This window comes from Somniosus microcephalus, chromosome 4 (genome assembly GCF_052327205.1).
Source record: "Somniosus microcephalus isolate GS21.2 chromosome 4, FLI_Smic_1.0, whole genome shotgun sequence".
Classification (NCBI taxonomy): Eukaryota; Metazoa; Chordata; class Chondrichthyes; order Squaliformes; family Somniosidae; genus Somniosus; species Somniosus microcephalus.
In genome coordinates this window covers 101,759,214-101,903,392 of record NC_140990.1, presented here as the reverse complement: position 1 = coordinate 101,903,392, position 144,179 = coordinate 101,759,214, and the positions used below count along the sequence as shown (strand labels likewise).

General features: G+C 47.3%; 2 protein-coding genes across 2 annotated transcripts; both read right to left on the bottom strand.

Annotated features, from left to right (window-relative positions):
• Positions 1-34,308: 34,308 nt before the first annotated feature.
• LOC147119609 (uncharacterized) lies at positions 34,309-135,886 on the bottom strand. The gene is made up of 5 exons (XM_085984125.1): positions 135,632-135,886; positions 120,863-121,824; positions 62,948-63,327; positions 61,665-61,704; positions 34,309-35,615 (listed from the first exon to the last, which is right to left on the bottom strand). Exons 1-5 carry the CDS (start codon positions 135,742-135,744, stop codon positions 34,558-34,560), a joined length of 2,553 nt encoding a protein of 850 aa, XP_085840251.1. The 5' UTR covers positions 135,745-135,886; the 3' UTR covers positions 34,309-34,557.
• Positions 82,330-91,709, bottom strand: LOC147119610 (uncharacterized). The gene is made up of 2 exons (XM_085985172.1): positions 91,296-91,709; positions 82,330-83,031 (listed from the first exon to the last, which is right to left on the bottom strand). The coding sequence occupies exon 2, from the start codon at positions 82,935-82,937 to the stop codon at positions 82,488-82,490; it is 450 nt and encodes a 149-aa protein (XP_085841298.1). The 5' UTR covers positions 82,938-83,031; positions 91,296-91,709; the 3' UTR covers positions 82,330-82,487.
• Positions 135,887-144,179: the final 8,293 nt, after the last annotated feature.

The following is a 144,179-nucleotide window of genomic DNA, read 5'->3' as shown; positions in this document are numbered from 1 at the left end:
TCTAGTGTAATATAAACAGAGACAGGGTGTAGTGTAATTTAAACAGAGGCAGGTTCTGGTGTAATATAAACAGAGACAGGGTGTCGTGTAATATAAACAGAGACAGGGTCTAGTGCGATATAAACAGAGACAGGGTCTAGTGTAATATAAACAGCGACAGGATCTAGTGTAATATAAACAGAGACAGGTTCTAGTGTAATATAAACAGAGACAGGGTCTAGTGTAATATAAACAGCGACAGGGTCTAGCGTAATATAAACAGAGACAGGATCTAGTGTAATATAAACAGAGACAGGTTCTAGTGTAATATAAACAGAGACAGGGTCTGGTGCAATATAAACAGAGACAGGGTCTGGTGCAATATAAACAGAGACAGGGTCTGGTGTAATATAAACAGAGAGAGAGTCTAGTGTAATATAAACAGAGACAGGGTCGAGTGTAATATAAACAGAGACAGGGTCTAGTGTAATATAAACAGAGACAGGGTCTAGTGTAATAGAAACAGAGACAGGGTCTAATGTAATATAAACAGAGACAGGGTTTAGTGTAATATAAACAGAGAAAGGCTCCAGTGCAATGTAAACAGAGACAGGGTCTAGTGTAATATAAACAGAGACAGGGTCTAGTGTAACATAAACAGAGACAGGATCTAGTGTAATATAAACAGAGACAGAGTCTAGTGTAATATAAACAGAGACAGGGTCTAGTGTAATATAAACAGAGACAGGGTCTAGTGTAATAGAAACAGGCAGGGTCCAGTGTAATATAAACAGAGACAGGGTCTACTGTAGTATAAACAGACAGGGTCTAGTGTAATATAAACAGAGACAGGGTGTAGTGTAATATAAACAGAGGCAGGTTCTAGTGTAATATAAACAGAGAAAGGGTCTTGTGCAATGTAAACAGAGACAGGGTTTGGTGTAATATAAACAGAGACAGGGTCTAGCGTAATATAAACCGAGACAGGGTCTAGTGTAATAGAAACAGAGACAGGGTCTAGTGCGATATAAACAGAGACAGGGTCTAGTGTAATATAAACATAGACAGGTTCTCGTGTAACATAAACAGAGACAGGGTCTGGTGTAATATAAACAGAGGCAGGGTCTGGTGTAATATAAACAGAGACAGGGTCTGGTGTAATATAAACAGAGACAGGGTCTAGTGTAATAGAAACAGAGACAGTGTCTAGTGTAATATAAACAGAGACAGGGTCTGGTGTAATATAAACAGAGACAGGGTCTGGTGTAATATAAACAGAGAAAGGGTCTAGTGCAATGTAAACAGAGACAGGGTCTAGTGTAATATAAACCGGGACAGGGCCTGGTGTAATGTAAACAGAGACAGGGTCTAGTGTAACATAAACAGAGACGGGATCTAGTGTAATATAAACAGAGACAGGGTCTAGTGTAATATAAACAGAGACAGGATCTAGTGTAATATAAACAGAGACAGGATCTAGTGTAATATAAACAGAGACAGGATCCAGTGTAATATAAACAGACACAGGGCCTAGTGTAATACAAACAGAGACAGGGTCTAGTGTAATATGAACAGAGACAGGGTCTAGCGTAATATCAACAGAGACAGGGTCTAGTGTAATATAAACAGAGACAGGGTCTAGTGTAATATGAACAGAGACAGGGTCTAGTGTAATATAAAGAGAGACAGGGTCTAGTGTAATATAAACAGAGACAGGGTCTAGTGTAATATAAACAGAGACAGGGTCTAGTGTAATATAAACAGAGACAGGGTCTAGTGTAATATAAACAGAGACAGGGTCTAGTGTAATATAAACAGAGACAGGGTCTAGTGTAATATAAACAGAGACAGGGTCTAGTGTAATATAAACAGAGACAGGGTCTAGTGTAATATAAACAGAGACAGGGTCTAGTGTAATATAAACAGAGACAGGGTCTCGTGTAATATAAAGAGAGACAGGGTCTAGTGTGATATAAAGAGAGACAGGGTCTAGTGTAATATAAACAGAGACAGGGTCTTGTGTAATATAAACAGAGACAGGGTCTAGTGTAATATAAACAGAGGCAGGGTCTAGTGTAATATAAACAGAGAAAGGGTCTAGTGTAATATAAACAGAGACAGGGTCTAGCGTAATAGAAACAGAGACAGGGTCTAATGTAATATAAACAGAGACAGGGTTTCGTGTCATATAAACAGAGAAAGGGTCTAGTGCAATGTAAACAGAGACAGGGTCTAGTGCAATATAAACCGGGACAGGGTCTGGTGTAACATAAACAGAGACAGGGTCTAGTCTCATACAAACAGAGACAGGGTCTAGTGTAATATAAACAGAGACGGGGTCTAGTGTAATAGAAACAGGCAGGGTCTAGTGTAATATAAACAGAGACAGGGTGTAGTGTAATTTAAACAGAGGCAGGTTCTAGTGTAATATAAACAGAGACAGGGTGTCGTGTAAGATAAACAGAGACAGGGTCTAGTGCGATATAAACAGAGACAGGGTCTAGTGTAATATAAACAGCGACAGGATCTAGTGTAATATAAACAGAGACAGGTTCTAGTGTAATATAAACAGAGACAGGTTCTAGTGTAATATAAACAGCGACAGGGTCTAGCGTAATATAAACAGAGACAGGATCTAGTGTAATATAAACAGAGACAGGTTCTAGTGTAATATAAACAGAGACAGGGTCTGGTGTAATATAAACAGAGACAGGGTCTGGTGTAATATAAACAGAGACAGGGTCTGGTGTAATATAAACAGAGAGAGAGTCTAGTGTAATATAAACAGAGACAGGGTCGAGTGTAATACAAACAGAGACAGGGTCTAGTGTAATAGAAACAGGCAGGGTCCAGTGTAATATAAACAGAGAAAGGGTCTGGTGCAATGTAAACAGAGACAGGGTCTAGTGCAATATAAACCGGGACAGGGTCTGGTGTAACATAAACAGAGACAGGGTCTAGTCTAATACAAACAGAGACAGGGTCTAGTGTAATATAAACAGAGACAGGGTCTAGTGTAATAGAAACAGGCAGGGTCTAGTGTAATATAAACAGAGACAGGGTGTAGTGTAATTTAAACAGAGGCAGGTTCTAGTGTAATATAAACAGAGACAGGGTGTCGTGTAATATAAACAGAGACAGGGTCTAGTGCGATATAAACAGAGACAGGGTCTAGTGTAATATAAACAGCGACAGGATCTAGTGTAATATAAACAGAGACAGGTTCTAGTGTAATATAAACAGAGACAGTGTCTAGTGTAATATAAACAGCGACAGGGTCTAGCGTAATATAAACAGAGACAGGATCTAGTGTAATATAAACAGAGACAGGTTCTAGTGTAATATAAACAGAGACAGGGTCTGGTGTAATATAAACAGAGACAGGGTCTGGTGTAATATAAACAGAGACAGGGTCTGGTGTAATATAAACAGAGAGAGAGTCTAGTGTAATATAAACAGAGACAGGGTCTAGTGCAATGTAAACAGAGACAGGGTCTAGTGTAATATAAACAGAGACAGGGTCGAGTGTAACATAAACAGAGACAGGCTCTAGCGCAATGTAAACAGAGACAGGGTCTAGTGTAATATAAACAGAGACAGGGTCGAGTGTAACATAAACAGAGACAGGATCTAGTGTAATATAAACAGAGACAGGGTCTAGTGTAATATAAACAGAGACAGGGACTCGTGTAATATAAAGAGAGACAGGGTCTAGTGTAATATAAAGAGAGACAGGGTCTAGTGTAATATAAACAGAGACAGGGTCTAGTGTAATATAAACAGAGGCAGGGTCTAGTGTAATATAAACAGAGAAAGGGTCTAGTGTAATATAAACAGAGACAGGGTCTAGCGTAATAGAAACAGAGACAGGGTCTAATGTAATATAAACAGAGACAGGGTTTCGTGTAATATAAACAGAGAAAGGGTCTGGTGCAATGTAAACAGAGACAGGGTCTAGTGCAATATAAACCGGGACAGGGTCTGGTGTAACATAAACAGAGACAGGGTCTAGTCTAATACAAACAGAGACAGGGTCTAGTGTAATATAAACAGAGACAGGGTCTAGTGTAATAGAAACAGGCAGGGTCTAGTGTAATATAAACAGAGACAGGGTGTAGTGTAATTTAAACAGAGGCAGGTTCTGGTGTAATATAAACAGAGACAGGGTGTCGTGTAATATAAACAGAGACAGGGTCTAGTGCGATATAAACAGAGACAGGGTCTAGTGTAATATAAACAGCGACAGGATCTAGTGTAATATAAACAGAGACAGGTTCTAGTGTAATATAAACAGAGACAGGGTCTAGTGTAATATAAACAGCGACAGGGTCTAGCGTAATATAAACAGAGACAGGATCTAGTGTAATATAAACAGAGACAGGTTCTAGTGTAATATAAACAGAGACAGGGTCTGGTGCAATATAAACAGAGACAGGGTCTGGTGCAATATAAACAGAGACAGGGTCTGGTGTAATATAAACAGAGAGAGAGTCTAGTGTAATATAAACAGAGACAGGGTCGAGTGTAATATAAACAGAGACAGGGTCTAGTGTAATATAAACAGAGACAGGGTCTAGTGTAATAGAAACAGAGACAGGGTCTAATGTAATATAAACAGAGACAGGGTTTAGTGTAATATAAACAGAGAAAGGCTCCAGTGCAATGTAAACAGAGACAGGGTCTAGTGTAATATAAACAGAGACAGGGTCTAGTGTAACATAAACAGAGACAGGATCTAGTGTAATATAAACAGAGACAGAGTCTAGTGTAATATAAACAGAGACAGGGTCTAGTGTAATATAAACAGAGACAGGGTCTAGTGTAATAGAAACAGGCAGGGTCCAGTGTAATATAAACAGAGACAGGGTCTACTGTAGTATAAACAGACAGGGTCTAGTGTAATATAAACAGAGACAGGGTGTAGTGTAATATAAACAGAGGCAGGTTCTAGTGTAATATAAACAGAGAAAGGGTCTTGTGCAATGTAAACAGAGACAGGGTTTGGTGTAATATAAACAGAGACAGGGTCTAGCGTAATATAAACCGAGACAGGGTCTAGTGTAATAGAAACAGAGACAGGGTCTAGTGCGATATAAACAGAGACAGGGTCTAGTGTAATATAAACATAGACAGGTTCTCGTGTAACATAAACAGAGACAGGGTCTGGTGTAATATAAACAGAGGCAGGGTCTGGTGTAATATAAACAGAGACAGGGTCTGGTGTAATATAAACAGAGACAGGGTCTAGTGTAATAGAAACAGAGACAGTGTCTAGTGTAATATAAACAGAGACAGGGTCTGGTGTAATATAAACAGAGACAGGGTCTGGTGTAATATAAACAGAGAAAGGGTCTAGTGCAATGTAAACAGAGACAGGGTCTAGTGTAATATAAACCGGGACAGGGCCTGGTGTAATGTAAACAGAGACAGGGTCTAGTGTAACATAAACAGAGACGGGATCTAGTGTAATATAAACAGAGACAGGGTCTAGTGTAATATAAACAGAGACAGGATCTAGTGTAATATAAACAGAGACAGGATCTAGTGTAATATAAACAGAGACAGGATCCAGTGTAATATAAACAGACACAGGGCCTAGTGTAATACAAACAGAGACAGGGTCTAGTGTAATATGAACAGAGACAGGGTCTAGCGTAATATCAACAGAGACAGGGTCTAGTGTAATATAAACAGAGACAGGGTCTAGTGTAATATGAACAGAGACAGGGTCTAGTGTAATATAAAGAGAGACAGGGTCTAGTGTAATATAAACAGAGACAGGGTCTAGTGTAATATAAACAGAGACAGGGTCTAGTGTAATATAAACAGAGACAGGGTCTAGTGTAATATAAACAGAGACAGGGTCTAGTGTAATATAAACAGAGACAGGGTCTAGTGTAATATAAACAGAGACAGGGTCTAGTGTAATATAAACAGAGACAGGGTCTAGTGTAATATAAACAGAGACAGGGTCTAGTGTAATATAAACAGAGACAGGGTCTCGTGTAATATAAAGAGAGACAGGGTCTAGTGTGATATAAAGAGAGACAGGGTCTAGTGTAATATAAACAGAGACAGGGTCTTGTGTAATATAAACAGAGACAGGGTCTAGTGTAATATAAACAGAGGCAGGGTCTAGTGTAATATAAACAGAGAAAGGGTCTAGTGTAATATAAACAGAGACAGGGTCTAGCGTAATAGAAACAGAGACAGGGTCTAATGTAATATAAACAGAGACAGGGTTTCGTGTAATATAAACAGAGAAAGGGTCTAGTGCAATGTAAACAGAGACAGGGTCTAGTGCAATATAAACCGGGACAGGGTCTGGTGTAACATAAACAGAGACAGGGTCTAGTCTCATACAAACAGAGACAGGGTCTAGTGTAATATAAACAGAGACGGGGTCTAGTGTAATAGAAACAGGCAGGGTCTAGTGTAATATAAACAGAGACAGGGTGTAGTGTAATTTAAACAGAGGCAGGTTCTAGTGTAATATAAACAGAGACAGGGTGTCGTGTAAGATAAACAGAGACAGGGTCTAGTGCGATATAAACAGAGACAGGGTCTAGTGTAATATAAACAGCGACAGGATCTAGTGTAATATAAACAGAGACAGGTTCTAGTGTAATATAAACAGAGACAGGTTCTAGTGTAATATAAACAGCGACAGGGTCTAGCGTAATATAAACAGAGACAGGATCTAGTGTAATATAAACAGAGACAGGTTCTAGTGTAATATAAACAGAGACAGGGTCTGGTGTAATATAAACAGAGACAGGGTCTGGTGTAATATAAACAGAGACAGGGTCTGGTGTAATATAAACAGAGAGAGAGTCTAGTGTAATATAAACAGAGACAGGGTCGAGTGTAATACAAACAGAGACAGGGTCTAGTGTAATAGAAACAGGCAGGGTCCAGTGTAATATAAACAGAGACAGGGTCTAGTGTAATATAAACAGAGACAGGGTCAAGTGTAATATAAACAGAGACAGGGTCTAGTGTAATATAAACAGAGGCAGGGTCTCGCATAATATAAACAGAGACAGGGTCTAGAGTAATATAAACAGAGGCAGGGTCTAGTGTAATATAAACAGAGACAGGGTCTAGCGTAATATAAACAGAGACAGGGTCTAGTGTAATATAAACAGAGACAGGGTCGAGTGTAATATAAACAGAGACAGGGTCTAGTGTAATATAAACAGAGAAAGGGTCTAGTGCAATGTAAACAGAGACAGGGTCTAGTGTAATATAAACCGGGACAGGGCCTGGTGTAATGTAAACAGAGACAGGGTCTAGTGTAACATAAACAGAGACGGGATCTAGTGTAATATAAACAGAGACAGGGTCTAGTGTAATATAAACAGAGACAGGATCTAGTGTAATATAAACAGAGACAGGATCTAGTGTAATATAAACAGAGACAGGGTCTAGTGTAATATAGACAGAGACAGGGTCTACTGTAGTATAAACAGACAGGGTCTAGTGTAATATAAACAGAGACAGGGTGTAGTGTAATATAAACAGAGACAGGGTCTAGTGTAATATAAACAGAGACAGGGTCTAGTGTAATATAGACAGAGACAGGGTCTAGTGTAATATAAACAGAGACAGGGTCGAGTGTAATATAAACAGAGACAGGGACTAGTGTAATATAAACAGAGACAGGGACTAGTGTAATATAAACAGAGACAGGGACTAGAGTAATATAAACAGAGACAGGGTCTAGTGTAATATAAACAGAGACAGGGTCTAGTGTAATATAAACAGAGACAGGGTCTAGTGTAATATAAACAGAGACAGGGTCCAGTGTAATACCAACAGAGACAGGGTCTAGTGTAATACCAACAGAGACAGGGTCTAGTGCAATATAAACAGAGACTGGGTCTAGTGTAATATAAACAGAGACAGTGTCCAGTGTAATATAAACAGAGACAGGGTCTAGTGTAATATGAACAGAGACAGGGTCTAGTGTAATATAAACAGAGACAGGGTCGAGTATAATATAAACAGAGACAGGGTCGAGTATAATATAAACAGAGACCGTGTCTAGTGTAATATAAACAGAGACAGGGTCTAGTGTAATATAAACCGAGACAGGGTCTAGTGTAATATAAACCGAGACAGGGTCTAGTGTAATATAAACAGAGGCAGGGTCTAGTGTAATATAAACAGAGGCAGGGTCCAGTGTAATATAAAGAGAGACAGGGTCTAGTGTAATATGAACAGAGACAGGGTCTAGTGTAATATAAACAGAGACAGGGTCTAGTGTAATATAAACAGAGACAGGGTCTAGTGTAATATAAACAGAGACAGGGTCTAGTGTAATATAAACAGAGACAGGGTCTAGTGTAATATAAACAGAGACAGGGTCTAGTGTAATATAAACAGAGACAGGGTCTAGTGTAATATAAACAGAGACAGGGACTCGTGTAATATAAAGAGAGACAGGGTCTAGTGTAATATAAAGAGAGACAGGGTCTAGTGTAATATAAACAGAGACATGGTCTAGTGTAATATAAACAGAGGCAGGGTCTAGTGTAATATAAACAGAGAAAGGGTCTCGTGTAATATAAACAGAGACAGGGTCTAGCGTAATAGAAACAGAGACAGGGTCTAATGTAATATAAACAGAGACAGGGTTTCGTGTAATATAAACAGAGAAAGGGTCTGGTGCAATGTAAACAGAGACAGGGTCTAGTGCAATATAAACCGGGACAGGGTCTGGTGTAACATAAACAGAGACAGGGTGTAGTGTAATTTAAACAGAGACAAGGTCTAGTGTAATATAAACAGAGACAGGGTCTAGTGTAATATAAACAGAGACAGGGACTAGTGTAATATAAACAGAGACAGGGACTAGAGTAATATAAACAGAGACAGGGTCTAGTGTAATATAAACAGAGACAGGGTCTAGTGTAATATAAACAGAGACAGGGTCTAGTGTAATATAAACAGAGACAGGGTCCAGTGTAATACCAACAGAGACAGGGTCTAGTGTAATATAAACAGAGACAGGGTCCAGTGTAATACCAACAGAGACAGGGTCTAGTGCAATATAAACAGAGACTGGGTCTAGTGTAATATAAACAGAGACAGTGTCCAGTGTAATATAAACAGAGACAGGGTCTAGTGTAATACCAACAGAGACAGGGTCTAGTGTAATATAAACAGAGGCAGGGTCTAGTGTAATATAAACAGAGGCAGGGTCCAGTGTAATATAAAGAGAGACAGGGTCTAGTGTAATATGAACAGAGACAGGGTCTAGTGTAATATAAACAGAGACAGGGTCTAGTGTAATATAAACAGAGACAGGGTCTAGTGTAATATAAACAGAGACAGGGTCTAGTGTAATATAAACAGAGACAGGGTCTCGTGTAATATAAACAGAGACAGGGTCTAGTGTAATATAAACAGAGACAGGATCTAGTGTAATATAAACAGAGACAGGGTCTAGTGTAATATAAACAGAGACAGGGTCCAGCGTAATAGAAACAGACACAGGGTCTAATGTAATACAAACACAGGCAGGGTCTAGTGTAATATAAACAGAGACAGGGTCTAATGTAATATAAACAGAGAAAGGGTCTAGTGCAATGTAAACAGAGACAGGGTCTATTGTAATAGAAACAGGCAGGGTCCAGTGTAATATAAACAGAGACAGGGTCTACTGTAGTATAAACAGACAGGGTCTAGTGTAATATAAACAGAGACAGGGTGTAGTGTAATATAAACAGAGACAGGGTCTAGTGTAATATAAACAGAGACAGGGTCTAGTGTAATATAGACAGAGACAGGGTCTAGTGTAATATAAACAGAGACAGGGTCGAGTTTAATATAAACAGAGACAGGGACTAGTGTAATATAAACAGAGACAGGGACTAGTGTAATATAAACAGAGACAGGGACTAGAGTAATATAAACAGAGACAGGGTCTAGTGTAATATAAACAGAGACAGGGTCTAGTGTAATATAAACAGAGACAGGGTCTAGTGTAATATAAACAGAGACAGGGTCCAGTGTAATACCAACAGAGACAGGGTCTAGTGTAATACCAACAGAGACAGGGTCTAGTGCAATATAAACAGAGACTGGGTCTAGTGTAATATAAACAGAGACAGTGTCCAGTGTAATATAAACAGAGACAGGGTCTAGTGTAATATGAACAGAGACAGGGTCTAGTGTAATATAAACAGAGACAGGGTCGAGTATAATATAAACAGAGACAGGGTCGAGTATAATATAAACAGAGACCGTGTCTAGTGTAATATAAACAGAGACAGGGTCTAGTGTAATATAAACCGAGACAGGGTCTAGTGTAATATAAACCGAGACAGGGTCTAGTGTAATATAAACAGAGGCAGGGTCTAGTGTAATATAAACAGAGGCAGGGTCCAGTGTAATATAAAGAGAGACAGGGTCTAGTGTAATATGAACAGAGACAGGGTCTAGTGTAATATAAACAGAGACAGGGTCTAGTGTAATATAAACAGAGACAGGGTCTAGTGTAATATAAACAGAGACAGGGTCTAGTGTAATATAAACAGAGACAGGGTCTAGTGTAATATAAACAGAGACAGGGTCTAGTGTAATATAAACAGAGACAGGGTCTAGTGTAATATAAACAGAGACAGGGACTCGTGTAATATAAAGAGAGACAGGGTCTAGTGTAATATAAAGAGAGACAGGGTCTAGTGTAATATAAACAGAGACATGGTCTAGTGTAATATAAACAGAGGCAGGGTCTAGTGTAATATAAACAGAGAAAGGGTCTCGTGTAATATCAACAGAGACAGGGTCTAGCGTAATAGAAACAGAGACAGGGTCTAATGTATTATAAACAGAGACAGGGTTTCGTGTAATATAAACAGAGAAAGGGTCTGGTGCAATGTAAACAGAGACAGGGTCTAGTGTAATATAAACCGGGACAGGGTCTAGTGTAATATAAACAGAGACAAGGTCCAGTGTAATATAAACAGAGACAGGGTCTAGTGTAATAGAAACAGAGACAGGGTCTAGTGTAATATAAACAGAGACAAGGTCTAGTGTAATATAAACAGAGACAGGGTCTAGTGTAATAGAAACAGAGACAGGGTCTAGTGTAATATAAACAGAGACAGGGTCTAGTGTAATATGAACAGAGACAGGGTCTAGTGTAATATAAACAGAGACAGGGTCTAGTGTAATATAAACAGAGACAGGATCTAGTGTAATATAAACAGAGACAGGGTCTAGTGTAATATAAACAGAGACAGGGTCTAGTGTAGTATAAACAGACAGGGTCTAGTGTAATATAAACAGAGACAGGGTGTAGTGTAATAGAAACAGAGACAGGGTCTAATGTAATATAAACAGAGACAGGGTTTAGTGTAATATAAACAGAGAAAGGCTCTAGTGCAATGTAAACAGAGACAGGGTCTAGTGTAATATAAACAGAGACAGGGTCTAGTGTAACATAAACAGAGACAGGATCTAGTGTAATATAAACAGAGACAGAGTCTAGTGTAATATAAACAGAGACAGGGTCTAGTGTAATATAAACAGAGACAGGGTCTAGTGTAATAGAAACAGGCAGGGTCCAGTGTAATATAAACAGAGACAGGGTCTACTGTAGTATAAACAGACAGGGTCTAGTGTAATATAAACAGAGACAGGGTGTAGTGTAATATAAACAGAGGCAGGTTCTAGTGTAATATAAACAGAGAAAGGGTCTTGTGCAATGTAAACAGAGACAGGGTCTAGTGTAATATAAACAGAGACAGGGTCTTGCGTAAGATAAACCGAGACAGGGTCTAGTGTAATAGAAACAGAGACAGGGTCTAGTGCGATATAAACAGAGACAGGGTCTAGTGTAATAGAAACAGAGACAGTGTCTAGTGTAATATAAACAGAGACAGGGTCTGGTGTAATATAAACAGAGACAGGGTCGAGTGTAATATAAACAGAGACAGGGTCTAGTGTAATAGAAACAGAGACAGTGTCTAGTGTAATATAAACAGAGACAGGGTCTGGTGTAATATAAACAGAGACAGGGTCTGGTGTAATATAAACAGAGACAGGGTCTAGCGTAATAGAAACAGACACAGGGTCTAATGTAATATAAACAGAGACAGGGTCTAATGTAATATAAACAGAGAAAGGGACTAGTGCAATGTAAACAGAGACAGGGTCTAGTGCAACATAAACAGAGACAGGATCTAGTGTAATATAAACAGAGACAGGGTCTAGTGTAATAGAAACAGGCAGGGTCCAGTGTAATATAAACAGAGACAGGGTCTACTGTAGTATAAACAGACAGGGTCTAGTGTAATATAAAGAGAGACAGGGTGTAGTGTAATATAAACAGAGACAGGGTGTAGTGTAATATAAACAGAGACAGGGTTTCGTGTAATATAAACCGGGACAGGGTCTGGTGTAACATAAACAGAGACAGGGTCTAGTCTAATACAAACAGAGACAGGGTCTAGTGTAATATAAACAGAGACAGGGTCTAGTGTAATAGAAACAGGCAGGGTCTAGTGTAATATAAACAGAGACAGGGTGTAGTGTAATTTAAACAGAGGCAGGTTCTAGTGTAATATAAACAGAGACAGGGTGTCGTGTAATATAAACAGAGACAGGTTCTAGTGCAATATAAACAGAGACAGTGTCTAGTGTAATATAAACAGCGACAGGGTCTAGCGTAATATAAACAGAGACAGGATCGAGTGTAATATAAACAGAGACAGGTTCTAGTGTAATATAAACAGAGACAGGGTCTGGTGTAATATAAACAGAGACAGGGTCTGGTGTAATATAAACAGAGACAGGGTCTGGTGTAATATAAACAGAGAGAGAGTCTAGTGTAATATAAACAGAGACAGGGTCGAGTGTAATACAAACAGAGACAGGGTCTAGTGTAATAGAAACAGGCAGGGTCCAGTGTAATATAAACAGAGACAGGGTCTAGTGTAATATAAACAGAGACAGGGTCCAGTGTAATATAAACAGAGACAGGGTCTAGTGTAATATAAACAGAGACAGGGTCAAGTGTAATGTAAACAGAGACAGGGTCTAGTGTAATATAAACAGAGGCAGGGTCTAGCATAATATAAACAGAGACAGGGTCTAGAGTAATATAAACAGATGCAGGGTCTAGTGTAATATAAACAGAGACAGGGTCTAGCGTAATATAAACAGAGACAGGGTCTAGTGTAATATAAACAGAGACAGGGTCGAGTGTAATATAAACAGAGACAGGGTCTAGTGTAATATGAACAGAGAAAGGGTCTAGTGCAATGTAAACAGAGACAGGGTCTAGTGTAATATAAACCGGGACAGGGCCTGGTGTAATGTAAACAGAGACAGGGTCTAGTGTAACATAAACAGAGACGGGATCTAGTGTAATATAAACAGAGACAGGGTCTAGTGTAATATAAACAGAGACAGGATCTAGTGTAATATAAACAGAGACAGGATCTAGTGTAATATAAACAGAGACAGGATCTAGTGTAATATAAACAGACACAGGGCCTAGTGTAATACAAACAGAGAGAGGGTCTACTGTAATATAAACGGAGACAGGGTCTAGTGTAACATAAACAGAGACAGGATCTAGTGTAATATAAACAGAGACAGGATCTAGTGTAATATAAACAGAGACAGGATCTAGTGTAATATAAACAGACACAGGGCCTAGTGTAATACAAACAGAGACAGGGACTAGTGTAATATAAACAGAGACAGGGTCTAGTGTAATATAAACAGAGAAACGGTCCAGTGTAATATAAACAGAGACAGGGTCTAGTGTAATATAAACAGAGACAAGGTCTAGTGTAACATAAACAGAGACAGGGTGTAGTGTAATATAAACAGAGACAGGGTCTAGTGTGATATAAACAAAGACAGGGTCTAGTGTAATATAAACAGAGACAGGGTCTAGTGTAATAGAAACAGAGACAGGGTCTAGTGTAATATAAACAGAGACAGGGTCTAGTGTAATATGAACAGAGACAGGGTCTAGTGTAATATAAACAGAGACAGGGTCTGGTGTAATATAAACAGAGACAGGATCTAGTGTAATATAAACAGAGACAGGGTCTAGTGTAATATAAACAGAGACAGGGTCTAGTGTAGTATAAACAGACAGGGTCTAGTGTAATATAAACAGAGACAGGGTGTAGTGTAATATAAACAGAGGCAGGTTCTAGTGCAATGTAAACAGAGACAGGGTCTAGTGTAATAGAAACAGGCAGAGTCTAGTGTAATATAAACAGAGACAGGGTGTAGTGTAATTTAAACAGAGGCAGGTTCTAGTGTAATATAAACAGAGACAGGGTGTCGTGTAATATAAACAGAGACAGGGTCTAGTGCGATATAAACAGAGACAGGGTCTAGTGTAATATAAACAGCGACAGGGTCTAGTGTAATATAAACAGAGACAGGATCTAGTGTAATATAAACAGAGACAGGTTCTAGTGTAATATAAACAGAGACAGGGTCTAGTGTAATATAAACAGCGACAGGGTCTAGTGTAATATAAACAGAGGCAGGATCTAGTGTAATATAAACAGAGACAGGTTCTAGTGTAATATAAACAGAGACAGGGTCTGGTGTAATATAAACAGAGACAGGGTCTGGTGTAATATAAACAGAGACAGGGTCTGGTGTAATATAAACAGAGAGAGAGTCTAGTGTAATATAAACAGAGACAGGGTCGAGTGTAATACAAACAGAGACAGGGTCTAGTGTAATAGAAACAGGCAGGGTCCAGTGTAATATAAACAGAGACAGGGTCTAGTGTAATATAAACATAGACAGGGTCAAGTGTAATATAAAGAGAGACAGGGTGTAGTGTAATATAAACAGAGGCAGGGTCTAGCATAATATAAACAGAGACAGGGTCTAGAGTAATATAAACAGAGGCAGGGTCTAGTGTAATATAAACAGAGACAGGGTCTAGCGTAATATAAACAGAGACAGTGTCTCGTGTAATATAAACAGAGGCAGGGTCTACTGTAATATAAACAGAGACAGGGTCTAGCATAATATAAACCGAGACAGGGTCTAGTGTAATAGAAACAGAGACAGGGTCTAGTGTAATATAAACCGAGACAGGGTCTAGTGTAATAGAAACAGAGACAGGGTCTAGTGTAATATAAACAGAGACAGGGTCTAGTGTAATATAAACAGAGACAGGGTCTAGTGTAATAGAAACAGAGAGAGAGTCTAGTGTAATATAAACAGAGACAGGGTCTGGTGTAATATAAACAGAGACAGGGTCGAGTTTAATATAAACAGAGACAGGATCTAGTGTAATATAAACAGAGACAGGGTCTAGTGTAATATAAACAGAGACCGGGTCTAGTGTAATATAAACAGAGACAGGGTCTAGTGTAATATAAACCGAGACAGGGTCTAGTGTAATATAAACAGAGACAGGATCTAGTGTAATATAAACAGAGACAGGTTCTAGTGTAATATAAACAGAGTCAGGGTCTGGTGTAATATAAACAGAGAGAGAGTCTAGTGTAATATAAACAGAGACAGGGTCGAGTGTAATACAAACAGAGACAGGGTCCAGTGTAATAGAAACAGGCAGGGTCCAGTGTAATATAAACAGAGACAGGGTCTAGTGTAATATAAACAGAGACAGGGTCAAGTGTAATATAAACAGAGACAGGGTCTAGTGTAATATAAACAGAGGCAGGGTCTAGCATAATATAAACAGAGACAGGGTCTAGAGTAATATAAACAGAGGCAGGGTCTAGTGTAATATAAACAGAGACAGGGTCTAGCGTAATATAAACAGAGACAGGGTCTAGTGTAATATAAACAGAGACAGGGTCTAGTGTAATATAAACAGAGACAGGGTCTAGTGTAATATAAACAGAGAAAGGGTCAAGTGCAATGTAAACAGAGACAGGGTCTCGTGTAATATAAACCGGGACAGGGCCTGGTGTAATGTAAACAGAGACAGGGTCTAGTGTAACATAAACAGAGACGGGATCTAGTGTAATATAAACAGAGACAGGGTCTAGTGTAATAGAAACAGAGACAGGGTCTAGTGTAATATAAACAGAGACAGGGTCTAGTGTAATATAAACAGAGACAGGGTCTAGTGTAATATAAACAAAGAGAGAGTCTAGTGTAATATAAACAGCGACAGGGTCTAGTGTAATATGAACAGAGACAGGTTCTAGTGTAACATAAACAGAGACAGGGTCTGGTGTAATATAAACAGAGACAGGGTCTGGTGTAATATAAACAGAGACAGGGTCTGGTGTAATATAAACAGAGACAGGGTCTAGTGTAATAGAAACAGAGACAGGGTCAAGTGTAACATAAACAGAGACAGGGTCTCGTGTAATATAAACAGAGACAGGGTCTAGTGTAATATAAACCGAGTCAGGATCTAGTGAGACAGGGTCTAGTGTAATATAAACAGAGACAGGGTCTAGTATAATATAAACAGAGACAGGGTCTAGTATAATATGAACAGAGACAGGGTGTCGTGTAATATAAACAGAGACAGGGTCTAGTGCGATATAAACAGAGACAGGGTCTAGTGTAATATAAACAGCGACAGGGTCTAGTGTAATATAAACAGAGGCAGGATCTAGTGTAATATAAACAGAGACAGGTTCTAGTGTAATATAAACAGAGACAGGGTCTAGTGTAATATAAACAGCGACAGGGTCTAGTGTAATATAAACAGAGGCAGGATCTAGTGTAATATAAACAGAGACAGGTTCTAGTGTAATATAAACAGAGACAGGGTCTGGTGTAATATAAACAGAGACAGGGTCTGGTGTAATATAAACAGAGACAGGGTCTGGTGTAATATAAACAGAGAGAGAGTCTAGTGTAATATAAACAGAGACAGGGTCGAGTGTAATACAAACAGAGACAGGGTCTAGTGTAATAGAAACAGGTAGGGTCCAGTGTAATATAAACAGAGACAGGGTCTAGTGTAATATAAACAGAGACAGGGTCAAGTGTAATATAAAGAGAGACAGGGTCTAGTGTAATATAAACAGAGGCAGGGTCTAGCATAATATAAACAGAGACAGGGTCTAGAGTAATATAAACAGAGGCAGGGTCTAGTGTAATATAAACAGAGACAGGGTCTAGCGTAATATAAACAGAGACAGTGTCTCGTGTAATATAAACAGAGGCAGGGTCTACTGTAATATAAACAGAGACAGGGTCTAGCATAATATAAACCGAGACAGGGTCTAGTGTAATAGAAACAGAGACAGGGTCTAGTGTAATATAAACCGAGACAGGGTCTAGTGTAATAGAAACAGAGACAGGGTCTAGTGTAATATAAACAGAGACAGGGTCTAGTGTAATATAAACAGAGACAGGGTCTAGTGTAATAGAAACAGAGAGAGAGTCTAGTGTAATATAAACAGAGACAGGGTCTGGTGTAATATAAACAGAGACAGGGTCGAGTTTAATATAAACAGAGACAGGGTTGAGTACAATATAAACAGAGACCGGGTCTAGTGTAATATAAACAGAGACAGGGTCTAGTGTAATATAAACCGAGACAGGGTCTAGTGTAATATAAACAGAGACAGGATCTAGTGTAATATAAACAGAGACAGGTTCTAGTGTAATATAAACAGAGACAGGGTCTGGTGTAATATAAACAGAGAGAGAGTCTAGTGTAATATAAACAGAGACAGGGTCGAGTGTAATACAAACAGAGACAGGGTCCAGTGTAATAGAAACAGGCAGGGTCCAGTGTAATATAAACAGAGACAGGGTCTAGTGTAATATAAACAGAGACAGGGTCAAGTGTAATATAAACAGAGACAGGGTCTAGTGTAATATAAACAGAGGCAGGGTCTAGCATAATATAAACAGAGACAGGGTCTAGAGTAATATAAACAGAGGCAGGGTCTAGTGTAATATAAACAGAGACAGGGTCTAGCGTAATATAAACAGAGACAGGGTCTAGTGTAATATAAACAGAGACAGGGTCTAGTGTAATATAAACAGAGACAGGGTCTAGTGTAATATAAACAGAGAAAGGGTCAAGTGCAATGTAAACAGAGACAGGGTCTCGTGTAATATAAACCGGGACAGGGCCTGGTGTAATGTAAACAGAGACAGGGTCTAGTGTAACATAAACAGAGACGGGATCTAGTGTAATATAAACAGAGACAGGGTCTAGTGTAATAGAAACAGAGACAGGGTCTAGTGTAATATAAACAGAGACAGGGTCTAGTGTAATATAAACAGAGACAGGGTCTAGTGTAATATAAACAAAGAGAGAGTCTAGTGTAATATAAACAGCGACAGGGTCTAGTGTAATATGAACAGAGACAGGTTCTAGTGTAACATAAACAGAGACAGGGTCTGGTGTAATATAAACAGAGACAGGGTCTGGTGTAATATAAACAGAGACAGGGTCTGGTGTAATATAAACAGAGACAGGGTCTAGTGTAATAGAAACAGAGACAGGGTCAAGTGTAACATAAACAGAGACAGGGTCTCGTGTAATATAAACAGAGACAGGGTCTAGTGTAATATAAACCGAGTCAGGATCTAGTGAGACAGGGTCTAGTGTAATATAAACAGAGACAGGGTCTAGTATAATATAAACAGAGACAGGGTCTAGTATAATATGAACAGAGACAGGGTCGAGTGTAATATAAACAGAGACAGGGTCTAGCGTAATAGAAACAGACACAGGGTCTAATGTAATATAAACAGAGACAGGGTCTAATGTAATATAAACAGAGAAAGGGTCCAGTGCAATGTAAACAGAGACAGGGTCTAGTGTAATATAAACCGGGACAGGGCCTGGTGTAATGTAAACAGAGACAGGGTCTAATGTAATATAAACAGAGACAGGGTTTTGTGTAATATAAACAGAGAAAGGCTCTAGTGCAATGTAAACAGAGACAGGGTCTCGTGTAATATAAACAGAGACAGGGTCTAGTGTAACATAAACAGAGACAGGATCTCGTGTAATATAAACAGAGACAGAGTCTAGTGTAATATAAACAGAGACAGGGTCTAGTGTAATATAAACAGAGACAGGGTCTAGTGTAATAGAAACAGGCAGGGTCCAGTGTAATATAAACAGAGACAGGGTCTACTGTAGTATAAACAGACAGGGTCTGGTGTAATATAAACAGAGACAGGGTGTAGTGTAATATAAACAGAGGCAGGTTCCAGTGTAATATAAACAGAGAAAGGGTCTTGTGCAATGTAAACAGAGACAGGGTCTAGTGTAATATAAACAGAGACAGGGTCTAGCGTAATATAAACCGAGACAGGGTCTAGTGTAATAGAAACAGAGACAGGGTCGAGTGCGATATAAACAGAGACAGGGTCTAGTGTAATATAAACATAGACAGGTTCTAGTGTAACATAAACAGAGACAGGGTCTGGTGTAATATAAACAGAGGCAGGGTCTGGTGTAATATAAACAGAGACAGGGTCTGGTGTAATATAAACAGAGACAGGGTCTAGTGTAATAGAAACAGAGACAGTGTCTAGTGTAATATAAACAGAGACAGGGTCTGGTGTAATATAAACAGAGACAGGGTCTGGTGTAATATAAACAAAGACAGGGTCTAGTGTAATATAAACAGAGACAGGGTCTAGCGTAATAGAAACAGACACAGGGTCTAATGTAATATAAACACAGGCAGGGTTTAGTGTAATATAAACAGAGACAGGGTCTAATGTAATATAAACAGAAAAAGGGTCGAGTGCAATGTAAACAGAGACAGGGTCTAGTGCAACATAAACAGAGACAGGATCTAGTGTAATATAAACAGAGACAGGGTCTAGTGTAACAGAAACAGGCAGGGTCCAGTGTAATATAAACAGAGACAGGGTCTACTGTAGTATAAACAGACAGGGTCTAGTGTAATATAAACAGAGACAGGGTGTAGTGTAATATAAACAGAGACAGGGTCTAGTGTAATATAAACAGAGACAGGGTCTAGTGTAATATAGACAGAGACAGGGTCTAGTGTAATATAAACAGAGACAGGGTCGAGTGTAATATAAACAGAGACAGGGACTAGTGTAATATAAACAGAGACAGGGACTCGTGTAATATAAACAGAGACAGGGACTAGTGTAATATAAACAGAGACAGGGTCTAGTGTAATATAAACAGAGACAGGGTCTAGTGTAATATAAACAGAGACAGGGTCTAGTGTAATATAAACAGAGACAGTGTCTAGTGTAATATAAACAGAGACAGGGTCTAGTGTAATATGAACAGAGACAGGGTCTAGTGTAATATAAACAGAGACAGGGTCGAGTATAATATAAACAGAGACAGGGTCGAGTATAATATAAACAGAGACCGGGTCTAGTGTAATATAAACAGAGACAGGGTCTAGTGTAATATAAACCGAGACAGGGTCTAGTGTAATATAAACCGAGACAGGGTCTAGTGTAATATCAACAGAGACGGGGTCCAGTGTAATATAAACAGAGACAGGGTCTAGTGTAATATAAAGAGAGACAGGGTCTAGTGTAATATGAACAGAGACAGGGTCTAGCGTAATATAAACAGAGACAGGGTCTAGTGTAATATAAACAGAGACAGGGTCTAGTGTAATATGAACAGAGACAGGGTCTAGTGTAATATAAATAGAGACAGGGTCTAGTGTAATATAAACAGAGACAGGGTCTAGTGTAATATAAACAGAGACAGGGTCTAGTGTAATATAAACAGAGACAGGGTCTAGTGTAATATAAACAGAGACAGGGGCTAGTGTAATATAAAGAGAGACAGGGTCCAGTGTAATATAAACAGAGACAGGGTCTAGTGTAATATAAACAGAGACAGGGTCAAGTGTAATATAAAGAGAGACAGGGTCTAGTGTAATATAAACAGAGACAGGGTCAAGTGTAATATAAAGAGAGACAGGGTCTAGTGTAATATAAACAGAGATAGGGTCCAGTGTAATATAAACAGAGACAGGGTCTAGTGTAATATAAACAGAGACAGGGTCAAGTGTAATATAAACAGAGACAGGGTCTAGTGTAATATAAACAGAGGCAGGGTCTAGCATAATATAAACAGAGACAGGGTCTAGAGTTATATAAACAGAGGCAGGGTCTAGTGTAAAATAAACAGAGACAGGGTCTAGCGTAATATAAACAGAGACAGGGTCTAGTGTAATATAAACAGAGACAGGGTCGAGTGTAATATAAACAGAGACAGGGTCGAGTGTAATATAAACAGAGAAAGGGTCAAGTGCAATGTAAACAGAGACAGGGTCTCGTGTAATATAAACCGGGACAGGGCCTGGTGTAATGTAAACAGAGACAGGGTCTAGTGTAACATAAACAGAGACGGGATCTAGTGTAATATAAACAGAGACAGGGTCTAGTGTAATATAAACAGAGACAGGATCTAGTGTAATATAAACAGAGACAGGATCTAGTGTAATATAAACAGAGACAGGATCTAGTGTTATATAAACAGACACAGGGCCTAGTGTAATACAAACAGAGACAGGGTCTACTGTAATATAAACAGAGACAGGGTCTAGTGTAACATAAACAGAGACAGGATCTAGTGTAATATAAACAGAGACAGGATCTAGTGTAATATAAACAGAGACAGGATCTAGTGTAATATAAACAGACACAGGGCCTAGTGTAATACAAACAGAGACAGGGACTAGTGTAATATAAACAGAGACAGGGTCGAGTGTAATATAAACAGAGACAGGGTCCAGTGTAATATAAACAGAGACAGGGTCTAGTGTAATATAAACAGAGACAAGGTCTCGTGTAATATAAACAGAGACAGGGTCTAGTGTAATATAAACAGAGACAGGGTCTAGTGTGATATAAATAAAGACAGGGTCTAGTGTAATATAAACAGAGACAGGGTCTAGTGTAATAGAAACAGAGACAGGGTCTAGTGTAATATAAACAGAGACAGGGTCTAGTGTAATATGAACAGAGACAGGGTCTAGTGTAATATAAACAGAGACAGGGTCTAGTGTAATATAAACAGAGACAGGATCTAGTGTAATATAAACAGAGACAGGGTCTAGTGTAATATAAACAGAGACAGGGTCTAGTGTAGTATAAACAGACAGGGTCTAGTGTAATATAAACAGAGACAGGGTGTAGTGTAATATAAACAGAGGCAGGTTCTAGTGTAATATAAACAGAGAAAGGGTCTTGTGCAATGTAAACAGAGACAGGGTCTAGTGTAATAGAAACAGGCAGGGTCTAGTGTAATATAAACAGAGACAGGGTGTAGTGTAATTTAAACAGAGGCAGGTTCTCGTGTAATATAAACAGAGACAGGGTGTCGTGTAATATAAACAGAGACAGGGTCTAGTGCGATATAAACAGAGACAGGGTCTAGTGTAATATAAACATCGACAGGGTCTAGTGTAATATAAACAGAGACAGGATCTAGTGTAATATAAACAGAGACAGGTTCTAGTGTAATATAAACAGAGACAGGGTCTCGTGTAATATAAACAGCGACAGGGTCTAGTGTAATATAAACAGAGACAGGATCTAGTGTAATATAAACAGAGACAGGTTCTAGTGTAATATAAACAGAGACAGGGTCTGGTGTAATATAAACAGAGACAGGGTCTGGTGTAATATAAACAGAGACAGGGTCTGGTGTAATATAAACAGAGAGAGAGTCCAGTGTAATATAAACAGAGAGAGGGTCGAGTGTAATACAAACAGAGACAGGGTCTAGTGTAATAGAAACAGGCAGGGTTCAGTGTAATATAAACAGAGACAGGGTCTAGTGTAATATAAACAGAGACAGGGTCAAGTGTAATATAAAGAGAGACAGGGTCTAGTGTAATATAAACAGAGGCAGGGTCTAGCATAATATAAAGAGAGACAGGGTCTAGAGTAATATAAACAGAGGCAGGGTCTAGTGTAATATAAACAGAGACAGGGTCTAGCGTAATATAAACAGAGACAGTGTCTCGTGTAATATAAACAGAGGCAGGGTCTACTGTAATATAAACAGAGACAGGGTCTCGCATAATATAAACCGAGACAGGGTCTAGTGTAATAGAAACAGAGACAGGGTCTAGTGTAATATGAACAGAGACAGGGTCTAGTGTAATATAAACAGAGACAGGGTCGAGTATAATATAAACAGAGACAGGGTCGAGTATAATATAAACAGAGACCGGGTCTAGTGTAATATAAACAGAGACAGGGTCTAGTGTAATATAAACCGAGACAGGGTCTAGTGTAATATAAACCGAGACAGGGTCTAGTGTAATATCAACAGAGACGGGGTCCAGTGTAATATAAACAGAGACAGGGTCTAGTGTAATATAAAGAGAGACAGGGTCTAGTGTAATATGAACAGAGACAGGGTCTAGCGTAATATAAACAGAGACAGGGTCTAGTGTAATATAAACAGAGACAGGGTCTAGTGTAATATGAACAGAGACAGGGTCTAGTGTAATATAAATAGAGACAGGGTCTAGTGTAATATAAACAGAGACAGGGTCTAGTGTAATATAAACAGAGACAGGGTCTAGTGTAATATAAACAGAGACAGGGTCTAGTGTAATATAAACAGAGACAGGGTCTAGTGTAATATAAACAGAGGCAGGGTCTAGTGTAATATAAACAGAGACAGGGTCTAGTGTAATATAAACAGAGACAGGGTCTAGTGTAATATAAACAGAGACAGGGTCTAGTGTAATATAAACAGAGACAGGGTCTCGTGTAATATAAAGAGAGACAGGGTCGAGTGTAATATAAAGAGAGACAGGGTCCAGTGTAATATAAACAGAGACAGGGTCTAGTGTAATATAAACAGAGACAGGGTCAAGTGTAATATAAACAGAGACAGGGTCTAGTGTAATATAAACAGAGACAGGGTCAAGTGTAATATAAAGAGAGACAGGGTCTAGTGTAATATAAACAGAGATAGGGTCCAGTGTAATATAAACAGAGACAGGGTCCAGTGTAATATAAACAGAGACAGGGTCAAGTGTAATATAAACAGAGACAGGGTCTAGTGTAATATAAACAGAGGCAGGGTCTAGCATAATATAAACAGAGACAGGGTCTAGAGTTATATAAACAGAGGCAGGGTCTAGTGTAAAATAAACAGAGACAGGGTCTAGCGTAATATAAACAGAGACAGGGTCTAGTGTAATATAAACAGAGACAGGGTCGAGTGTAATATAAACAGAGACAGGGTCGAGTGTAATATAAACAGAGAAAGGGTCTAGTGCAATGTAAACAGAGACAGGGTCTCGTGTAATATAAACCGGGACAGGGCCTGGTGTAATGTAAACAGAGACAGGGTCTAGTGTAACATAAACAGAGACGGGATCTAGTGTAATATAAACAGAGACAGGGTCTAGTGTAATATAAACAGAGACAGGATCTAGTGTAATATAAACAGAGACAGGATCTAGTGTAATATAAACAGAGACAGGATCTAGTGTTATATAAACAGACACAGGGCCTAGTGTAATACAAACAGAGACAGGGTCTACTGTAATATAAACAGAGACAGGGTCTAGTGTAACATAAACAGAGACAGGATCTAGTGTAATATAAACAGAGACAGGATCTAGTGTAATATAAACAGAGACAGGATCTAGTGTAATATAAACAGACACAGGGCCTAGTGTAATACAAACAGAGACAGGGACTAGTGTAATATAAACAGAGACAGGGTCGAGTGTAATATAAACAGAGACAGGGTCCAGTGTAATATAAACAGAGACAGGGTCTAGTGTAATATAAACAGAGACAAGGTCTCGTGTAATATAAACAGAGACAGGGTCTAGTGTAATATAAACAGAGACAGGGTCTAGTGTGATATAAACAAAGACAGGGTCTAGTGTAATATAAACAGAGACAGGGTCTAGTGTAATAGAAACAGAGACAGGGTCTAGTGTAATATAAACAGAGACAGGGTCTAGTGTAATATGAACAGAGACAGGGTCGAGTGTAATATAAACAGAGACAGGGTCTAGTGTAATATAAACAGAGACAGGATCTAGTGTAATATAAACAGAGACAGGGTCTAGTGTAATATAAACAGAGACAGGGTCTAGTGTAGTATAAACAGACAGGGTCTAGTGTAATATAAACAGAGACAGGGTGTAGTGTAATATAAACAGAGGCAGGTTCTAGTGTAATATAAACAGAGACAGGGTCTTGTGCAATGTAAACAGAGACAGGGTCTAGTGTAATAGAAACAGGCAGGGTCTAGTGTAATATAAACAGAGACAGGGTGTAGTGTAATTTAAACAGAGGCAGGTTCTCGTGTAATATAAACAGAGACAGGGTGTCGTGTAATATAAACAGAGACAGGGTCTAGTGCGATATAAACAGAGACAGGGTCTAGAGTAATATAAACAGCGACAGGGTCTAGTGTAATATAAACAGAGACAGGATCTAGTGTAATATAAACAGAGACAGGTTCTAGTGTAATATAAACAGAGACAGGGTCTCGTGTAATATAAACAGCGACAGGGTCTAGTGTAATATAAACAGAGACAGGATCTAGTGTAATATAAACAGAGACAGGTTCTAGTGTAATATAAACAGAGACAGGGTCTGGTGTAATATAAACAGAGACAGGGTCTGGTGTAATATAAACAGAGACAGGGTCTGGTGTAATATAAACAGAGAGAGAGTCCAGTGTAATATAAACAGAGACAGGGTCGAGTGTAATACAAACAGAGACAGGGTCTAGTGTAATAGAAACAGGCAGGGTTCAGTGTAATATAAACAGAGACAGGGTCTAGTGTAATATAAACAGAGACAGGGTCAAGTGTAATATAAAGAGAGACAGGGTCTAGTGTAATATAAACAGAGGCAGGGTCTAGCATAATATAAAGAGAGACAGGGTCTAGAGTAATATAAACAGAGGCAGGGTCTAGTGTAATATAAACAGAGACAGGGTCTAGCGTAATATAAACAGAGACAGTGTCTCGTGTAATATAAACAGAGGCAGGGTCTACTGTAATATAAACAGAGACAGGGTCTCGCATAATATAAACCGAGACAGGGTCTAGTGTAATAGAAACAGAGACAGGGTCTAGTGTAATATAAACCGAGACAGGGTCTAGTGTAATAGAAACAGAGACAGGGTCTAGTGTAATATAAACAGAGACAGGGTCTAGTGTAATATAAAGAGAGACAGGGTCTAGTGTAATAGAAACAGAGACAGGGTCTAGTGTAATATAAACAGAGGCAGGGTCTACTGTAATATAAACAGAGACAGGGTCTAGTGTAATATAAACAGAGACAGGGTCTAGCGTAATATAAACCGAGACAGGGTCTAGTGTAATAGAAACAGAGACAGGGTCTAGTGTAATATAAACAGAGACAGGGTCTAGTGTAATATAAACAGAGACAGGGTCCAGTGTAATATAAACAAAGAGAGAGTCTAGTGTAATATAAACAGCGACAGGGTCTAGTGTAATATAAACAGAGACAGGTTCTAGTGTAACATAAACAGAGACAGGGTCTGGTGTAATATAAACAGAGACAGGGTCTGGTGTAATATAAACAGAGACAGGGTCTGGTGTAATATAAACAGAGACAGGGTCTAGTGTAATAGAAACAGAGACAGGGTCAAGTGTAACATAAACAGAGACAGGGTCTGGTGTAATATAAACAGAGACAGGGTCTGGTGTAATATAAACAGAGACAGGGTCTGGTGTAATATAAACAGAGACAGGGTCTAGTGTAATAGAAACAGAGACAGTGTCTAGTGTAATATAAACAGAGACAGGGTCTGGTGTAATATAAACAGAGACAGGGTCGAGTACAATATAAACAGAGACCGGGTCTAGTGTAATATAAACAGAGACAGGGTCTAGTGTAATATAAACCGAGACAGGGTCTAGTGTAATATAAACAGAGACAGGATCTAGTGTAATATAAACAGAGACAGGTTCTAGTGTAATATAAACAGAGACAGGGTCTGGTGTAATATAAACAGAGAGAGAGTCTAGTGTAATATAAACAGAGACAGGGTCGAGTGTAATACAAACAGAGACAGGGTCTAGTGTAATAGAAACAGGCAGGGACCAGTGTAATATAAACAGAGACAGGGTCTAGTGTAATATAAACAGAGACAGGGTCAAGTGTAATATAAACAGAGACAGGGTCTAGTGTAATATAAACAGAGGCAGGGTCTAGCATAATATAAACAGAGACAGGGTCTAGAGTAATATAAACAGAGGCAGGGTCTAGTGTAATATAAACAGAGACAGGGTCCAGCGTAATATAAACAGAGACAGGGTCTAGTGTAATATAAACAGAGACAGGGTCTAGTGTAATATAAACAGAGACAGGGTCTAGTGTAATATAAACAGAGAAAGGGTCAAGTGCAATGTAAACAGAGACAGGGTCTAGTGTAATATAAACCGGGACAGGGCCTGGTGTAATATCAACAGAGACAGGATCTAGTGTAATATAAACAGACACAGGGCCCAGTGTAATACAAACAGAGACAGGGTCTACTGTAATATAAACAGAGACAGGGTCGAGTGTAACATAAACAGAGACAGGATCTAGTGTAATATAAACAGAGACAGGATCTAGTGTAATATAAACAGAGACAGGATCTAGTGTAATATAAACAGACACAGGGCCTAGTGTAATACAAACAGAGACAGGGACTAGTGTAATATAAACAGAGACAGGGTCTAGTGTAATATAAACAGAGACAGGGTCTCGTGTAATATAAACAGAGAGAGGGTCTAGTGTAATATAAACAGAGACAAGGTCTAGTGTAATATAAACAGAGACAGGGTCTAGTGTAATATAAACAGAGACAGGGTCTCGTGTAATATAAACAGAGACAGGGTCTAGTGTAATATAAACAGAGACAGGATCTAGTGTAATATAAACAGAGACAGGGTCTAGTGTAATATAAACAGAGACAGGGTCTAGTGTAGTATAAACAGACAGGGTCTAGTGTAATATAAACAGAGACAGGGTGTAGCGTAATATAAACAGAGGCAGGTTCTAGTGTAATATAAACAGAGAAAGGGTCTTATGCAATGTAAACAGAGACAGGGTCTAGTGTAATATAAACAGAGACAGGGTCTAGCGTAATATAAACCGAGACAGGGTCTAGTGTAATGGAAACAGAGACAGGGTCTAGTGTAATATAAACAGAGATAGGGTCTAGTGCGATATAAACAGAGACAGGGTCTCGTGTAATATAAACAGAGACAGGGTCTGGTGTAATATAAACAGAGACAGGGTCTAGTGTAATAGAAACAGAGACAGTGTCTAGTGTAATATAAACAGAGACAGGGTCTGGTGTAATATAAACAGAGACAGGGTCTGGTGTAATACAACAGAGACAGGGTCCAGTGTAATATAAACAGAGACAGGGTCTAGCGTAATAGAAACAGACACAGGGTCTAATGTAATGTAAACACAGGCAGGGTTTAGTGTAATATAAACAGAGACAGGGTCTAATGTAATATTAACAGAGAAAGGGTCTCGTGCAATGTAAACAGAGACAGGGTCTAGTGTAATATAAACCGGGACAGGGCCTGGTGTAATGTAAACAGAGACAGGGTCTAGTGTAACATAAACAGAGACAGGATCTAGTGTAATATAAACAGAGACAGGGTCCAGTGTAATATAAACAGAGACAGGGTCTACTGTAGTATAAACAGACATGGTCTAGTGTAACATAAACAGAGACAGGGTGTAGTGTAATATAAACAGAGACAGGGTGTAGTGTAATATAAACAGAGGCAGGGTCTAGTGTGATATAAACAGAGACAGTGTCTAGTGTAATATAGACAGAGACAGGGTCTAGTGTAATATAAACAGAGACAGGGACCAGTGTAATATAAACAGAGACAGGGTCTCGTGCAATGTAAACAGAGACAGGGTCTAGTGCAATATAAACCGGGACAGGGTCTGGTGTAACATAAACAGAGACAGGGTCTAGTCTAATACAAACAGAGACAGGGTCTAGTGTAATATAAACAGAGACAGGGTCTAGTGTAATAGAAACAGGCAGGGTCTCGTGTAATATAAACAGAGACAGGGTGTAGTGTAATTTAAACAGAGGCAGGTTCTAGGGTAATATAAACAGGGACAGGGTGTCGTGTAATATAAACAGAGACAGGGTCTAGTGCGATATAAACAGAGACAGGGTCTAGTGTAATATAAACAGCGACAGGGTCTAGTGTAATATAAACAGAGACAGGATCTAGTGTAATATAAACACAGACAGGTTCTAGTGTAATATAAACAGAGACAGGGTCTAGTGTAATATAAACAGCGACAGGGTCTAGTGTAATATAAACAGAGACAGGATCTAGTGTAATATAAACAGAGACAGGTTCTAGTGTAATATAAACAGAGACAGGGTCTGGTGTAATATAAACAGAGACAGGGTCTGGTGTAATATAAACAGAGACAGGGTCTGGTGTAATATAAACAGAGAGAGAGTCTAGTGTAATATAAACAGAGACAGGGTCGAGTGTAATACAAACAGAGACAGGGTCTAGTGTAATATAAGCAGTGACAGGGTCCAGTGTAATATAAACAGAGACAGGGTCTAGTGTAATATAAACAGAGACAGGGTCAAGTGTAATATAAAGAGAGACAGGGTCTAGAGTAATATAAACAGAGGCAGGGTCGAGTGTAATATAAACAGAGACAGGGTCTAGCATAATATAAACAGAGACAGGGTCAAGTGTAATATAAACAGAGACAGGGTCTAGTGTAATATAAACAGAGACAGGGTCTAGTGTAATATAAACAGAGACAGGGTCTAGTGTAATATAAACAGAGACAGGGTCTAGTGTAATATAAACAGAGACAGGGTCTAGTGTAATATAAACAGAGACAGGGTCTAGTATAATACAAACAGAGACAGGGTCTGGTGTAATATAAACAGAGACAGGGTCTAGTGTAATATAAACAGAGACAGGGTCTAGTGTAATATAAACAGAGACAGGGTCTAGTGTAATAGAAACAGAGACAGGGTCCAGTGTAATATAAACAGAGACAGGGTCTACTGTAGTATAAACAGACAGGGTCTAGTGTAATATAAACAGAGACAGGGTGTAGTGTAATATAAACAGAGGCAGGTTCTAGTGTGATATAAACAGAGACAGGGTCTAGTGTAATATAAACAGAGACAGGGTCTCGTGTAATGTAAACAGAGACAGTGTCTAGTGTAATATAAACAGAGATAGGGTCTAGTGCGACATAAACAGAGACAGGGTCTAGTGTAATATAAACAGCGACAGGGTCTAGTGTAATATAAACAGAGACAGGGTCTGGTGTAATATAAACAGAGACAGGGTCTAGTGTAATAGAAACAGAGACAGGGTCAAGTGTAACATAAGCAGAGACAGGGTCTAGTGTAATATAAACAGAGACAGGGTCTAGTGTAATATAAACCGAGACAGGATCTAGTGAGACAGGGTCGAGTGTAATATAAACAGAGACAGGGTCTAGTGTAATATAAACAGAGACAGGGTCTAGTATAATATATACAGAGACAGGGTCTAGTATAATATGAACAGAGACAGGGTCTAGTGTAATATAAACTGAGACAGGGTCGAGTGTAATATAAACAGAGACAGGGTCTCGTGTAATATAAACAGAGATAGGGTCTAGTGTAATATAAACAGAGACAGGGGCTAGCGTAATATTAGCAGAGACAGGGTCTAGTGTAATATAAACCGAGACAGGGTCTAGCGCAATAGAAAAAGAGACAGTGTCTCGTGTAATAGAAACAGAGACAGGGTCTAGTGTAATTTAAACAGAGACAGGGTCTAGTGTAATATAAACAGAGGCAGGGTCTAGTGTAATATAAACAGAGGCAGGGTCTAGTGTAATATAAACAGAGACAGGGTCTAGTGTAATATAAACAGAGACAGGGTCTAGTGTAATATAAACAGAGGCAGGGTCTAGTGTAATATAAACAGAGACAGGGTCTAGTGTAACATAAACAGAGACAGGGTCTAGTGTAATATAAACAGAGACAGGGTCTAGTGTAATATAAACAGAGGCAGGGTCTAGTGTAATATGAACAGAGGCAGGGTCTAGTGTAATATAAACAGAGACAGGGTCTAGAGTAATATAAACAGAGACAGGGTCTAGTGTAATATAAACAGAGACAGGGTCTAGTGTAATATAAACAGAGGCAGAGTCTAGTGCAATATAAACAGAGACAGGGTCTAGTGTAATATAAGCAGAGACAGGGTATATCGCAATAGAAACAGAGGAAGGGTCTAGTGTAATATAAACAGAGACAGGGTCTAGTGTAATATAAACAGAGACAGGGTCTAGTGTAATATAAACAGAGACAGGGTCTAGCGTAATAGAAACCGAGACAGGGTCTAATGTAATATAAACAGAGACAGAGTCTAGTGTAATAGAAACAGAGACAGCGTCTAGTGTAATATAAACAGAGACAGGATCTGGTGCAATATAAACAGAGACAGGGTCTAGTGTAATGTAAACAGAGAAAGGGTCTCGTGCAATGTAAACAGAGACAGGGTCTGGTGCAATATAAACAGAGACAGGGTCTAGTGTCACAAACAGAGACAGGATGTAGTGTAATACAAACAGAGACAGGGTGTAGTGTAATATAAACAGAGGCAGGGTCTAGTGTAATATAAACAGAGACAGGGTCTAGTGTAACACCAACAGAGACAGGGTCGAGTGTAATATAAACAGAGACAGGGACGAGTGTAATATAGACAGAGACAGGGTGTAGTGTAATACAAAGAGAGACAGGGTCTAGTGTAATATAAACTGAGACAGGGTCGAGTGTAATATAAACAGAGACAGCGTCTAGTGTAATATAAACAGAGACAGGGTCTAGTGTAATATAAACAGAGACAGGATCTAGTGTAATATAAACAGAGGCAGGGTCTAGTGTAATATAAACAGAGGCAGGGTCTAGTGTAATATAAACAGAGGCAGGGTCTAGTGTAATATAAACAGAGACAGGGTCTCGTGTAATATAAACAGAGACAGGGTCCAGTGTAATATAAACAGAGACAGGGTCAAGTGTAATTTAAACAGAGACAGGGTCCAGTGTAATATAAACAGAGACAGGGTCTAGTGTAATACAAACAGAGACAGGGTCTAGTGTAATATAAACAGAGATAGGGTCTGGTGTAATATAAACAGAGACAGGGTCTAGTGTAATATAAACAGAGATAGGGTCTAGTGTAATATAAACAGAGACAGAGTCTAGTGTAACAGAAACAGAGGCAGGGTCTAGTGTAATATAAACAGAGACAGGGTCTAGTGCAATGTAAACTGAGACAGGGTCTAGTGTAATATAAACCGGGACAGGGTCTAGTGTAATATCAACAGAGACAGGGTCTAGTGTAATATAAACAGAGACAGGGTCTAGTGTAATATAAACAGAGACAAGACCTAGTGTAATATAAACAGAGACAGGGTCTAGTGTAATATCAACAGAGACAGGGTCTAGTGTAATATAAACAGAGACAGGGTCTAGTGTAATATAAACAGAGGCAGGACCTAGTGTAATATAAACAGAGACAGGGTCTAGTGCAGTGATAACTGAAACAGGAATAAAAACAGAAAATGTTGGAAATACTCAGCAGGTCAGGCAGCATCTGAAGAGAGAGAAACAGAGTTAACGTTTCAGGTCGATGACCTTTCGCCAGAACTGGAAACAGTTTGAGATTTAGCAGATTTTAAGCAAGTGCAGGGGCAGAGAAAGCAGGAGGGGTGGAAGGAACAAAAGAGCAGGTCTGTGATAGGGTGGAAGGCAGGGGAGACTAAATGACAAAAGGTACAATTGTACAAGACAAAAGGAGATGGTAATGGGACAAGTAAAGAGACAAAAGATGGTCTAGAAGAGGTGTAAATGGGAATGGCAGAATCACCAGCAGCTGCTGTCTGAAAAAAATAGGGGTAGAAGTTACAGACTGAAATTGGTGAACTCGATGTTGAGTCCGGCAGGCTGTAAAGTGTCTAATTGAAAGATGAGGAGCTGTTCCACGAGCTTACGTTGAGCTTCGTTGGAACAAAGTAAGAGGCCGAGGACAGAGAGATCAGAGTGGAGCGGAGAATTGAACTGACAGGTGACTCGAAGCTCAGGGCCATGCTTACGGACTGAACAGAGGTGTTCCGCAAAGCGGTCACCCAATCTGTGTTTGGTCTCCCCAATATAGAGGAGTCTGCATCGTGAGCAGCGAATACAGTTTACTAAATTGTAAGATACAAGTAAATTTCTGTTTCACCTGGAAGGAGTGTTTGGGGCCCTGGCCAGTGGGAAGGGAGGAGGTAAAAGGGCATGTGTTGCATCTCCTGCTGTGTCGTGGGATGGGATGGGATGGGGAGGGTGGGATGGGATGGGAGGGGGTGTTGGGGTTGATTGAGGAGTGGACCAGAGTATCGTGGAGGGACCGAACCCTTTGTAGTGCTGAAAGGGGAGGGGAGGGGAGGGGATGGGAAGATGTGCTTGGTGGTGGAATCATACTGCAGGTGGCGGAGGAAGACCCGTTGAATGTGGAGGCTGGTGGGGTGAAAGATGAGGACAAGGACAACACTATCATGGTTCTGGGAGGGAGGGAGAGGGGAAGGGGTGACAGCAGAAGTGTGGGAAATGGAATCGACACGGTCAAGAACTCCAAGCCCTACTCTCCAACCCCCCTCACCCCAACTCCTCTTTCACCCCTACTCTCCAACCCCCAACACCCCAACTCTTGCACCCCTACTCGACAACCCCTCACCCCAACCCCTTTCACCCCAACTCATCTATCACCCCTACTCTCCAACCCTCCTCACCCCAACTCCTCTTGCACCCCTACTCTCCAACCCCTCACCCCAACTCCACTTTCACCCGTACCCCTCTTTAACCCCCTCTCCAACCCCAACTCCTCTTTCACCCCTACTCTCCAACCCCCCACTCCAACTCCATTTTCACCCCAACGCTCCGAACCCTCTCACCCCAACTCCTCTTTCACCCCTACTCTCCAATCCCACACCCCAACTCCTCTTTCACCCCTACTCTCCAATCCCACACCCCAACTCCTTTCACCCCTACTCTCCAACCCCTCACCCCAACTCCATTTTCACCCCAACACACCGAACCCCGTCACCCCAACTCCTTTCACCCTACTCTCCAACCCCCGTCACCCCAACTACACTTTCACCCCGACTCTCCAACCCCTCACTCCAACTCCCCTTTCACCCCTGCTCTCCAACCCCCTCACCCAAACTCCCCTTTCACCCCAACTCTCCAACCCCTCACCCACCTCATCTTTCATCCCTGCTCTCCAACCCCCTCACCCCAACTCCTCTTTCACCCCTACTCTTCAATTCCTCTCGACGGTATGAGAACTGAAATAATCTCGAGTTAAAAAGGAGAAAAGACCCAAAAAAGGAGCAGTCGGTAACAGGATATCAATTAATCTTCTCTTATCTTGGAGGCAGCAACTATCGACACACTGTGTTATTTGAAATATCAAAATATTAAACTCCAGACAGTTATAGGAGTTATTAACATCAGCAGAAACAAACCCCAACTTTCAGAATGAACACAATTCCGTCCAGGATGCGATTAACAGCAGAAAGAACAGCAGAATCCAACCCCTGCCGTCACTTGTGAGCTCGCTGGTGTCTCAGCAGGTGGGATGACGCAGTGAATCCCTTCCCACACACTGAGCAGGTGAACGGCCTCTCCCCAGTGTGAACTCGCTGGTGTATCAGCAGTTTGGATGACTGAATGAATCCCTTCCCACACACTGAGCAGGTGAACGGTCTCTCACCAGTGTGAACTCGCTGGTGAGATAGAAGGTTGGATGAATGAGAGAATCCCTTCCCACACTCAGAGCAGGTAAATGGCCTCTCCCCAGTGTGAACTCGCTGGTGTTTCACCAGGTCGGATGATTGAGTGAATCCCTTCCCACACTCGGAGCAGGTGAACGGTCTCTCCCCAGTGTGAACTCGCTGGTGAGTTAGAAGGTTGGATGAATGAGAGAATCCCTTCCCACACTCAGAGCAGCTGAACCGCCTCTCCCTAGTGTGAACTCGCTGGTGTGTCAACAGTTTGGATGAATGAGTGAATCGCTTCCCACACACGGAGCAGGTGAACGGTCTCTCCCCAGTGTGAACTTGCTGGTGTGTCAGCAGGGTGGATGACTGAGTGAATCCCTTCCCACACACGGAGCAGGTGAACGGCCTCTCCCCAGTGTGAACTCGCTGGTGTAACAGCAGGTCGGATGACCGAATGAATCCCTTCCCACACACGGAGCAGATGAATAGTCTCTCCCCAGTGTGAATTTGCTGGTGAGCTAGAAGGTGGGATGACTGAGTGAATCCCTTCCCACACACGGAGCAGTTGAATGGTCTCTCCCCAGTGTGAACTCGCTGGTGTGTCAGAAGGTGGGATGACTGAGTGAATCCCTTCCCACACTCAGAGCAGGTGAACCGTCTCACCCCAGTGTGAACTCGCTGGTGTTCAGTGAGGTGGGATGAACACTTGAACCTCATCCCACAGTGAGAGCAGGTGAACGGCCTCTCCCCGGTGTGACTGCGCCGATGAGTTTCCAGCTGGGATGGGGAAATGAATCCCTTCCCACAGTCCCCACATTTCCATGGTTTCTCCGTGGTGCGGGTGTCCTTCTGACTCTCCAGGTTGGATGATCTGTTGAAGCCTTGTCACGCACAGAACACGTGTACGGTTTCTCCCCGCTGTGAATGGTGTGATTTTTTTCAGGCTGTGTAACTGGTTAAAGCTCTTTCCACAGTCAGTGCACTGGAACACTCTCACTCGGGTGTGTGTGTCTTGGTGCTTTTCCAGTCACACTGATGTCTGAAATCTTTTCCCACAGACAGAACAGACAAACAATTCTTCTTCTGCATTCAAAGGCTGATGATATTCAGGTCCTGATGAATTGAGTGACTCTGTCAGATCTTGACGTGATGTTTGGTTTGAGTTTCCCTTCTGCAAATCCTCCCCTTCCAATACCCTGTAAAAGTAGTTTACAAAACTCATCGCTGTAAGTACATGACAGAAATTCAGAACAGACAATTCTAGTTTCTATGGAACATTCTTCCCTCTCTTGTGCCTCCAAATCCCCATTCCACACATTGTCCCTCCTCCCTGTGCTAAAATCCAAATACATCGCACGTCTCAAGGCTGTTTGTTCTCCGCTCCCAGTTTTCACCAACTCTGGCTGGGTTCAGTTCTATACTCAATTCACAATTCAAATCGCTTTATTGGCATGATAAGTTACATCTTATGTTGCCAAAGCATCAAAATACATTTATGGTTTAGCACATAAACGCAGTTCTATTCATACAGTGTATAAACAGGTATATCCCTGAGTGTATAAATATACATTCGCATTGTTTATATATATTCTTTTCTTAGTTTACTGGTTGTCCCTCTGTTCATGGCAAGCTGTAACATAGTGTGCCGCCAGTGTTACACAGCTTCTCTCCTCTCCCAGTAGGAATGGGAGTTTTTGGTTGTCATTCAGATTTCTGAAATCAGGGCATATTTGTGAGAATTTTTGGTAGAAATTCTCCCTGATGCCCTGATATTTTCCGCAGGCTGTGAGGAAGTGCATCTCTGTCTCCACTACTCCCTGACTGCAGTGAGAGCATATCCTGTCTTCTCTTGGCAGCCTGGTCTGCCTGTGTCTGCCTTTTTCGATCGCTAGGCTATGTTCGCTAAGTCTGTACCTTGTCAAGGTTCTTCTCAGTTTGTTATCCTTTACCATGGTCAGGTAATCAGCTATGTTGTATTGTCTGTTTAGGGCCAAGTAGCAATTGAGTTTGCTTTGGGTTTTTGTTGTTTCTGCCCAATATGTCAGATATTTTTCCTTTTGCTTAGCGACGATTGTGTTGGGTCGAATTCTTTGTGTTACCCTGTCACTGTCCTGGGGCTGGTTATTGTTAGTATTGTTAGTAGTTACTTCACTGAGTCCCAGGACTAGTTGACTGAGGGTATTCTTCTTTATGGTCAGCTCTTGGCATTTCAGGGCGTCGTAGTGATAGCATTGGGGATTGCTCATTTGTAGGTGATTCCAAAATTTGGTGGCTCTTTTTTGGATAGTGATTATTAATGGATATTGGCCTAGTTCCGCCCTGCATGCATTGTTTACTGTTTTCCTTTGAGTCCGGAGGATACTTTTACAGAATTCTGCATGTAGGATCTCAATTGGGTGTTTGTCCCATTTTGCAAATTCTTGTTGAGTTAGCGGTCCCCATACCTCACTGCCATAGAGTGCAATTGGTTCAATTACTGATTTGAAAATTTTGAGCCAAATGCTAATTGGGATTTCTATTTGGATTTATTTTTTGATGGCATAGAAAGCCCTTCTTGCTTTCTCTTTCAGTTCATTCACAGCCAGTTTGAAGTTTCCCGTAGAACTGATTTTTAAGCCCAAGTATGTGTAGTTAGTGGTTTGTTCAATTTTGGTTGTTCCTACTGTGAAATTTATTTTGGGTCCCTGATGTTTGGATCTTTGCTGGAACACAAGGACTTTGGTTTTTGGGGGATTTATTGTCAGGGCCCAAGTCTGGCAGTACGACTCCAGCAGGTCCAGGTTTTGCTGTAGCCCCTCTTTAGTAGGTGACAGCAGAACCAGGTCGTCTGCATAGAGGAGGAATTTAACCTTGGATTCATATAGGGTGAGGCCGGGTGCTGTAGATTGTTCAAGTAGTTTTGCCAATCCATTTATGTAAATATTAAAGAGTGTCGGTGAGATTGGCGAGCCCTGCGTCACCCCCCGCGGGAAGTATTTTGTTTGTTTGTCTCCAATTTTAACTGCACATTTGTTGTTTGTATACATTGATTTAATTACATCATATGTTTTCCCTCCTACCCCGCTTTCGATAAGTTTCAGGAATAAACCGTCATGCCAGATGGAGTCGAAAGCCTCACTGGTTCCCCTCCCTCTCCTCCCCTGAAGGTGCTGACTCTGGATGGGTTCAGTTCTACACTCACTGGATCACCTCCCTCGCCTCCCCTGAAGGTGCTGACTTTGGCTGGGTTCAGTTCTACACTCACTGGATCGCCTCCCCTGAAGGTGCCGACTCTGGCTGGGTTCATTTCACTCACTGGAACCCTTAAGCCCGACACACTGTTGGTTCTATTACAAAGATAGCGGCGCATGCGCTCTACTTCTCGATGAAGCAAGATGGCGACGAACAAATTCTCCGTTTTCCTTTACAAAGATGGCCACCTTTAGCCAGGGCCTGTTCCCGTGGAAAAGCCTCCGAACTGCAAACGGGGAACCTGTAGGTTCTCATTCGGGGCTTGCGACCTACACGAGGTGTTTCTGAAGCCCACCCGCCGGGTTCATTACCTTCCTGCGCCCTGCTGATTCGTAATCGGCGTAAATATCGCGACTGCAACCTTTCAACGCTTGTCACCCTCGCCTGGCTCTGATCACAGTGACACTGCGCATGTTCTAAACACTGGCGGGAACTGCGCCTGCGCACTGTGCTCCATCGGTGTGAATGGGGCACATTCTACCCCGCGGGGCATGCTGGGGAATTGCCCCGCCATTGAAAGCCCCAATTCGTGAATGGAGAATGAGTTTCTGTAAGCCGAGTGAGAGAAAATTCAACAATAATTCACACAGAAACCCAAGTGCACGGGCACTCTGCCATGCTTCAGTCCTGGATGTGATTAATAACAGATTCCAAACCCCCTGCAGTCACATGTGAACTCAGTGGAGTCTCAGCAGGTGGGGTGAATTTCTTCCCACGCACAGGATATTGAAACAGCCTCTCTCCAGTAACAATGCGCTGATCGTGCATCACCTGCTTAGAACTTTGAAATCTTTTCTCACAGTCAGAGTTTTTACAGCAACAGTTCTCAATGTGGACACTCTGGAGTGTCAACAGTTGGGACAACGGAGTGAATCCCTTCCCACACGTGAAGTATCTAAACAGGCTCTCTCCGGTGTGACTGTGCTGGTGTGTCATTAAATGGGATGGTCGATTGAATCCCTTTCCACATACAGAGCAGTGAATGGATTCTCCTCCTTACAAACATGTTAGTATGGGAATAGATGAGATAAGCGTGCGACTCTCTTTTCACACTCAGCTGGTCAATATCCTCGCTGTTTCAATGAGTTTGCACCTCAGACGGGCAATTGAATCCATTCCCACAATCCCCACATTTACACTGTTGATTCAGCTGGGCGCACGAGTCTCACAGGCTAGACAATTTGTTAAAAGTGGGTCCAGGCACAGAACACTTGTCCTGTTTCTCCCCGCTGTGATTGGTGCTTTTTCCTTCTATATCCAAAGTCCGATGATATTCAGGTCCTGATAATCTGATTAATCTGTCAGATCTTGATGCAATGTTTGGATTCAGTTTCCATCTGCAGATCCTCCCCTTCTAATAGCCTCATATGGTGTTTACAACAGGATAGAACTTCAGAACAGACAAATCTAGTTTCTATACAACATTCTTTTCCCTCCTGTCCCTCCTAACCTGTAAATGCCCCATTCTATCCACTCTCGCTTCATCCTTACTGTCCAAAAACATTAATTACATTGCCTGGGGTTTGTGTCTCCCCTTCTCTCCAGAAGGAACTGAATCTGGCTGGGTGCAATTAGTTAACCTCTACATTTTGGTAGGAAGAACGAGGAGAGGCAATATAAAGTAAAGGTGGTAGAGAGAAAATGGGGAATTATAGACTGGTAAGCCTGACATTGGTAGTGGGGAAAATGCTAGAGCCCATTATAACAGATGTGATAGCAGAGCACTTGGAAACCAGTAACAGGATCGGAAAAAGTTAACATGGATTTACAAAAGGTAAATCATGCTTGACTAATCTACTGGAATTTTTTGAGGGTGTAACTGGCAGAATAGATAAGGGAGAACCAGTGGATGTGGTGTATTTGGACTTTCAGAATGCTTTCGATAAGGTCCCACGTACGAGGTTAGTGTGTAAAGTTAAGGCAGATGGGATTGGGGGCAAGGTGCTGACTCGGATAAAGAACTGGTTGGCAGACAGGAAGCAAAGAGTTGGAATAAACGGGTCTTTTTCTGAGTGGCAGACAGTGACTAGTGGGGTACCGCAGGGATCGGTCCTCGGACCCCAGCTATACACAATATATGTATAAATGATCTAGATGAAGGAACTAGATGTAATGGCCCAGAAATTCGGGTCTCCACGGGTGAGTACGCGTGGCGTACTCACCCGTAGGCCCGATGGAAGTGCCGGTTTCCTGCATGCACTGCGCATGCATGGGAAACCGGCACTTCCATTCCTCTGAACGAAGGGGTTCAGAGGTCGAACACATGCGCATCGAACTTCGGTCTTTTTTTTTTTTTTACAGGTTTTCCCGGGAACGTAAGCCTGCAGAATTTAGAAATATAAAAAGCAGGCATAAGGCCTGCTTTTTACAAGGTAAGTGGTGAATTAATTACAATTAAAACATTTTTTCCACAGGTTTATTATTTTTAAATACTTTAAAGCAAGGTAAGTTTATTTTTAGCCCCATTAGAAAATAAAATTATTTTTTTCAAAAATTTAAATTATTGTTTAAAATAGTTATTTCATGTAATTTATAGTTTATTTAAAAAATGTGATTTAAAAATAAATTATTTGAAGATTTAGTGCTATTTTGGGGCCGTAGTATTTATAAGTCTTGACAGCACTTCCTGTCAGATTTATGAATGGAGCATTCCCTGCTCCGATTGGCTGCCCATGGCCCACGTGATCCCAGGGGACGCATCGAACTAACTGCACCCCTGGGATACGCAAGCACTGCGTGCCGGCAGCTGGACCAGGCCCCGGATCGGAATTCCACGGGAGCCCAGAGCTCAACGGCCGGCGCGCAAGGTAAGTGCAGATTGGGGGCTTGCACCCGCGGGAAGCCCCCGACCCGAATTTCTAGGCCAATATCTCCAAGTTTGCAGATGACACAAAGCTGGGCAGGCATGTGTGCTGTGAGAAGGATGCCGAGAAACTCCAGTATGATTTGGACAGGTTGGGTGATTGGGCAGAAGCATGGCAGATGCAGTATAATGTGGATAAATGCGAGGTTATCCACTTTGGTGGCAAAAACAGGAAGGCAGATTATTATCTGAATGGCAATAGATTGGGAGAAGGGGAAGTACAACGAGACCTGGGAGTCCTTGTGCACCAGTCGCTGAAGGTAAGCATGCAGGTGAAGCAGGCAGTTAAGAAGGCAAATGGTATGTTGGCCTTCGTAGCGAGAGGGATTGAGTACAGGAACAAGGATGTCTTGCTGCAGTTGTACAGGGCTTGGTAAGACCACATCTTGAGTATTGTGTGCAGTTTTGGTCGCCTTATCTGAGGAAGGATGTTCTTGGCATGGAAGGAGTGCAGCGACGATTCACCACACTGATACCTGAGATGGCAGGAATGACGTACGAGGAGAGATTGGGTCGATTGGGCTTATACTCACTGGATTTAGAAGAATGAGAGGGGATCTCATTGAAACTTATAAAATTCTGACAGGACTGGGCAGACTAGATGCAGGAAGGATGTTCCCGATGGTCAGGAGTTCCAGAACCAGGAGTCACAGTCTAAGGATAAGGGGTAGGCCATTTAGGACAGAAATGAGGAGCAATTTTTTCACCCAGAGAGTGGTGAACCTATGGCATTCTCGACCACAGAAGGCAGTAGAGGCCAATTCATTAAATATATTCAAGAAGGAGTTGGATATATTTCGTAAGGCTAAAGGGATCAAGGGATATGGGGAGAAGGCAGGGGCAGGGTACTGAATTTGGATGATCAGCCATGATCGCATTAAATGGCAGAGCAGGCTCGAGGGGCTGAATGGCCTACTCCTGCTCCTATCTTCTATGTTTCTATACCTCAGCTCTGTGCTGACTGCGGCCCCTCTCCCAGATTCCAGCTCTGTGCTGACTGTGGCCCCTCTCCCAGATTCCAGCCCCAGCTCTGTGCTGACTGTGGCCCCTCTCCCAGATTCCAGCCTCAGCTCTGTGCTGACTGAGGCCCCTCTCCCAGCCCCAGCTCTGTGCTGACTGCGGCCCCTCTCCCAGATTCCAGCTCTGTGCTGACTGTGGCCCCTCTCCCAGATTCCAGCCCCAGCTCTGTGCTGACTGCGGCCCCTCTCCCAGATTCCAGCCCCAGCTCTGTGCTGACTGTGGCCCGCCTCCCAGATTCCAGTCCCAGCTCTGTGCTGACTGAGGCCCCTCTCCCAGATTCCAGCCCCAGCTCTGTGCTGACTGCGGCCCCTCTCCCAGATTCCAGCCCCAGCTCTGTGCTGACTGAGGCCCCTCTCCCAGATTCCAGCCCCAGCTCTGTGCTGACTGTGGCCCCTCTCCCAGCCCCAGCACTGTGCTGACTGTAGCCTCTCTCCCAGATTCCAGCCCCAGCTCTGTGCTGACTGTGGCCCGGCTCCCAGATTCCAGCCCCAGCTCTGTGCTGACTGTGGCCCCTCCCCCAGCCCCAGCTCTGTGCTGACTGTGGCCTCTCTCCCAGATTCCAGCCCCAGCTCTGTGCTGACTGAGGCCTCTCTCCCAGATTCCAGCCCCAGCTCTATGCTGACTGAGGCCCCTCTCCCAGATTCCAGCCCCAGCTCTGTGCTGACTGTGGCCCCTCTCCCAGATTCCAGCCCCAGCTCTGTGCTGACTGTGGCCCCTCTCCCAGATTCCAGCCCCAACTCTGTGCTGACTGAGCTGCTCTCACAATTAGCCCCAGCGCACCTGAGCTGCTGATCAGATCCCGCCCCCTTGCTGCGCCGCCATTGGTTGGAGGACCCGCCGCCCGCAAGGGCCGCCAGCCCTGTCCCGCTCTTCCTATTGGTCAGAGCTCCCGTCAGTCAGGGCTAAGGTCCCTATCCAGGAGGCCCCGCGCCGTTTCCACGGTGACCCGAGCACAGCGCGCAGGCGCAGGATTGTGGGACAGGTTTTTGCCTCCCGAGACAAAGAGAAAATGGTGGAAAGATTCAGCAGGTCAGGCAGCCTCTGTGGAGAGAGGAGCAGAGTCAACGGGTCAGGGCAATGAGCCTTCATCAGAACTGGAGAAAGTTAGAGATGTAACAGGTTTTAAACAAGTGTGGGGCAGAGAAAGGGAAGGTCTGTGATAGGGTGGAAGGCAGGAGAGATTAAATGACAAAAGGGAGGATGGTGCGAGGCAAAAGGAGATGGTAATGGGACAAGTAAAGAAACAAAAGATGGTCTGGAAGAGGTTTAAATGGGAATGGCAGAATCACCAGCAGCTGCCGTCTGGAAAAAATAGGGGCAGAAGTTACAGTCTGAAATTGTTGAACTCGATGTTGAGTCCTGAAGGCTGTAACGTGTCTAATTGAAAGATGAGATGCTGTTCCACGAGCTCATGTTGAGCTTCGTTGGAACAATGTAAGAGGCTGAGGTCGGAGTGGAGTGGAGAATTAAAGTGACAGGCAACCGGAAGCTCGGGGTCACGCTTGCACACTGAACGGAGGTGTTCCGCAAAGTGCTCACCCAATCTGCGTTTGGTCTCCCCAATGTAGAGGAGACCACATCGTGAGCAGCGAATACAGTATACTAAATTGTAAGAAGTACAAGTAAATCACTTCTTCACCTGGAAGGAGTGTTTGGGGCCCTGGATGGTGGGGAGGAGGTAAAAGGGCAGGTGTTGCATTTCCTGCGCTTGCACGGGAAGATGCCATGGGAAAGGGAGTGAGTGTTGGGGGTGATTGAGGAGTGGACCCGGGTATTGCGGAGGGAGCAGTCCCTTTGGAATGCTGAAAGGGGAGGTGAGGGGAAGATGTGTTTGGTGGTGGGATCACGCTGGAGGTGGCGGAAATGGCGGAGGATGATCCATTCAATGTGGAGGCTGGTGGGGTGAAAGGTGAGGACAAGGGGAACCCTATCGTGATTCTGGGAGGGAGGGGAAGGGGTGAGAGTAGAAGTGCAGAAAACATCAACCACGGTCGAGGGGAATCCTCGGTTGAGGAAAATGGAAGACATGTCTGAAGCACTTGTATGGAAGATGGCATCGTCAGAACAGATGTGACAGAGACAGAGAAACTGGAAGAATGGAATAGAGTCCTTACAGGAAGCGGGGTGGGAGGAAGTGTAGTCCAGGTAGCTGAGGCAGTCAGTGGGCTTATAGTGGATGTTTGTCGATAGCCTATCCCCAGAAATGGAGACAGAGAAGTCGATGAAGAGAAGAGTCGGAGATGGACCATGTGAAGGTGAGCATGTGCGGCGCCGAGAAAGTTCCATCGATAATGGCGCATGCGCGTTGTCAGCGTCAATTTAGCGTGGCGGCTGGAGCGCTTTCTGGAGCGTGGGGGCTTGTGGGTATTGCAGCCGCCATTACTGTTGATCCTTTCAACCAACCTGTGCAGCAGCTGGGGCCTGAAAATCGGCTTCACTGCCCCTGGGCTGGGAAAGGGGAACATGGGCAACATTCTCCCTCTTGTCCCTTTCTATACTTATTTTACAGGGTTTTAGAATTGGAGCATTTACTGACAGGAAGCTCAGACCAAACATCACGTAAAGGGGCAGTTACACTGCTGGGACCCCCAAATAGACAGAGGGAGATAGAAGAGAAAATAATTAGGCAAATTTCTGAGATGTGCAAAAACAATAGGGCAGTAATAATAGGAGATTCCAACTACCCGAACATTAACTGGGATAGAATCAGTATAAAAGGTATAGAGGGTGCAGAATTCTTAAAATGCATTCAGGTGAACTTTTTTAACCAGTACGTAGCAAGCCCAACAAGAGAGGGGGTGGTTCTGGACTTAGTTTTAGGGAATGAACAGGTGGAAGGGGTATCAGTGCGAGTGCATTTTGGTGGTAGTGATCATAATTCAGTTAGAATTAGTGTATTTATGGAAAAGGACAAAGATAGATCAGGAGTAAAAGGTCTCAATTGGGGAAAGGCCAATTTTAATAAGCTGAGATGCGATTTAGCAAAAGTGGACTGGAAACAGCTACTTGAAGGTAAATTAGTGTCAGAGCAATGGGAGGCATTCAAGGAGGAAATAGTGAGGGTTCAGAGCAAATATGTTCCCACAAAGAAAAAGGGTGGGACTCCCAAATCTATACAGGATTTGATAAGGCAAAAAAGGGAAGCTTATGTCAGATACCGAGAGCTAAATACTGCAGAAAGCCTAGAGGAGTATAGAAAGTGCAGGGTGAAATTAAAAAGGAAATAAGGAAAGTAAAGAGAGGGCATGAAAAAATGTTGGCAAGGAAAACCCAAAGATGTTTTATAAATACATAAAGAGCAAGCGGATAACTAAAGAGTCGGACCTATTAGAGACCAAAATGGAAGCTTGTGTGTGAAGGCGGAAGACGTGGGTATGGTTCTTAATGAATACTCTGTGTCTGTCTTTACAAAAGAGAGACGATGCAGACATTGTAGTTAAGGAGGAGTGAGAAATATTAGATGAGACAAACATAGTGAGAGAGGAAGTATTAAGGGGTTTAGCATCTTTGAAAGTAGGTAAATCACCAGGCCCGGATGAAATGTATCCCAGGCTGTTAAGAGAAGCAAGGGAGGAAATAACGGAGGCTCTGACCACCATTTTTCAATCCTCTCTGGCTACAGGTGTGGTGCTGGAGGACTGCTAACATTGTACTGTTGTTTAAAAAGGGAGAAAGGGATAGGCTGAGTAATTACAGGCCAGTCAGCCTAACCTCGGTGGTGGGCAAATTGTTGGAAAAATTTCTGAGGGACAGTATTAATCGTCATTTGTCATTTAGAAAGGCACGGATTAATCAAGGACAGTCAGCATGGATTTGGTAAGGGAAGGTCGTGTCTGACTAACTTGTTTGAATTTTTTGAGGAGGTAACGAGGAGGGCTGATGAGGGTAGCGCGTTAGATGTAGTCTACATGGCTTTTGACAAGTTCCCACGTGGCAGACTGGTCAGAAAAGTAAAAGTCCATGGGATCCAAGGGAAAGTGGCAAGTTGGATCCAAAATTGGCTCAGTGGCAGGAAGCAGAGGGTAATGGTCGATGGATGTTTTTGTGACTGGAAAGCTGTTTCTCGTGGGGTTCTGCAGGGCTCAGTACTAGGTCCCTTGCTTATTATGGAATATATCAATGATTTCAACTTCAGTGTAGGAAGCATGATTAAGAAGTTTGTAGACAATACAAAAATTGGCCATGTGGTTGATGGTGAGGAAGAAAGCTGTAGGCTGCAGGAAGATATCCAGGTCAGGTGGGCTGAAAAGTGGCAAATGGAATTCAATCCGGAGAAGTGTGAGGTAATGCATTTGGGGAGGGCTAACAATGCAAGGGAATACACAATAAATGGTAGGGTACTGAGAAGAGCAGAGGAACAAAGGGACCTTGGAGTGAATCCACAGATCCCTGAAGGTAGCAGGACGGGTAGTTAAGGTGGTTAAGAAGGCATACGGGATTCTTTCCTTTATTAGCCGAGGCACAGAATATAAGAGGAGGGAGGTTATGCTAGAACTGTATAAAACACTAGTTAGGCCATAGCTAGAGTACTGCTCAAGTTAGTACAGTTCTGGTCACCACATTACAGGAAGGATGGGATTGCACTGGAGAGGGTACAGAGGAGATTTACGGGAATGTTGCCAAGACTGGAGAATTTTAGCTATGAGGAAAGATTGGATAGGCTGGAGTTGTTTTCTTTGGAACAGAGGAGGCTGGGGGGAGATTTAATTGAGGTGTATAAAAATATGAGGGGCCTAGATAGAGTGGATAGGAAGAAACCATTTCCCCTAGCAGAGGGGTCAATAACCAGGAGGCAAAGATTTAAAGTAATTGGGGGAAGGATTAGAGGGGAGTTGAGGAGAGAGTTTTTCACCCAGAGGGTGGTGGGAGTCTGCAACTCACTTCCTGAAAGGGCGGTAGAGGCAGAAACCCTCATCGTATTTAAAAAATACCTGGATATGCATTTGGAGTGCCGTAAACTACAGGGCAGAGCTGGAAAGTGGGATCAGGCTGGATAGCTGTTCTCGGCCTGCACAGACATGATGGGCAGAATGGTCTACTTCTGTGCTGTAAACTTCTGATTCTATGACACCAATCTCCTCCTGTTTGATATAAACCAACCCCACAGACACTGACACCAATCTCCTCCTGTCTGATATAAACCAACCCCACAGTCACTGACACCAATCTCCTCCTGTCTGATATAAACCAACCCCACAGTCACTGACACCAATCTCCTCCTGTCTGATATAAACCAACCCCACAGTCACTGACACCAATCTCCTCCTGTCTGATATAAACCAACCCCACAGTCACTGACACCAATCTCCTCCTGTCTGATACAAACCAACCCCACAGACACTGACTCCAATCTCCTCCTGTCTGATATAAAGCAACCCCACAGTCACTGACACCAATCTCCTCCTGTCTGATATAAACCAACCCGACAGTCACTGACACCAATCTCCTCCTGTCTGATATAAAGCAACCCCACAGTCACTGACACCAATCTCCTCCTGTTTGATATAAACCAGACGCACAGTCACTGACACCAATCTTCCCGTCTGATATAAACCAACCCCAGTCACTGACACCAATCTCCTCCTGTCTGATATAAACCAACCCCACAGTCACTGACACCAATCTCCTCCTGTCTGATATAAACCAGCCCCACAGGCCCAGAAAGATTAAACTCAGCCCGTTACTTGGATTGGACTTGTCTCCATTCCTGTGCCGAGGGGATTGTTGTACCAGACGGGAGGGGCAACATTTGGGGACTCTCGATTCTCCACCAATTCCCATTCCTCTTCTTTCTGGTGGATAATGGAAGTGCCACTGTGTGTATAATGTGCAAGTCAGTAAGAATTGTCAGCGAGGATTAATTAGCACTTTCTAATTGGAAATGTTGATCAGTGGAACCTTTCAGACACTGAATTGTAGATTTTGTACCAAAGATTAATATAGGATTAAAGTAAAATTAATAATTTTATTATAAACTAATTTCTGATGAGAATCCCTGAATTAAGGGGAAAGTTACAGACAGCGGTTCTTAAAGGGACACTGCAGCCCCGATAACATGGCTTCAGAGACCCAGGTAAGGCCTCAGACCGCGGGTGTCGGCGGGAGGCGCGAGCAGGAAGCTTAAAAAGGATTCAGAGACCCAGGTAAGGCCTCAGACCGCGGGTGTCGGCGGGAGGCGCGAGCAGGAAGCTTAAAAAGGATTCAGAGACCCAGGTAAGGCCTCAGACCGCGGGTGTCGGCGGGAGGCGCGAGCAGGAAGCTTAAAAAGGATTCAGAGACCCAGGTAAGGCCTCAGACCGCGGGTGTCGGCGGGAGGCGCGAGCAGGAAGCTTAAAAAGGATTCAGAGACCCAGGTAAGGCCTCAGACCGCGGGTGTCGGCGGGAGGCGTGAGCGGGAAGCTTAAAAAGGCTCCCGAGACCCAGGTAGGTTTACCAATCTCCAGTCTCGGACCTCAGAGGGAAGGAGAGAGGTAAAAATTAATCCAAGTGTGACGTCACTAGAAAGCGGGTAAGTGATTGGTTGGTGAGTATTTCTCTCTTTTGAAGCTTAAACTCTGTGGTTTATAGTTTCTAAGGTGCGATATTTATCATCTAGAACCGGGGCAGAGGGTGTTTAAGAATAATATTAATAAATTTAATTAATTACATAGAAGGGGAGATCAGGTGATGTGTTGCTGCTGCACTATGTGGGAGCTGGTGGACACCATTGATGCTCACGGTGATCACATTTGCAGTAAGTGTTGGCTGCTCGAGGAATTCCGGCTCCGTGTTGAAGAGCTGGAGTCCGAGCTTCAAACACTGAGACACATCAGGGAGGGGGAGAGTTACCTGGACTCTGTGTATCAGGAGGTAGTCACACCAATTAGATTAATTAATTCAGATGTAGTCCGTGGCCAGGGTCAGGATGGTGTGACTAGAAGTGAGGCAGGTACGGGGATCCAGGAGGTAGTGTTGGAGGAGCCGCAGCCCTTGCTCTTGTCCAACAGGTTTGAGGCTCTTACTCCCTGTGAGGATGGGAACGGGGACTGCGGGGAGGATGAGCAACCTGGCCACAGCACCGTGGAGCGGGGGGCCATTCAAGTGGGGGGAGATAAAAGAAATGTTGTAGTGGTAGGGGATAGTATCGTTAGGGGGATAGATAGAGTTCTTTGCAGCCGAGAGCGAGAGTCCCGAAGGCTGTGTTGCCTGCCCGGTGCCAGGGTTAAGGACATCTCCTCTGGGCTGGAGAGAAACTTGGAGGGGGAGGATCCAGTTGTCGTGGTCCATGTTGGTACCAACGACATAGATAGGACAAGGAAGGAGGTTCTGCTGAGGGAGTTTGAGCAGCTAGGGGCCAAATTAAAAAGCAGAACCACAAGGGTAATAAGAACATAAGAAATAGGAGCAGGTGTAGGCCAATCGGCCCCTCGAGCCTGCTCCACCATTCAATAAGATCATGGCTGATCTGATCCTAACCTCAAATCTTCTATCACTCTGCATCCACCCGAACCCATGTGATCTCCCGGGAGAGGCGAAAAACCAGATAAAGACCCAATGGCCAATTTGGGAGAGAAAAATCTGGGAAATTCCTCTCCGACCCATCTAGGTGATCGAAATTCTTCCAGGAGATCACTCTGTCCCTATATTTTCTACAGTACTTACCTTCTGTAAAGGCGATCTCCACCCCAGCCAGGAACAGGAATAAAACCATCTCCTGAAATCTAACACAGAATTAGAACACAAGAAGTAGGAGCAGAACCAGGCTACACGGCCCCTGGGCCCACTCCACTACCCACAGGGCCATGACCATTCCGAACCTAGACTCATGTCCAATTTCCTGCCCGCTCCCCGTAACCCTTAATTCCCTTTACTTCTAGGAAACTGTCTATTTCTGTTTTAAATTTATTTAATGATGTAGCTTCCACAGCTTTCTGGGGCAGCAAATTCCACAAACCTACCACCCTCTGCGTGAAGAAGTTTCTCCTCATCTCAGTTTTGAAAGAGCAGCCCCTTATTTTAAGATTATGCCCCCTAGTTCTAGTTTCACCCATCATCGGGAACATCCTCACCGCATCCACCCGATCAAGCCCCTTCACAATCTTATATGTTTCAATAAGATCGCCTCTCATTCTTCTGAACTCCAATGAGTAGAGTCCCAATCTACTCAACCTCTCCTCATATGACCACCCCCTCATCCCCGGGATTAACCGAGTGAACCTTCTTTGTACTGACTCGAGAGCAAGTATGTCCTTTCTTAAGTATGGACACCAAAACTATATGCAGTATTCCAGGTGCGGTCTCACCAATACCTTGTACAACTGAAGCAATACCTCCCTATTTTTATATTCTATCCCCTTGCAATAAAAGCCAACATTCCATTGGCCTTCTTGATCACTTGCTGCACCTGCATACTAACTTTTTGAGTTTCGTGCACCAGGACCCCCAGATTCCTTTGTACTACAGTACTTTTCAGTTTCTTGCCATTAAGATAATAACTTGCTCTATGATTTTTCCTGCCAAAGTGCATAACCTCACACTTTCCAGTATTGTATTCCATCTGCCAAATCTCTGCCCACTTACTTAGCCTGTCTATGTCCCTTTGCAGGTTTTTTATGTCCTCCTCACTCACTACTTTCCGTCCCATCTTTGTATCATCTGCAAACTTTGATATGTTACACTCGGTCCCCTCCTCCAAATCGTTAATATAGATTGTAAAGAGTTGGGGACCCAGCACTGACCCCTGCGGAACACCACTAGTTACTGGTTGCCAATCTGAGAACGAACCATTTATTCCCAACTCTCTGCTTTCTGTTAGAGAGCCAATCCTCCACCCACGCCAGAATATTACCCCCAATCCCGTGATTTTTTTTACCTTGAGCAATAATCTTTTGTGTGGCACCTTGTCAAATGCCTTTTGGAAGTCTAAATGCACTACGTCCACTGGTTCCCCTTTATCCACCCTGTATGTTACTTCCTCAAAAAACTCCAGCAAATTTGTCAAACATGATTTCCCCTTCATGAAACCATGCTGACTCTGTCCTATTAAATTATGTTTATCCAAATGTCCCGTTACTGTCTCCTTAATAATGGACTCTAACATTTAACCAACCACAGATGTTAGGCTAACAGGTCTATAGTTTCCAGCCTTCTGCCTACTACCCTTTTTAAATAAGGGTGTTACATTAGCAGTTTTCCAATCTGCCGGGACCTTTGCTGAGTCCAGTGAGTTTTGGAAAATTATTACCAATGCATCCACAATCCCTACCGCCACTTCCCTCAAGACCCTAGGATGCAAGCCATCAGGTCCAGAGGATTTATCTGCCTTGAGTCCCATTATTTTACCAAGTACCACTTCCTTAGTGACTTTAATTGTATTTAGTTCCTCCCCCCCCCCCCGCCCCTAGAGCCCCCTGTTTGTCCAATGTTGGGATTTTCGTCGTGTCCTCCACTGTAAAGACTGATACAAAATAATTGTCCAGTGTTTTTGCCATCTCCATGTTTCCCACCATTAATTTCCCAGTCTGATCCTCTAAGGGACCAACATTTACTTTAGCCACCCTTTTTCTTTTTATATAACTATAGAAACTTTTACTGCCTGTTTTTATATTTTTTGCTAATTTACTTTCATAATCTATCTTCCCTTTCTTAATCAATTTTTTAGTTATTTTTTGCTGTCTTTTAAAGACTTCCCAATCTTCCATCCTCCCACTAGATTTGGCTACCTTATATGCCCTTGTTTTTAGTCGGATACTATCCTTAATTACTTTAATTAGGCACGGATGGCTATCTTTTCTTTTACACCCTTTTTTCCTCAGTGGAATATATATTTTTTGGAAGTTGTAAAATAACTCCTTAAATGTACACCACTGATCATGTACCGTCTTACCCTTTAATCTATTTTCCCAGTCCACTCTAATCAATTCCGCTCTCATACCTTCATAGTCTCCTTTATTCAAGCTCAGCACGCTTGTTTGAGATCCAACCTTCTCACCCTCTAATTGAATATGGAACTCAACCATGTTATGGTCACTCATTCCAAGGGGATCCTTTACTAGGACATTTTTAATTAATCCTGTCTCATTACACAGGACCAAATCTAAGGTTGCTTGCCCCCTGGTCGGTTCAGTTACATACTGCTCAAGAAACCCATCCCTAATACACTCAATGAACTCGTCCTCAAGGCTGCTCTGCCCAATTTGATTTGTCCAGTTAATATGATAATTAAAATCCCCCATAATTATAGCTGTTCCCTTATTACAAGCCTCAACTATTTCCTGATTAATACTCCGTCCAACAGAGTTGCAACTGTTCGGCGGCCTATAGACTACACCCACTAGTGTTTTTTTCTCATTATTCCTTATCTCCACCCAAACTGTTTCACTATCCTGCTCCTTTGACCCAATATCATTTCTCTGTATTATAGTGATTCCTTCCTTTATTAACATAGCCACCCCACCTCCTCTTCCTTCCTGCCTGTCCTTCCTGATTGTTAAATAACCTGGTATGTTTAATTCCCAGTCATGGTCACCCTGCAGCCATGTTTCTGTAATGGCCACAAGATCATACCCATATGTCGTTATTTGTGCCGTTAACTCATTCATTTTGTTACGAATGCTACGTGCATTCAGATAAAGAACTTTCAAATATGTTTTGTAACACTTAGTTCCTGTTTTTTCCCTTTTTAGTACTTTACTTTTTACTCCATACCTTCTGTCCCTTCCTGACACATTCTGTTTTTTAATTCCCCCACTGCTACCTAAGTCTATGACCTTCTCTGTTGTCATTTCTATTATTTGCTCTCTAGAAACCTACCCCCCCACTAATTAGTTTAAAGCCCTCTCTACAGCCCTAGTTATATGATTCGCCAGGACTCTAGTCCCAGCACTGGCCAAGTGGAGTCCGTCCCAACGGAACAGCTCCCTCCTGTCCCAGTATTGGTGCCAGTGTCCCAAGAAGCAAAACCCATTTCTCCCACACCAGTCTTTGAGCCACGCATTTAACTCTTTAATTTTATTTATCCTAGCCATATTCGCTCGTGGCTCAGGTAATAACCCAGAGATTATTACCCTTGAGGTTCTGTTTTTTAATTTGACCCCTAGCTGCTCATACTCCTTTAACAGAACCGTCTTCCTTGTCCTATCTACGTCGTTTGTACCAACATGGACCACGACAACTGGATCCTCCCCCTCCCACTCCAAGTTTCTTTCCAGCCCAGAAGAGATGTCCTTAACCCTGGCACCGGGCAGGCAACACAGCCTTCGGGACTCCCGCTCTTGACTGCAGAGAACCCTATCTATCCCCCTAATGATACTATCCCCTACCACTACAACATTTCTTTTTACTCCCTCCACTTGAATGGCCCCCTGTACCACGGTGCTGTGGCCAGGTTGCTCATCCTCCCTGCAGTCCCCGCTCCCGCCCTCACAGGGAGTAAGAACCTCGATCCTGCTGGACAAGAACAAGGGCTGCGTCTCCTTCAACACTACATCCTGGATCCCTGTACCTTCCTCACTCGTAGTCACACCATCCTGTCCCTGACCACGGACTACATCTGCAGTAATTAACTTCATAGGTGTGACCATCTCCTGTAACATAGAGTGCAGGAACTTCTCCCCCTCCCTGATGTGTCGCAGTGTCTGAAGCTCGGTTTCAAGCTCCATAACATGGAACTTGAGTTCCTCTAGCAGCAAACACTTGTCGCAGATGTAATCACCGTGAGCCTCAATGGGGACCACCGGCTCCCACATCTCGCAACAGTAACACATCACCTGCTCCATTCTATATAATTAATTAAATTTCTTATTATTAGTTATGAAGACCCTGCCCGGATATAGATAATGTCACACCACTATTCAAAGGACTTACCAACTTAAAGGTATAAAAGAGAAGAGAAGAAAGAAAACCAACCAACCAGCTGATCTCTGGATTACTACCTGAGCCACGTGCAAATTTGGCTAGGGTAAATAAAATTAGAGAGTTAAATACGTGGCTCAAAGCCTGGTGTGGGAGAAATGGGTTTTGCTTCCTGGGCCACTGGCATCAGTACTGGGACAGGAGAGAGCTGTTCCGTTGGGACGGACTTCACTTGGCCAGTGCTGGGACTAGAGTCCTGGCGAATCGAATAACTAGGGCTGTAGAGAGGGCTTTAAACTAATTAGTGGGGGGGAGGTTTTAAGAGAGCGAAAAATAAAAATGACAGCGGAGAAGGCAATAGAGCAAGGTAGCAGTGGGGGAATTAAAAACCAGAGCGTGTCAGGAAGGGACAGAATGTATAATGATAAAGGTAAAGTAGTAAAAGCAGGAATAAATTGTCAGAAAACATATTTGAAAGTTCTTTATCTGAATGCACGCAGCATTCGTAACAAAATTGACGAGTTGACGGTACAAATAACTACACGTGGGTATGATCTGGTGGCCATTACGGAAACATGGCTGCAAGATAATCATGACTGGGAACTAAACATACAAGGGTATTTGACAATTAGGAAGGACAGACAGGAAGGAAAGGGAGGTGGGGTTGCTATGTTAATCAAGGATGGAATCACTGCAATAGTCAGAAATGATATTGGGTCAAAGGATCAGGATAGTGAAATAGTTTGGGTGGAGATAAGGAATAAGAAGGGGAAAAGGTCACTAGTGGGCGTAGTCTATAGGCCTCCTAACAGTGGCAACTCTGTTGGTCGGAGTATAAATCAGGAAATAGTTGGGGCTTGTAATAAGGGAACAGCTATAATCATGGGGGATTTTAACTTTCACATTGACTGGACTAATCAAATTGGGCATGGCAGCCTTGAGGAAGAGTTCATAGAGTGTATTAGGGACGAGTTCCTTGAGCAGTATGTAACTGAACCAACCAGGGGGCAGGCAATCTTAGATCTGGTCCTGGATTAATAAAAAATGTCCTAGTAAAGGATCCCCTTGGAATGAGTGACCATAATATGTTTGAATTCCAAATTCAGTTTGAGGGTGAGAGTTGGATCTCAAACCAGCATACTGAGCTTAAATAAAGGAGACTATGAAGGTATGAGAGTCGAATTGACTAAAGTGGACTGGGAAAACAGATTAAAGTGTAAGACGGTACAAGAGCAGTGGTCTACGTTCAAGGAGATATTTCACATCTTTCAAGATAAATATATTCCAAGGAGGAAAAAGGGGAGGAAAAGAAAAGACAGCCATTCGTGGCTTAGTAAAGTAATAAAGGATAGTATCCGACTGAAAACAAGGGCATATAAAGTAGCCAAATCTAGTGGGAGGATAGAAGATTGGGAAGCATTTAAAAGCCAGCAAACAATAACTAAAAGATTAATTAAGAAAGGGAAGATAGATTATGAAAGTAAACTAGCAAAAAATATAAAAAGATAGCAAGAGTTTCTGCAGCTATATAAAAAGAAAAAGGGTGGCTAAAGTGAATGTTGGTCCCTTAGAGGATGGGACCGGGAAACTAGTGGTGGGGAACATGGAGATGGCAAAGACGCTGAACAAATATTTTGTATCAGTCTTTACAGTAGAGGACACTAAAATTATCCCAACACTGGACAAACAGGGGGCAATGGGGGGGGGGGGAGGAGCTAAAGACGATTAAAATCGCTAAGGAGATGGTACTCAGTAAAATAATGGGACTTAAGGCGGATAAATCCCCCGGACCTGATGGCCTACATCCTAGGGTCTTGAGAGAAGTGGCGGTAGGGATTGTGGATGCATTGGTGATTATTTTCCAGAACTCCCTGGACTCAGGAAAGGTCCCGGCAGATTGGAAAACTGCTAATGTAACACCCTTATTTAAGAAGGGAAGTAGACAAAAAGCTGGAAACTATAGACCAGTTAGCCTAACATCTGTGGTTGGCAAAACGTTGGAGTCCATTATTAAGGAAACCGTAACAGAGCATTTGGATAAACATAATTTAATAGGACAGAGTCAGCATGGTTTTATGAAGGAGAAGTCATGTTTGACAAATTTGCTCGAATTCTTTGAGGATGTAACATACAGGGTGGATAAAGGGGAACCAGTGGATGTAGTGTATTTGGACTTCCAAAAGGCATTTGACAAGGTTCCACACAAGATTACTGATCAAGATAAGAAATCACGGGATTGGGGGTAATATACTGGCATGGGTGGAAGATTGGCTATCTAACAGAAAACAAAGAGTTGGGATAAATGGTTCATTCTCGGGCTGGCAATCAGTAACTAGTGGTGTTCCGCAGGGGTCAGTGCTGGGACCCCAACTCTTTACAATCTATATTAACGATTTGGAGGAAGGGACCGAGTGCAACATATCCAAGTTTGCTGACGATACAAAGATGGGAGGGAAAGCAATGAGAGAGGAGGACATAAAAAACCTGCAAAAGGACATAGACAGGCTAAGTGAGTGGGCAGAGATTTGGCAGATGCAATATAATGTTGGAAAGTGTGAGATTATGCACTTTGGCAGAAAAAATCAAAGAGCAAGTTATTATCTAAATGGAGAGAAACTGCAAAGTGCTACAGTACAAAGGGATCTGGGGATCCTGGTGCATGAAACACAAAAAGTTAGTATGCAGGTGCAGCAGGTGATCAGGAAGGCCAATGGAATCTTGGCTTTTATTGCAAGGGGGATGGAGTATAAAAACAGGGAAATCTTGCTGCAGTTATACAGGGTATTGGTGAGGCCACACCTGGAATACTGCGTGCAGTTTTGGTTTCCATATTTAAGAAAAGATATACTTGCTTTCGAGGCGGTTCAGAGAAGGTTCACTCAGTTGATTCCGGAGATGAGGGGGTTGACGTATGAGGAAAGGTTGAGTAGGTTGGGACTCTACTCATTGGAGTTCAGAAGAATGAGAGGCGATCTTATCGATACATATAAGATTGTGAGGGGGCTTGATTGGGTGGATGCGGAGAGGATGTTTCCACTGATGGGTGAGACTAGAACTAGGGGGCATAATCTTAGAATAAGGGGCTGCCCTTTCAAAACTTGAGATGAGGAGAAACTTCTTCACTCAGTGTGGTAAACCACTGTTTGTATTCCTGTTTGTATTCCACTGTGTACATGCCTGGACATGCCTTGGCTGACTCCTCCCACAGGTCCTAGTATAAAGGTGACTGCTCCCCAGCCCTTGTATCCTGGACCGGTCGACCACTCGAGGCAGACCTCCATTCTGTTGTTAATAAAAGCCTTTGGTTACTCTTCTAACTCTCAGTCTTTTATGAGTAATTGATAGCGCATCAATTTTATTAACAACATTTTTATAATGGAGAAGATCCTCACACCAGCATGCCTGGACTTAGATCATCGGGAGGCGGACGCATCCGCCAAGTTTACTCACTGGCTTAAGTGTTTCGAAAAATTCCTGACCGCCTCCGAAGCAATCAAATCGGACGAGGACAAACTGGATGTCCTGACCTCCAAAGTGAACCACCGAGTGTACTCGGTCATCCAAGACGCGACCTCGTACGCGGACGCTATCAAGCTCCTCAAGGACCAGTACACGCGCCCAGTGAACGAAGTGTACGCCAGGCACCTCCTGGGGAGTCGTAAACAACAACCTGGGGAATCGACCGTGGAATACCTTCAGGCACTGTCTGTGCTTGGCCGGGCCTGTGGTTGTAAGGATGTAAAGGCCGCCGTGTACACAGAGGAGCTTATCCGGGACGCTTTTGTAGCGGGCCACAGATCCAATTACACCCGACAGCGACTGTTGGAGCAGAGTAACCTCGACCTCAACAAGGCCTCTGAACTCGCACTATCGTTGGATGCAGCCTACCAGGGCATGGATGCCTACTCCTCTGCACCGTGGACGCCGCGGGGAATGACAGCCTGGGACACGGTAGGACCGCCTCATAGCGCCGTGCCATCCCAGCCACACCCCAACAACGGCCCAACTACCGCAGCAGTGTCCCAAGGCCAGACAGCAGTGCCCCAAGGCCAGAAATGCTACTTCTGTGGCCAGGCAAAACACCCCAGAGCGCGCTGCCCGGCGAAAAACGCGATCTGCTCGGGCTGCGGGAAGAAGGGACACTACGCTAGCGTCTGCAGGGCCAAAGCCACCCCGAACCCCAGCAGCGCCGCGTGTGGGCCATGCGGGCCGCCATCTTGGACCTCCCCGGCCATGTGCGAATCACCGGTACAGCAGCCATTTTGGACGCCTCCAGCCACATGGGGATCATGGACGCCGCCATCTTGGACGACAGCCGGGACGCAGCAGGCCCCCGACACCGCCTCATCTGATACCCGCAGCGACACACCGACCCCTACGCTGGCATCCGTTACACTGGACCAAGCGAGACCGCACCAACTGGCCAGTTCCACAATGGACATTAAGGTAAATGGTCACGATACAATCTGCCTTTTTGACTCTGGGAGCACGGAGAGCTTCATCCACCCCAACACGGTGCGGCGTTGCTCTCTCCCAGTCCTGCCTGCGCAACAGCGGATTTCTATGGCCTCCGAGTCCCAGTCGGCGGACATCGGCGGCTACTGCGTGGTGACACTCGTAGTAGACGGGACCGTGTACGATCATTTTAAACTTCTGGTCCTGCCTGACCTCTGCGCTGCCGTCCTGCTGGGGTTAGATTTTCAGTGCCACCTTAAAAGTGTTACGATGGCGTACGGTGGACCCCTACCCCCACTCACAGTCCGCAGCCAGCAGCTTCCAAACTGCCCGCCGCGCACCAGGTGCAACCTCTCCACACTCAGAGTCACCCCCCCCCACTGTTTGCTAACCTCACCCCCGACTGTAAGCCCATCGCCACAAAGAGCAGGCGATACAGTGCCGGGGACAGGGTTTTCATTAAAACCGAAGTGGAGCGGCTCCTGAAAGAAGGGATTATTGAGGGCAGCACCAGCCCCTGGCGAGCCCAGGTTGTGGTCGTTAAGACCGGCGAGAAGCAGCGCCTGGTCATCGACTACAGCCAGACAATAAATCGCTACACCCTGCTGGACGCCTACCCACTCCCCTGTATAGCTGATATGGTCAACCAGATCGCGCAGTACCGCGTCTTCTCGACCATTGACCTGAAATCAGCGTACCACCAGCTCCCCATCCGCCCTGAGGACCGCCAGTACACGGCCTTTGAGGCAAACGGCCGCCTCTATCACTTCCTTAGGGTTCCCTTTGGCGTCACCAACGGGGTCTCCGTCTTCCAAAGGGAGATGGACCGGATGGTAGATCAAAATGCGTTGCAGGCCACTTTCCCATATCTGGACAATGTGACCATCTGCGGCCGTGACTTGCAGGACCATGACGCAAACCTCGAAAAATTCCTCCGCACCGCCCAACTCCTAAACCTGACACATAACAAGGAGAAGTGCATATTCCGCACAAACCGCCTTGCCATCCTTGGCTGTGTTGTGGAACACGGAGTCATCGGCCCCGACCCCGACCGGATGCGTCCCCTTATGGAACTTCCACTGCCTCAAGGCCCTGAAGAGGTGCCTAGGGTTTTTCTCCTATTACGCCCAGTGGGTCCCCTACTATGCGGACAAGGCCCGTCCGCTGATCAAGTCCACCTCTTTTCCCTTGACGGCAGAGGCCCGCTTAGCCTTCCACCGTATCAAGGAGGACATTGCCAAAGCCACCATGCACGCAGTGGACGAATCCATCCCCTTCCAGGTGGAAAGCGACGCGTCTGACTTTGCCCTGGCCGCTACCCTCAATCAGGCGGGGAGACCCGTGGCCTTCTTTTCACGAACCCTCCAAGGCCCGGAGACCAGACACTCCGCTGTTGAGAAGGAGGCCCAGGCGATTGTGGAGGCTGTGCGTCATTGGAGGCACTACCTGGCCGGAAAACGATTTACCCTGCTCACTGACCAGCGTTCAGTTGCTTTTATGTTTAACAACAAGCAGAGGGGCAAAATCAAAAATGACAAGATCTTGAGGTGGAGAATCGAACTTTCCACCTACAACTACGAGATCTTGTACCGGCCCGGGAAGCTAAATGAACCCCCGGATGCGCTATCGCGTGGCACCTGCGCCAGCGCGCAGATTGATAGACTGCGAGCCCTCCACAATGACCTCTGCCACCCGGGGGTCACCAGGTTCTTCCACTTCATCAAGGCCCGCAACCTGCCTTACTCTATTGAGGAGGTCAGGACCATGACCAGGAACTGCCAAGTCTGCGCTGAGTGCAAACCGCACTTTTATCGACCAGACAGGGCCCACCTGATAAAAGCCACTCGCCCCTTCGAGCGCCTGAGCGTCGATTTTAAAGGGCCTCTCCCCTCCTCCGACCGCAATGTGTACTTCCTCAATATTATTGATGAGTACTCCCGTTTCCCGTTCGCCTTCCCCTGCCTGGACATGACCAGTGCCACGGTCATTAAATGTCTGAACAACCTCTTCACCCTGTTCGGCTTCCCCAGCTATATCCATAGCGACCGGGGCTCATCGTTTATGAGCGACGAACTCCGTCAGTACCTGCTAACTAGGGGTATTGCCACAAGCAGGACCACCAGTTACAACCCCCGGGGGAACGGACAGGTGGAAAGAGAAAATGCGACAGTTTGGAAGGCCGTCCTGCTAGCCTTAAAGTCTAGGGGCCTTCCAACCTCCCGCTGGCAGGATGTGCTCCCCGATGCGCTCCACTCTATTCGGTCACTGCTCTGCACTGCCACTAACGCCACCCCTCATGAGAAAATGTTTGTCTTCCCAAGGAAGTCCACATCGGGGACATCGCTACCGCCATGGCTGACGTCCCCAGGGCCGGTCCTACTGAGAAGACACGTGAGGACCCATAAAACGGACCCCCTGGTCGAGAGGGTCGACCTCCTCCACGCCAACCCCCAGTATGCTTACATCGCATACCCGGACGGGCGGGAGGACACAGTCTCCATAAGAGACCTTGCACCCTCGGGGGCCGCAGTAACCCACTACCCACTACCACCCCCCCCCACGATCCGATATCCAGCCCCAGCAGACGGCAGGCCTGGGCCCCGCGACCCGCTCGACATCTACGAGGACGACACGCCTGTGCCACAGCCTACGCTGGACTCGACGCCGGAAACTTCGCTACCCCTGCCGTCGCCACGCAGATCACAGCGGCAGACAAGACCTCCGGAGAGACTCCAATACACTAACTTTTAATACACTTCACCCCGCCGGACTCAATTTTAAACAAGGGGTGAATGTGGTAAACCACTGTTTGTATTCCTGTTTGTATTCCACTGTGTACATGCCTGGACATGCCTCGGCTGACTCCTCCCACAGGTCCTAGTATAAAGGTGACTGCTCCCCAGCCCTTGTATCCTGGACCGGTCGACCACTCGAGGCAGACCTCCATTCTGTTGTTAATAAAAGCCTTTGGTTACTCTTCTAACTCTGTCTTTTATGAGTAATTGATAGCGCATCACTCAGAGGGTAGTAAATCTATGGAATTTCCTACTCCAGAGAGCTGTGGAAGCTGCAACATTAAATAGATTTAAAATGGAGATAGACAGTTTCCTAGCAGATAAGGGAATTAGGGGTTACGGGGAGAGGGCAGGGAAGTGGACGTGAGTCTAGATTCGGATCAGCCATGATCCCATTGAATGGCGGAGCAGGCCCGAGGGGCCGTATGGCCTACTCCTGCTCCTACTTATGTTCTTATGAGCTATATATCCAGAATATTAAACTCCAGCCCAGTTATAGGGTTATTAACATCAGCAGAAACAAACGGCAACTGTCAGAATGAACATGGTTCAGTCCTGGATGCAATTAACAGCAGCATCCAACCCCTGCAATCACTTGTGAACTCGCTGGTGTTTCAGCAGGTTGGATGACAGAGTAAATCCCTTCCCACACTTGGAGCAGGTGAACAGTCTCTCCCCAGTGTGAACTCGCTGGTGTCTCAGCAAGTGGGAGGAATTAGTGAATCCCTTCCCACCTACGGAGCAGATGAACAGTATCTCCCCAGTGTGAACTCGCTAGTGTCAGAAGGTTGGATGAAGTGTGAACTCGCTGGTGTCTCAGCAGGCTGGATCTCGGAGTGAATCCCTTCCCACCTACAGAGCAGGTGAACAGCGTCTCCCCAGTGTGAACTCGCTAGTGTGTCGGAAGGTTGGATGAAGTGTGAACTCGCTGGTGTGTCAGCAGAGTGGATCTCTGGTGAATCCCTTCCCACACATGGAGCAGGGGAGCAGGTGAACAGCCTCTCCCCAGTGTGAATGTGCTGATGGGTTTCCAGTTGGGATGGGTAATTGAATCCCTTCCCACAGTCCCCACATTTCCATGGTTTCTCCATGGTGTGGGTGACCTTATGTGTCTCCACGTTGGATGTTCAGTTGAAGCCTCGTTCACACACACACAACACGTGTCTGGTTTCTCCCTGCTGTGAATGGTGCAAAGTTTTTCAGGCTGTGTAACTGGTTAAAAAATTTCTCCATCCATATTCAAAGGTCGATGATATTCAGGTCCTGATGAATCGAATGACTCGGTCAGATCTTGACGTGATGTTTGGTTTGAGTTTCCAGTCTGCAAATCCTCCCCTTCCAATATCCTGCAAAAGCAGTTTTCAAAAGTCATCACTGTGAGCACAGGATAGAAATTCAGAACAGGCAGTTCTGAAGGCATGGGGAGCTGGGACTTGTCCATGAGAGTAACCGAAGGTATGAGAACTGAAATAATCTCGAGTTAGAAAGGAGAAAAGGCCCAAAAATGGAGCAATCGGTAACAGGACATCAATTAGTCTCCTCTTATCTTGGAGATATCAAATATCGACACACTGTGTTCGTTGAAATATCAAAATACTAAACTCCAGCCTGGTTACAGGGGTTATTAACATCAGCAGAAACAAACCCCAACTGTCAGAATGGACACGATTCAGTCCGGGCTGTGATTAACAGCAGGAACAACAGCAGAATCCAACACCTGCAGTCACTTGAAAACTTGCTGGTGTCTCAGCAGGCTGGATGAAGCGGTGAATCCTTTCCCACAGTCGGAGCAGGTGAACGGCCTCTCCCCAGTGTGAACACGCTGATGAGTTAGAAGGTTGGATGAAGTAGTGAATCCCTTCCCACACTGAAAGCAGGTGAACGGGCTCTCCACAGTGTGATCTCGCTGGTGTATCAGCAGGTGAGATGACCGAGTGAATCCCTTCCCACACTCGGAGCAGGTGAAAGGTCTCTCCCCAGTGTGAACTCACTGATGTGTCAGCAGGTGGGATGACCGAGTGAATCCCTTCCCACACTCGGAGCAGGTGAACGGCCTCTCCCCAGTGTGGACTCGCTGGTGTGTCAGCAGGCTGGATGAACAGGTGAATCCCTTCCCACACACGGAGCAGGTGAATGGCCCCTCCCCCGTGTGAACTCGCCGGTGTCTCAGCAGATGGGATGAATTGTTGAATCCCTTCCCACACACGAAGCAGGTGAACGGTCTCTCCCCAGTGTGCACTTGCTGGTGAGTTAGAAGGTTGGATGAACAAGTGAATTCCTTCCCACACTCGGAGCAGGTGAATGGCCTCTCCCCAGTGTGAGTGCGATGATGAATTTCCAGATTAGATGGGGAACTGAATCCCTTCCCACAGTCCCCACATTTCCACGGTTTCTCCCTGGTGCGTGTGTCCTTGTGTCTCTCCAGGTTGGACGATCAGTTGAAGCCTCGTCCACACACACAACACGTGTACGGTTTCTCCCCGCTGTGAATGGTGCGATGTGTTTTCAGGCTGTTTAACTGGTTAAAGCTCTTTCCAGTCAGTGCACTGGAACACTCTCACTTGTGTGTGTGTGTGTGTGTCTCAGTGCTTTTCCAGTCACACTGATGCTTGAAATCTTTTCTCACAGACAGAACAGGCAAACATTTCTCCTTCCACATTCAAAGGCTGATGATATTCAGGTCCTGGTGAATCAAGTGACTAACAGATCTTGACATGATGTTTGGTTTGAGATTCCCGTCTGCAAATCCTCCCCTTCCAATACCCTGTAAAAGGAGTTTACAAAACTCGTCACTGTATCTACAGGACAGAAATTCAGAACAGACAATTCTAGTTTCTAAAGATCATTCTTTTCTCTCTTGTTCCCCCAAAGCTGTATATCCCCATCCCACACATTGTACCTCCTCCCTGTGCTAAAATCCAAAACTATCACACCTGAAGACAGTTTGTGTTCCCAGTTTTCTCCCCCAACTCTGGCTGGGTTCAGTTCTACAGTCACTGGTTCCCCTCCCTCTGCTCCCATGAAGGTGCTGACTCTGGCTGGATTCAGTTCCACACTCACTGGTTCCCCTCCCTCTCCTCCCCTGAAGGTGCTGACCCTGGCTGGGTTCAGTTCTGCACTCACTGGTTCCCCTCCCTCTCCTCCCCTGAAGGTGCTGACTCTGTGCTGGGTTCAGTTCATTCACTGGTTCCCCTCCCTCTCCCTCTCCTCCCCTGAAGGTGCTGACCCTGGCTGGGTTCAGTTCTACACTCACTGGTTCCCCTCCCTCTCCTCCCCTGAAGTTGCTGACTCTGGCTGGGTTCAGTTCACTCACTGGTTCCCCTCACTCTCCTCCCCCGAAGGTGCTGACTCTGGCTGGTTCCGTTCACTCACTGGGACCCTGAAGCCCTGACCTTTTGTGGCTCCTTTACAAGGATGGCCACGCACGCGCTCTACCGCTCGATGAAGTAAGAGGGTGACTGACAAACCGCCAGCTTTCCTTTACAAAGATGGGCGCCGTTAACCCGGGCCTGTCCAGGGAAAAAGCCTCCGAGCTGGAAACGCGGAACTTGTAGGTTCTCATTCGGAGCTTGCGGCCTACACCAGGTGCCTATGAAGCTCACCCGCTGGTTATGTTACCTCTCTGCGCCCCGCGGATTCGTAATCCGTGTAAATCGCATACCCCGCTGTTGACCGCTTCCAACACTGGCCTGAAATAACAACAGAAAATGCTGGAAAAACTGAGCAGGTCAGGCAACATCCGTGGACAGAAATTTGAGTTGACATTTCGGGTCGAACTCTTCTTCAAAACTGGAAAGAAAAGATAGATCGGAGGCAGGGCTGCGATCGGACAAAAGAATAAAAGAAACAAAAGAAGTAAAAAAGAGACAATAAAAGGTGTTAGAAGCTAGACGAGATGGTAATAGGCTGAGATTGGGTGTAAAGTGTACTGGCAGGGCAAGGGATAGCTGCCAGGTGTGAGAGCGAAACAAAAGGAAAGGGGGGGGGGAAAGGAGTGGAAAAATTACAAGAAAAAATGAAATAGGGGCCGAGGTTATGATCTGAAATTGTTGAACTCGATATTGAGTCCGGAAGGCTGCAGAGTGCCTAATCGGAAGATGAGGTGCTGTTCTTCGAGTTTACGTTGAGCTTCCATGGAACAATACAAGAGGCCAAGGACGGTGAGGTCCGAGTGGGAATGGAGCGTTGAATTAAAATGACAGGCGACCGGAAGCTCGGGGTCACCCTTACGGACTGAACGGAGGTGTTCCGCAAAGCAGTCACCAATCTGCGTTTGGTCTCCCCAATGGAGAGGAGACCGCATCATGAGCAGTGAATACAGTATACTAGATTGCGGGAAGTACAAGTAAATCGCTGTTTCACCTGGAAGGGGTGTTTGGGGCCCTGGACAGTGGGAAGGGGGGAGGTATAGGGGCAGGTGTTACATCTCCTCCGCTTGCACGGGAAGGTGCCAGGCGAAGGGGAAGGGCTGTTTGGGGTGATAGAGGAGTGGACCAGGGTGTCTCGGAGGGAGCGGTCCCTGCGGAATGCTGAAAGGGGAGGGGAAGATATGTTTGGTGGTGGGATCACTTTGGAGGTAGCGGAATTGCCGGAGGATGATCCGTTGAATGTGGAGGCTGGTGGGGTGAAAGGTGAGGACAAGGGGAACCCTATCGTGGTTCCGGGAGGGAGGGGCAGGGGTGAGGGCAGAAGTGCGGGAGATAGAACTGACACGGTCGAGGGCAGTGTCAATCACGGTAGAGGGGAATCCTCGGTTGCGGAAAAAGGAAGACATGTCTGAAGCACTGGTGTGGAAGGTGGCATCGTCGCAGCAGATACGGCGGAGACGGAGAAACTGGGAGAATGGAATAGAGTCCTTACAGGAAGCGGGGTGGGAGGAAGTGTAGTCCAGGTAGCTGTGGGAGTCAGTGGGCTTGTAGTGAATATTGGTCGATAACCTATCTCCAGAGATGGAGACGGAGAAGTCGAGGAAGGGAAGGGAAGAGTCAGAGATGGACCATGTGAAGGTGAGGGAAGGGTGGAAATTGGAGGCAAAGTGAATGTGTGACACTGCGCATGCTCCAAGTACAGGCGGGCACTGCGCGTGCGCACTGGGCTCATTCAGTGCGAATGGGATGTCTCCCTCGCGGGGCATGCTGGGGATCTGCCCCGCCATTGAAAGGCTCAATTAGTGAATGGAGAATGAGTTTCTGTGATTCCCATTGAGAGAATTCATCAGTAATTCACACACAAACCCAAGTGCACGGGCACTCTGCCATGGTTCAGTCCTGGATGTGATTAATAACAGAATCCAAACCCCTGCAGTCACATGTGAACTCACTGGAGTCTCAGCAGGTGGGGTGAATTTCTTCCCACACACAGGATATTGAAACAGCCTCTCTCCAGTATCAGTGTCCTGATCGTGCATCAGTTGCTTTGAAATTGAAAAGCTTTTCTCACAGTCAGAGTATTTACAGCAACAGTTCTCAATGTGGACACTCTGGAGTGTCAACAGTTGGGACAACGGAGTGAATCCCTTCCCACATGTGAAGTATCTAAACGGTCTCTCTCCGGTGTGACTGTGCTGGTGTGTTAGTAAATGGGTTGATCGATTGAATCACTTTCCACATACAGAGCAGTGAATGGATTCTCCCCCTTACGAACATGATAGTGTGGCCTACTCCTGCTCCTATCTTCTATAAGTGAGTGACTCCCTTTCCACACTCAGCTGGTGAACCGCCTCTCCCCGGTGTGACTGTTTAGATGAGTTTGCACCTCAGACGGGCAACTGAATGCACTCCCACATTTACACTAATACAAAAAGAAAATAGTGCAGATGCTGGAAATCTGAAATAAAAACAGAAAATGCTGGAGATGCTCAATGGGTCAGGCAGCATCTGTGAGAGAAAAACAGCATTAATGTTTCAGGTCGAGGACCCTTCGTCAGAATTGGATAGAAGCAGGAAATGGAACAGATTTTTAAGCAAGTGTAGGGGCTGGGAAAGGGGATGAAAGAACAAAAGAGAAGGTCTGTGATAGGATGGAAGGCAGGAGAGACATTCAAGGCAAAAGGAGATGGTAATGGGGCAGGTTAAGAAACAAAGGGTGGCTCCAGACTGCTGAGCATCTCCAGCATTTTCTGTTTTTACCCCACATTTACACCGTTGATTCAGGTGGGTGCACGAGTCTCATGGGCTAGACAATTTGTTAAAAGTGGATCCAGGCACATAACACGTGTGCTGTTTCTCCCCGCTGTGATTGGTGCTTTTTCCTTCTATATCCAAAGGCCGATGATATTCAGGCCCTGATAATCCGGAGAATCTGTCAAATCTTGACACAATGTTTGGATTCAGTTTCCATCTGCAGATCCTCCCCTTCTAATGCCCTCATATGGTGTCTACAACAGAATTGACCTTCAGAACAGACAAATCTAGTTTCTATACAACATTCTTTCCCCTCCTATCCCTGCTAAGCTGTAAATTCCCCATTCTACACACACTCCCTTCATCCTTACTGTCTAAAAACAACATTCGTTACATCGTCTGGGATTTTCTGTCTCCCCTTCTCTCCAGAAAGAACTGAATCTGGCTGGGTGCAATTAGTTAACCTCTACATTTTGGTAGGAAGAACGAGGGGAGGCAATATAAACTAAAGGGTACAATTCTATAGGGGGTGCCTGAACAGAGAGACCTGGGGGTTTATGTGCACAAATCGTTGAAGGTGGCAGGGCAGGTTGAGAAAGCGGTTAAAAAAGTATACAGGATCCTGGGCTTCATAAATAGAGGCATAGAGTACAAAAGCAAGGAAGTTATGATGAACTTTTATAAAACACTGGTCCGACCTCTCTGGAGTTTAGAAGAATGAGAGGTGATCTCATTGAAACATACAAGATTCTGAAGGGGATTGACAGGGTAGATGGTGAGAGGTTGTTTCCCCTGGCTTGAGTGTCGAGAACGAGGGGGCATAGTCTCAGGATAAGGGGTCGGTCATTTAAGACTGAGATGAGGAGGAATTTCTTCACTCAGAAGGTTGTGAATCTTTGTAATTCTCTGCCCCAGAGGGCTGTGAATTCTGAGTCTTTGAGTATATTCAAGGCTGAGACAGATAGATTTTTGGACTCTAGGGGAATCAAGGGATATGGAGATCAGGCGGGAAAGTGGAGTTGAGGTCGATGATCAGCCATGATCTTATTGAATGGTGGAGCAGGCTCGAGGGGCTGTGTGACCTACTCCTGCTCTTATTTCTCATGTTCTTATGATCTCAACTGGAGTATTGTGTCCAATTCTGGGCACCGCACTTTAGGAAGGATGTGAAGGCCTTCGAGATAGTGCGGAAAAAACGGTTCCAGGGACGAGGGACTTTAGTTACATGGATAGACTAGAGAAGCTGGGGTTGTTCTCCTTGGAGCAGAGAAGGTTGAGAGGAGATTTGATAGAGGTGCTCAACATCATGAGGGGTCTAGACAGAGTAGATAGAGAGAAGCTGTTCCCATTGGCTGAAGGGTCGAGAACCAGAGGACACAGATTTAAGATGATTGGCAGACAAACCAAAGGTGACATGAGGAAAAACTTTTTTACGCAGCGAGTGGTTAGGATCTGGAATTCACTGCCTGAAAGGGTGGTGGGGGCAGATTCAACTGTGGCTTTCAAAAGGGAATTGGATAAGTACCTGAAGGAAAAATGTTGGCAGGGCTCCGAGGAAAGGGCGGGGGAAGTGGGACTAGCTGAAGTGCTCTTGCAGAGAGCCGGCACGGGCTCGATGGGCCTCCTGCTGGGCTCTAACGAGTCTATGATTCTATAACCTCACCATCAGCCGACTCAGTGAGTGTCAGCAGTGACAGCAGTCCAATCCTGCCCTCAATTGACATCCACACACTTCCCAGTTGATGTCACTGGATCTCCATCAAGAGCAGGGGCAGTGCCTGATTCTTACTCTTAGTTAGCCCATTGGTACTGAGGATAATTATAGCCCCTGAACTGCTGCCTTGTCAGAGATCAACTCACAGCACAGATCAAGGATTGAACTTGGTACCTTCCTAGTCAGTAGTGCAGAGTGTTTTAAAGTGGAAGGGGGGGGGGGCAGAACAGAATATTTAGAAAGAAATATCACTCTACCTTTAAATGAAACCTTCGTCACTCTGCAAAATTCTGAGGACTTTCAATATTAACCAAACAAGTCAAATGGATCATCAAAAACAGTGAGACATTTTTGAAAGGCTCAAGTCACTGAAACAGACAGGTTTACAATCACTGCACAGTACAGAAGGGAGCAACTGTTAATGGGAGCTCTGTTAGTGAAGTCCACCGACACTCCAAGATAAACGGGTCTGTCCCTTTAACTATAAATCGGCAGAGAAAGTGGAGTCCCTGTCCCTTTAAATATCTGGCCCATTCCCCCAGGCAGTGGGAGGAGGAACAGCGCGCGGTCTCTTTATATCCTGACCCAGAGGACCCCGCCGGATGGGCTGCCGCAGGGTCCTAAAGGCCACAGAAAATACTGCCCATCGGGTTCAACAGAACAACTGGAAAGAGCCTCGCACAAAGTGTTTGTTATATGTGTGAGTGTGAAAACAAAACATATCATCCTTAATGTGTGCGAGCACATTCCACAGAGAGAAATTATCTTCAATTCTTTTTCAGCATTTTATTTCCTTTTATTTAAAATGTAACTTCCGAGTGTTGAATCCCTTTAACATTTATTGATAACCCATTGTCTTGTGGGCTCTTGTTTAGAAAGTGATGTCACAATGACCATTCCGTTACCAAGATTCCAAAATTCCCTGGACTCTGGAGAGGTCCCAGCGGATTGGAAAACCGCAAATGTAACACCACTAATTAAGAAAGGAAGGAGACGGAAAGCAGGAAACTATAGACCAGTTAGCCTAACATCTGTCGTTGGGAAAATGCTGGAGCGCTTCATTAAGGAAGCAGGAGCAGGGCATTTGGAAAATCATAATGCAGTCAAGCAGAGTCAGCATGGTTTTATGAAAGGGAAATCATGTTTAACAAATTTGCTGGAGTTCTTTGAGGAGGTAACGAGCAAGGTGGACAAAGGTGAACCAGTGGATGTGGTATATTTGGATTTCCAGAAAGCATTCGATAAGGTGCCACATAAAAGGTTACTGCATAAGATAAGAGCTCACGGAATTGGGGGTAATATATTAGCTTGGATAGAGAATTGGCTAACTAACAGAAAGCAGAGAGTCGGGATAAATGGGTCATTTTCCGGTTGGCAAACGGTAACTAATGGGGTGCCACAAGGATCGGTGCTGGGGCCCCAACTATTTACAATCTACATTAATGACTTGGATGAAGGGACCGAGTGTAATTTAGCCAAGTTTGTAGATGATACAAAGATGGGTGGGAAAGCAAGTTGTGCAGAGGACTCAAAGAACTTGCAAAGGGATATAGACAGGCTAAGTGAGTGGGCAAACATTTGGCAGATGGAGTATAATGTGAGAAAGTGCGAGGTTATACACTTTGGCAGGAAAAATAAAACAAATTATTATTTCAATAGAGAGAGATTACAAAACACTACAGTTCAGAGGGACCTGGGGGTCTTTGTGCATGAAACACAAAACGTTAGCATGCAGATGATGCGCTATCAATTACTCATAAAAGACTGAGAGTTAGAAGAGTAACTAAAGGCTTTTATTAACAACAGAATGGAGGTCTGCCTCGCGTGGTCGACCGGTCCATGATACTAAGGGCTGGGGAGCAGTCACCTTTATACTAGGACCTGTGGGAGGAGTCAGCCGAGGCATGTCCAGGCATGTACACAGTGGAATACAAACAGGACAAACAGGAATACAAACAGTGGTTTACCACATTCACCCCTTGTTTAAAATTGAGTCCGGCGGGGTGAAGTGTATTAAAAGTTAGTGTATTGGAGTCTCTCTGGAGGTCTTGTCTGCCGCTGTGATCTGCGTGGCGACGGCAGGGGTAGTGAAGTTTCCGGCGTCGAGTCCAGCGTAGGCTGTGGCACAGGCGTGTCGTCCTCGTAGATGTCGAGCGGGTCGCGGGGCCCAGGCCTGCCGTCTGCTGGGGCTGGATATCGGATCGTGGGGGGGGGTGGTAGTGGGTAGTGGGTTACTGCGGCCCCCGAGGGTGCAAGGTCTCTTATGGAGACTGTGTCCTCCCGCCCGTCCGGGTATGCGATGTAAGCATACTGGGGGTTGGCGTGGAGGAGGTCGACCCTCTCGACCAGGGGGTCCGTTTTATGGGTCCTCACGTGTCTTCTCAGTAGGACCGGCCCTGGGGACGTCAGCCATGGTGGTAGCGATGTCCCCGATGTGGACTTCCTTGGGAAGACAAACATTTTCTCATGAGGGGTGGCGTTAGTGGCAGTGCAGAGCAGTGACCGAATAGAGTGGAGCGCATCGGGGAGCACATCCTGCCAGCGGGAGGTTGGAAGGCCCCTAGACTTTAAGGCTAGCAGGACGGCCTTCCAAACTGTCGCATTTTCTCTTTCCACCTGTCCGTTCCCCCGGGGGTTGTAACTGGTGGTCCTGCTTGTGGCAATACCCCTAGTTAGCAGGTACTGACGGAGTTCGTCGCTCATAAACGATGAGCCCCGGTCGCTATGGATATAGCTGGGGAAGCCGAACAGGGTGAAGAGGTTGTTCAGACATTTAATGACCGTGGCACTGGTCATGTCCAGGCAGGGGAAGGCGAACGGGAAATGGGAGTACTCATCAATAATATTGAGGAAGTACACATTGCGGTCGGAGGAGGGGAGAGGCCCTTTAAAATCAACGCTCAGGCGCTCGAAGGGGCGAGTGGCTTTTATCAGGTGGGCCCTGTCTGGTCTATAAAAGTGCGGTTTGCACTCAGCGCAGACTTGGCAGCTCCTGGTCATGGTCCTGACCTCCTCAATAGAGTAAGGCAGGCTGCGGGCCTTGATGAAGTGGAAGAACCTGGTGACCCCCGGGTGGCAGAGGTCATTGTGGATGTCCCGCAGTCTATCGATCTGCGCGCTGGCGCAGGTGCCACGCGATAGCGCATCCGGGGGTTCATTTAGCTTCCCGGGCCGGTACAAGATCTCGTAGTTGTAGGTGGAAAGTTCGATTCTCCACCTCAAGATCTTGTCATTTTTGATTTTGCCCCTCTGCTTGTTGTTAAACATAAAAGCAACTGAACGCTGGTCAGTGAGCAGGGTAAATCGTTTTCCGGCCAGGTAGTGCCTCCAATGACGCACAGCCTCCACAATCGCCTGGGCCTCCTTCTCAACAGCGGAGTGTCTGGTCTCCGGGCCTTGGAGGGTTCGTGAAAAGAAGGCCACGGGTCTCCCCGCCTGATTGAGGGTAGCGGCCAGGGCAAAGTCAGACGCGTCGCTTTCCACCTGGAAGGGGATGGATTCGTCCACTGCGTGCATGGTGGCTTTGGCAATGTCCTCCTTGATACGGTGGAAGGCTAAGCGGGCCTCTGCCGTCAAGGGAAAAGAGGTGGACTTGATCAGCGGACGGGCCTTGTCCGCATAGTAGGGGACCCACTGGGCGTAATAGGAGAAAAACCCTAGGCACCTCTTCAGGGCCTTGAGGCAGTGGGGCAGTGGAAGTTCCATAAGGGGACGCATCCGGTCGGGGTCGGGGCCGATGACTCCGTGTTCCACAACACAGCCAAGGATGGCGAGGCGGTTTGTGCGGAATATGCACTTCTCCTTGTTATGTGTCAGGTTTAGGAGTTGGGCGGTGCGGAGGAATTTTTCGAGGTTTGCGTCATGGTCCTGCAAGTCACGGCCGCAGATGGTCACATTGTCCAGATATGGGAAAGTGGCCTGCAACGCATTTTGATCTACCATCCGGTCCATCTCCCTTTGGAAGACGGAGACCCCGTTGGTGACGCCAAAGGGAACCCTAAGGAAGTGATAGAGGCGGCCGTTTGCCTCAAAGGCCGTGTACTGGCGGTCCTCAGGGCGGATGGGGAGCTGGTGGTACGCTGATTTCAGGTCAATGGTCGAGAAGACGCGGTACTGCGCGATCTGGTTGACCATATCAGCTATACGGGGGAGTGGGTAGGCGTCCAGCAGGGTGTAGCGATTTATTGTCTGGCTGTAGTCGATGACCAGGCGCTGCTTCTCGCCGGTCTTAACGACCACAACCTGGGCTCGCCAGGGGCTGGTGCTGCCCTCAATAATCCCTTCTTTCAGGAGCCGCTCCACTTCGGTTTTAATGAAAACCCTGTCCCCGGCACTGTATCGCCTGCTCTTTGTGGCGATGGGCTTACAGTCGGGGGTGAGGTTAGCAAACAGTGGGGGGGGGTGACTCTGAGTGTGGAGAGGTTGCACCTGGTGCGCGGCGGGCAGTTTGGAAGCTGCTGGCTGCGGACTGTGAGTGGGGGTAGGGGTCCACCGTACGCCATCGTAACACTTTTAAGGTGGCACTGAAAATCTAACCCCAGCAGGACGGCAGCGCAGAGGTCAGGCAGGACCAGAAGTTTAAAATGATCGTACACGGTCCCGTCTACTACGAGTGTCACCACGCAGTAGCCGCCGATGTCCGCCGACTGGGACTCGGAGGCCATAGAAATCCGCTGTTGCGCAGGCAGGACTGGGAGAGAGCAACGCCGCACCGTGTCGGGGTGGATGAAGCTCTCCGTGCTCCCAGAGTCAAAAAGGCAGATTGTATCGTGACCATTTACCTTAATGTCCATTGTGGAACTGGCCAGTTGGTGCGGTCTCGCTTGGTCCAGTGTAACGGATGCCAGCGTAGGGGTCGGTGTGTCGCTGCGGGTATCAGATGAGGCGGTGTCGGGGGCCTGCTGCGTCCCGGCTGTCGTCCAAGATGGCGGCGTCCATGAACCCCATGTGGCTGGAGGCGTCCAAAATGGCTGCTGTACCGGTGATTCGCACATGGCCGGGGAGGTCCAAGGTGGCGGCCCGCATGGCCCACACGCGGCGCTGCTGGGGTTCGGGGTGGCTTTGGCCCTGCAGACGCTAGCGTAGTGTCCCTTCTTCCCGCAGCCCGAGCAGATCGCGTTTTTCGCCGGGCAGCGCGCTCTGGGGTGTTTTGCCTGGCCACAGAAGTAGCATTTCTGGCCTTGGGGCACTGCTGTCTGGCCTTGGGACACTGCTGCGGTAGTTGGGCCGTTGTTGGGGTGTGGCTGGGGTGGCACGGCGCTATGAGGCGGTCCTACCGTGTCCCAGGCTGTCATTCCCCGCGGCGTCCACGGTGCAGAGGAGTAGGCATCCATGCCCTGGTAGGCTGCATCCAACGATAGTGCGAGTTCAGAGGCCTTGTTGAGGTCGAGGTTACTCTGCTCCAACAGTCGCTGTCGGGTGTAATTGGATCTGTGGCCCGCTACAAAAGCGTCCCGGATAAGTTCCTCTGTGTACACGGCGGCCTTTACATCCTTACAACCACAGGCCCGGCCAAGCACAGACAGTGCCTGAAGGTATTCCACGGTCGATTCCCCAGGTTGTTGTTTACGACTCCCCAGGAGGTGCCTGGCGTACACTTCGTTCACTGGGCGCGTGTACTGGTCCTTGAGGAGTTTGATAGCGTCCGCGTACGAGGTCGCGTCTTGGATGACCGAGTACACTCGGTGGTTCACTTTGGAGGTCAGGACATCCAGTTTGTCCTCGTCCGATTTGATTGCTTCGGAGGCGGTCAGGAATTTTTCGAAACACTTAAGCCAGTGAGTAAACTTGGTGGATGAGTCCGCCTCCCGATGATCTAAGTCCAGGCATGCTGGTGTGAGGATCTTCTCCATTATAAAAATGTTGTTAATAAAATTGATGCGCTATCAATTACTCATAAAAGACTGAGAGTTAGAAGAGTAACTAAAGGCTTTTATTAACAACAGAATGGAGGTCTGCCTCGCGTGGTCGACCGGTCCATGATACTAAGGGCTGGGGAGCAGTCACCTTTATACTAGGACCTGTGGGAGGAGTCAGCCGAGGCATGTCCAGGCATGTACACAGTGGAATACAAACAGGACAAACAGGAATACAAACAGTGGTTTACCACATTCACCCCTTGTTTAAAATTGAGTCCGGCGGGGTGAAGTGTATTAAAAGTTAGTGTATTGGAGTCTCTCCGGAGGTCTTGTCTGCCGCTGTGATCGGCGTGGCGACGGCAGGGGTAGTGAAGCTTCCGGCGTCGAGTCCAGCGTAGGCTGTGGCACAGGCGTGTCGTCCTCGTAGATGTCGAGCGGGTCGCGGGGCCCAGGCCTGCCGTCTGCTGGGGCTGGATATCGGATCGTGGGGGGGGGTGGTAGTGGGTAGTGGGTTACTGTGGTCCCCGAGGGTGCAAGGTCTCTTATGGAGACTGTGTCCTCCCGCCCGTCCGGGTATGCGATGTAAGCATACTGGGGGTTGGCGTGGAGGAGGTCGACCCTCTCGACCAGGGGGTCCGTTTTATGGGTCCTCACGTGTCTTCTCAGTAGGACCGGCCCTGGGGACGTCAGCCATGGCGGTAGCGATGTCCCTGATGTGGACTTCCTTGGGAAGACGAACATTTTCTCATGAGGGGTGGCGTTAGTGGCAGTGCAGAGCAGTGACCGAATAGAGTGGAGCGCATCGGGGAGCACATCCTGCCAGCGGGAGGTTGGAAGGCCCCTAGACTTTAAGGCTAGCAGGACGGCCTTCCAAACTGTCGCATTTTCTCTTTCCACCTGTCCGTTCCCCCGGGGGTTGTAACTGGTGGTCCTGCTTGTGGCAATACCCCTAGTTAGCAGGTACTGACGGAGTTCGTCGCTCATAAACGATGAGCCCCGGTCGCTATGGATATAGCTGGGGAAGCCGAACAGGGTGAAGAGGTTGTTCAGACATTTAATGACCGTGGCACTGGTCATGTCCAGGCAGGGGAAGGCGAACGGGAAATGGGAGTACTCATCAATAATATTGAGGAAGTACACATTGCGGTCGGAGGAGGGGAGAGGCCCTTTAAAATCAACGCTCAGGCGCTCGAAGGGGCGAGTGGCTTTTATCAGGTGGGCCCTGTCTGGTCTATAAAAGTGTGGTTTGCACTCAGCGCAGACTTGGCAGTTCCTGGTCATGGTCCTGACCTCCTCAATAGAGTAAGGCAGGTTGCGGGCCTTGATGAGGTGGAAGAACCTGGTGGCCCCCGGGTGGCAGAGGTCATTGTGGAGGACCCGTAGTCTATCGATCTGCGCGCTGGCGCAGGTGCCACGCGATAGCGCATCCGGGGGTTCATTTAGCTTCCCGGGCCGGTACAAGATCTCGTAGTTGTAGGTGGAAAGTTTGATTCTCCACCTCAAGATCTTGTCATTTTTGATTTTGCCCCTCTGCTTGTTGTTAAACATAAAAGCAACTGAACGCTGGTCAGTGAGCAGGGTAAATCGTTTTCCGGCCAGGTAGTGCCTCCAATGACGCACAGCCTCCACAATCGCCTGGGCCTCCTTCTCAACAGCGGAGTGTCTGGTCTCCGTGCCTTGGAGGGTTCGTGAAAAGAAGGCCACGGGTCTCCCCGCCTGATTGAGGGTAGCGGCCAGGGCAAAGTCGGACGCGTCGCTTTCCACCTGGAAGGGGATGGATTCGTCCACTGCGTGCATGGTGGCTTTGGCAATGTCCTCCTTGATACGGTGGAAGGCTAAGCGGGCCTCTGCCGTCAAGGGAAAAGAGGTGGACTTGATCAGCGGACGGGCCTTGTCCGCATAGTAGGGGACCCACTGGGCGTAATAGGAGAAAAACCCTAGGCACCTCTTCAGGGCCTTGAGGCAGTGGGGCAGTGGAAGTTCCATAAGGGGACGCATCCGGTCGGGGTCGGGGCCGATGACTCCGTGTTCCACAACACAGCCAAGGATGGCGAGGCGGTTTGTGCGGAATATGCACTTCTCCTTGTTATATGTCAGGTTTAGGAGTTGGGCGGTGCGGAGGAATTTTTCGAGGTTTGCGTCATGGTCCTGCAAGTCACGGCCGCAGATGGTCACATTGTCCAGATATGGGAAAGTGGCCTGCAACGCATTTTGATCTACCATCCGGTCCATCTCCCTTTGGAAGATGGAGACCCCGTTGGTGACGCCAAAGGGAACCCTAAGGAAGTGATAGAGGCGGCCGTTTGCCTCAAAGGCAGTGTACTGGCGGTCCTCAGGGCGGATGGGGAGCTGGTGGTACGCTGATTTCAGGTCAATGGTCGAGAAGACGCGGTACTGCGCGATCTGGTTGACCATATCAGCTATACGGGGGAGTGGGTAGGCGTCCAGCAGGGTGTAGCGATTTATTGTCTGGCTGTAGTCGATGACCAGGCGCTGCTTCTCGCCGGTCTTAACGACCACAACCTGGGCTCGCCAGGGGCTGGTGCTGCCCTCAATAATCCCTTCTTTCAGGAGCTGCTCCACTTCGGTTTTAATGAAAACCCTGTCCCCGGCACTGTATCGCCTGCTCTTTGTGGCGATGGGCTTACAGTCGGGGGTGAGGTTAGCAAACAGTGGGGGGGGGGGTGACTCTGAGTGTGGAGAGGTTGCACCTGGTGCGCGGCGGGCAATTTGGAAGCTGCTGGCTGCGGACTGTGAGTGGGGGTAGGGGTCCACCGTACGCCATCGTAACACTTTTAAGGTGGCACTGAAAATCTAACCCCAGCAGGACGGCAGCGCAGAGGTCAGGCAGGACCAGAAGTTTAAAATGATCGTACACGGTCCCGTCTACTACGAGTGTCACCACGCAGTAGCCGCTGATGTCCGCCAACTGGGACTCGGAGGCCATAGAAATCCGCTGTTGCGCAGGCAGGACTGGGAGAGAGCAACGCCGCACCGTGTCGGGGTGGATGAAGCTCTCCGTGCTCCCAGAGTCAAAAAGGCAGATTGTATCGTGACCATTTACCTTAATGTCCATTGTGGAACTGGCCAGTTGGTGCGGTCTCGCTTGGTCCAGTGTAACGGATGCCAGCGTAGGGGTCGGTGTGTCGCTGCGGGTATCAGATGAGGCGGTGTCGGGGGCCTGCTGCGTCCCGGCTGTCGTCCAAGATGGCGGCGTCCATGATCCCCATGTGGCTGGAGGCGTCCAAAATGGCTGCTGTACCGGTGATTCGCACACGGCCGGGGAGGTCCAAAATGGCGGCCCGCATGGCCCACACGCGGCGCTGCTGGGGTTCGGGGTGGCTTTGGCCCTGCAGATGCTAGCGTAGTGTCCCTTCTTCCCGCAGCCCGAGCAGATCGCGTTTTTCGCCGGGCAGCGCGCTCTGGGGTGTTTTGCCTGGCCACATAAGTAGCATTTCTGGCCTTGGGGCACTGCTGTCTGGCCTTGGGACACTGCTGCGGTAGTTGGGCCGTTGTTGGGGTGTGGCTGGGGTGGCACGGCGCTATGAGACGGTCCTACCGTGTCCCAGGCTGTCATTCCCCGCGGCGTCCACGGTGCAGAGGAGTAGGCATCCATGCCCTGGTAGGCTGCATCCAACGATAGTGCGAGTTCAGAGGCCTTGTTGAGGTCGAGGTTACTCTGCTCCAACAGTCGCTGTCGGGTGTAATTGGATCTGTGGCCCGCTACAAAAGCATCCCGGATAAGTTCCTCTGTGTACACGGCGGCCTTTACATCCTTACAACCACAGGCCCGGCCAAGCACAGACAGTGCCTGAAGGTATTCCACGGTCGATTCCCCAGGTTGTTGTTTACGACTCCCCAGGAGGTGCCTGGCGTACACTTCGTTCACTGGGCGCGTGTACTGGTCCTTGAGGAGCTTGATAGCATCCGCGTACAAGGTCGCGTCTTGGATGACCGAGTACACTCGGTGGTTCACTTTGGAGGTCAGGACATCCAGTTTGTCCTCGTCCGATTTGATTGCTTCGGAGGCGGTCAGGAATTTTTCGAAACACTTAAGCCAGTGAGTAAACTTGGTGGATGAGTCCGCCTCCCGATGATGTAAGTCCAGGAATGCTGGTGTGAGGATCTTCTCCATTATAAAAATGTTGTTAAGACCTCCGGAGAGACTCCAATACACTAACTTTTAATACACTTCACCCCGCCGGACTCAATTTTAAACAAGGGGATCGGCCCCGACCCCGACCGGATGCGTCCCCTTATGGAACTTCCACTGCCCCACTGCCTCAAGGCCCTGAAGAGGGATAAATGGGTCATTTTCCGGTTGGCAAACGGTAACTAATGGGGTGCCACAAGGATCGGTGCTGGGGCCCCAACTATTTACAATCTACATTAATGACTTGGATGAAGGGACCGAGTGTAATTTAGCCAAGTTTGTAGATGATACAAAGATGGGTGGGAAACCAAGTTGTGCAGAGGACTCAAAGAACCTGCAAAGGGATATAGACAGGCTAAGTGAGTGGGCAAACATTTGGCAGATGGAGTATAATGTGAGAAAGTGCGAGGTTATACACTTTGGCAGGAAAAATAAAAAAGCAAATTATTATTTCAATAGAGAGAGATTACAAAACACTACAGTTCAGAGGGACCTGGGGGTCTTTGTGCATGAAACATAAAAAGTTAGCATGCAGGTGCAGCAAGTAATCAAAAAGGCAAATGGAATGTTGGCTTTTATTTCAAAGGGGTTGGAGTATAAAAGTCGGGACGTCCTGCTACAACTGTACAGGGTATTGGTGAGACCACACCTTGAGTACTGCGTACAGTTTTGGTCTCCTTATTTAAGGAAGGATATACTTGCATTGGAGGCAGTTCAGAGATGATTCACTAGGTTAATTCCAGAGGTGAGGGAGTTGACATAAGGAAAGGTTGAGCAGGTTGGGCCTATACTCATTGGAATTTAGAAGAATGAGAGGTGATCTTACATACAAGATACTGAGGGGGCTCGACAGGGTAGATGCAGAGAGGATGTTTCCCCTCATCGGGAAATCTAGAACTCGGGGGCATAGTTTCAGAATAAAGGGTCGGCCTTTTAGAACTGGGATGAGGAGGAATTTCTTCTCTGAGGGTCGTAAATCTGTGGAATTCTCTGCCCCAGAGAGCCATGGAGGCTGGGTCATTAAATACATTTAAGGTGGAGATAGACAGATTTTTGCAAGATAAGGGAGTGAAGGGTTATGGGGAGCGGGCTGGGAAGTGGCGTTGAGCTCAAGATCAGCCATGACCTTATTGAATGGCGGAGCAGGCTCGAGGGGCCAAGTGGCCGATTCCTGCTCCTATTTCTTATGTTCTTAGATCCACACTTCTACCATCCTTTGTTTCCTAACTTCTCTCCAAATGGCCTGGCTCTGATTTTAAGTTTCTGTCCCCTCGTCCTAGTCTCCCCCACCAGTGGAAAACCGTTTCTCTCTCTCTACCCGATCAATACCTTTCAAAATCCGAAAAACCTCAATCAAATCACTCCTTAACCTTCTATATTCCAGTAAATAAAAGCTTAATTGATGTTAACGCTCCTCAATAGTTTAACCCTTGGAGCCCTGGAAACATGCTGGTGAATCTGTGCTGCACTCCTTCCAAGGTCAATATATTGTTGCTGAGGTCGAACCAGGGTTTGTATAGCTGTAGCAAAACTTCCTCCCCTTTATACTCTAGCCCTCTACTTAGAAAGGCTAACATTTCATCCGACGTTTTGTTTATTTTTATATTAAAGAATCCCAGGGCAGGTACAACTCGGGATAGATTGAGCAAAATTCCCTCTACACTGTCCCATCAAACACTCCCAGGGCAGGTACAGCACGGGTTAGATACAGAGTAAAGCTCCCTCTACCCTGTCTCATCAATCACTCCCAGGGCAGGTACAGCATGGGTTAGATACAGAGTAAAGCTCCCTCTACACTGCCCCATCAAACACTCCCAGGGCAGATACAGCACAGGTTAGATACAGAGTAAAGCTCCCTCTACACTGTACCATTAAACACTCCCAGGGCAGATACAGCACAGGTTAGATACAGAGTAAAGCTCTCTCTACACTGTCCCGTCAAACACTCCCAGGGCAGGTACAGCACGGGTTAGATACAGAGTAAAGTTCCCTCTACAATGTCCCATCAAACACTCCCAGGGCAGGTACAGCACAAGTTAGATACAGAGTAAAGCTCCCTCTACACTGTCCCATCAAACACTGCCCGCCCACAATGAGCAGGACTCAGGGAGGTTGGTTGCTGGGCACTGCAGTGATGTCATAAAGCAGGGCCATTCAGCCCAGCTGGTCTCCTTGTCCCTTTAAAGGGGGAGAGCGGGGACACCCTGTCTCCAAACACACCCCACCTGCTCATACTGAGAATCCCCGGGCAAGGCCCAAGGCCCAGAGTGTGGAACAAAACCAAGGGGGAAAAGAAGAGAGTGGGGACACCCTGTCTCCAAACACACCCCACCTGTTCATACTGAGAATCCCCAGGCAAGGCCTAGGGCCCAGAGTGTGGAACACAACCAAGGGGGAAAAGAGGAGGAGAGCGGGGACACCCTGTCTCCAAACACATCCCACCTGTTCACACTGAGAATCCCCGGGCAAGGCCTAGGGCCCAGAGTGTGGAACACAACCAAGGGGGAAAAGAGGAGGAGAGCGGGGACACCCTGTCTCAAAACACATCCCACCTGTTCACACTGAGAATCCCCAGGCAAGGCCCAAGACCCAGAATGTGGACACACCGCGGGGAGAGATGGTGCAGTGTGGGGGGTGAGGCAGGAGTCTGCTCATTCCCGGGGGAAGATCAGACAAAGTGCTTTGAATGGTGGGTCCAGCAGTGAAACTGAAACCAAACCAAAGTGAACAAATGAAGATCCAATCCAAGGAAACAAGCAATGGGACAATGGGGAGAAACCACAACCGGCCCAAAAGTGGGACTAAACTCCCCAAAAGGTGGGTGCAGACAGTTAGAAACTCCTCCTGGTGACTGTGTGCCTGCAGGACTCGGCTTCGCTCCAGTGTTTAAAGGCAGAGAGCGCTGGCCTCACACCCTGGGAATTCCAGGGGCAGCGAGGACAAGCCTGGAAATACCCCGGAGCGGGGAAAGCCCACTGGGCCCCAGCACAGGCTCAATCGCCAATCCCTGGTCAAGGGCAATCCCAGCGTGCCCACTCTGTACCTGGTTTGCTGCTCCCTCTGTGCCCAGCACTGCCTCCACCCCCGGCTCACGGAAGTGGAATTTCAGCCTCAGTGTTACAAGTTTCCTCGGTTACAGGCTGGAGAGAGGAATCATTCAGCTGTGTGATTGGTTCAGTCTGTACATGACTGACAGGTCCTTCTACATTTGAGTGTTCGGGTATTCAAATTCCCCTTGACTCTAATCCCGGATATGAAAGAGGGGAGAGCTGTGTTTAAATCAAAGAGTCTCCTTGGAGATTCTCTGAGAGAAGGAACTGGTCGCTTGAAACTCTGAAAGAGAAAAAATCAGTTAGAAATTTCCAATTAGCAGTTTGGAAGGTTTGGGGAGCCGAGACTTCTCCATGAGAGTAACCGAAGGTATGAGAACTGAAATAGGCTCAAGTTAGAAAAGAGAAAAGGCCCAAAAATGGAGCAGTCAGTAACAGGACATCAATTAGTCTCCTCTTATCTTGGAGACGTTGAGGACTCAACACACTGTCTGCTTGAAACAAAGTGATTTATTTCGCATCTACGCAGAATATTAAAGTCTAGGCCAGTTACAGGGGTTATTAACATCAGCAGAAACAAACTCCAACTGTCAGTGTGAACATGGTTCAGTCCGAGATGTGATTAACAGCAGCAATAACAGCAAAATCCAACCCCTGCAGTCACTTATGAACTCGCTGGTGTCTCAGCAGGTGGGATGAAGTAGTGAATCCCTTCCGACACTCAGAGCAGGTGAGCGGCCTCTCCCCAGTGTGAACTCGCTGGTGTGTCAGCAGGTTAGATGAATAAGTGAATCCCTTCCCACACTCGGAGCAGTTGAACGATCTCTCCCTAGTGTGAACTCGCTGGTGTGTCAGCATTCTGGATGATTGATTGAATCCCTTCCCACACTCGGAGCAGGTGAACGGCCTCTCCCCAGTGTGAACTCGCTGGTGTGTCAGCCGGCTGCATGACTGAGTGAATCCCTTCCCACACACGGAGCAGGTGAACGGCCTCTCCCCAGTGCAACTGTGCTTGTATCTCTCCAGGTTGAATGATCGGCTGAAGCCTCGTCCACACACAGAACACGTGTACGGTTTCTCCCCGCTCTGAACGGTGCTTTCTGCTTCCATGCTCAAAGGTCCTGATGAATCGAGTGACTGTGTCAGATCTTGAAGTGATGTTTGGTTTCAGTTTCCTGTCTGCTAATCTGCCCCTTCTAACACCCTGTAACATTATTTTAAAACAGGAAAAAGAGAGGGTGAGAGAGAACCTATAGAAACACAAAGGCAGGTTGTGAAATTGAGCCGAATGAAGCTGGGAATTTGTGGGGCCGGCACTAGAAAAAAGTGACCATGAAAGCTGCTGGATTGTCGTAAAACCCAACTGGTTCACTAATGTCCTTCAGGGAAGGGAACCCACTACCCGGTCTGGGCCTACACAAGACTCTGACCTCTATGGGAGGAGAGAGAGTGAGGTGGGAGGGGGAGGGGTGAAGGAGAGCGACTTTATACATCTGCAACTTGATTAGAACTTTGACAGCAGCTCCCATACACGTGACCTCCACCACCTAGAAGGACAAGGGCAGCAGGTGCATGGGAACGGTAGCCTAGTGGTAATGTCACTAGGCTAGTAATCCAGCAGGCCTGGACTAATCATCCAGAAACGTGAGTTCAAATCCCACCATGACAGCTGGGGAATTTAAATTCAGTTAATTAAATAAATGTGGAATAAAAAGCTAATATCAGTAATAGCAACCATGAAACTATCAGATTGTCATTAAAAACCCACCTGGTTCACTAATGTCCTTTAGGGAAGGAAATCTGCCTTCCTTACCTGGTCTGGCCTATATGTGACTCCAGACCCACAGCAATATGGTTAACTAATGTAGGAAAATTATTGGAAAGAATTCTGAAGGACAGGATAAATCTTCATTTAGAAGACATGGATTAATCAAGGATAGTCAGCATGGATTTGTTAAGGGAAGGTCGTGTCTGACAAACTTGATTGAATTTTTCGAGGCAGTAACGAGGGTAGATGAGGGTAGTGCGTTTGATGTAGTGTATATGGAGTTTAGCAAGGCTTATGATAATGAAGTTTAAAGCCCATGGGATCCAGGGCAAAGTGTCAAGTTGGATTCAAAACTGGCTCGGAGGCAGGAAGCAGAGGGTAATGGTTGATGGGTGTTTTTGTGACTGGAAGGCTGTTTCCAGTGGGGTTCCGCAGGGCTCAGTACCGGGTCCCTTGCTTTTTGTGGTATATATCAATGATCTAGACTTGAATTTAGGGGGTATGATTAAGAAGTTTGCAGATTATACTAAAATCGGCTGTGTGGTTGATACTGAAGAAGGAAGCTGTAGACTGCAGGAAGATATCAATAAATTGGTCAGGTGGGTAGAACAGTGGCAAATGGAATTCAATCCGGAGAAGTGTGAGGTAATGCATTTGGGGAGGGCCAACAAGGAAAGAGAATACACATTAAATGGTAGGACACTGAGTAGCGTTGAGGAACAAAGGGACCTTGGAGTGCATGTCCACAGATCCCTGAAGGTAGCAGGCCAGATAGATAAGGTGGTTAAGAAGGCATACGGAATGCTTGCCTTTATTAGCCATGGCATAGAATACAAGAGCAGGGAGGTTATGCTTCAACTGTATAAAACACTAATTAGGCCTCAGCTAGAGTACTGCGTGCAGTTCTGGTCACCACATTACAGGAAAGATGTGATTGCACTAGAGAGGGTACAGAGGAGATTTACAAGGATGTTGCCGGGAGTAGAGAATCTTAGCTATGAGGAAAGACTGGATAGGCTGGGTCTGTTTTCCTTGGAACAGAGGAGGCTGAGGGGAGACCTTATTGAGGTGTATAAAATTATGAGGGGCCTAGATAAAGTGGATAGAAAGGACCTATTTCCTTTAGCAGATGGGTCAAAAACCAGGAGGCACAGATTTAAACGAATTGGTGGAAGATTTAGAGGGGATTTGAGGGAAATTTCTTCACCCAGAGGGTTGTGGGGGTTTTGGAACTCACTGCCTGAAAGAGTGGGAGAGGCAGGAACCCTAACCACATTTAAAAAGTACTTGGATGTGCACTTGGGATGCTCTAACCTGCAGGGCTACGGACCAAGTGCTGGGAAGTGCGAGTAGGCTGGATAGCTCTTTGTTGGCCGGCACGGACACGATTGGCCGAAATGGCCTCCTTCCATGCTGTAACTTTCTATGATTCTATGGGGGAGAAATTCGGTTGGTAGTGCCACCGATTAACGCCTAAAGAGGCCGAGAAGTGGGGCGCTAGCCAATTTCCGGCTGGGCGCAGGGAGCCTAGCGCCTCGCCCCATATTGAGCATGCATTTAGCGCCGGCGCAAAATCTTAGCGCCCGCTCATGGGCTCAGGCAGATTATGACGTCATTTGAGTGTGCAACGCTTTTTGGGCGCCCTGGACTGGAAATTCAGTGGTGCCCCCCTCCGTAGCGCCTGGCGCTAATAGTGACAGCTTACCTGGACCTTACCAACTTGCTCTCAGCCTGGGGGGGGGCGTTATTTAAAGGGCACTGGTGTGGTTTAAAAGCAGCAGCCTTTTTGGCTCACAACTTCTTCGCGAGCTACAGAGAGTTGCTGGGCTGCGCACTGCGAGCCATTTCACCACTGAGCCAGCTCTGGCAGAGGAACTTCAGCCTTCTGACCATCACCTTGCTGTTGGTGAGCATTTCCAACGGCAAAACTTTCTTGGCGCACTTAGTATGGGGGCTGCATTGGAGGGGAACATCCTGCTGCTGAATCATCTGGAAAGGGCATAGAGATGCATGGAGAGAGGGGCAGGCATGGCCAGACGGAGGAGGACCAACAGACGTCGCCACACCAGACCTTACGCTGCCAGGGTTTTCCGACAGCAGTTTTCCTACATGAACATGTCGGAGGAGCAGTGTATCAGAAGGCTGCGCTTTAGAAAGGAGGTGGTGACTGAGCTGTGCCAACTGCTTCAGCCAGATCTGCAGCCTCAGATAAGGTGCAGGACATCTCTGTCGGTGGCTGTGAGGATGACTGTTGGCCTAAACTTCTACGTAAGCGGCTCCTTTCAGGCCACAACTGGGGACATAGCCAACATCTCGCAGCTTGCGGTGCATTGCTGCATCCGTCAAGTGACTGATGCCCTGTTTAAAAGGAGGCGGCGGTACATCTCCTTCCCAATGACCCCAGACAAGCAGCGGGAGCACGCAGAGGGCTTCGCTGCAATAGCGGGTTTCCCCATGGTGCAGGGTGCCATTGACTGCACGCACGTGGCTTTGCAGGCGCCTGTAGAGAATCCGGAGGAGTTCCACAACCACTAGGGATTCCATTCCTTGAATGTCCAGCTGGTCTGTGACCACCAACAGCTGATCCTCGCAGTGAATGCGCAGTTCCCAGGCAGCAGCCACTACGCCTTCATCCTGCACCAGACTTCTGTTGCTGACCTTTTCGAGGCCCTGGCTCACCCAGGAGGCTGGCTTCTCGGGGACAAGGGCTATCCTCTGTGCCCGTGGCTGATGACCCGCCCCTTTAAGAGCTGGCCGGCGCCAGTGTGTCTCGGGGAAAGTGATTATTGACAGCACCTGCGCTGCGCTCCGCCGCGGCGAAATTGAGTTGTGCCACTGGGTTAGCACCTTAAGAGTATCGTGCAGTGCCTGATTTAGCGCCGCAATCACCCTCAGGGGCGCTGCAACCCAATATCGTGCCAGGTGTCGCTAAATTGCGCCTGGCGCTAAGCTTTGCACTATGCCAGGACTAGCGCCCCAAACGTGGCTATACCGAATTTCTAGCCCTATGACTCATAACTGCCCTCTGAAATGACAGAGCAAGTCACTCAGTTGTAACTAACTGCTACAAAACAAAATAATAAGAATGAAACCGGACGGACCACCCGGTATCGACCTCGGCACCGGCTACGGACACGGCAACAGCACACCCAGCTCAGTCAACCCTGCAAAGTCCTCCTCACCACCATCTGGGGACTTGTGCCAAAATTGGGAGAGTTGTCCTACAGACTAGTCAGGCAACAGCCTGACATAGTCATAATCACAGAATCATACCTTTCAGCCAATGTCCCAAACTCCTCCATCACCATCCCAGGGTATGGCCTGTCCCACCGGCAGGACAGGCCCACCAGGGGTGGTGGCACAGTGGTATACAGTCGGGAAGGAGTGGCCCTGGGAGTCCTCAACATTGACTCTGGACCCCATGAAGTCTCATGGCTTGAAGTCAAGGTCAAGCATGGACAAGGAAACCTCCTGCTGATTACCACCTACCGCCCTCCCTCAGCTGATGAATCAGTACTCCTCCATGTTGAACACCACTTGGAAGAAGCACTGAGAGTAGCAAGGGCACAGAATGTACTCTGGGTGGGGGACTTAAATGTCCATCACCAAGAGTGGCTCAGCAGCACCACTACTGGCCGAGTCCTGAAGGACATAACTGCCAGTCTGGGCCTGCGACAGGTGGCGAGTGAACAAGAGGGAAAAACCTACTTGACCTCGTCCTCACCAATCTACAGTGACCACCGCACAGTCATTGTGGAGACAAAGTCCCGTCTTCACACTGAGAACACCCTCCATCGTGTTGTGTGGTACTACCACCGTGCTAAATGGGATAGATTCAGAACAGATCTAGCAGCTCAAAACTGGGCATCCATGAGGCACTGTGGGCCATCAGCAACAATCTGTAACCTCATAGCCTGGCATATCCCTCGCTCTACCATTACCACCAAGCCAGTGGACCAACCCTGGTTCAACAACGAGTGTAGAAGAGCATGCCAGGAGCAGCACCAGGCGTACCTAAAAATGAGGTGCCAACCTGGGGAAGCTGCAACACAAGACTACATGCATGCTAAAAAGCAGAAGCAGCATGCTATAGACAGGGCTAAGCGATCCCACAATCAACAGATCAAATCAAAGCTCTGCAGTCCTGCCACATCCAGTCGTGAATGGTGGTGGACCATTAAACAACTAATGGGAGGAGGAGGCTCCAAGAATATCCCCATCCTCAGTGATGGTGGAGCCCAGCACGTGAGTGCAAAAGACAAGGCTGAAGCGTTTGCAACCATCTTCAGCCAGAAGTGCCAAGTGGATGATCCATATCGGCCTACTCCTGAGGTCCCCAACATGACAGAAGCCATTCTTCAGCCAATTCGATTCACTCCACGTGATATCAAGAAACGGCTGAGCGCACTGGATACAGCAAAGGCTATGGGCCCCGACAACATCCCGGCTATCGTGCTGAAGACTTGTGCTCCAGAACTAGCCGCGCCTCTCACCAAGCTGTTCCAGTACAGCTACAACACTGGCATCTATCCGACAATGTGGAAAACTGCACAGGTATGTCCTGTCCACAAAAAGCAGGACAAATCCAACCCGGCCAATTACCGCCCCATCAGTCTACTCTTAATCATCAGCAAAGTGATGGAAGGTGTCATCGACAGTGCTATCAAGCGGCACTTACTCAACAAAACTGCTCACTGATGCCCAGTTTGGGTTCCGCCAAGGCCACTCATCTCCCGACCTGATTACAGCCTTGGTCCAAACATGGACAAAGGAGCTGAATTCCAGAGGTGAAGTTAAAGTGACTGCCCTTGACATCAAGACAGCATTTGACCGAGTCTGGCATCAAGGAGCCCTAGTAAAACTAAAGTCAATGGGAATCGGGGAAAACGCTCCACTGGCTGGAGACATAACTAGCACAAAGGAAGATGGTTGTAGTGGTTGAAGGTCAATCATCACAGCCCCAGGATGTCGCTGCAGGAGTTCCTCAAGGCAGTGTCCTAGGCCCAACCACCTTCAGCTGCTTCATCAATGACTTTCCCTCCAACATAAGGTCATAAATGGGGATGTTTGCTGATGACTGCACAGTGTTCAGCACCATTCGCAACTCCACAGATAATGAAGCAGTCCATGCCCGCATGCAACAAGACCTGGACGACATTCAGGCCTGGGCTGATAAGTGGCAGGTAGCATTCGCGCCACAGAAGTGCCAGGCAATGACTATCTCCAACAAACGAGAGTCTAACCACCTCCCCTTGACATTCAATGGCATTACCATCGCCAAATCCCCCACCATCAACATCCTGGGGGTCACCATTGACCAGAAACTTAACTGGACCAGCCACATAAATACAGTGACAACAAGAGCAGGTCAGAGGCTAGGTATTCTGCGGCGAGTGTCTCACCTCCTGACTCCCCAAAGCCTTTCCACCATCTACAAGGCACAAGTAAGGAGTGCGATGGAATACTCTCCACTTGCCTGGATGAGTGCAGCTCCAACAATACTCAAGAAGCTTGACACCATCCAGGACAAAGCAGCCCACTTGATTCGCACCCCATCCACCACCTTAAAGATTCACTCCCTCCACCACCGGCATACCACAGCTGCAGTGTGTACAATCTACAAGATGCACTGCAGCAACTCGCCAAGGCTTCTTTGGCAGCACCTCCCAAACCTGCGACCTCTTCCACCTAGAAGGACAAGGGCAGCAGGCGCATGGGAACACCACCACCTTCAAGTTCCCCTCCAAGTCACACACTATCCTGATTTAGAAGTATATCGCCGATCCTTCATCGTCGCTGGGTCAAAATCCTGGAAATCCCTCCCTAACAGCACTGTGGGAGTACCATCACCACACGGACTGCAGCAGTTCAAGGCGGCGGCTCACCATCACCTTCTCAAGGGCAACTAGGGATGGGCAATAAATGCTGGCCTTGCCAGTGATGCCCACATCCCATAAAAAAAGGAATAAAAGACACTGAAGCCCCGCCCACTCCTACCTCACAAGATGGCCGCGCATGCGCTTTGCTACTCACTGAATCAAGATGGCGGCTGTTATCCTGGGCCTGTGACCGGGAGAAGCCCCGAAGCTGCAAACGTGGGATCTTCACGTTATTATTCAAAGCTTGCAGCCTACACCAGTTGTTTATGAAGCCTACCCGCTCACCCTTCGGTCCATTACTCCACTCTGTCCGTCCGCTTCTCACCGATTTATGTGGAGCTGGTCTGTAACCTTACTTCAATGGCAGTGTGGTGCGCGCATGCTCCAAACGGTGGCGGTTCCTGCGCCTGCGCACTGGGCTCCTGTAGTCTGGGTGTGGCAAATTCTCCCCCGCGTGGAATGCTGGGTAAAAGCCCCGCCATTGAAAGGCCACATTAGTGAATTGAACAGGTTTTGCTGGGATTGCACTGAGCACTGAACCATGTTCATTCTGGCAGTTAGAGTGTGTTTCTGCTGATCTGAATAACCTCTATACCTGGGCTGGAGATTAATATTCTGTATAAATATTGGATAAATCTGCTTTGTTTCAAAAACACTGTGTCGAATATTTGATTTCTCCATGATAAGAGGAGACTAATTGATGTCCTGTTATCGACTGTTCCTTTTTTGGGCCCATTCTTACTCTAATATCACTTCTCACCTAGTTCATCCTCTACCACATCTAACCCAAAGCTTGTTCCGTTTGAGTACATGGCTTGTGGGTGTCATAGACTGAACTGCAGTATCTCACTTTACACTCATCTGAATGCCTCTGTTCCGCAGCCATGTTCACGGCTGGGTGGCTCTGGAGATGAAGCACATGGTGTCCGCTGGCACGCTTGAGGCCTTCCGCGACCGGTGGGTGCCACGGGGACTGGAGTGCATCATCAACCCGGCCAACCAAATTTTAATTTAATTTATTAAGGTTCCTTTAAAGTTATTTTAGTTACAGACAATTTGTTTAATCACCCCATCAGAAAGAGTACACTGATCTGAAATTCCTTTCAACCACCCCTTTATAGATCTATCTTGCATAAGATTTGAAATCCGTTATTTTCTGCATCATTTAACCCTTTTTGGTCCGGTCTTGTTGATTTAATCTCTTGTTACTAACATTCCTTGCACTATTCCTTTAATGGAGATATTTGTTTCAAATACTTAGTATTACATCTATATATATAAAGCGGCTCTTCTGTCTGACTGTCCCGATGTCTGTCTGTCTGTCCGTTCTCTATACGTTTGAAAGTTACAGAGCGTACCGACGCGTGCGTCGCCTCAAAAGAAAGCTTGCGATTCCGGACCGGTCATAGGCGTATTTACGTTTCGGCCGGACAAAAATCCCGCCCGCAGTATCCCAAAAACGTTCAGCGTTCCGCTCATTAGCATCTCATTAGCGACCGTGTGACGTCGAGGTCGACCAATCGTACGGCGGGTTCCTGGCGCGTGCCGTCCTACAGTTGAGTGTCGAGTGACTCGACGATTGACCAATCCTACGCTTCGGTGACCTGACCGGTCGACCAATCAGTGCGTGTGTGGGCGGGCCTTATCCTTCTGAACCGAGGTGAGTGGCCGCCATCTTGCTTCCATTCTTTTTCCTGCTTTCTGCGTCTTTCTTTTCAAATATACATTTCCAGCAAAATAAAATTGAATTTATTAAATTGTTTTAAAAAAACTTGATTCATTTGTCAATATTTTTTCGAAACTGAACATTCTTTTTCCTACCTTTTCCCGTTTTTTTATTAGGTCTGAAAGCCTGGGACTTCCTTGCCCAGCCAGGCCCGAGCTAGGGCTTCTGCTGAGCTCCTCACCGCCCCCCCCCCGCGTCACGTAACCCGGGGCAACGGCGTCAGCCACGAGGGTCAGGGTGCGCGCGCAGCAGGAGCAGGTGAGACGCGGCGTCGGATCTCGGCCTTGGTGAGCGGGAAGGGTTACCCCGGCAACCGGCAAACTTCAAGCCGGCTCGGCGGGGGGGCGGGGCTCTCAGCCGCAATCGGCGATCTGGAGGGAGGGGCTCCGGAGAGTGGGACGCCGCTGCTCGCGAGGGCGGGGATCGGGACATCGGGGGGCGGGATCTCGGCCTTGGTGAGCGGGAAGGGTTACCCCGGCAACCGGCAAACTTCAAGCCGGCTCGGCCGGGGGGGGGGCTCTCAGCCGCAATCGGCGATCTGGAGGGCGGGGCTCCGGAGAGTGGGACGCCCCTGCTCGGGGGGGCGGGGCTCGGGACATCGGGGGGCGGGACATCGGGAGATCGCGGGGCGGGACATCCGGAGTTCGCGGGCCCGGACAACAGATCGGGGGGGGGCGGGGCTCGGGAGATGGGGGGGGCCACCCTCAGGGGGGCGGGGCTCCGAAGATCGGGGGGGCGGGACTCGGGAGATCGGGGGGGGGGCCGTGCTCCTGAGATGGGGGGGCGGGGCTCGGGAGATCGGGGCGGGGCTCGGGATATGGGGGGGCGGGGCTCGGGTGATTTGGGGGGGCGGGGCTCAGGGACTCTTCCCCCCTCCCCTTCCCCCTCCTCCTCCACCCCTTCCTCCCCCCCCAATCTCTCTCTCACACTCCCAATCTCTCTCTCTCTCACACTCCCAATCTCTCTCTCTCACACTCCCGATCTCTCTCTCACACTACCAATCCAATCCAATTCCAATTCAAATGCTTTATTGGCATGAAAGTTTACAGAGAACCATATTGCCAAAGCTTACATAGCAAAAAGGTACAGTTTTCCAACATTCTGTAGGTGTCAATCGATTTGACATTTGTTGGGTACATACAATATTACTTTTAACAATATTAATTTTAAACAGTCTTACTTTTAAACAGTCCTCAGGTTGTGACATGTTGTTACATATTTGGCCCCAAGGTATGGTCTGTCTCCTTCTCCCAGGACTAATCTCAATTTTGACAGGTCATCCAATTCCTTGAAATCTGGGGTTGTTTGGCTTAGCTTGTTGAATAATATGTTTCTTGATGTGTTGAATTTTTCGCATTTTAGGAGGAAATGCATTTCTGTTTCAACCTCGCCGGCCAGACATTGATCGCATATTCTATTCTCTCTAGGCTGCCAGGATTTCTTGTATCTGCCTTTTTCAATTTCCAGCTGGTGGTCGCTTAGTCTGTACCTGGTGAGGGTCTGTCTCTGTTTTGTGTCTCTGATGGTCGTGAGGTAGTCTGCCAGTTTATAATCTCTTTTTAGGGCCCGGTAACATTCTAATCTGCTTTGGCTTTCGGTTATTTTGTTCCAATGTTCCAGGTAGGTTTCTTTGCATTGTTTAATGATTTGGTTCACTCGGATTGGTGTTTGGACGGCTGTGTTGGTCTCTCTCTCTCTCACACTCCCAATCTCTCTCTCTCTCTCACACTCCCAATCTCTCTCTCTCTCACACTCCCAGTCGCTCTCTCTTCCCCCCCAGTCGCTCTCTCTTCCCCCCCAGTCGCTCTCTCTTCCCCCCCAGTCGCTCTCTCTTCCCCCGAGTCGCTCTCTTCCCCCCCAGTCGCTCTCTCTTCCCCCCAGTCGCTCTCTCTTCCCCCCGTCTCTCTCTCTTCCCCCGTCTCTCTCTCTCCCCCCTCAGTCGCACTCTCTTCCCCCCCAGTCGCTCTCTCTTCCCCCGTCTCTTTCTCTCCCCCCTCAGTCGCACTCTCTCTCTCTCCCAGTCTCTCTCTCTCCCCCCCAGTCTCTCTCTCTCCCCCAGTCTCTCTCTCTCCCCCTCAGTCTCTCTCTCTCCCCCCCAGTCTCTCTCTCTCCCCCCCAGTCTCTCTCTCCCCCCCCAGTCGCTCTCTCTCCCCCCAGTCGCTCTCTCTCTTCCCCCCAGTCGCTCTCTCTCTTCCCCCAGTCGCTCTCTCTCTTCCCCTCCAGTCGCTCTCTCTCTCCCCCCAGTCGCTCTCTCTCCTCCCCCCCAGTCGCTCTCTCTCCCCCCAGTCGCTCTCTCTCTTCCCCCCCAGTCGCTCTCTCTCTTCCCCCCCAGTCGCTCTCTCTCTTCCCCCCCAGTCGCTCTCTCTTCCCCCCAGTCGCTCTCTCTTCCCCCCCAGTCGCTCTCTCTTCCCCCCCGTCGCTCTCTCTTCCCCCCCGTCGCTCTCTCTCTTCCCCCCGTCTCTCTCTCTCCCCCCTCAGTCGCTCTCTCTTCCCCCCAGTCGCTCTCTCTTCCCCCCCAGTCGCGCTCTCTTCCCCCCCAGTCGCTCTCTCTTCCCCCCCCAGTCGCTCTCTCTTCCGCCCGTCTCTCTCCCCCCTCAGTCACACTCTCTTCCCCCCCAGTCGCTCTCTGTTCCTCCCCAGTCGCTCTCTCTTCCCCCCCAGTCGCTCTCTCTCCCCCCCCCCAGTCGCTCTCTCTTCCCCCCTCTCTCTCTCACACTCCCAATCTCTCTCTCACACTCCCAATCTCTCTCTCTCTCACACTTCCAATCTCTCTCTCACACTCCCAATCTCTCTCTCACACTCCCAAACTCTCTCTCTCTCTCTCACTCCCAATCTCTCTCTCTCTCACGCTCCCAATCTCTCTCTCTCACGCTCCCAATCTCTCTCTCTCTCACACTCCCAGTCTCTCTCTCTCACACTCCCAATCTCTCTCTCTCTCTCTCCCAATCTCTCTCTCTCTCACTCCCAGTCTCTCTCTCTCACACTCCCAATCTCTCTCTCTCTCTTTCACACTCCCAGTCTCTCTCTCTCTCACACTCCCAATCTCTCTCTCTCTCACACTCCCAATCTCTCTCTCTCTCACACTCCCAATCTCTCTCTCTCTCTCACACTCCCAGTCTCTCTCTCACACACTCCCAGTCTCTCTCTCACACTCCCAGTCTCTCTCTCACACTCCCAGTCTCTCTCTCTCACACTCCCAATCTCTCTCTCTCACACTCCCAATCTCTCTCTCTCACACTTCCAATCTGTCTCTCACACTCCCAATCTCTCTCTCTCTCTCACTCCCAATCTCTCTCTCTCTCTCACTCCCAATCTCTCTCTCTCTCTCTCTCTCACACTCCCAATCTCTCTCTCTCTCACACTCCCAATCTCTCTCTCTCACACTCCCAATCTCTCTCTCTCTCACACTCCCAATCTCTCTCTCACTCCCAATCTCTCTCTCTCTCACTCCCAATCTCTCTCTCTCTCACACTCCCAATCTCTCTCTCACACTCCCAATCTCTCTCTCTCTCTCACACTCCCAGTCTCTCTCTCACACTCCCAGTCTCTCTCTCACACTCCCAGTCTCTCTCTCTCACACTCCCAATCTCTCTCTCTCACACTCCCAATCTCTCTCTCTCACACTCCCAATCTCTCTCTCTCACACTTCCAATCTGTCTCTCACACTCCCAATCTCTCTCTCTCTCTCACTCCCAATCTCTCTCTCTCTCTCACTCCCAATCTCTCTCTCTCTCTCTCACACTCCCAATCTCTCTCTCTCTCACACTCCCAATCTCTCTCTCTCTCACACTCCCAATCTCTCTCTCACTCCCAATCTCTCTCTCTCTCTCACTCCCAATCTCTCTCTCTCTCACACTCCCAATCTCTCTCTCTCTCACACTCCCAATCTCTCTCTCTCTCACACTCCCAATCTCACACTCCCAATCTCTCTCTCACACTCCCAATCTCTCTCTCTCACACTCCCAATCTCTCTCTCACACACTCCCAGTCTCTCTCTCTCTCTCTCACATTCCCAATCTCTCTCTCACACTCCCAATCTCTCTCTCTCTCACATTCCCAATCTCTCTCTCTCTCCTTCCCTCTCTCTCTCTCCTTCCCTCTCTCTCTCCTTCCCTCTCTCTCTCTCCTTCCCTCTCTGTCTCTGTCTCTCTCTCCTTCCCTCTCTTTCTCTCTCCTTCCCTCTCTCTCCTTCCCTCTCTCTCCTTCATTCTCTCTCTCTCTTTCCTTCCATCTCTCTCTCTCTCCTTCCCCCTCTCTCTCTCTCTCTCTCCTTCCCTCTCTCTCTATCTCTCCTTCCCTCTCTCTCTCTCTCCTTCCCTCTCTCTCTCTCCTTCCCTCTCTCTCATTCCCTCTCTCTCTCTCTCCTTCCCTCTCTCTCTTCCCCCCAGTCGCTCCCTCTCTCTCTTCCAACAACAACATGCCCTCAAGAAAGCCTCGGCACTGCTGGGCTCCCCCAGCTAGTCTATATATATAAAGCGGCTCTTCTGTCTGTCCTGATGTCTGTCTGTCTGTCTGTGTTCTATACGTTTGAAAGTTACAGAGCGTACCGACGCGCCCGTCGCCTCAAAAGAAAGCTTGCGATTCCGGACCGGTCATAGGCGTATTTACGTTTCGGCCGGACAAAAAGCCCGCCCGCGGTATCCCAAAAACGTTCAGCGTTCCGCTCATTAGCATCTCATTAGCGACCGTGTGACGTCGAGGTCCACCAATCGGACGGCGGGTTCCTTCCTACAGTTGAGTGTCGAGTGACTCGACGATTGACCAATCCTACGCTTCGGTGACCTGACCGGTCGACCAATCGGTGCGTGTGTGGGCGGGCCTTATCCTTCTGAACCGAGGTGAGTGGCCGCCATCTTGATTTTTCACAATTTTTTCCCCACACTTTCTGTGTGTTAGGGAACTAAGGTAAATATTTTAATGATGTGTTAGGGAATTAAATAACATTTTGATAGCGGGGGGAGAGCCTCGGGAAATCGCGGGGGGGGGTGGAGAGCCTCGGGAAATCGCGGGGGGTGGGGGGAGAGCCTCGGGAAATCGCCGGGGGGGGGGGAGAGCCTCGGGAAATCGCGGGGGGGGCGGAGAGCCTCGGGAAATCGCGGGGGGAGAGCCTCGGGAAATCGCGGGGCGGGGAGAGCCTCGGGAAATCGCGGGGGGGGAGAGCCTCGGGAAATCGCGGGGGTGGGGGGGGGGAGAGCCTCGGGAAATCGCGGGGGGGGCAAGCCTCGGGAAATCGCGGGGGGGGCTCGCGCCGCCCGCACTGACCGCGCATGCGCCGCCCGCACTGACCGCCCGCCCGCAGCGGCCGTCCATCAGCCGCGCGATACGCGGGGGACCTCAGCTCCGGTCCGTCCCGGCCCGGCCGCTATCGCAACGGCACCGGACCTCAGGCGCTAGGCAGGGGGAGGGGCCGGAGAGAGGGACAGAGGGGAGCGGGGGAGTGGGGGAGGGGAGGGAGACGGGAGGGGAGAGGAGGGTGTGGAGAGGAGGGGAGGGAGAGAGGGGAGGGGAGGGAGGGATAGGACAGGGAGAAGACATGACAGGGAGAGGGGGGACACACAGGGGCAGGGCGACCAAGCGCCCCAAAATTGTCCTCGCAACGCGGGGCTCCCCAGCTAGTAGAATATATAGCACAGAAACTGGCCATTCGGCCCAACCAGTCCATACCGGCGTTTATGCTCCACTCGAGCCTCCTCCAAGCTTTCCTCATCTAATTCTATCTATAACCCCCCTAATCCGCTTCTACCTCATATGATTGTCTCGCCTCCCCTTAAATGCATTTATACTATTCGCTTCAACCACTCCCTGTGGTAATGAGTTCCATGTTCTCACCACTCTTTGGGTAAAGAAGTTTCTTTTGAATTCCCTATTGGATTTCTTGGTGACTATCTTATATTGATGGCCTCGAGTTATGCTCTTCCCCACAAGTGGGAACCATCTCTCTGTATCTACTCTATCAAAACCTTTCATAATTTTAAAGACCATTATAATATGGCGACCAGAACTATACACAGTACTCTAAGTGTGGTCTAACCAAGGTTCGATACAGGTTTAGCATAACTTCCTTACTTTTCAATTCTATACCTCTAGAAATAAATTCCAGTGCTTGGTTTGCTTTTTTATGGCCTTGCTAACCTGTGTCGCAACCTTTAGTGATTTGTGTATTTGTACTCCGAGATCCCTTTGTGCCTCCACCCCACCTAGACTTACACCCTCCAAGTAATAAGTGACCTCCCTATTCTGCCTACCAAAATGTAATACCTCACTTTTATCTGTGTTGAAATTCATTTGCCAATTATATGCCCATTCTGAAAATGTATTAATGTCCTCTTGTAATTTGTTGCAGTTCTCCTCCATTGACAATTTGGTGTCATCCGCAAATTTAGAAATTGTGTTTTTGATTCCAAAGTCTAAATCGTTAATATAAATTGTGAACAACTGTGGCCCCAGCACTGATCCTTGTGGAACACCGCTACCCACCTTAGAGTCATAGAGTCATAGAGTTATACAGCACGGATAGAGGCCCATCGTGTCCGCGCCGGCCATCACGCCCTGTCTAATCTAATCCCATATTCCAGCATTTGGTCCGTAGCCTTGTATGCTATGGCATTTCAAGTGCTCATCCAAATGCTTCTTGAATGTTGTGAGGGTTCCAGCCTCCACAACCCTTTCAGGCAGTGAGTTCCAGACTCCAACCACCCTCTGGGTGAAAAAGTTCTTTCTCAAATCCCCTCTAAACCTCCCGTCCTTTACCTTGAATCTATGCCCCCTAGTTATTGACCCTTCTACTAAGGGAAAAAGCTCCTTAGTATCCATCCTATCTATGCCCCTCATAATTTTGTACACCTCAAGCATGTCCCCCCTCAGCCTCCTCTGCTCCAAGGAAAACAAACCCAATCTGCCCAGTCTCTCTTCATAGCTGAAGCGTTCCAGCCCTGGTAGCATCCCGGGGAATCTCCTCTGCACCCTCTCCAAAGCTATCACATCCTTCCTGTAGTGTGGCGACCAGAACTGCACACAGTATTCCAGCTGTGGCCTAACCAGTGTTTTATACAGCTCCATCATAACCTCCTTGCTCTTATATTCTATGCCTCGGCTAATGAAGGCAAGTATCCCATATGCCTTTTTTACCACCTTAGCCACCTGTTCCGCCGCCTTCAGGGATCTGTGTACTTGCACACCCAGACCCCTCTGACCCTCCGTCTTGCCTAGGGTCTTACCATTCATTGTGTATTCCCTTGCCTTGTTAGTCCCCCCAAAGTGCATCACCTCGCACTTTTCCGGGTTAAATTCCATTTGCCACTGTTCCGCCCATCTGACCAACCCATCGATGTCGTCCTGCAGACTGAGACTACCCTCCTCGCTATTTACCACCCTACTAATTTTTGTATCATCCGCGAACTTACTGATCATACCTTTTACATTCATATCCAAGTCATTAATGTAGACCACAAACAGCAAGGGACCCAGCACCGATCCCTGTGGTACCCCACTGGCCACAGGCTTCCAGTCACAAAAACAACCTTCGACCATCACCCTCTGCCTTCTGCCACTAAGCCAGTTTTGTATCCAACGTGCCAAGGCACCCTGGATTCCATGGGCTCTTACCTTCTTGACCAGTCTCCTGTGCGGGACTTTATCGAAGGCCTTACTGAAATCCATGTATACCACATCCACTGCGTTACCCTCATCCACACACCTAATCACCCCCTCAAAAAATTCAATCAAATTAGTCAGACATGATCTTCCCTTGACAAAGCCATGTTGACTATCCCTGATTAATCCTTGCCTCTCCAAGTGGAGACTAATTTTGTCCCTCAGAATTTTTTCCAATAATTTTCCCACCACTGATGTTAGGCTCACTGGCCTGTAGTTCCCCGGTTTTTCCCTACTCCCCTTCTTGAATAATGGAACTACATTAGCGGTTCTCCAGTCCTCTGGCACATCCCCTGTGGCCAGAGAGGTTCTGAATATGTGTGTTAGAGCCCCCGCAATCTCTTCCTTTGCCTCACACAGCAGCCTGGGATACATTTCGTCCGGGCCTGGGGATTTATCCATTTTTAGGCCTGCTAAAACCGCCAATACCTCCTCCCTCTCGATGTTAATGTGTTCGAGCATATCACAGTCCCCCCGCCCTATTTCTATGTCTACATCATCCCTCTCCATAGTGAAAACAGATGCAAAAAATTCATTTAGAACCCCTCCTACATCTTCCGGCCCCACACACAGATTGCCACTTTTGTCCCTAATGGGCCCTATTTTTTCCCTAGTTATCCTCTTACCCTTAATCTATATATATAAAGCGGCTCTTCTGTCTGTCCCGATGTCTGTCTGTCCCGATGTCTGTCTGTCTGTCCATTCTCTATACGTTTGAAAGTTACAGAGCGTACCGACGCGCGCGTCGCCTCAAAAGAAAGCTTGCGATTCCGGACCGGTCATAGGCTTATTTACATTTCGGCCGGACAAAAATCCCACCCGCGGTATCCCAAAAACATTCAGCGTTCCGCTCATTAGCATCTCATTAGCGACCGTGTGACGTCGAGGTCCACCAATCGGACGGCGGGTTCCTTCCTCCAGTTGAGTGTCGAGTGACTCGACGATTGACCAATCCTACGCTTCGGTGACCTGACCGGTCGACCAATCGGTGCGTGTGTGGGCGGGCCTTATCTTTCTGAACCGAGGTGAGTGGCCGCCATCTTGATTTTTCACAATTTTTTCCCCCACACTTTGTGTGTGTTAGGGAACTAAGGTAAATATTTTAATGATGTGTTAGGGAATTAAATAACAATTTAATGGGGGGGGGGGGAGAGCCTCGGGAAATCGCGGGGGGGGAGAGCCTCGGGAAATCGCGGGGGGGGGAGAGCCTCGGGAAATCGCGGGGGGGAGAGCCTCGGGAAATCGCGGGGAGGGAGAGCCTCGGGAAATCGTGGGGGGGGAGAGCCTCGGGAAATCGCGGGGGGGTGTAGAGCCTCGGGAAATCGCGGGGGGGGGGTGGGGGGGAGAGCCTCGGGAAATCGCGGGGGGGTGCGAGCCTCGGGAAATCGCGGGGGGCTCGCGCCGCCCACACTGACCGCGCATGTGCCGCCCGCACTGACCGCGTATGCGCCGCCCGCACTGACCGCGCATGCGCCGCCCGCACTGACCGCGCATGCGCCGCCCGCCCGCCCACAGCGGCCGTCCATCAGCCGCGCGATACGCGGGGGACCTCAGCTCCGGACCTCAGGCGCTAGGCAGGGGGAGGGGCTGGAGAGAGGGACAGAGGGGAGTGGGGGAGCGGGGGAGGGGTGGGGGTGGGCGAGGTGAGAGAGACAGGGGAGGGGAGGGAGAGGAGGGGAGGGGAGGGAGGGGAGGGAGAGGAGGGGAGGGAGGGTTAGGACAGGGAGAGGACATGACAGGGAAAGGGGGGACACACAGGGGCAGGGAGACCAAGCGCCCCAAAATTGCCCTCGCAACGCGGGGCTCCCCAGCTAGTATACTTATAAAACATCTTAGGATTTTCCTTTATTTTGCTCGCCAGTGTTATTTCATGGCCCCTCCTTGATCTCCTAATTTCTTTTTTAATTATCCCCCTGCACTTTTTGTACTCCTCTAGGGCTTCCTCTGTCTTTAGCCTTTTGTATCTGCCAAAAGCCCTCCTTTTTTTTCTAATCCATTCTCGTATATCCCCTGACATCCAAGGTTCCCTGTGGTTTTTGGAACCACCCTTGACCTTTACGGGAACATGTTGCCATTGTATGCTCTCAATCTCCCTTCTGAAAGCCTCCCATTGCTCCGATGCGGATTTTCCTACAAGTAGCTGATCCCAGTCCATTTTGGCCAGATCCTGCCTTATCCTATTAAAATCGGCGTTCCCCCAATTTAGAACCTTTATTTCCGGCCCATCCCTGTCCTTTTCCATGACCACCTTAAATCTCACCATATTATGGTCACTGTCACCAAAGTGCTCACCTACTAGCACTTCTTCCACTTGGCCGGCCACATTCCCTAGAATTAGGTCCAGTACCGCCCCCTCTCTTGTAGGACCTTCTACATGCTGGCTCAAAAAGCTCTCCTGGATGCACTTTAAGAATTCTACACCCTCTGTGCCTTTCACACTCTGACTATCCCAGTTAATATTGGGGAAGTTGAAATCCCCCATTATTATTACCCTATTATTTGCACATTTCTCTGAGATTTGCCTACATATCTGTTCCTCTATCTCCCCCTGACTGTTTGGAGGCCTATAGTACACTCCCAGCAAAGTGCTTGCCCCCTTCTTGTTTTTAAGCTCCACCCATATGGCCTCATTAGAGGAACCTGCTAATATGTCATCCCTCCTTACTGCAGTAATTGACTCCTTAATTAATATTGCGACACCCCCTCTTATACCCCCCCCTCTGTCTCGCCTGAAGATTCTGTACCCCGGAATATTGAGCTGCCAGTCTTGCCCCTCCCTCAACCATGTCTCCGTGATAGCAACAATATCATACTCCCATGTGTTTATCAACACCTTCAGTTCATCCACCTTATTTGCAAGACTCCTTGCATTAAAATAGATGCCATCCAGCCTTGCCCTTGTATATTTGCCCTGTCTACCAAGCTGACTTGTTTTTTTCTCTATAATTGGCAGCACATCACCCCCTATTTCAGCTCCCCTCTGTACCCCATCCCCCTGCCAAGTTAGTTTAAACCCCCCCCAACAGTGCTAGCAAACCGCCCTGCAAGGATATTTGTCCCGCTCTGGTTCAGGTGCAACCCGTCCGACTTGTACAAGTCCCACCTTCCCCAGAAGCAGGCCCAGTGATCCAGGAAAGTAAAACCCTCCCCCCTACACCAACTCTTTAGCCACGCATTCATCTGCTCTATCCTCCTATTCCTATACTCACTAGCACGTGGCACTGGGAGTAATCCAGAGATTACAACCTTTGAGGTCCTGCTCTTTAATCTGTTACCTAGCTCCCTAAATTCTTGATGCAGGACCTCATCCCCCTTCCTACCTATGTCGTTGGTCCCAATGTGGACCACGACCTCTGCCTGCTCACCCTCCCCCTTAAGAATGCCCTGTAGCCGCTCAGTGACATCCATGACCCTGGCCCCAGGGAGGCAACAAACCATCCTGGAGTCACGTTTGCGGCCACAGAAACGCCTATCTGTTCCCCTTACGATTGAATCCCCTACCACTATTGCTCTCCCACTCTTTTTCCTCCCTTTCTGAGCAGCAGAAGCGTCCCTGGTGCCAGGAAGCTGGCTGCTGCTGCCTTCCCCTGGTGAGTCATCCCCCTCAACAGTGTCCAACTTGGTATACCTGTTTGAAAGGGGGATGTCCGCAGGGGGCCCCTGCACTTCCTGCCTGCCTCTGTTGCTCCGCCTGATGGTCACCCAGTTTCTTTCTGCCTGTGCAGCCCTACCCTGCGGCGTGAACAACTCGCTAAACGTGCTATCCATGACCCTCTCAGCATCGCGCATGCTCCAAAACTCATCCACCCGCAGCTCGAGCGCCACAATGTGGTCTACAAGTAGCTGCAGCTGGATGCATTTCCCGCACACATGGTCGCCAGGGACACTGGCAGCGTCCCTGACTTCCCACATAGAGCAAGAGGAGCAGAACATGGGTCTGAGCTCTCCTGCCATGACTTACTCCTTTAATTAATCTAAAAATTTATTCAATACCCCAGTTACAGGTATACTCTAGGGCGCTTTATTTACCAACTGTCCTCACTACAACACAGAGCCCCTAGAAATTTAACACCACAGAATTCAAGCTTGTAATGAAAAGAGAGAAATACTCACCAACCAATCACTTACCTGTTCCCTGGTGACGTCACACCCCGATTACTTTTTGCCTCTCTGCAACTTCTGAGCTCGCAGACTGGAGTTTGGTATGCCTCTCCTGGCCCCGCTGCCGCCTTTTGTACCTCGCCGCCGAGTCTCCCACAGGTCCCGCCTCTCTCGCTGCCTGCTGCCGCTGCTCTGAGGCCTCTCCTGGCCCCGCTGCCGCCTTTTGTACCTCGCCGCCGAGTCTCCCACAGGTCCCGCCTCTCTCGCTGCCTGCCGCCGCTGCTCTGAGGCCTCTCCTGGCCCCGCTGCCGCCTTTTGTACCTCGCCGCCGAGTCTCCCACAGGTCCCGCCTCTCTCGCTGCCTGCCGCCGCTGCTCTGAGGCCTCTCCTGGCCCCGCTGCCGCCTTTTGTACCTCGCCGCCGCCGCCGAGTCTCCCACAGGTCCCGCCTCTCTCGCTGCCTGCCGCCGCTGCTCTGAGGCCTCTCCTGGCCCCGCTGCCGCCTTTTGTACCTCGCCGCCGCCGCCGAGTCTCCCACAGGTCCCGCCTCTCTCGCTGCCTGCTGCCGCTGCTCTGAGGCCTCTCCTGGCCCCGCTGCCGCCTTTTGTACCTCGCCGCCGCCGCCGAGTCTCCCACAGGTCCCGCCTCTCTCGCTGCCTGCCGCCGCTGACTTCTGCCACTGTGAATAGCTACCCTTTACCCCTACTCTCTGCTTTCTGTCTTGAAGCTAGCTATCTATCCATTCTGCTACTTGTCCCCTGACTCCGCATTCTCTGACCTTGTTCGTCAATCTATTATGGGGTAGCTTATCGAAGGCCTTTTGTAAATCTAGATAGATTACATCTACTGCATTACCATTGTCTACTCTCTCTGTTACCTCTTCAAAAAATTCAATGAGGTTGGTCAAGCAAGACTCTCCCTTTTGAAATCCATGCTGACTATTCATTACTATGTTTTTGATTTCTAGATGTTCTTCTATTTTCTTCTTTAGTAGGGATTCCATTATTTTCCCTACCACCGATGTTAAGCTGACTGGTCTATAATTCCCTGAACATGTTCTATCCCCCTTCTTAAATATTGGTATTATGTTAGCTATCCACCAGTCCTCTGGCACTATACCTTCTTCTAACAAATGCCTCTGCTCTCTTCCCTAGATTCTTTTACAATGCATGGATGGAATCCCTCCAGACCAGGGATTTTATCCTCTTTGAGTTTGATTAATTTATTTAATATATCCCCTTTTTTATTTTCAATGCACTTATCTCATTACTAATCTCATCATCCAATGTCATGTCCACCTGTTCTATCTCCCTGGTAAATACTGAAGCAAAATAATTATTTAATATTTCTGCCATCTCTCTATCATGACCTGTGGTATTATCCTCACTATCTCTTGATGGCCCTCTTCCCATCCTAACCTTCCTTTTTTTATTGATGTGCCTATAAAATATTTTACTATTGTAGTGTATGTACCTTTAAGAGGAACTATGTTTTTGAAGCCCCTGTATACTGTAGTACCAGTAGTGACCACTCGGGTATATAAGCCTGTGTAGCGTCTTGTGTTGTTAGTTCACCTCCAGACTTTGTTCAGTAAACACTTGTTAAATCAACTCCTGCATTCCGTGTCTCCATTGACACACGGATCTAACAGTGGTGACGAGTTAGAAACGAACTTACCTGCAATTCGGCAGCACCTCAAGGGGATCGATTCCTCAGACGAAGGTCGAAGCCAGAAGCAAGGAAAAAAAAAAAATAACTCGAAAACGAGGGCCAGGCTTGGTCTCCAGTCTGTGGTTTCCCCAGCTAAACGGGCTGGTGGCAGGTAGTGCACTGATTCTTCCTGGGCTGCGGCGGGCTAGAGCTCAATCGGGTGGCTCTGCAACGGGGCCGGGCAGCGAGTTGGGATGCAGAAGCAAAGAGAGAGAGAGGGTGGAGCACTCAGGGCGCGGCCGGTGCTGCAAAGCAGGTCGGTGTTCGGACCGAGCAGAGGGAGGGGGAAGTCCCAGAGGGTCTGCTCCAGGACAGGAACGGTTCTCCAAGTAACGGAGAAACTATTGAAGCGATATATAAAAAAAAATAGAAATACCGCGAAAAGCTGCAGGTCGCAACAGGAACCGCGGAGAACAGCGTTGGCAGCAGCGGCAGCGGCGGGAAAGCGCGGGAGGCGCCATCTTAACTCGGCGGGGAAGAAAGAAAAGCGCGGGAAGCGCCATTTTAGATTTTCAAGATGCCGAAGACTGGCAATATTACTGCTTTCGATAGTGATATAGAAGATTGGACCACATATGTGGAAAGAGTGGCGGTATATTGCAAGGTGAATGAAGTAGCGGATGATAAAAAGGCATCGGTACTCCTAAATCTGCTGGGCGCAAGGACATACGGGCTGTTACGAAACTTGATCACTCCAGCCAAACCGATGGAAAAGAATTTTAAGGAGATTGTTCATACCTTACAGGAGCACTTAAACCCAACACCGCTGCTGATAGCGGAACGATTCAAATTCTTCAGGAGGAATCAGCACAAGAATGAAACGCTGATTACCTCACCGAATTACGAAAGCTGTCAAAGCACTGCCAATTCGGGGCAGGACTGGCAGATTCTCTACGAGACAAATTCGTCTGTGGTCTCCCAAGCGAAGGAACACAGAAAAGACTACTTTCTGAGAAAGATTTGACACTGGACAAGGCTTTCAGTGTGGCTGTATCATTCGAAGCAGCAGCAAGAGGAGCTGCAGAGATACAGCAAAAGCCACAGGACTTCGGCACCCATGAAATGACACGGGGTTTCGAGAGATGTTATCGCTGCGGCAGATCCACCCATGACCAGAAGGACTGCTGGTTCAAGGACAAAGCATGCAGGCAATGCGGAAAGATGGGACACATTGCATGTGTATGCAGATCTGGAAAGAAATCCGCTGACAGTAAAAAGGTCAATAAGGAAAAGTACAGAAAGGTACAAATGATGACGGACAGTAGTTCCGAAGACCAGAAGAGCGATAGCGACTCCGGAAACAAGAGACTAAGCTGTCTCAAATTACATAATGTAATTGCCAAAGAAGATTACCAGACCATTTGGGTTACCCTCACGATAGCGGGGTCCCCAGTCAAAATGGAGCTAGATACAGGATCAGCTCTGACCGTCATGAGTCGACGGGATTACGAGCGGCTATTTCCGCATATACCTTTGAAAGACACATCCATTGTCTTGAAGACATATACGGGGCAGAAAGTATACCCCAGAGGGAAAATAAGGGTGCCTGTTGTATACAAGAGCAAGGAAATACAGAAGTTGTATTTATACGTTCTGCAAGATGGTGGTCCACCGTTGTTGGGACGTGAATGGATCAGCAAGATACGTTTAGACTGGCACTCCATTCAGGCACTGACGGTGACCAGTAAGAAAAAAAACGATGATGACGTCATACCTGGACGATTAAAAGAAATCTTGGCTAACGCCAAAGAAGTGTTTCAACAGGAACTAGGAACCCTGAAAGGCGCCACCGCCTCAATAAAAGTGGAAGATGCGGCAATTCCCAAGTTTTTTAAGGCAAGGCCGGTGCCATACGCAATTCGTCCAGCCGTCGATGCAGAGCTGGAGAATTTGGAAAAAGCAGGCGTGTTATCCAAGGTAGATTGGAGCGAGAGGGCAACACCCATCGTCCCGGTCATGAAGAAAACGTTGAATAATGATAAATCTGAAGAACAGAGAAAAGTTCGCATCTGTGGGGACTTCAAGGTGACTGTAAACCCGGTTCTTCACACGGTACCTCTTCCGAGGATAGAAGATATTTTCGCCTCACTATCCGGAGGGAAATGTTTCACCAAAATTGACTTAGCACAGGCATATCTACAGATGGAGGTTGAGGAGGCCTCTAAAAAGTATCTCACAATAAACACACACAAAGGCCTGTACCAGTACAATCGACTGGTTTTCGGAGTGGCATCAGCTCCAGCTATCTGGCAAAGAGCTATGGAGCAAGTCCTGCAAGGGATTCCGGGGACTCAATGCTACCTAGACGACATCCTTGTAACAGGAGAAAACGACAACGAGCACCTTGCCAACTTGGAGCAGGTGCTCACGAGGCTGAGAGAACGGGGTCTACGAGCAAATCGCCCCAAATGCAAATTTTTCCAGAAACAAATATCATATTGTGGCCATGTCATTAACGAAGAAGGGCTGCATAAGTCACCTGAAAAAATTGAAGCGGTCGTAAAGGCCCCAGCGCCTGAAAATGTCTCACAATTAAGGTCGTTCCTGGGATTAGTAAATTACTATCATAAATTTTTACCAAACTTGTCGACGGTTCTGCACCCGCTTAACGCACTGCTACAAACGGGAGTAGTTTGGAAATGGAGCGAAGACTGTAAACGTGCCTTCCATAAATGCAAAGGCTTGATCACGTCCAGGGAAGTGTTGGCTCATTACAACCCATCACTGCCAATCAGACTGGTGTGCGATGCATCCCCTTACGGCATGGGAGTGGTATTATCGCATAGATTCCCTGATGGCTCAGAGCGGCCGATAGCTTTTGCGTCATGCTCATTGAACTCAGCTGAGCGTAACTATGCCCAGATCGACAGGGAGGCACTCAGCCTGGTGTGGGGGGTGAAGAAATTCAACCATTACCTACACGGACAAAAGTTTACCTTGTTGACTGACCATCAACCCCTCGTCTCCATATTCAACCCTAAAAAGGGCGTTCCCATTATGACAGCGCAAAGGCTACAGAGGTGGTCCCTTTTCCTAGGGGCACACCAATATGACATAGAGTACAAAGGAACAAAACAGCATGGGAATGCCGACGGGTTATCGCGCCTACCGTTGCCAACGGTGGAAGAGGCGCCTACAGTGGACCCAGTGGAGATATTCCACTCGACCATAGTGGAATGTCTACCGGTGACAAATTCTACCATTGAAAAGGAAACGCGAAATGACCCGACTCTCTCACGAGTCTACGATTTAACGGTGAAGGGATGGCCAGCACATGGCGAACCACTGTTGCCAACATTCTCGCAAAGAAGAGAACAGCTGTCAGTGTGCCGAGGAACCTTGATGTGTGGATCCAGAGTGGTGATTCCACCCAAACTCAAGGATAGAGTGCTAAAGGAGCTTCACGAGGGGCATCTGGGTGGAGTGAAAATGAAGAACTTAGCCAGAGCGTTTGTGTGGTGGCCAGGTATCGATGGAGACATCGAAGAAATGACCAAGAGCTGTCTAGGATGCCAGAAGGTCCAAAACGCCCCACCACAAGCCCCTCTACATCCATGGGAGTGGCCCTCATCTCCCTGGCAAAGGGTACATATCGACTTTGCTGGTCCATTTATGGACTCAATGTTCTTAATCGCGGTTGATGCACACTCCAAGTGGCCAGAGGTAACAAAGATGTCCTCCACCACCACGGAAAAAACCATCACAGTATTAAGGACCATATTCGCCAGGAATGGGCTGCCTGAACAGATCTGTTCTGATAATGGACCGCAATTTGTATCCGAAGAATTCAGGAAGTTCTTAAAAAACAATGGGGTTAAGCACTACACGTCCGCCCCATACCATCCCGCCACCAATGGATTGGCTGAAAGGTTTGTCCAGACCTTCAAGAAGGCCATAAAGGCCATGGGTAATGAAGACATAAATCTACAACATAAGGTAGATAACTTCTTGTTTGCGTACAGGAATGCAACATATGTGGTTACAAACCAAACCCCCGCCATGATGTTTTCCAATGGAAGACTAAGATGCCGGCTGGATTTGGTCAAGCCAAACGTCAGAAGGGACGTAGAGAACCGGCAATTTCAAAGCATGAATGAAAGGCCAACTAGAACCTTTCAGATAGTTCAACCAGTTTTGGCCCGGGACTACCGTACTGAGAAATGGCAGCCTGGAACTATTTGCACACGACTAGGACCACTGATCTATACCGTGGACATTGGAGAAAGCATAATAAGGTGCCATGCTGACCAGATCATAGAGTCATCCGAAAAAGGACAACCTACACCACAACTCTATATGCCTAGTGATGAAGCAGAGATACCCATAGTATCTACTTCCGATCCGGTGATACTGGAACCAGATAAACCCGACACTAGCATTGAAGCCGAATCGACCTTGCCAAAAGAACCTACTACACCACCGAGGTGTTATCCGGACCGAGTCAGGAAGCCTCCAGAGAGACTGAATTTGTAATTGATTAACTTCAGCAAATGTGTATATTATTGTTCTTGTAAAAATGTTATTTAATGATTACTTAAAATGTTATGTACTATTTATCTAAAAGGGGAGGAATTGTAGTGTATGTACCTTTAAGAGGAACTATGTTTTTGAAGCCCCTGTATACTGTAGTACCAGTAGTGACCACTCGGGTATATAAGCCTGTGTAGCGTCTTGTGTTGTTAGTTCACCTCCAGACTTTGTTCAGTAAATACTTGTTAAATAAACTCCTGCATTCTGTGTCTCCATTAACACACGGATCTAACAACTATTTTATTTTATGTTCCTTGATAATTTAATTTCTTAGTTCCTCTTTGCCTCCCTAATTGTTTTTTTTTACTTCTCTTCTAATCTTTTCATATTATCTCTTATCATGCACTCCTATGCTGTCTGTGTACTTAATGTATGCCTCTTTCCTTACCCTCAATTGTTCCCTTATGGCTTTATTCATCCATGGAGTCTCAGTATTGTTTAGTTTGTTCTTTCGTTTTAGCGGAATATATTTTTCCTGCTCTCTGTTGAACACCATTTTAAATGTTTCCCGTTGCTGTTCTACATCGTTGTTTGCCAATATTGTTGCCCAATTTTGTTTCCCAAGTTCTATTCTCAGCCCCTCAAAATTTATTTTTCTCCAATCTATTAACCTGGTTTTTGTCATACTTATTTCCTTCTCAATTATCATCTTAAAGCATTTTATATTATGGTCGTTATTGCCTATATGTTCCCCTACCTTTAATTCTCTTATCTGCTCTGGTTCATTCCCCATTACTAGATCCAATATCGAATCCTCCCTTGTTGGGCTTTTTACACATTGGGTTAAAAAGGAGTCCAATACACATTGTAGGAACTCCATTACCTTATCCCCGTTACCCACCTCTTCAGTCCAATTAATACCGGGGTAGTTGAAATCCCCCATGATTATTATTCTATGTTTTTTACTCATTTCCCTAATTTGCCTGCATACTTCTTCCTCCACCTCCCTTCCACTATTAGGTGGTCTGTAGACTATGCCTATTAGTGTGATTGGTCCTTTATTATTTTTTCTCTCTATCCATATGGATTCTATTTTTTTCTCACTGATATCTGCGTCACTTTTTTCTACTGCCATTATGTTATCCCTAATAAGTACAGCTACTCCACATCCACTTTTTCCCTCCCTATCTTTTCTAACTATGTTATACCCAGCAATGTTTAATTCCCAGTCCTGATTTTTCTGTAGCCACGTCTCAGTAAACCCTACTATGTCCGGTTCCTCGCAATGTATGATTGCCTCCAGCTCCCGTTTTATTACAGAAACTGTGTGCATTGCTGTACAGACAGTTTAACTCATTTCCTCTCACTTTCTGTTTAACCATCTTTTTAGACTTCTGTTCTATAACTCTATTTATTCCCTTGCCATGAATGTCCTCCCTTACTTCACTCTTTCCTGTGCTCTCTTTTCCAGTTCTATTTATATTTAGGCTGGTTACGTTTCTTGTAGATTCCTCCCCCAATCTTACTAGTTTAAAGCCTTTGCCACTTCCCTATTTACCCTTTCCGCTAGGACATGGTTCCCATCCCGGTTCAGGTGGAGCCTGTCCAATTGGTACAGCTCCTTCCTGTCCCAGAACTGGTGGCAGTATCCCATGTAAAGGAACTCCTCTTCACCACACTAGCCCTTTAGCCATGTGTTAATTCTCCTGATCTTTCTGCTTCTATGCCAATTTGCATGTGGCTCGGGTAATAATTCAGAGATTATTACCCTCGAGGACCTGCTTTTTAATTTAGATCCTAACACCTGATACACTTTCTGCAGGACCTCCTCCCTGTTCCTACCTATGTTGTTTGTTCCAACATGGACAACTGGATTTCCACACTCCCTTTCCAAGTTCCTCTCCAGCCACCATGAGATATCCCTTACCCTGGCACCAGGTAGGCAACACACCCTTCAGGATTCTCGATCTTGGCTGCAGAGAAAGATATCGCTCCCCCTAATTATACAGTCCCCTATCACTACCACATTTCTATTCTGCTCTTCCCCCCTCCCCCCTTGGACAACATTCTGAGCCACGGTGCCTTGGTCTGCATTGTGGCTGTCCTTCCTGCAGTCTTTCTCCTTGTCCTCACAGGTAGCGACTACATCATACCTGTTGGACGGGACCAGTTTCTGTGGGACCTCCTTCTCAACCTCTCCTAAATCCCTGCAACCCGGCTCCCTAACAGTCACACCCCCCCTTTCCTGAACCTGTACTTTCCTCTGGGGTGTGAATGTATTCTGGATAAAACTGTCCAGAAATTCCTCCCCCTCCCTTATGTGTCGGAGAGTCTCCAACCCGCACTCGAGCTCAATGTCTCTGAGCCAGAGAGATTCGAGATGGAGACATCTATTGCTGATGTGTTCGCTTGGGACAGTCTCGCTGTTCATAAACTCCCATGTACTGCACAACCTGCCCTGCTATATCTTAGTCTAACCTTATTTTATTTATTTAATTAAATCTTTAGTCAATGATTATTTATAGTTATATTAATTAGTTTAACTAGTTATGCTATAAATTTAATACAGTATGTTATAGTTTCCTGCTTCTAGTTTAAACCACTGTCCTAGATGAGAGGGAAAAAAGAGACACTCCAATTCAGTCTATGACACCCACAAGCCATGTACCCAAATGGAACAAGCTTGGGATTTGATGTGGTAGAAGGTGAATGAGGTGAGAAGTGATATAAGCTAGAGTAAGGAAGGGCCCAAAAATGGAACAGTCAGCAATAGAACATCAATTAATCTCGTCTTATCATGAAGAAGTCAAATATTTGACACAATGTGAGTTTGAAACAAAGCTGATTTATTCAATATTTATACTGAATATAGAAACATAGAAGATAGGAGCAGGAGTAGGCCATTTGGCCCCTCGAGCCTGCTCTGCCATTCAATGAGATCATGGCTGATCATCCAAACTCAGTACCCTGTCCCTGCCTTCTCCCCATATCCCTTTAGCCTTAAGAAATATATCTAACTCCTTCTTGAATATATTTAATGCATTGGCCTCAGCTGCCTTCTGTGGTAGAGAATTCCACAGGTTCACCACTCTCTGAGTGAAGAAATTCCTCCTCATCTCTATCCTAAATGGCTTACCCCTTATCTTTAGACTGTGACCCCTGGTTCTGGACTCCCCCACCATCGGGAACATCCTTCGTGCATCTAGTCTGTCTAGCCCTGTTCGAATTTTTTGTTTCAATGAGATCCCCTCTCATTCTTCTAAATTCCAGCGAGTATAAGTCCAATCGACCCAATCTCTCCGCATACGTCATTTCTGCCATCAATCTCCAGCCCAGGTATAGGAGTATTTATGATCAGCAGAAACACATTCTAACTGCCAGGATGAACATGGTTCAGTGCTCAATGCAATCCCAGTAAATCCTGTTCTATTCATTAATGCGGCCTTTCAATGGCGGGGCTTTTACCCAGCATTCCCCGCGGGGGTGCATGTGCTGCACCCAGACTACAGGAGCTCAGTGCACAGGCGCAGGCCCCGCCGGGGTTTGGTCGGAAAAGTGTAGCTGCTCATATAAATCACTGAGAAGCGGCCGGACGGAGTGGAGTTATGGACCGGTGGCTGGGTGGGGAGGATTCATAAACAACTGGTGTAGGCTGCAAGCCACGAATAATATCCCGAAGGTCCCGCGTTTGCAGCTTCGGGGTTTCTCCCGGCCACAGGCCCAAGTTAACGGCTGCCATCTTGATTCAGTGAGTAGTAAAGCGCATGAGCGGCCATCTTGGTACAGGAGCAAAGAGTGGGCGGGGCTTGTCTGTTTCCAACCCGGTCCTACTGCCCTGGAGAATTAATCATTGACTCAGTTATTTGATTCAGATTCTCCACACTTTGGATTTCTCACCATCTCTCCTGAAGGCGCTGGGAAAAGCAGAGCTTTTGGCTAACATCCCAAACAATTGTAACAGAAGATCCCCAGAGCTGGGCCCTCCTTGTACAATCTCAGGATAGGAATCCCCATGGGCAGTCCCAGGGTTGTAATCCCTCAGTAACACCGAATGCGGGTCTCAGGCCCCGAGTCGGAGCTGGCGGACGTGCGGCCAGGACCCCGGCACCATTAGAAACATAGAAAAATAGGAGCAGGAGTAGGCCACTCGGCCCTTCGAGCCTGCTCCGCCATTAAATATGATCATGGCTGATCCTCTATCTCAATACCATATTCCCGTTCTCACCCCATACCCCTTGATGCCCTTTGTGTCTAGAAATCTATCTATCTCCTTCTTAAATATATTCAGTGACTTGGCCTGCACAGCCTTCTGTGGTAGAGAATTCCACAGGTTCACCACCCTCTGAGTGAAGACATTTCTCCTTATCTCAGTCCTAAATGTCCTACCCCGTATCCTGAGACTGTGACCCCTCGTTCTACACCCCCAGCCAGGGGAAAAATCCTCCCTACATCCAGTCTGTCTCGTCCTATCAGAATTTTATACGTTTCAATGAAATCCCCTCTCATTCTTCTAAACTCCAGCGAGTATAAGCCCAATCGACCCAATCTCTCCTCATACGTCATTCCTGCCATCCCAGGTATCAGTCTGGTGAATCTTCTCTGCACTCCCTCCACGGCAAGAACATCCTTCCTCAGATAAGGCGACCAAAACTGCACACAATACTCAAGGTGTGGTCTCACCAAGGCCCTGTACAACTGCAGCAAGACATCCTTGTTCCTGTACTCGAGTCCTCTCGCTACGAAGGCCAACATACCATTTGCCTTCTTAACTGCCTGCTGCACCTGCATGCTTACCTTCAGCGACTGGTGCACAAGGACACCCAGGTCTCATTGCACTTCCCCCTCTCCCAATCTATTGCCGTTCAGATAATAATCTGCCTTCCTGTTTTTGCCACCAAAGTGGATAACTTCGCATTTATCCACATTATACTGCATCTGCCATGCATCTGCCCAGTCACCCAACCTGTCCAAATCATACTGGAGTTTCTCGGCATCCTCCTCACAGCACCCACTCCCAGCCAGCTTTATGTCGTCTGCAAACTTGGAGATATTACATCTAGTTCCCTCGTCTAATCATTAATATATATTGTGAATAGCTGGGGTCCTAGCACCGATCCCTGCCTGCCTCTCGGAAAAAGAACGGTTTATTCCAACATTTTGCTTCCTGTCTGCCAACCAGTTCTCTATCCAAGTCAGTACCTTGCCCCCAATCCCATGTGCTTTAACTTTACACGCTCACCTCTTATGCGGGACCTTATCGAAAGCCTTCTTACAGTCCAAATACACCACATCCACTGGTTCTCCCTTATCTATTCTACCAGTTACATCCTCAAAAAATTCTAGTAGATTAGTCAAGCACGATTTACCTTTTGTAAATCCATGTTGACTTTGTCCGATCCTGTCATTCTTTTCCAAGTGCTCTGCTATTACATCTTTTATAATGGACTCTAGCATTTTCCCCACTACCGATATCAGGCTTACCGGTCTATAATTCCCCGTTTTACCTCGACCACCTTTTTTGAATAGTGGGGTAACATTAGCTACCCTCATGGGAACTGTTCCAGAGTCTATGGAATTTTGGAAGATGACCAGCAATGCATCTACTATTTCTAGGGCCACTTCCTTAAGTACCCTAGGATGTAGATTATCAGGTCCGCATAAGAGATTAGCGTCTATAGATATGTGAAGAGAGCAGGTGAATGGTCTCTCCTCAGTGTGAACTCGGTGATGACACAGTGAATCGTTTCCCACACTCAGAGCAGGTGAACGGCCTCTCCCCGGTGTGAACTCGCTGGTGCATCAGCAAGTCGGATGACCAAGTGAATCCCTTCCCACACACTGAGCAGGTGAACGGTCTCTCCCTAGTATGAACTCGCGGATGTGTCAGCAGGTGGGATGATTGAGTGAATCCCTTCCCACACTCAGAGCAGGTAAATGGCCTGTCACCAGTGTGAACACGTTGGTGTTTCGGCAGGTGTGATGAATTAGTGAATCCCTTTCCACACACAGGGCAGGTGAATGGTGTCTCCCCGGTGTGACTGCGCCGATGAATTTCCAGCTGGGATGGGGAAATGAATCCCTTCCCACAGTCCCCACATTTCCACAGTTTCTCCGTGATGCGGGGTTCTTGTGTCTCTTTGGGTTTGACGATCGGTTGAAGCCTCGTCACACACACAACACGTGTATGGTTTCTCCCCAGTGTGAATGGTGCGATGTTTTTTCAGGCTGTGTAACTGGTTGAAGCTCTTTCCACAGTCAGTGCACTGGAACATTCTCACTCGGGTGTGTGTGTCTCGGTGCTTTTCCAGTCACAGTGATGTTTGAAATCATTTCCCATAGACAGAAGAGACAAACATTTCTCCTTCTACATTCAAAGGCTGATGATATTCAGGTCCTGATGAATCGAGTGACCGTCAGATCTTGACGTAATGTTTGGTTTGCGTTTCCCATTTGCTGCGAATTACCCAACTTTCAGGAGAACAGCAACCACGACACCACACAACCCTGCCACGGCAACCTCTGCAAGACATGCCAGATCATCAACACAGATACCATCATCACACGTGAGGACACCACCCACCAGGTACATGGTACATACTCATGTGACTCAGCCAACGTTGTCTACCTCATACGTTGCAGAAAAGGATGCCCCGGAGCATGGTACATCGGCAAGACCATGCAGACACTGCAACAACGGATGAACGGACACCGCACAACAATCACCAGGCAGGAATGTTCCCTCCCAGTCGGGGAACACTTCAGCAGTCAAGGACATTCAGCCTCCGATCATCGGGTAAGCATTCTCCAAGGCGGCCTTCGAGACACACAACGCAAAATCGCCGAGCAGAAACTGATAGCCAAGTTCCGCACTCATGAAAAAACGGCCTCAACCAGGATCTTGGGTTCAAGTCACGCTACATGTAATCCCACCTGACGTAGTCATCCAGACTCGAGTTGTCGTGGGCTTGTTCTCTCTACACAGATGCGGCTGGATCTGCTGTGATTTCCAGCAAAAAATTTTTTTTTTATATTGTTTTTTGTTTGTTCTTCATACAGACCCCAGCATCTGCAACATTTGACCCCTTGTGACCCCACCTCATTGTTCTTTGATGTAATGTTTTCCTGACTGACCTCTTTGGACACCATTCACACCTTTGATTGCTGTGATTATCTCTCTGCCGAGGTGTGATAAAGGGCAGTTAGAAAGATTACCTGTAATCATCTGGCAGTGCTCTCTAACTATATATGCTGTGCCTATATGCATTTCTTCACTTCACCTGACGAAGGAGCAGCGCTCTGAAAGCTTGTGATTTCAAATAAAGCTGTTGGACTATAACCTGGTGTTGTGTGACTTCTCACATCTTTACCGAGATGGCCACCGTTAGCCTGGGCCTGTTACCGGGAAAAAGCCCTGGAGTTGCAAATGCAGAACCTGTAGGTTCTCATCCAGGGCTTGCGGCCTACACCAGTTGTTTCCGAAGCCCACCCGCCGGGTGCGTTACCTTCCTGCGCCCCGCTGATTCGCAATCGGTGCAAAAAATCGGGACTCCGACCTTTGTCCGCTTGTCGCACTCGCCTGGCTCTGATCACAGTGACACTGCGCATGCTCCAAATACAGGCGGGCACTGCGCCTGCGCACTGGGCTCCTCCAGTGTGAATAAGCACATTCTCCCCCGCGTGGCATGCTGGGAACATTGAAAGCCCCAATTAGTGAATGGAGAATGAGTTTCTGTGATCCCATTGAGAGACAATTCATCAATAATTCACACAGAAACCCCCAAGTGCACGGGCACTCAGCCATGGTTCAGTCCTGGATGTGATTAATAACAGAATCCAGACCCCTGCAGTCACATGTGAACTCACTGGAGTCTCAGCAGGTGGGGTGAATTTCTTCCCACACACAGGATATTGAAACAGCCTCTCTCCAGTATCAATGCGCTGATCGTGCATCAGCTGCTTTGAACTTTGAAAGCTTTTCTCACGGTCAGAGTATTTGCAGCAACTGTTCTCAATGTGGACACCCTGGAGTATCAACAGTTGGGACAACGGAGTGAATCCCTTCCCACACGTGAAGTATCTAAACGGTCTCTCTCCGGTGTGACTGTGCTGGTGTGTCAGTAAATAGGATGATCGATTGAATCACTTTCCACATACAGAGCAGTGAATGGATTCTTCTCCGGGAATAGGTGAGATAAGCGAGTGACTCCCTTTCCACACTCAGTTGGTGAACAGCCTCTCCCCGGACTATCCATGAGTTTGCACCTCAAACGGGCAACTGAATCCATTCCCACATTTACACCGTTGATTCAGGTGGGTGCACGAGTCTCATGGGCTAGACGAATTGTTAAAAGTGGATCCACACACAGAACACTTGTCCTGTTTCTCCCCGCTGTGATTGCTGCTTTTTCCTTCTATATCCAAAGTCTGATGATAATCAGGTCCTGATAAATCCAGTGAATCTGTCAGATCTTGAGGCAATGTTTGGATTCAGTTTCTATCTGCAGATCCTCCCCTTCTAATACCCTCAAATGGTGTTTACAACGGGATAAACCTTTAGACAAACAAATCTAGTTTCTATACAACATCCTTTTCCCTCCTGTCCCTCATAAGCTGTAAATTCCCCATTCTACACACTCTCCCTTCATCCTTACTGCCTAAAAACAACATTCATTACATCGTCTGGGATTTTGTGTCGCCCCTTCGCTCCAGAAGGAACTGAATCTGGCTGGGTGCAATTAGTTAACGTCTACATTTTGGTAGGAAGAACGAGGAGAGGCAATATAAACTAAAGGGTACAATTCTATAGGGGATGCCTGAACAGAGAGACCTGGGGCTTTATATGTGCACATATCACTGAAGGTGGCAGGGCAGGTTGAGAAAGCAGTTAAAAAAGCTTACGGGATCCTGGGCTTCATAAATAGAGGCATAGAGTACAAAAGCAAGGAAGTTATGATGAAACTTTTATAAAACACTGGTCCGACCTCTCTGGAGTTTAGAAGAATGAGAGGTGATCTCATTGAAACATACAAGATTCTGAAGGGGATTGACAGGGTAGATGCTGAGAGGTTGTTTCCCCTGGCTGGAGTGTCTAGAACTAGGGGGCATAGTCTCAGGATAAGGGGTAGGCCATTTAAGACCGGGAGGAGGAGGAATTTCTTCACTCAGAGTGTTGTGAATCTTTGCCCCAGGGGGCTGTGGATGTTGAGTCTTTGAGTATATTTAAGGCTGAGATAATTCAAGGGATATGGAAATCCGGCAGAAAAGTGGAGTTGAGGTCGATGATCAGCCATGATCTTATTGAATGGCAGAGCAGGTTCGAGGGGCCGTATGGCCTACTCCTGCTCTTATTTCTTATGTTCTTATGACCTCAACTGGAATTTTGTGTCCAATTCTGGGCACCACACTTTAGGAAGGATGTGAAGGCCTTTGAGAGGGTGTAGAAAAGATTTGTTCCAGAAAAAATGGTTCCAGGGATGAGGGACTTCAGTTATGTAGATAGACTAGAGAAGCTGGCATTGTTCTCCTTGGAGCAGAGAAGGTTGAGAGGATTTTGATAGAACTCGACATCATGTGGGGTCCAGACAGAATAGATAGAGAGAAGCTGTTCCCTTTGGCGGAAGGGTTGAGAACTAGAGGACACAGATTTAAGGTGATTGGCAGATGAACCAAAGGTGACATGAGGAAAAACCTTTTTACGCAGCGAGTGGTTAGGATCTGGAATTCACTGCCTGAAAGGGTGGTGGGGGCAGATTCAACTGTAGCTTTCAAAAGGGAATTGGATAAGTACCTGAAGGGAAAATGTTGGCAGGGCTACGGAGAAAGGGTGGAGGAGTGGGACTCGCTGAAGTGCTCTTGCAGAGAGCCGGCACGGGCTCGATGGGCCTCCTGCTGGGCTCTAACGAGTCTATGATTCTATGATTCTAGAACCTCACCATCAGCCGACTCAGTGAGTGTCAGCAGTGACAGCAGTCCAATCCTGCCCTCAATGGACATCCATACACTTCCCAGTTGATGTCACTGGATCTCCATCAAGAGCAGGGGCAGTGGCTGATTCTTACTCTTAGTTAGCCCAGTGGTACTGAGGATAATTATAGCCCCTGAACTGCTGCCTTGTCAGAGATCAACTCACAGCACAGCTCAAGGATTTTAAATGGAAGGGGGAGGGTGAGAACGGAATATTTAGAAAGAAATATCACTCCACCTTTAAACAAAACATTCATCACTCTGCAAAATTCTGAATACTTTCAACATTAAACAAGCAAGTCAAATGGATCGTCAAAAATAGTGAGACATTTTAGAAAGGCTCAAGTCACTGAAACAGACAGGTTTACAATCACTGCACAGTACAGAAGGGATGGACTGTTAATGCGAGCTCTGTTAGTGAAGTCCACCGACACTCCAAGATAAACGGGTCTGTCCCTTGAACTATAAATAGGCAGAGAAAGGGGAGACTCTGTCCCTTTAAATATCTGGCCCATTCCCCCAGGCAGTGGGAGGGGGAACAGCGCGCGGTCTCTTTATATCCAGACCCAGCGGGAACCTGCACTGTGTGGGGGCGGGGCCTGGGGAACCCGCTCTGTGTGGGGGCGGGGCCTGGGGAACCCGCTCTGTGTGGGGGCGGGGCCTGGGGAACCCGCTCTGTGTGGGGGCGGGGCCTGGGGAACCTGCACTGTGTGGGGACCGGGCCTGGGGAACCTGCACTGTGTGGGGGCGGGGCCTGGGGAACCCGCTCTGTGTGGGGGCGGGGCCTGGGGAACCCGCTGTGTGGGGGCGGGGCCTGGGGAACCCGCACTGTGTGGGGGCAGGGCCTGGGGAACCCGAACTGTGTGGGGGCAGGGCCTGGGGAACCCGCACTGTGTGGGGGCAGGGCCTGGGGAACCCGCACTGTGTGGGGGCAGGGCCTGGGGAACCCGCTCTGTGTGGGGGTGGGGCCTGGGGAACCCGCCCCGCCGGATGGGCTGTCGCAGGGTCCGAAAGGCCACAGTTCCTAAAGGAGCCCTCTGTTCCATGCCTTCCATTCAGTGTGGCCTTCTGTTCCGTGCCCAGGGGTTCTGATCCACGAGAGAGCGCGGCTGGGACACATTCCTTACAGGCCTCAAGATTAACCTGCACGGGGACATTGCTGTCAGTGAAGAGAGACGAGAAAGAACAAAGTGCCGTTTGCCCCTCTCAGTGTGGCCCTGAAGGACTGTGTCCAGGCTGTAGTTCTGTTCCCACCATATGATCCTTCTCCAGATTGTCCTTTCTGAGCTCCAGCCAGGTGATGCTAAACACTCAGGTGGGAACGTCAAAAATCCACAACAATCTGTTTAAAGCTAAGCTGATTTATTTGACACATATCCAGAGTATTAAACTCCAGCCCAGTTACAGGGGTTATTAACATCAGCAAAAACAAACCCCAACTGTCAGAATAAACATCATTCAGTCCGGGATGTAATTAACAGCAGCAATAACATCAGAGTCCAACTCCTGCAGTCACTTGTGAACTCGTTGGTGTCTCAGCAGGCTGGATGACTGAGTGAATCCCTTCCCACACACGGAGCAGGTGAACGGCCTCTCCCCAGTGTGAACTCGCTGGTGTGTCAGCAGGCTGGATGACCGAGTGAATCCCTTCCCACACACGGAGCAGGTGAACGGCCTCTCCCCGGTGTGAACTCGCTGGTGTTCCAGCAGATCCTTTTTGCTTTTAAATCTCTTCTCACAGTCAGAACATTTAAAAGGTCTCTTAGCAGTGTGAACTCGCTGGTGTATCAGTAGGTGGGATGACTGAGTGAATCCCTTGCCACACTGAGAGCAGGTGAACGGTCTCTCCCCAGTGTGAACTCGCTGGTGTATCAGCAGGTGCAATGACTGAGTGAATCCCTTCCCACACTCAGAGCAGGTGAACGGCCTCTCCCCGGTGTGAACTCGCTGGTGTGTCAGCAGGGTGGATGAACGCCTGAATCTCTTACCACACTCGGAGCAGGGGAACGGCCTCTCCCCAGTGTGAACTCGCTGGTGCATCAGAAGGTGGGATGAACATTTGAATCCCTTCCCACACTCGAAGCAGGTGAACGGCCTCTCCCCAGTGTGAACTCGCTCGTGTGTCAGAAGGTCGGATGTCTGAGTGAATCTCTTCCCACACTCGGAGCAGGTGAACGGCCTTTCCCCGGTGTGAACTCGCTGGTGTTTCAGCAGGTGGGATGAACACCTGAATCCCTTCCCACACTCAGAGCAGGTGAACGGCCTCTCCCCAGTGTGAACTCGCTGGTGTTTCAGCAGGTGGGATGAACACCTGAATCCCTTCCCACACTCGGAGCAGGTGAACGGCCTCTCCCCGGTGTGAACTCGCTGGTGGTCCAGGAGGTGGGATGAACACTTGAATCCCTTCCCACACTCAGAGCAGGTGAACGGCCTCTCCCCAGTGTGAACTCGCCGGTGCTGCAGCAGATGGCATGACTGAGTGAATCCCTTCCCACACTCGGCGCAGGAGAACGGCCTCTCCCCGGTGTGACTGCGCTTGTGTCTTGACAGGCCAGAGGATCGGCTGAAACCTCGTCCACACACAGAACACATGTACAGTTTCTCCCCGCTCTGAATGGTGCTTTCTGCTTCCATGTTCAAAGGTCCTGATGAATTGAGCGACTCTGTCAGATTCTGAAGTGATGTTTGGTTTGAGCTTCCTGTCTGCAAATCCTCCCCTTCTAATACCCTGTAAAATGAATTTAAAACAGCAAAAAGAGAGGGTGAGAGAGAACCCACAAAAACACAAAAGCAGATTGTGAAATTGAGCTGAATGAATCTCAGAATTTGTGGGGCCGGTACTAGAAAAAAGTGACCATGAAAGCTGCCGGATTGTCGTAAAAACCAAACTGGTTCACTAATGTCCTTCAGGGAAGGTAACCCATCACCTGGGCCTAAACAAGACTCTGGCCTCTATGGGTGGAGAGAGAGTGAGGTGAGAGGGGGAGGGGTGAAGGAGAGCGACTTTATACATCTGTAACTCAACTAGAACTTTGACAGCACCTCCCAAACACGTGACCTCCACCACCTAGAAGGACAAGGGCAGCAGGTGCATGGGAACACCATCACCTCTCAGTTCCCCTCCAAGTCACACACTATCCTGACTTGGGCATATATCGCCATTCCTACATCGTCGCTGGGTGAAAATCCTGGAACTCCTCACCTAACAGCATTCTGAGAGTACCTTCACCACACGGACTGCAGAGGTTCAAGAAGGCGGCCCAGCATCACCTCAACGGGCAACTGGGGACTGGCAATATAAGCTGACCTTGCTAGTGACTCCCACATCGAATGAATTTAAAAAATCTGTATATATAAAATGGATTGAAGGCCTCTACAGAAATATTTGTTCCTAAAATGATAATCCTTTACACTGTATGGACAGTGTTTGTTTCGTAACTTAATCTCCCCTAGAATCCACCTCCCTTCACAGTCTCACATTGGAATTTGTTGGGTCCGACTGGGCTCAGAAGTACTGGGGGTTAAACCCAGCAGCTTCTCCCCCCTCTCCACTCCAGCTCAAACTGATGCAACAAGAAAGCCCTACACAGGAGTCCAGGGACCGAGTTCCACATCCACCGCCCACCCTGATGCTAACTGGCCCTGAATTGCTCCCTCTGCTGTGTAAATGCAAGTTGTTGTTTCTTGTCTGGGGGAGGCGCTGCACCCTGGGGTTAATGGGGCTTTAAACTAAATAAGGGGGGTGGAGTGTCCCGGTGGAGAGAAATCTGGAATGCTAAAGAGAAAAGACAAGGAAGCAGTGCAGGAAAGTGATTGGGGTAAGGATAACCAGATAGTGTCAGGAAGGGACAGAGCGTACAAACAAAGGAGTGCACAAACAAATAGGGTCCGGGTAAGAACAAATGGTAATAAGACAAATAGGGCCATAGTACAAAAAATGTTAAGATATCTAAAAATGTTAAAAAGACAAATCTAAAGGCACTGTATCTGAATGCATGAAGCATTTGTAATAAGGTAGACGAATTAACAATGCAATTAGATGTAAACAGATATGATATAATTGTGATTACGGAGACATGGCTGCAGGGTGACCAAGGCTGGGAGCTGAACATCCAAGGATATTCAATATTTAGGAAGGACAGGCAAAAAGCAAAAGGAGATGGGGTGGCTCTGAGTTGCTCCCTCTGCTGTATAAGAACACAAGAACATAGGAAATAGGAGCAGGAGGAGGACATTTGGCCTTCGAGCCTGCTCCACCATTTAATAAGATCACGGCTGATCTTCTACCTCATCTCCACTTTCCTGCACTATCCCCATATCAGTTGTTCCAAAGATTCACCACCTTCTGATTGAAGAAATGTCTCATCTCAGCCCTAAATGGCCGACCCCTTATTCTGAGACTGTGACCCCTTGGTTCTAGGCTTCCCAGCCAGGGGAAACATCCTCCCTGCAACTACCCTGTCAAGCCCTTTAAGAATTTTGTATGTTTCAATGAGATCACCTCTCATTCTTCTAAACTCTAGAGAATATAGGCCTAGTCGACTCAATCTCTCCTCATAGGACAATTCCCCCATCCCAGGAACCAGTCTGGTGCACTCCCTCTATGGCAAGTATATCCTTCTTTAGGTAAGGAGACTAAAACTGTACACAATACTCCAGGTGTGGTCTCACCAGGGCCCTATATAATTGCAGTAAGACCTCTTTACTCTTATACTCAAATCCTCTTGTAATAAAGGCCAACATACCATTTGCTTTCCTAATTGCTTGCTGTACCTGCATGTTAACTTTCAGTGATTCGTGTACAAGGACACCCGGGTCCCTCTGAACAACAACATTTCCCAATCTCTCACCATTTATAAAATACTCTGCTTTTCTATTTTCCCTACCAAACTGAATAACTTCATATTTCTCCACATTATACTCCATTTGTCATGTTCTTGCCCACTCACTTAGCCTGTCTATATCCCCTTGAAGCCTCCTTGCATCCTCCTCACAACTTACATTCCCACCCAGCTTTGTATCATCAGCAAACTTGGCCAATCCTATTATTATTTTCTAAGTGCCCTGTTACCATGTCTTTAATAATAGATTCTAGCATTTTCCCTGCTACTGACGTCAGTCTAACTGGTCTGTAGTTCCCCGTTTTCTCTCTCCCTCCTTTCTTAAATAGTGCGGTTAGATTTGCTACCTTCCAATCCGTGGGAACCATTCTCGAATCTATGGAATTTTGGAAAATGACAACCAATGCATCCATTATCTCGATAGCCACCTGTTTCAAAATCCTAGGATTGAGGCCATCAGGTCCAGGGAATTTATTGGCTTTCAGTCCCATTAATTTCTCCAGTAGTTTTTTTACTATTGCTAATTTCTTTCAGTTCCTCATTCTCACTAGAGCATTGGTTCTCCAGTATTTCCGGGAAGTTTTTTGCATCTTCTTCAGTGAAGACAGACACGAAGTATTTGTTTAATTTCTCAGCCATTTCCTTATTCCCCATTATAATTTCTCCTGTCTCCGCCTGTAAGGGACCCACATTTACTTTCACTAATCTTTTCCTTTTTACATACCTATAGGAGCTTTTACAGTCTGTTTTTATGTCTCTCGCTAGTTTACTCTCATATTCTATTTTCCCTTTCTTTATCAATTTCTTGGTCCTCGTTTGCTGAATTCTAAAATCCTCTCAATCCTCAGGCTTACTACTCTTTTTGGCAACATTATAAGCCTCTTCCTTTGATCTAATACTATCTTTAAACTTCTCTTGTCAGCCACGGTTGGACCACTTTTCCTGTGGGGTGTTTGTGCCTTAAAGGAATACATAGATACATAGAAGATAGGAGCAGGAGCAGGCCATTCGGCCCCTCGAGCCAGCTCCGCCATTCAATGAGATCATTGCTGATCATCCACATTCAGTACCCTGTCCCTGCCTTCTCCCCATATCCCTTGATCCCTTTAGCCTTAAGAAATATATCCAACTCCTTCTTGAATATATTTAATGAATTGGCCTCCACTGCCTTCTGTGATAGAGAATTCCACAGGTTCATCACTCTCTGGGTGAAGAAATTCCTCCTCATCTCTGTCCTAAATGGCTTACCCCTTATCCTTAGACTATGACCCCTGGTTCTGGACTCCCCAGCCATCGGGAACATCCTTCCTGCATCCAGTCTGTCTAGTCCTGTTAGAATTTTACAAGTTTCAATGAGATCCCCTCTCATTCTTCTAAACTCCAGTGAGTATAAGCCCAATCGACCCAATCTCTCTTCATACGTCATTCCTGCCATCCCAGGTATCAGTCTGGTGAATCTTCGCAAGAACATCTTTCCTCAGATAAGACGACCAAAACTGCACACAATACTCAAGGTGTGGTCTCACCAAGGCCCTGTACAACTGCAGCAAGACATCCTTGTTCTTGTACTCGAACCCTCTCGCTACGAAGGCCAACATACCATTTGCCTTCTTAACCGCCTGCTGCACCTGCATGCTTACCTTCAGCGACTGGTGCACAAGGATACCCAGGTCTCGTTGCACTTCCCCTTCTCCCAATCTATTGCCGTTCAGATAATAATCTGCCTTCCTGTTTTTGCCACCAAAGTGGATAACCTCGCATTTATCCACATTATACTGCATCTGCCATGCTTCTGTCCAATCACCCAACCTGTCCAAATCATACTGGAGTTTCTCGGCATCCTCCTCACAGCACACACGCCCACCTAGCTTTGTCGTCTGCAAACTTGGAGATATTACATCTAGTTCCCTCGTCTAGATCATTTATATATATTGTGAATAGCTGGGGTCCTAGGACCGATTCCTGCGGTACCCCACTAGTCACTGCCTGCCACTTGGAAAAAGAGCCGTTTATTCCAACTCTTTGCTTCCTGTCTGCCAACCAGTTCTTTATCCAAGTCAGTACCTTGCCCCCAATACCATGTGCCTTAACTTTACACGCTAATCTCTTATGCGGGACCTTATTGAAAGCCTTCTGAAAGTCCAAATACACCACATCCACTGGTTCTCCCTTATCTATTCTACCAGTTACATCCTCAAAAAATTCCAGTAGATTAGTCAAGCACGATTTACCTTTTGTAAATCCATGTTGACTTTGTCCAATCCTGTCACTGTTTTCCAAGTGCTCTGCTATTACATCTTTTATAATGGACTCTAGCATTTTCCCCACTACCGATGTCAGGCTTACCGGTCTATAATTCCCTGTTTTCTCTCTACCACCTTTTTTGAATAGTGCGGTAACATTAGTTACCCTCCAATCCATGGGAACTGTTCCAGAGTCTATCGAATTTTGGAAGATGACCAGCAATGCATCTACTATTTCTAGGGCCACTTCCTTAAGTACCCTAGGATGTAGATTATCAGGCCCTGGGGATTTATCGGCCTTCAATCCCATCAATTTCCCTGACACCATTTCCCTACAAATACTGATTTCTTTCAGTTCCTCCCTCTCATTAGACCCTATGTTCCCCAACATCTCTGGGAGGTTATTCGTGTTCTCCTTTGTGAAGACAGAACCAAAGTATGTATTTAATTGGACGATAGCAAAATACTGCGGATGCTGGAAATCCGAAACAACAACAGAAAATGCTGGAAAAACTCAGCAGGTCAGGCAACATCCGTGGAGAGAAATTTGAGTTGACGTTTCGGGTCGAAACCCTTCTTCAAAACTGGAAAGAAAAGAAAATAGATCGAAGGCAAGGCTGCGATTGAACAAAAGAGACAATAAAAGGTATTCGAAGCCAGACAAGATGGTAATAGGCCCGTGGAGACAAAAGGCAGCTGAGATTAGGTGTGAAGTGTACTGGCAGGTAAGAGACAGCTGCCAGGTGAGAGAGAGAAACAAAAGGAAAGGAGGTGGGGGGGGGGGGGGGGGGGGAAAGGAGGACCCAAAACAAAGGGGTGGAAAAAATTATAAGTAAAAAAGTAATAGGGGCCGAGGTTATGATCTGAAATTGTTGAACTCTATATTGAGTCCGGAAGGCTGCAAAGTGCCTAGTCGGAAGATGAGTTGCTGTTCCTCGAGTTTACGTTGCGCTTCCGTGGAACAATACAAGAGGCCAAGGACGGTGAGGTCTGAGTGGGAATGGAGCGGCATTTGTTCTCCATTATAAATTCCCCTGATTCTGACTGCAAGGGACCTACGCTTGACTTCACCAATCTTTTTCTCTTCACATATCTATAAAAGCATTTACAGTCAGTTTTTATGTTCCCTTCAAGCTTACTCTCATACTCTATTTCCCCCTCTTAATTAATCCCTTTGTCCGCCTTTGCTGAATCCTAAACTGCTCCCAATCCTCAGGTTTGCTGCTTTTTCTGGCCAATTTATATGTCTTCTCCTTGGATCTTATGCTATCCCTAATTTCCCTTGTTAGCCACGGTTGAGTCACCTTTTTTGTTTTCTTTTTATGCCAAACAGGGATGAACAAATTCTGTAGTTCATCCATGCGATCTTTGAATGTTTGTCATTGCCTATCCACCATCAGCCCTTTGAGTAACATTCCCCAATCAATCCTACCCAACTCGCGCCTCATACCATTGTACTTTCCTTTATTTAAATTCAGGACCCTAGTCTCTGAGTCAACTACTTCACTCTCCATCTTAATGAAGAATTCAATCATATTATGATCGCTCTGACCTAAGGGGCCTCGCACAACAAGATTGCTAATTAATCCTTTCTCATTACATAATACCCAGTCTAAGATGGCCTGATCTCTAGTTGGTTCCTCAACATATTCGTCCAGGAAACCATCCCGTATACACTCCAGGAATTCCTCCTCCACAGTATTGTTACTAATTTGGTTAGCCCAATCTATATGTAGATTAAAGTCACCCATGATAGCTGCTATGCCCTTATTGCACGCGTCTCTAATTTCCCGTTTAATGCCATCCCCAACCTCCGCATTACTGTTTGGATGTCTGTATACCACTCCTATTAATGTTTTCTGCCCCTTGGTACTTCTCAGTTCTACCCATACAGATTCCACATCATCAGAGCTAATACCCTTCCTTTCAATTGTGTTAATCCCCTCTTTAACCAGCAATGCTACCCCACCTCCTTTTCCTTTTTGCCTATCTTTCCTGAATATTGAATACCGCTGGATGTTGAGTTCCCAGCCTTGGTCACCCTGGAGCCATATTTCCGTAATCCCAATCATATCATATCCGTTTACCTCTATTTGCACAGCTAATTCATCCACCTTATTACGAATGCTCCTCGCATTAAGACACAAGGCCTTCAGGCTTGTTTTTTTAACACTCTTACACCTTTTAGAATTATTATTTAATGTGGCCATGTTTGATTTAAACCCTTGATTTCTCTGACTGCCAACTTTGTTTTTCTCCTTCCTGTCTTTTGCTTCGATCCTTGTTTCCCTTTCCTCTGTTTCCCTGCTCAGGTTCCCAACCCCCTGCCATTTTAGTTTAAACCCTCCCCCAGAGCACTAGCAAACACTTCCCCTAGGACATCGGTCCTGGTCCTGCCCAGGTGCAAACCGTCCAGTTTGTACTGGTCCCACCTCCCCCAGAACCGGTTCCACTGTCCCAGGAATTTGAATCCCTCCCCCTTGCACCATTCCTCTAGCCAGGTATTCATCTGAAATATCCTTCTATTTCTACTCTGACTAGCACGTGGCACTGGTAGCAATCCTGAGATTACAGGTAGACTACCTTTTATCCGAACTTCCGAAAACCGAAACCCTCTAAAAACCGAAGGTTTTTTCGTTCAGCGTAAGTCGTGCGCACGACATGACCAGAGTGGCGCATGACTTACGCTGAGCAGAGGGTCAGCGTAAGTCGTGCGCACGACCCCGACCCCCGCCGACGACCCCCCGCGGACTCCCCCGCCAACCCCGACTCCCGCCGACCCCCCCCGAAACTCCGCCGACCCCGACCCCCCCCGCCGACCCACCCCCGACAAATTTCCCAGTCTTATAAAATACCTTCCGAAATCCGAAATTTTCCGAAAACCGAAACACGGCTGGTCCCGAGGTTTTCGGATAAAGGATAGTCTACCTGTACTACCTTTGGAGGTCCTATTTTTTAATTTACCTCCTAACTCCCTATATTCAGCTTTTAGGACCTCATCCCATTTTTTACCTATATCGTTGGTACCTATATGCACCACGACAACTGGCTGTTCACCCTCCCCTTCCAAAATGTTCTGCAGCCGTTCTGAGACATCCTTGACCCTTGCACCAGGGAGGCAACATACCATCCTGGAATCACATTTGCGGCCACAGAAACGCCTATCTATTCCCCTTACAATAGAATCGCCGATTACTATAGCTTTTCCACTCTTTTCCTCCCGTCCTGTGCAGCAGAACCACCCATGGTGCAAAGAAGTTGGCTTCTGCTGCCTTCCTCTGATAAGCCATCCTCCCCAACAATATCCAAAGCGGTATATCTGTTTGAGAGGGGGATGGTCACAGGGGACCCCTGCACTACCTGCCTGCGCCTACTACTCTGCCTGATGGTCACCCATTCTCTTCCTGCCTGTGCAGTCTTTACCTGCGGTGTGACCAACTCCCTAAACGTGTATATTTGCTGTAAATTATGTATTAATTCTTTAAATGCTAGCCATTGCTTGTCTACTATCATACCTTTAAATGTAGTTTCCCAATCTGCCTTTGCCAACTCGCCCCTCATACCTACGTAGTTTGCTTTGTTTAGATCTAAGACCCTAGTTTCGGATTTAACTCAATCACTTTCAAACTCAATATAAAATTCTATCATATTATGGTCACTCTTCCCTAAAGGCCCCTTTACTACAAGGATATTAATTAACTCTTTCTCATTGCACAATACTAGATCTAAAATAGCCTGTTCCCTAGCTGATTCCTCATAATACTGATCTAGAAAACTATATTGCATAGATTCCATTAATTCGTCCTCCACACCACTACTGCAAATTTGGTTTGCCCAGTCTATATGTAGATTAAAGTCCCCCATGATTGCTTTATTACCCTTGTTACATGCGCCTCTAATTTCCTGATTTATACTCTGCCCTACATTAGAACTACTATTGGGGCCTATAAACAACTCCCACCAATGATTTCTGTACAAATGCAAGTTGTTGTATTTATTGTCTGGGGGAGGTGCTGCATCCTGGGGTTAATGGTTCTAGGGTCCTGGCCGCAAGTCCGCTGCATCTGACTCGGGGCCCGAGAACCGCACTCGGTGTTGCTGAGGGTTCCGGCCCTGGGACTGTACATGGGGATTCCAATCCTGGGACTGTACATGGGGATTCCAATCCTGGGACTGTACATGGGGAATGTAACTCTGGAACTGTACATGGGGATCCAAACCTGGGACTGTACATGGGGATTCCAACCCTGGGACTGTACATGGGGATTCCAACCCTGGGACTGTACATGGGGATTCCAACCCTGGGACTGTACATGGGGATTCCAACCCTGGGACTGTACATGGGGATTCCAACCCTGGGACTGTACATGGGGATTCCAACCCTGGGACTGTACATGGGGATTCCAACCCTGGGACTGTACATGGGGATTCCAACCCTGGGACTGTACATGGGGATTCCAACCCTGGGACTGTACATGGGGATTCCAACCCTGGGACGTAAACAGATATGATACAATTGGGATTACGGAGACATGGCTCCAGGGTGACCAAGACTGGGAATTCAACATCCAGGGGTATTCAATATTCAGGAAGGACAAGAAAAAAGGAAAAGGAGGTGGGGTAGCATTGCCAGTTAAAGAGGTGATTAACACAATAGTAAGGAAAGATATTAGCTCTGATGATGTGGAATCTGTATGGGCAGAGCTGGGAAATACCAAGGGTCAGAAAACATTAGTGGGAGTTGAAAACAGACCCCCAAACAGTAATGCTGAGGTTGGGGATGTCATTAAACGGGAAATTAGAGACGCGTGCAATAAGGGCACAGCAGTTATCATGGGTGACTTTAATCTACATATAGATTTGGCTAACCAAATTAGTAACAATACTGTGGAGGTGGAATTCCTAGAGTGTATACAGGATGGTTTCCTGGACCAATATGTTGAGGAACCAACTAGAGATCAGGCCATCTTAGACTGGGTATTATGTAATCATAGAGTCATAGAGTTTTACAGCACAGAAAGAGGCCCTTCGGCCCATCGTGTCTGCGCCGCCCATCCCTCCCTGTCCAGTCTAATCCCATTTTCCAGCATTTGGTCCATAGCCTTGTATGCAATGGCATTTCAAGTGCTCATCCAAATGCTTCTTGAATGTTGTGAGGGTTCCTGCCTCTACCACCCTTTCAGGCAGTGAGTTCCAGCTTCCAACCACCCTCTGGGTGAAAAAGTTCCTCCTCAAATCCCCCCTAAATCTCCTGCCCCTTACCCTGAATCTGTGCCCCCTTGTTATTGACCCCCCTGCTAAGGGGAAAAGTTCCTCTTTATCTACCCTATCTATGCCCCTCATCATTTTGTACACCTCAATCAGGTCCCCCGTCAGCCTTCTTTGCTCCAAGGAAAACAACCCCAGCCTGTCCAGTCTCTCTTCATAGCTGAGGCGCTCCATCCCAGGTAACATCCTGGTGAATCTTCTCTGCACCCTCTCCAAAGCAATCACATCCTTCCTATAGTGAGGCGACCAGAACTGCACACAGTACTCCAGCTGTGGCCTCACCAGCGTTTTGTACAGCTCCATCATAACCTCCCTGCTCTTATATTCTATGCCTCTGCTAATGAAGGCAAGTATCCCATAAGCCTTTTTAACCACCTTATCTACCTGTTCCGCTGCCTTCAGGGATCTATGTACATGTACACCAAGGTCCCTCTGACCCTCTGTACTTCCTAGGGTCCTACCACTCATTGTGTATTCCCTTGCCTTATTTGTCCGTCCAAAATGCATCACCTCGCACTTTTCCGGGTTAAATTCCATTTGCCACTTTTCCGCCCATCTGACCAACCTGTTAATATTGTCCTGTAGCCTGAGGCTTTCCTCCTCGCAATTTACCACCCCACCAATTTTCGTGTCATCCGCGAACTTACTGATCATACCCTTTACATTCTCATCCAAATCATTAATGTAGATCACAAACAGCAAGGGACCCAGCACCGATCCCTGAGGTACCCCACTGGACACAGGCTTCCAGTCACAAAAGCAACCTTCGACCATCACCCTCTGCTTCCTGCCACTCAGCCAGTTTAGGATCCAACGCGCCAAGGCCCCCTGGATCCCATGGGCTCTTACCTTCTTGACCAGTCTCCTATGCGGGACCTTGTCAAAAGCTTTACTGAAGTCCATGTAAACCACATCCACAGCATTTCCCTCATCCACACACCTAGTCACCCCCTCGAAAAATTCAATCAGATTGGTCAGACATGATTTACCCTTGACAAAGCCATGCTGACTATCCCCGATTAATCCTTGCCTCTCCAAGTGGAGACTAATTTTGTCCCTCAGAATTTTTTCCAATAATTTCCCTACCACAGATGTTAGGCTCACTGGCCTGTAATTCCCTGGTTTATCCCTGCTACCCTTCTTGAATAATGGTACTACATTAGCTGTTCTCCAGTCCTCTGGTACATCCCCTGTGGCCAGAGAGGTTCTGAAAATTTGTGTCAGAGCCCCTGCAATCTCCTCCTTTGCCTCACACAACAGCCTGGGATACATCTCGTCCGGGCCTGGGGATTTATCCACTTTTTGGCCTGCTAAAACCGCTAGTACCTCCTCCCTCTCGATGCTAATATGTTCAAGTATGTCACAGTCCCCTTGCCCGACTTCTATGTCTACATCGTCTTTCTCCATAGTGAACACTGAGGCAAATGAGAAAGGATTAATTAGCATTCTTGTTGTGCGAGGCTCCTTGGGGAGGAGCAATCATAATATGATAGAATTCTTCATTAAGATGGAGAGTGAAGTAGTTGACTCAGAGACTAGGGTCCTGAATTTAAATAAAGGAAACTACAATGTTATGAGGCACGAGTTGGCTAGGATGGATTGGGGAATGTTACTTAAAGGGTTGATGGTGAATAGGCAATGGCAAACATTTAAAGATCGCATGGATGAACTACAGAATTTGTTCACCCCTATTTGGCATAAAAATAAAGCAAAAAAGGTGACTCAACCGTGGCTAACAAGGGAAATTAGGGATAGCATAAGATCCAAGGAAAGGACATATAATTTGGCCAGAAAAAGCAGCAAACCTGAGGATTGGGAGCAGTTTAGGATTTAGCAAAGGAGGACAAAGGGATTAATTAAGAGGGGGAAAATAGAGTATGTGAGTAAGCTTGAAGGGAACATAAAAACTGACTGTAAAAGCTTTTATAGATATGTGAAGAGAAAAAGATTGGTGAAGTCAAGCACAGGTCCCTTGCTGTCAGAATCTGGGTAATTTATAATGGGGAACAAAGAAATGGCAAATTAAATACATACTTTAGTTCTGTCTTCACAATGGAGGACACAAATAACCTCCCAGAGATGTCGGGGAACATACAGTCTAATGAGAGGGAGGAATTGAATGAAATCAGTATTTGTAGGGAAATGGTGTTATGGAAATTGATGGAATTGAAGGCCAATAAATCCCCAGGGCCTGATAATCTACATCCTAGGGTACTTAAGGAAGTGGCCCTAGAAATAGTAGATGCATTGCTGGTCATCTTCCAAAATTCTATAGACTCTGGAACATTTCCCATGGATTGGAGGGTAGCTAATGTAACTCAACTATTTAAAAAGGGTGGTAGAGAGAAAACGGGGAATTATAGACCGGTAAGCCTGACATCGGTAGTGGGGAAAATGCTAGAGTCCATTATAAAAGATGTAATAGCAGAGCACTTGGAAAACAGTGACAGGATTGGACAAAGTCAACATGGATTTACAAAAGGTAAATCGTGCTTGACTAATCTACTGGAATTTTTTGAGGATGTAACTGGTGGAATAGATAAGGGAGAACCAGTGGATGTGGTGTATTTGGACTTTCAGAAGGCTTTCGATAAGATCCCACATAAGAGATAAGCGTGTAAATTTAAAGCACATGGGATTGGGGGTAAGGTACTGTCTTGGATAGAGAACTGGTTGGCAGACTGGAAGCAAAGAGTTGGAATAAACGGGTCTTTTTCCAAGTGGTAGGCAGTGACTAATGGGGTACCGCAGGGATTGGTACTAGGACCCCAGCTAGTCACAATATATATATAAATGATCTAGACGAGAGAACTAGATGTAATATCTCCAAGTTTGCAGACGACACAAAGCTGGGTGGGTGTGTGTGCTGTGAGGAGGATGCAGAGAAACTCCAGTATGATTGGACAGGTTGGGCGATTGGGCAGATGCATGGCAACTGCAGTATAATATGGATAAATGTGAGGTTATCCACTTCGGTGGCAAAAACAGGAAGACAGATTATCTGAACGGCAATAGATTGGAAAAGGGGGAAGTGCAACGAGACCTGGGTGTCCTTGTGCACCAGTCGCTGAAGGTAAGCATGCAGGTGCAGCAGGCGGTTAAGAAGGCAAATGGTATGTTGGCCTTCGTAGCGAGAGGGTTTGAGTACAGGAACAAGGATGTCTTGCTGCAGTTGTACAGGGCCTTGGTGAGACCACACCTTAAGTATTGTGTGCAGTTTTGGTCGCCTTATCTAAGGAAGGATATTCTCGCCATGGAGGGAGTGCAGCGAAGATTCACCAGACTGATACCTGGGATGGCAGGAATGACATATGAGGAGAGATTGGGTCGATTGGGCTTGTACTCGCTGGAGTTTAGAAGAATGAGAGGGGATCTCATTGAAACTTATAACATTCTAACAGGACTAGACAGACTAGATGCAGGAAGGATGTTCCCGATGGCGGGGGAGTCCAGAACCAGGGGTCACAGTCTAAGGATAAAGGGTAAGCCATTTAGGACGGAGATGAGGAGGAATTTCTTCACCCAGAGTGGTGGACCTGTGGAATTCTCTACCACAGAAGGCAGTTGAGGCCAGTTCATTAAATATATTCAAGAAGGAGTTAGATATATTTCTTAAGGCTAAAGGGATATGGGGAGAAGGCAGGGACACGGTACTGAGTTTGGGTGATCAGCCATGATCTCATTAAATGGCGGAGCAGGCTCAAGGGACCGAATAGCCTACTCCTGCTGCTATCTTCTATGTTTCTATGGGGATTCCAACCCTGGGACTGCGCGCGGGGACTCCCACCCCCCGGCACTGCGCGCGGGGACTCCCACCCTGGGACTGTGCGCGGGGACTCCTACCCTGGGACTGTACGCGGGGACTCCTACCCTGGGACTGTACGCGGGGACTCCTACCCTGGGACTGTACGCGGGGACTCCTACCCTGGGACTGTAGAAGGGGGGCCCGGCTCTGGGGCTCTTCTGTTACAATTGTGTGGGATGTTAACCGTGTGCTCTGCTTTTACTAGCGCCTTCAGGAGAGATGGTGAGAAATCCGAACTGTGGAGAGAGTGAATCAAATAACTGAGTCAATGATTGACTCTCCCGGGCACGAGGACCCGGTTGGGAACAAACACTGAAGCCCCGCCCACTCTTTGTTACAGACCAAAATGTCTGCGCATGCGCATGTTTTGCTACTCACTGAATCAAGATGGCGGTCCTTAGCCGGGCCTGTGACCGGGAAAAGCCCGGAAGCTGCAAACGCGGGACCTTCGGATTATTATTCGGGGCTTGCGGCCTCCAGCAGTTGTTCATGAAGGCTCCCCGCCCACCCGCCGGTCCATTACTCCGCTCCGTTCGGCCGCTTCTCACTGATTAACCAGAGTTGCTCCATACCACCCGTTTCACCATTCATACACACCGCGCATGCTCCAAACCCTGGTGGTCCCGCGCCTGCGCACTGGCCTCCTGTAGTCTGGGTGCGGCACATTCTCACCCGTGGAGAATGCTGGGTAAAATCCCCGCCATTGAAAGATCGCATCAGTGAATAGAAGAGGGTTTACTGGGATTGCATTGAGCACTGAACCATGTTCATTCTGGCAGTTAGAGTGTGTTTCTGCTGATCTTAGTAACTCCTATACCTGGGCTGGAGATTCATATTCTGTATAAATATTGAATAAATCCGCTTTGTTTCAAACACACAGTGTAGTGAATATTTGATTTCTCCTTGATCAGAGGAGACTAATCTTCTCTTCTGTTACTGACTGTTCCATTTTTGGGCCCTTTCTTCCTCTAACTTATATCACTTGTCACCTATTTCGCCTTCTACCACATCTATCCTGTAGCTTGTTCAGTTTGTGTAAATGGCTTAAACATAAAAACATAGAAAAATAGGAGCAGGAATAGGCCATTCGGACCTTCGAGCCTGCTTCGCCATTCAGAATGATCATGGCTGATCCTCTATCTCACTACCATATTCCCGCTCTCTCCCCATACCCTTTGATGCCTTTTGGGTCTAGAAATCTCTTTATCTCCTTAAATATATTCAGCGACTTGGCCTCCACAGCCTTCTGTGGTAGCGAATTCCACAGGTTCACCACCCTCTGAGTGAAGAAATTTCTTCTCATCTCAGTCCTAAATGTCCTGCCACATATCCTGAGACTGTGAGCCCTCGTTCCAGACCCCCAGCCAGGGGAAACATTCTCCCTGCATCCAGTCTGTCTAGCCCTGTCAGAATTTTAAACGTTTCAATGAGATCCCCTCTCATTATTCTAAACTCTAGTGAATACAGGCCTAGTCGATCCAACCTCTCCTCATACGCAGTCCTGCCATCCCAGGAATCAGTCTGGTGAACCTTCACTGCACTCCCTATATGGCAAGTATATCCTTTCTTAGGTAAGGAGACCAAAACTGCACACAGTACACTAGGTGTGGTCTCACCGAGGTCCTGTACAACTGTAGTAAGACATCCTTGCTCCTGTACTCAAATCCTCTTGCAATGAAGGCCAACATACTATTTGCCTTCCTAACTGCTTGCTGCACCTGCATGTTTACTTTCAGTGACTGGTGTATAAGGACACCCAGGTCCCTTTGTATATCAGCATTTCCCAATCTAGCACCATTTAAATAATACTCTACCTTTCTGTTTTTCCTAATGAAGTGGATAACTTGACGTTTATCCTCATTATCCTGCATCTGCCATGTATTTGCCCACTCACTCAACTTGTCTAAATCACATTGAAGCCTCTTTGCATCCTCCTCACAACTCACAATCTCACCTAGTTTCGTTTCATCAGCAAACTTGGAAATATTACATTTGGTTCCCTCCTCCAAATCATTGATATATATTGTGAATAGCTGGGGCTCAAGCACTGATCCCTGTGCTATCCCACTAGTCACTGCCTGACACCTCAAAAAAGGCCCATTCACTCCGACTCTATTTCCTGTCTGTTAACCAATTTTCAATCCATGCCAGTATATTACCCCCAATCCCATGTGCTTTAATTTTGTACACTAACCTCTTATGTGGTTATGGGCTTGTGGGTGTCATCGACTGAACTGCAGTGCCTCACTTTACACTAATCTTAAGGCCTGGCCAAAGTGGCCATTAACTAGTCCAGGCAGCGGTCGTTCAGCCAGATTGCCTGCCTCTCTTCTGCGGCCATGTTCGCGCCCGGGTGGCCCTGGAGATGGAGCACGCGGTGTCTGCCGGCACGCTTGAGTATTTCCGCGACCGGTGGGCGCCGAGGGGACTGGAGTGCATCATCAACCCGGACAATACAATTTTAATTTGATTTGTTTAAGTTTCATTTGAAGTTTGTTTAATTTACAGTCAAATTTGTTAATGTACCCAACAAAAGAGTACACTCATCTTAAGGCCTGGCCAAAGTGGCCATTAACTAGTCCAGGCAGCGGTCATTCAGCCAGATTGCCTGCCTCTCGTCCGCGGCCATGTTCGCGCCCGGGTGGCCCTGGAGATGGAGCACGCGGTGTCCGCCGGCACGCTTGAGTACTTCCGTGACCGGTGGGCGCCGCGGGGACTGGAGTGCGTCATCAACCCGGACAATACAATTTTAATTTGATTTGTTTAAGTTTCATTTGAAGTTTGTTTAATTTACAGTCAAATTTGTTAATGTACCCAACAAAAGAGTACACTCATCTTAAGGCCTGGCCAAAGTGGCCATTAACTCGTCCAGGCAGCGGTCGTTCAGCCGAACTGCCTGCCTCTCTTTCATGGCCATGTTCGAGCCCGGGTGGCCCTGGAGATGGAGCATGCGGTCTCCGCCGGCATGCTTGAGACCTTCCGCGACCACTGGGCACCACGGGGACTGGAGTGCATCATCACCCTGGCCAATCAAATTTCAATTTAATTTGTTAGGTTTCATTCAATGGTTTATTGGTTACAGTTTATTTGGTTTAGTGTACTTCAAAAAGAGGACACTCATCTGAAGCCCTGGAAATGGAGCACGTGGTGTCCACCAGCATGCTTGAGGCCTTCGCGGCTGGCGGGCACTGCAGGGACTGGAATGGTTGTTGGAGGTCATTCATCTCAATCACATGACATCACTGCAGGAGTTCCTCAGGGCAGTGTCCTAGGCCCAACCATCTTCAGCTGTTTCATCAATGACCTTCCCTCCATCACAAGGTCAGAAGTGGGGATGTTCGCTGATGATTGCACACTGTTCAGCACCATTCGAGACTCGTCAGATACTGACGCAGTACGTGTCTGTGGTAAACCACTGTTAACCTGTACATGCCTGTGTGGTAAACCACTGTTAACCCTGTACAAGTCCAGGCATGTCTCAGCCCCTGGCTCCACCCCTAAGCCCGGGTATAAAGGTGACTCACCACCCTTCCCCTGGGAGCTCTTAGAATGGATTCACTAGCAGAGGCATGCTCTAGTTCTTAGTCAATAAAAGCCTACTTCATTTAAGTCCATCTCGTAGTCTTTGGTATTGTTGATAGCGCATCAATTTTATTGACTAATTTTCAACATGGAGCAAATCTTGAAACCGGAACGTTTAGACCTGGATCCTCAAGCAGCAGATGCAGCCAATAACTTTGAACACTGGCTGAGCTGTTTCGAAGCCTTCCTGGAGGCCTCCAGCACTACTGTCACTACAGATGACGCGAAATGGCTTGTCTTGAACTCACGGGTGAGCCACCGAGTCTACTCGATCATCCGAGACGCCACTACTTACGTGGCCGCCATCGCGACGCTAAAGAAACAATACATGAGGCCTGTTAACGAGGTCTACGCCAGACACCTCCTGGCTACCCGAAAACAGCGCCCCGGGGAATCGGGCGCTGAATATTTACTGGCACTGAGAGTCCTCGGCCGGGACTGTAATTGCAAAGTGGTGATGGCCAAGGAATGCACGGAAGACCTGATCCGAGACGCCTACATAGCCGGCATCAGGTCCAACTATACTCGGCAGAGGCTGCTGGAACAGAGGGGGCTCGACCTGCAGAAGACGGTGGCCCTCGCTAACTCATTAGACGTGGCCCTCCAGAACATGGACGCCTACCCCCCTGACCGGATGGCCACGTGGATGCCACGGGAGCAGCCATCTTGGGACCCGGTAAGGCCACAAGCCGCCAGCAGCCCAACTACAGCTGCAATGACCAGAGGCCAGAAATGCTACTTCTGCGGCCAGGCCAAGCACCCCAGACAGCAATGCCCAGCAAAGGACGTGACCTGCTCCAAATGCGGCAAGAAAGGCCACTATGCGAGAGTGTGCAAGGTGAAATCGACCCCCAATTCCAGCAGCGCCGCGTATGAACCGTACAGGCCGCCATTTTGGACCCCACCAACCACGTGTGAGCCGTGCGGGCCGCCATTTTGGACACCACCAGCCGAGGGGGAGTCGCCATCTTGGACACCATCTCGGGACCAGGCCCTTGGCGTGGGCGAATACTACAGCGACCCACCGACCTCGATGATGGCCTCCATCACCCTGGACCAATCTAGGCCCCATCAACTAGCCAGGTCCATGATGAACGTAAAGGTAAATGGCCATGCCACAAATTGCCTTTTCGACTGCGGAAGCACGGAGAGCTTCATCCACCCCGACACGGTGCGACGCTATGCGCACACGCCACCAAGTCTTTATGGCCTCAAAGTCCCATACGGCAGACGTCGGCGGCTACTGTGTAGCGACTCTGACAGTGAACGGCGTGGAGTACAGAGAGTTTAAATTCCTCGTCCTGCCACAGCTCTGCGCTCCCATACTGCTAGGATTAGACTTCCAGTGCCATCTGGAGAGCGTCACGATGGCATATGGCGGGCCCCTGCCCCCACTTACAGTCTGCAGCCAGCAGAATTTAAACACGGCGCCGCGCAAAGTATGCAGCCTGTCCACCCTGAAGGTCAAACCCCCCCCCCGTTGTTCGCTAACCTCGCCAAAGACTGCAAGCCAATTGCTACTAAAAGCAGGCGGTCCAGTGCTGGGGATAGGAGCTTTATTAAATCAGAAGTACAAAGACTCCTGAGGGAAGGGATTATCGAGGGCAGCACCAGCCCATGGCGAGCCCAAGTGGTGGTAGTAAAGACCGGCGAAAAACAGCGCCTGGTTATTGATTACAGCCAGACGATCAATCGATACACGCAATTAGACGCATACCCACTTCCCCGCATATCTGACATGGTCAACCAGATAGCACAATACCGGGTATTCTCGACGATTGATCTGAAGTCGGCATACCACCAGCTCCCCATCAGGCCTGAGGACCGCCAGTACACGGCCTTCGAGGCTGACGGTCGCCTCTACCACTTCCTCCGAGTCCCCTTCGGCGTCACCAACGGGGTCTCGGTCTTCCAAAGGGAGATGGACCGAATGGTTGACCAGAACGCGCTGCAGGCCACCTTCCCCTATCTAGACAACGTCACCATCTGTGGCCATGACTGGCAGGACCACGACGCCAACCTAGAAAAATTCCTCCGTACGGCCCAACAGCTGAATCTGACATACAACAGAGAAAAATGTATGTTCCGCACCGCGCGCCTCGCTATTCTTGGCTGCGTGGTGGAAAACGGAGTCATCGGCCCCGACCCCAACCGAATGCGCCCCCTCCCGGAACTACCCCCTCCCCACTGCCTAAAAGCCCTGAAGAGATGCCTAGGGTTCTTCTCTTACTATGCCCAGTGGGTGCCCAACTATGCGGACAAAGCCCGGCCCCTCATCAAGTCAACCTCCTTCCCCCTGACGGCAGAGGCCCGTGCGGCCTTCACCCTCATAAAAGAGGACATTGCAAAGGCCACAATGCACGCAGTGGATGAGTCCATCCCTTTCCAAGTGGAGAGCGATGCATCCGACTTCGCCCTAGCCGCAACCCTTAACCAGGTGGGGAGACCCGTGGCCTTCTTTTCACGGACCCTCCAGGGCCCTGAAATTCGACACTCCTCAGTCGAGAAGGAGGCCCAGGCGATAGTGGAGGCTGTACGGCACTGGAGACATTACCTGGCCGGTAAACGTTTCACCCTGCTCACTGACCAACGGTCAGTAGCATTTATGTTTAACAACAGACAAAGGGGGAAAATCAAAAATGATAAGATATTGCGGTGGAGGATCGAGTTATCCACCTACAACTACGATATCTTATACCGGCCCAGGAAACTTAATGAGCCCCCAGACGCCCTATCCCGTGGGACATGTGCCAACGCTCATGAATGACGAGCCCCTGTCGCTGTGGATGTAATTGGGGAAGCCAAATATGGCGAACAGGTCGTGGAGGCACCTGATGACTGTGGCGCTGGTCATGTCCGGGCAGGGGGTGGCGAAGGGGAAACGGGAGTACGCGTCAATAATATTAAGGAAGTACGTGTTGCGGTCAGAGGAGGGAAGGGGCCCCTTGAAATCGACGCTGAGACGTTCAAAGGGGCGGGTGGCTTTAATCAGGTGTGCCCTGTCTGGCCTATAAAAATGCGGTTTGCATTCAGCGCAGACCTGGCAGTTCCTGGTCATGGTCCTGACCTCCTCGATGGAGTAAGGCAGGTTGCGAGCTTTAATAAAGTGGAAGAACCTGGTGACCCCCGGGTGGCAGAGATCATTGTGGAGGGTCCATAGCCTATCGACTTGTGCGTTGGCACATGTCCCATGGGATAGGGCGTCTGGGGGCTCATTAAGTTTCCTGGGCCGGTATAAGATATCGTAGTTGTAGGTGGATAACTCGATCCTCCACCGCAATATCTTATCATTTTTGATTTTCCCCCTTTGTCTGTTGTTAAACATAAATGCTACTGACCGTTGGTCAGTGAGCAGGGTGAAACGTTTACCGGCCAGGTAATGTCTCCAGTGCCGTACAGCCTCCACTATCGCCTGGGCCTCCTTCTCGACTGAGGAGTGTCGAATTTCGGGGCCCTGGAGGGTCCGTGAAAAGAAGGCCACGGGTCTCCCCACCTGGTTAAGGGTTGCGGCTAGGGCGAAGTCGGATGCATCGCTCTCCACTTGGAAAGGGATGGACTCATCCACTGCGTGCATTGTGGCCTTCACCCTCATAAAAGAGGACATTGCGAAGGCCACAATGCACGCAGTGGATGAGTCCATCCCTTTCCAAGTGGAGAGCGATGCATCCGACTTCGCCCTAGCCGCAACCCTTAACCAGGTGGGGAGACCCGTGGCCTTCTTTTCACGGACCCTCCAGGGCCCCGAAATTCGACACTCCTCAGTCGAGAAGGAGGCCCAGGCGATAGTGGAGGCTGTACGGCACTGGAGACATTACCTGGCCGGTAAACGTTTCACCCTGCTCACTGACCAATGGTCAGTAGCATTTATGTTTAACAACAGACAAAGGGGGAAAATCAAAAATGATAAGATATTGCGGTGGAGGATCGAGTTATCCACCTACAACTACGATATCTTATACCGGCCCGGGAAACTTAATGAGCCCCCAGACGCCCTATCCCGTGGGACATGTGCCAACGCACAAGTCGATAGGCTATGGACCCTCCACAATGATCTCTGCCACCCGGGGGTCACCAGGTTCTTCCACTTTATTAAAGCTCGCAACCTGCCTTACTCCATCGAGGAGGTCAGGACCATGACCAGGAACTGCCAGGTCTGCGCTGAATGCAAACCGCATTTTTATAGGCCAGACAGGGCACACCTGATTAAAGCCACCCGCCCCTTTGAACGTCTCAGCGTCGATTTCAAGGGGCCCCTTCCCTCCTCTGACTGCAACACGTACTTCCTTAATATTATTGACGCGTACTCCCGTTTCCCCTTCGCCACCCCCTGCCCGGACATGACCAGCGCCACAGTCATCAGGTGCCTCCACGACCTGTTCGCCATATTTGGCTTCCCCAATTACATCCACAGCGACAGGGGCTCGTCGTTCATGAGCGACGAGCTGCGCTAGTACCTGCTCGAGAAGGGCATAGCCACGAGCAGGACTACCAGCTACAACCCCCGGGGTAACGGACAGGTAGAGAGGGAGAACGCAACGGTGTGGATGACCGCCATGCTCGCCCTAAAATCCAAGGGCCTCCCAATCTCCCGCTGGCAAGATGTCCTCCCCGATGCGCTCCACTCCATACGATCACTGCTCTGTACTGCCACAAACGCCACCCCTCACGAGAAGATGTTCGTCTTCCCCAGGAAATCCACCTCGGGGACATCACTACCACCATGGCTGACGTCTCCGGGACCCGTCCTGCTCAGGAAACACGTGAGGAGCCATAAGACGGACCCCCTGGTCGAAAAGGTTCTCCTCCTCCACGCCAACCCACAGTACGCCTACGTGGCGTATCCTGACGGGCGGGAGGACACAGTCTCAATTCGAGACCTCGCACCCTCAGGTACCACCCGAAACACCATCGATCACCATCCATTACCTCCACCCACCACCACTACCCATGATGCACCAGCGGGGTGTCTACCACGAACTGACGACATGCCGGTGCCATCTCTACCCCGAGAGGACGACACGCCAGTGCTCCGTCCCACGCAAGAAGCGGCCGCGGGCAAAGAACCGCCGCAACCGGCTCCACGAAGATCATTACGGCAGACAAGACCCCCGGAGAGACTTTTGTATACGAACTTTTGAAACACTTTACCCCGCCGGACTCTTTTTTAAACGAGGGGTGAATGTGGTAAACCACTGTTAACCTGTACATGCCTGTGTGGTAAACCATTGTTAACCCTGTACAAGTCCAGGCATGTCTCAGCCCCTGGCTCCACCCCTAAGCCCGGGTATAAAGGTGACTCACCACCCTTCCCCCGGGAGCTCTTAGGATGGATTCACTAGCAGAG

What these genes read in the sequence shown, in the direction of transcription:
- LOC147119609 (XM_085984125.1), bottom strand. Translation starts at nt 135,744, where the DNA reads ATGAACAACTGCTGGAGGCCGCAAGCCCCGAATAATAATCCGAAGGTC. An exon ending in ACACCAGCGAGTTCACACTG is followed by an intron (nt 63,328 to 120,862) that starts CTAAGAGACCTT and finishes ACACACGCACCA; the next exon opens with GGGAGAAACCGTGGAAATGT. An exon ending in ACTGTTCATCTGCTCCGTAG is followed by an intron (nt 35,616 to 61,664) that starts GTGGGAAGGGAT and finishes GTGCGTGACAAG; the next exon opens with GCTTCAACAGATCATCCAAC.
- LOC147119610 (XM_085985172.1), bottom strand. Translation starts at nt 82,937, where the DNA reads ATGGAAGCAGAAAGCACCGTTCAGAGCGGGGAGAAACCGTACACGTGT.